The sequence below is a fragment of the Oryza sativa genome, chromosome 1 (genome assembly GCF_034140825.1).
Source record: "Oryza sativa Japonica Group chromosome 1, ASM3414082v1".
NCBI lineage: Eukaryota > Viridiplantae > Streptophyta > Magnoliopsida > Poales > Poaceae > Oryza > Oryza sativa.
Genome location: NC_089035.1, coordinates 31,502,914 through 31,624,809, shown reverse-complemented (window position 1 = coordinate 31,624,809; position 121,896 = coordinate 31,502,914). Strand labels below are relative to the sequence as shown.

The window sequence follows — 121,896 nt, the reverse complement described above, 5'->3', positions numbered from 1 at the left end:
GGAGCTACTGTGTTCTCTAAGATAGACCTTCGGTCAGGCTATCACCAGTTGAGGATCCGCGAAGAGGATATTCCAAAGACAGCATTCATCACTCGGTACGGGTTGTTCGAATGCACAGTTATGTCTTTCGGACTCACTAACGCACCTGCCTTCTTCATGAATTTGATGAACAAGGTGTTTATGGAATTTCTAGACAAGTTTGTCGTGGTTTTCATCGATGACATACTTATCTACTCCAAGTCCGAGGAAGAACATGAGCAGCATCTTCGGCTGGTACTTGAAAAGTTAAAAGAGCACCAGCTATATGCCAAGTTCAGCAAGTGCGACTTCTGGCTTAAGGAAGTTCAGTTTCTCGGTCACATCGTGAATGCTCAAGGAGTAGCTGTGGATCCAGCAAATGTGGAGTCAGTTACCAAATGGACCCCACCAAGGACAGTCACTCAGGTTCGGAGTTTCTTAGGACTTGCGGGTTATTACCGCCGGTTCATTGAGAACTTCTCTAAAATTGCTAAGCCAATGACACAGCTATTGAAGAAGGAAGAAAAGTTTATCTGGTCTGCTGAATGCAATAGGAGTTTTGAAGAACTCAAACGACGGTTGGTGTCTGCACCAGTCTTAATCCTGCCTGATCAGACGAAAGATTTCCAGGTCTATTGTGATGCATCTCGCCAGGGGCTAGGATGTGTGTTGATGCAGGATGGCAAAGTGGTTTCTTATGCTTCACGGCAGTTGCGTCCTCATGAAGGCAACTACCCGACGCATGATCTGGAATTGGCCGCAGTCGTTCATGCTTTAAAGATCTGGCGGCACTATCTCATCGGTAACCGTTGTGAGGTATATACAGATCACAAAAGTCTAAAGTACATCTTCACCCAACCTGATCTGAATCTCCGACAACGACGATGGTTGGAGCTAATCAAAGATTATGATATGGGAATACACTATCATCCCGGCAAGGCTAATGTGGTAGCAGATGCCTTGAGCAGGAAGAGTTACTGCAACGTCGCATGGGTAGAGGAACTATGCTGTGAGGTTCAACATGATTTGGAACGTTTGAACCTTGGTATAGTTGAGCACGGATTCGTGGCTGCCCTAGAGGCACAGCCCACACTGGTGGAGCAGGTTCGCATAGCTCAAGCAAGTGATCCTGAAATAGCAGAGCTCAAAAAGAACATGAGGGTCGGAAAAGCCCGAGGTTTTGTTGAGGATGAACAAGGAACAATCTGGATGGGAGAAAGATTGTGTGTACCCGAAAACAAGGAATTAAAAGACCTGATACTAACCGAGGCTCATCAAACTCAATATTCCATTCATCCCGGTAGTACTAAGATGTACCAAGACCTTAAAGAAAAGTTCTGGTGGGTCAGCATGAGAAGGGAAATAGCTGAGTTCGTAGCACTCTGTGACGTCTGTCAACGAGTAAAGGCAGAACACCAAAGGCCAGCAGGTTTGCTACAGCCACTTCAGATTCCAGAATGGAAGTGGGAAGAAATCGGAATGGATTTCATCACCGGTTTGCCCAGAACGTCATCGGGGCATGATTCTATTTGGGTAGTCGTTGACCGACTCACCAAAGTGGCTCACTTCATTCCGGTGCACACTACCTACTCAGGGAAGAAATTAGCAGAACTCTATCTGGCAAGAATTATGTGTTTACATGGTGTACCTAAGAAGATCGTGTCTGATCGAGGAAGCCAATTCACTTCAAAGTTCTGGCAGAAATTACAAGAAGAATTGGGAACCCGGTTGAATTTCAGCACCGCTTACCATCCACAAACAGATGGCCAGACCGAGCGAGTCAATCAAATACTAGAGGATATGTTGAGAGCCTGTGCGCTTGACTTTGGTGGAGCATGGGACAAAAGCTTGCCGTATGCTGAGTTTTCTTACAACAACAGTTACCAAGCTAGTCTACAGATGGCACCGTTTGAAGCACTGTATGGACGGAGGTGTCATACTCCGCTCTTCTGGGATCAGACAGGGGAACGCCAGTTGTTTGGTATAGAAGTTTTAAATGAGGCAGAAGAGAAAGTCAGAGCTGTTAGGGAAAGATTGAGAATCGCGCAATCTCGGCAGAAAAGCTATGCAGACAACCGCCGAAGGGAGCTCGTTTTCCAAGTAGGGGATTATGTGTATCTCCGTGTCACTCCGCTCAGGGGAGTACACCGCTTCCAAACCAAAGGAAAGTTGGCACCACGCTTTGTGGGACCATATCGGATTTTGGAACGCAGGGGTGAAGTTGCTTACCAGCTTGAGCTTCCCTCCAACATGCTTGGCATCCATAATGTGTTCCACGTCTCCCAGTTGAAGAAATGTTTGAGAGTTCCTGAGGAACAGGCAAGTCCGGATCAAATCGAAATCCAGGAAGACTTGACGTATGTGGAGAAGCCAACTCGTATCCTCGAAACCAGCGAGAGAAAGACCAGAAACAAAGTAATAAGATTCTGCAAGGTTCAGTGGAGCCACCACTCAGAGGAAGAGGCCACTTGGGAAAGAGAAGATGAGTTGAAGGCCACCCACCCGCACCTCTTCGCCAGCCCTTCCGAATCTCGGGGTCGAGATTCCGTTTAAGGGGGGTAGGTTTGTCACGCCCTGAAGTTTTCCCCCCTTTGCTTGCTTTAAAAATTGGCTAAATAAATCGTCCGAAGAAATTATCTTAATTAACCTAGAGCTAATTCCCTAATTAATAAATGCACTTAATAATCGGAAATAGCGTGGTGGAATTTTTCTTGAGTTCCCCATGCTCCAATGCATTAACAAGATTTTTAGTGGAATTTTCAGAGCCTTGGAAATAATTTTAACCAATTAAAAATGAGCAAGCGCAATATTTTAATCCCAGGAAAATCCTTTTTCTCTTTTTCTTTTCTTTTCCCTCCTTTTTCTTTGTTGGGCCGTCGGCCCATCCCTCTCCCGCGGCCCCTCCTCCTTGTGGGCCGGCCCAAGCCGCCCCTCCCTCCTCTCTCGGGACGCCGACAGGTGGGCCCCACCTGTCGGTCGTCTCCCACCTCCGGCCGCTGGAGCCGAAGCTCCAACCGCTGCCGCCGAAACCGCCGCGCCGCCGTCTTCTTCGTTCCTCCCGCGTCCACGTCGCGCCTCCACTCCGCGCCCGCACCTCGCGCCCACGTCGCCGCCCTCTCCCCGCATCTCCCGCGCGCGCGCGCCCGCAAGTGGTGGGGGATTTGAAATCCCCAACGCCCTCTCTCTCTCTCCTCCACCTCTCCACGTTGCCGGCCAAATAGGGGCCATCCCCGGCCGTTTCCGCCCCTCCCTCGCCCATAAAAACCCTCCCCTGAGTCCCCTCCCTCGTTTCCCCCATTTGCCGTCCTCTCCCACGCCCCCTACCGCGCCCACGCCGTCACACCCGAGCTCCGCCGCTTGCCGCCGCCTTCGGCCGCGAGCCGCCGCCGCTAGAGTCGCCGCCGCGCCAAACCGCCGCCGCCGTTAGCTTCGCCGCCGCAAGAGCTTTCCCGGCCGCCGCCTCGCGTCGCCGGAATCCCACCGGAGCACCTCTCCCCTCGTGAGCCGGTGAGTTTTTCCCTCCCCTCCATCTCCGGCCGGCAATTCAAGCCGCCGTGGTCGTCGTCTCCTCTCCTAACGCCTCTCCATCTTCTCCTAGGGTGTCGCCGCCGCCCGTCCGTGCCTCCGCATCACCGGTCGCCGCCGCCGCTTTCTTCCTTCGCGCCGGCCGCCGTGCTCGAAGGTGAGGAATCCCCTCTCCTCCTTCCTTTCCTCTCTCTCCCATGAGCGCCGCCGCCCTCCGCGCGTGCGCCATCGTCTTCGGCCGCCGCCGCCGCCTTCGCGCCGGTCGCCGCCGTCTCCCGCACCGCCGGTCACCGCCGGTGACCACGCGTGCCGCCGCCGCCGCCCCATGGCTGGCCGGCCGGCTTGAGCCGTGCCGAGCTGCCAGCCACCCACTCCCTCCCCCTTGAGCCACTGCCCAGTGGGCCCGCTTGCCAGCCGCCCCCTCTCCCTCTCTTAGTGCCGCTGACCAGTGGGGCCCGCCTGTCGGCGCCCGCCCCCCTTCCGCTGACGTCAGCCCTGGGCTTTATTGCGCAATAAATTGATTAAGGACTTTTCTTTATTAGTAAAAACACAGTTTATCTTCTAAAATTCATAAGTAATTCATCCGAGCTCCGTTTAAGTCCATTCAAGTCTCAGTAAATCAAGAAAAATGCAAAGAATCCATTAAAAATAGTTTTGTTTCCTGCTTCAGTAGTCTTATAGCCTGTTTTGCTTGTGTGCTTTGTTTGTCGCGTAGATTTCGGCCGTTTCGTCGATCCGCAGTTCCTCGAAGACGTTGCTGAGGTCTCATCAGTTCGAGAGCAAGGCAAGTCATGCAATACGTTTGATCATATTGTACCCAAATTACAAATATCCCGCATTTCTATTAAATGTTGCATTCTTTTACAATATCATGTGGGATGGGTCCGACTACTCAGCCATTTATTGTTTACCATATGCCATTGATAACCTGGGTATCAAAATGACTAGATGTTGGTTTAGGAAATGCTTAGCCATGCTTAGTTCAACTAGCACACAAATGGGGATCACCTTATTACATAGACTTTGTCTATTGGCATAGCTTTAGATTGGTGCCACCGCAATGGTGTTAGTTAATTAAAATACATTGAATGGTGGGTTGTGAGTGCATGGTTTTGCTGGTCGCACCCATGGCAATTAAGGACCGGTTCACGGGAAACCCTGGGAGACTTACCGTGCTTACCACAAGCGGGAGTGGGTAACTGCTTGATCTGAAGTATAGCTCGACCCTTTCCTAGGCACCGGTGGCGAGGGTGGGCGTGATGGAGTTGGGTCGGCCGGGGTGTCCGGTTGTCCAGCTGCCGGATTCACCGCGGCGCAAGAGGGGACCGCCCACTGCCTTTTGAGGGGTGGGGGTGAAACCTTAGCGTGGTGTGGATGGTTAGGGGAGGGTTATGTGGAGGGTCTTGTCACGATTTCCCCCTTTGCAGTATCATGGTGATGCTTCGGGGCATGGCGACATGTGTGGAATCGTGTCTTGTGGGTACAGTTGTACACCTCTGGCCAGAGTAAAACTATTCGAATAGCCGTGCCCGCGGTTATGGGCGATCCACCAGATTCACCGTGATTAGTCTCACCCCTAGTTTAGCTTAATGAACTGGTGTAGTTCAGGTGGTTGGTTGGGCCTGTTGCAACATGGTGTAGCGTTGGACAGTGATTGGTTAATATTGATTAATTACTACAACTGTTTTACTGCTTTCAACTACTGCTTTTAAATGCTAGCTTTATGCAAAAGAACCTCTAGCCTCCTGTGGTTATATCCTGCATCATACCTCCTCTTCCGGTATGACTTGCTGAGTACAGTGGGTAGTACTCAGTCTTGCTCTCTTTTCCCCCACACCAGAGTTGAAGTTCTTCTCAGTTGGAGCCGTCTCAGAGAGGTTGGTTTCGTTGCTGCCGTCAAGGTTTGCCTGTGGAGTGGAGTCGCCCGCTGCTGAAGTCAAGCTTCCCGGTTTAGCTCGCTTTTATCTTTTCCGCTGCATTTGTAATCTTTTCTATTTTTGTAAGGCGTGGATCTGTATGTCAACAATTGTCGTTTGTGTACCCTGGCTGGTCCTGGACAGGGATTTAATGCACATTCAGCTTAGAAATTCTGGCTCGAGAATTTCTGGGCGTGACACGTCGCGCCCGCTCCGCCCCGGCCGCCACGCACGCTGCCCACCGCCGGCCTCCCTCACCGAAGAAGAGCAGAGAGAAGTGAGAAGAAAAGAAGAGGAGAAGAAAAGAGGAGAGGACGGCTGACATGTGGGCCCCACATATTTTTTAAATTTTTCTTTGCTGACTAGGATGCCACATCAGCGAAACCACCCATATATGTGTTAACAACCAAATTTGGTAATATCGGCATCGGGAAAGAAGATTAGATCGAAGCAAAGTCGGAGGCGGAGATCGGGTTCGGAAACAGAGCAGGAATCGGCTAGAGTCCAGATCAGCTACGATTAGGATCGGCTGGGTCTGAGTCGGACTAGGTAAGCTGATGCAGCCGATTCCGGCAATGCGACTTGATGTATGATATCGGGTTGAGTTGAGGCACTTCAAGGTGATTGCCGCACATGGATAGAGTCCTGAGAAGGCAATTGTATCTATTAATTAGGATGTTTTATGTAATTTCTTTAGAGATACGCTTGGGCAAAAGTCTACCGTAAAGACTTATGGTATCTTAGAGTTTGTTAGAGATATTAGTCGTGTCCGTTATGGACATATATTGTAATTCTCGGGTATAAATAGACCCGAGCCCTATGTAACTTTTAACACACACGTTCAATACAATTTCGGCACATCGCCACTCTTTTTGCTTTAGTTTTGTTTCGACGAGTTCTTACTTTCGGGTTGAGCTGCATCGGTTTCAATCTTCAACAAGAGGTAAAACTTATTATGACGGCTTGTATTCTCGGGATTAGGGCTTCCATCTTTATGACACTCTAATCTTGTTTATGTAATTCGTTGAGTTATCACATATCTTACATAATCTCTGGCAATATTGTTATCTAACCTACAATCGGCTAACATTTGTTAGTAGAGGGCAGCCGATTAGGTTAGATTTCGACGTTAGTTTAGATTATATAAGATATCTACCACTCTATGAAACTTCTAGTGGCTTGATTGTCTAGATATTGTTCTTCTTTTCATACTTAATGCTGCATAAGTTTAGTTTGATCTATTAAGTCGTGCTTAGAATATTAATCTCTAGCCTGCCTTTTGGTTGCCGATTAAGGTAGCATCGGAGTTTCAGCCGATCTTATCTGATTTAACTATATTTGCTCCATATGCTTCATTGACATGTTAAATCCGCCCTTTATGTCAAGATATTGCTGTATCTAAGTATATTAAGCCTTTGTTTGATACATTATTCCTGTTTTAATATCCTGATATAGAGTAGCATCGGAGTATTAGCCGATACATGCCAGATCTATCTGATTGGCTATGCTATAAACATATATAATCATGTTATTAATATATATTTCGATCTAAGTGATTTATACTGTCTCGGCATGGCGACCGATCTATCCCAATCACTTGATTTAAGTATATATCGATTTAAGGAGTATATGTTGTTAATATCTACAGCCGATCGAGTAGATTTAGTTCCTTCTTATTTATTCATGAATGACGATCGATTCACATATGACATCGGCCCAAAGATAAATGATATGTCATCGGCACCTAGCCGATCGATTATCATTTATAGATTTAACCACGGTTTCTTTACTCCTATTTCTTGTTGATTACATGATCAAATCGACTGGCACGCTCATACATTCGAATGCGAGCTTTGGACCTGCACCGGAGTTAAGCAGATCTCCCAGGCCTCGTGTTTTCTGTCAACAATATGCTGCCATGGGACCTCTTTTGAACGGTTTGAGTGAGTTTAGGGGTACACATTAATTTCTGGTTTTGTGGTTAAAGGACCTCAGAAAATCTCGCTGTCAAGTTGAGAGACCTCCGGTGAACTTATTCCTAACCCAAACGATATAGCCAATTATCCAAGATCAAGGGCCCAATTACTCGTAACTGGACTTAATGGCCCAGGCCGGGCTGCAAATGCAAAGCCTAATAGTGGTGAAACAAGGAGAGGAGAGCGTTTTGGGTTCAGGCCCGCGAAGCAGCAGGTATCTGCCGTGAGCATATGGCAGCGGAGGGATCAGAGCTTGGCTCCCCACCGGCGGCGGCGGCGCCGCCTCCCAAGCGTCGGAAGATCGAGCCGTCGCGGAGGTACCGATTCTATCTTGTTCACGGCTTCTTGCGAGCCTTTTATAATTAGGTTTGATCTGGTGATTCCTGCTTCGAACCATCCCCATCCAATTAGGTGGATATATTACATTATTACGCCTGATTTCTAGCGATTGCGCTGCGCCATCTTTCTAGTTTCGAGCAGATTGGAAAGGGAGGTGTGGATGTTGGTTAGCGGGGTGGGGCGATCCAGTGGTGGGGGATGACTACAAGTGTAGGGTTCTTTTAGGCAAGATTCCGGACTAGGTGATCTTGTGAGCATCTCTATACGTTAGGTTTTGGTGTTCTTATAAAGGGGCTTTGGAATGTGGCGTTGTGCGTTTATCTATATTTCGGCAAAAGCCTCGATATTCCCACGGAACCTTGTTGATTGAGGCGAATCTCTCGAGGCCTTTTGCATTTCTGCCCTAGACAGATAATTTTCAGCCAATATTCTGGTCTTGTCCTGCAATGACATCAACCGGAACTCAATTGGGGACTGGATAATTGGACAGACATGAGGAATACCAACTCATCAATTTCATTTTCTAAGGAATTCTTTCTGCCGTAACACTCATGGTTCAGGCACGGTGAACGCTGATCCTGAAGAATCTACTATGTTGTGCGCATACTGCAGAATGGAAAATTTCTGCCTTGCTTCCCCCGAATGAATCATTATCCTGTTGGTCCAGTTCTAACCATATGGACTGCAGAGTACAGAATGCATTGTTTCACATAAAGAGAAAGACCAAACCTATTCAATTTTGTGTTTGATACTTGATAGATCCTTTGCAGATAGTTTCGATAGGCTTGTGCTTTGCCATTTGTTGTTTGCAGCATTAAAACCATCAATCAAAATTAGCTACACTGTCCGCTAACTTTACATTGGTGTCTACATCGGATTGTTAGTGTTAGGTTTTGTGGCATTAATTGACAGCCTGAATGGGCTAGAAGGACATATTTGCCTGAGTTGTGAATAACACCAGCAATTTACTGGCTGATAATTTGCAGTTACAGTAACAAGCACAACGTATTTCATTTTCCTATTAAAAACAGGATATTCTACTCTAAATGATTCTTTTTCTTGAACCACGTTTTTCTGATTAGTACTATATAATTTGGCTCAAACTATTTTTTGCTAATCAATAATTTACCCTGTGATTCGAAACACAGGGACAGACCTTCTCAAGTTGCTCTGGACAGGGACAAGGACAAGGTGGCAGCATCATCCAGTTCATTGGTATGCCCTGACATGTCAATTTGCAATTGATGCCTTCTCACCTGTTCTTGATTTTCTCTAACATACTTTCTTGACGTGAACTCTGCTTTTGCAGGTTTCAGGTACACCACCGTTGAGAGTGGATCTCAACAAAGTTAGAGAGGCAAAGAGATATGCTGTCTTTCAAGCACAGCATGAGGGGTGCCTTGGAAGCTATAAAAGTTTTGATTCCTCGTTTGGTAATTATCTTGTCCCCGTCATCCCAAGCAATGACTTCTTTGTGCAAATTACAAATAAATGATTGGCAATAAACAAAGTGCAATTCTACGCCGTGAATCATGAGGATGTAGTTTCTGTTCTGTCATGTTATATGTGGAAATTGTGGTACTAATATTTCAAACTAATTCTAACCAACCAGATAACAGTTGAAAGTTCAGAAAACCAAACTGCATGCTTTCTTTTACTTGTTGTAAATACCAAAACCTTCTAATTTCTTAGTAAAAGGAACTATCTAGATTGGTGAAAACTGAAAAGGGTTTGTATTGTGGAAGCATTTCTTAGTGTATATCTGGACCTTTCCCTATCTTTCTTTTATTTTTGGGTGGGAATTTTATCAGCTTCATATCCTTCCAATCCCATGCCTCCAATGGAATGTATATCTGGACGGCAATCATTTTATTCTTGTACTCTTCCATGGCCTAAACACCTTCTCAATTATTGATGGGGCTCTTTCTGACATTAGTTCTCTCCTCTGGCCCTCTAGGCTCCCAGCAAATCAAATATCTGTAGTACTGAAGAATTTTGGCAACCAAGTATATCCATGCGTGCAATGCCCCCGGTGATACCGTACTGATTATTTGTCGGTCAACTAACTTGTTGAAGCGCTAGCAGTTAAGGTGTCCAAGCTGTACTAACATGCTTACTTCTCATATACTATCTAGCAGTTAAGGCTTAGCTTTCACTGCACTCGTTTTCCACAAATAATCTCCATCGTTACATTATAAAACTCAAGCTTATCTGATTAAAAGATATGATCAGCAAACCAGTTGAGCCTATGACTAATGGCTTTAGGGCCTATATCACGTTTTGCGTGAGAGTGATTGTGCGAAAGCTGTTTCTGACATTGACTAATCAAATCGTGGAAGGTACCCATAGATATGCGCCTTTCAACTCTTCGTCCTTGTTAGCTTATCGACAGTAACCAAAATTTTAATCTTCACACTTAATTTTAGAGTTATTTAATCGTAACACATTTCGATATTTTTAAGTATTAACTTTTAAACCACTAAGAACATAGATATAGTGTTTTACCTGTAATTTATCTAAAACTGTTTTTCGTTGCTTTGTTCACTGCTTTTTGTTGCCTTTGTTGTTAAATATAATAATTTTTAACTATAAATTTAGATATATATTTGTTTAGATTCGTAATTAAAAGTTGTTATATTATAGGATGGGGATAGATGTTTTATTAGCAGTAGCTAAAACGATCGTGAGTTTTGGGTGTGCGGCGACCCATCCGAGCGTCGGCCACGACGATACGTAGTGGGCCGGATGGATGGATCGCTCGCTCGCTACAGTCGTGAATTATCGACGCCCACGCCCAAGCGCGAGGGAAGATATGTGCTCAGAGTCGCTGAGCACGCATCTCCAGGCAGCCGGCCGTTGCTTCATCGACACGTATACTTCTGAGCTCATGGTCACGTCATCGGTACTGCAGGTGGGCCCCAACGTGCACGTGACCCCCGTATCATAATCACGTCCTGCCACCCTTTTAACTAATCACTCCCAGCCTTTTGCTGATCGGTGGGCCTAGTTGCCCGAGTTCTGACAAAGTAATCAGTTGGACATTTGGAACTGATTACTCCTACTACTCTAGTGAAAATTAGGGAATTTGACGGGAACACCCTTCTTGGCTCTCCTAAATGCACGGCCGGCAGGTGCCATCTGCTGGTCCCTGGCTGTCATGCTCGTTCGTTCGTTAATCTTGTGAAGCTTTTGATACATAAACCCCTCACGAAATCTCCATATTACAGGCAGCAGCACGCAGAGCCACGAAACGAATCCAGACAAAGCCCGCGTTGGGGCATCTGCAATCTGAGCCCTACGGTTACAGAAAGGACAAATCAGGGCCGTTCATACGTAAGGGCATATCCGTAAATAACGTCAAACTCGAGGGCGATTTATTCGCGAGCAAAAACGCCCAACTCGTGGCTCTCGTCCCATTCCCACGCTTGCGCAAGCGGAAGAAAAGAGTAGAGGAGAGAGACTGAGGGAGGGAGGCAGGAGGAAGGAGGAGGAGGAGGACGCTGCAGTGGTGGGTGGCGTAGCTCCCGATCCGGGAAGCCGACCCGGTCTGGGGGATTTGCTCCTGGCGCGCGCTCGATCGAGAGGGAGGCCAGGGTTGGGTTGGGGGGAGCGTGAAGAAGCGCGCGCGCGGCTATGGGGAAGGGGACGGTAGTGGGGACGGCGGTGGTGGTGTGCGCTGCAGCGGCCGCGGCGGTTGGGGTGGCGGTGGTGGTGTCGCGGAGGAGGAGGAGCAAGCGGGAGGCGGAGGAGGAGCGGCGGAGGAGGGCCGCCGCTGTGATCGAGGAGGTGGAGCAGAGGTTCTCGACGCCCACGGCGCTGCTGCGCGGCATCGCGGACGCCATGGTGGAGGAGATGGAGCGCGGCCTCCGCGCCGACCCTCACGCCCCGCTCAAGATGCTCATCAGCTACGTCGACAACCTCCCCACCGGGTAGGCCTCCCTCCGCTCCGCTTGTGCGATTTTTATGATTTCTGGGGTGTACGTGACACGAGAAAGCTTGGGAATAGTTGTTACTGTGTTCGCGAGGGGTGTTTCTCTTCGGGGGCGAATCGGTTGGAAATCCCTAGCGGCTTAGCGCTTGCTTAGGTTCGGATTTGGCATAAATGTGGCATTGATCTTCGGTTGTTGAGATGGAGGTGCGACATATTGATATCAAGAGCACTGTGCCTTGACACGGCCTTTTAGCTCTTTTCTTATTGATCACGGAAGAATGATGAGACCTATTCGTTTCCTATGGAATTTTGATCTACTGAGTGGAGGTTTCTCACGGTGGTAGCAGAAAGTGGCCACCAGGATAGACTTGACATAATTTTTTTTTCGCAGTGAAGACTCCAGACAGAATTATAAAATGAACAATTAGGTTCCGGTCACTTTTGACAACTATATATATCTGTGTGTCCATTTTGTAATTTGTGCCTTCATGCTGGGCTTACGATCAGTCGATCACAGAACAATCGTTCTTTTTTTTGTACCATGTGAATTTTGTAGGAAATGTCATGAAAGGTTTATGAATAAGTTTAGAGAAAGAAATGGTCAAGGACTCGAGGCTTAAAAGTTTCAGTGAGTTTGACAGTTTATTATATGTATCCATAGGCGTATGGAAAATGAAAAATGTTGAGCCTATCACTTCATGAAATCTTCTTTTATGCTTCCTCTGATTTGCATGCCACTTGTGCAGGGATGAGCACGGACTGTTCTATGCTCTCGATCTTGGGGGCACCAATTTCCGTGTTATACGTGTTCAGCTTGGAGGAAGGGAAAAGCGTGTTGTTAGTCAACAGTACGAAGAGGTTGCCATTCCACCTCACCTGATGGTTGGGACTTCTATGGTCAGTGGCTTATTCCTTTCAACTGTTATGTTTCAATTCTCCTGTGTTTGCACAATTTCTTTCATGGTTACTCAAATTTCAGAAATATGAGTACAGGAACTGTTTGACTTCATTGCGGCTGAGTTGGAAAGTTTTGTCAAGACCGAGGGAGAGGATTTCCACTTGCCAGAGGGCAGGCAGAGAGAGTTAGGCTTCACCTTTTCTTTCCCAGTGCACCAAACATCAATATCATCAGGCACTCTTATTAAGTGGACAAAGGGATTTTCCATCAATGGCACGGTAAAATTCGAATGGCCTTAGTATAAATTTCATGGCTAAATGATCTAGGAATTATTTATTACCTTGACGATCAGTCTTGATTAGAAACCACGTTGTGTCAGCAAACGAATTCTCACTAGCTGTGTCACTTTTGACTTTTGGGTTCCCTGCATTGACCAAGTGACCAGCCGTTGCCCTTCATTTTCCTTTCAGAATATTTGGACTGATGTTTGGTTATCCATAAATTAACATGTTTGGTAAAGTTATTCTTAGATGTGATATAAACGGGACATGGTGGCATATGTCCCCATTTATCCAATTCACAAGTATCTTATAATTGCTTCTAAATCCTGCGGCGATTGTGAATGCAGATGTTACAATTAGAGCTGTGTTTGCTATACAACACTTGTAACCATAAAAAAATGTATTTGCTTATCCTGCACTTCTTAAATTTGAACCTCCAAGAATGAAGCACTCTAGTCATATTTCTGTTTCCTACTTTTAATGTGGCAATTTCTAGCCTCTCAAGACAAATGTGGCATCAACACTGCAATATCTTTTTTAATTTTATAATGTTATGCCCATAATTTTGATGTATAGACTAATGATTTCTGTGAACTCAGGTGGGGGAAGATGTTGTGGCTGAATTGAGCAGGGCTATGGAAAGGCAAGGGCTTGATATGAAAGTTACAGCTCTTGTAAGTAAATTCTTGGTTCATGACTCTGTTAAAATTATTTATCATCTGAAACTTTCCCATGCCTGCTACTGCTATATGCTGATGGGTAAATACATTGGCATTCCTATGAAAATGCTGACTTTGGAGTTTTTCAATGTTCTATGAGTTTGGATGTTTACTAGTATATCACCAGACTGTGTCATGTAAATTGACAACTAATATTTTGCCCAGGTTAATGACACTGTAGGCACATTGGCTGGCGGAAGATATGTTGATAATGACGTTGCTGCTGCTGTAATATTAGGCACTGGCACAAACGCAGCCTACGTGGAGCATGCAAATGCAATTCCAAAATGGACTGGATTACTACCTAGATCAGGAAATATGGTTAGTGACTGATTTCGTTATACTTGTAGCATTAAATGTCTTTGAACCTTGTATAAATGTATGTATCCACTTCAACTTCTGCACTGGATGATTGTCACATCAATTAATATTATAACATTTGGATCTTTGGTATGATGAAGGTGATTAACATGGAATGGGGAAACTTCAAGTCAGAAAGGCTTCCTCGTTCAGATTACGATAATGCCTTGGACTTTGAAAGTTTAAACCCAGGCGAGCAGGTATTGTTTATTTTATCTTTTTATTTTCCAACTATATGTGGGCATGAAAGAATTTCGGTCTTCTTTTCCTCAGATATATGAAAAGATGATTTCCGGCATGTATCTTGGAGAGATTGTGCGCAGAATCTTGCTTAAGCTTGCTCATGATGCTTCCTTGTTTGGAGATGTTGTTCCAACAAAGCTGGAGCAGCGCTTTATACTGAGGTGCACTTCTATGTCCCCTATGTTGATCATCTAAGTATCTAGCTTTTCATATATGCAGCACAGAACTATCAAAATAAGATAAAATTTCAACATAGACTGTATGGTGTGCATTATGCGTTCCTTGATCATGGTAGCACAGAACTATCAAAATAAGATAAATTCATGTAACTATGTAGAAAATTTCTTAACGGAACTCCAATTGTGGTATTGCAGGACGCCGGACATGTCAGCGATGCATCATGATACCTCACATGATCTGAAACACCTGGGAGCTAAGCTGAAGGATATCCTGGGGGTATGATAATACATATCTTGAAAATAGGATACTATCAAATCTAATTTTCAAGAACCATTGATTACTTACGATATGCCTGAACTTATGTTTAGGTCGCTGATACTTCCCTGGAAGCACGATACATCACCCTTCATGTCTGCGACCTCGTTGCAGAGAGAGGTGCACGCTTAGCTGCTGCTGGTATATATGGCATTCTAAAGAAGCTGGGCAGGGACAGAGTGCCAAGTGACGGTAGTCAAAAGCAGAGGACTGTCATTGCTCTGGATGGTGGTCTCTATGAGCATTACAAGAAGTTCAGAACCTGCCTAGAAGCAACGCTTGCAGACCTGCTTGGAGAGGAGGCTGCCTCATCAGTTGTTGTCAAGTTGGCAAACGATGGCTCTGGCATCGGAGCTGCACTTCTTGCAGCATCTCACTCCCAGTATGCTAGCGTCGAGTAGTAACAGGAGCTCATGGGACTGAGCTCCCAGTGTAGCTTGTTTTCCTCCCATTTTCCCCGTTTCTTTCCAATGGGAGTTCGTTTCCCTCCTGCGATTCGCATCTCCTTTTGCTATTCTGCAGTCACATAAACGAGTGCCTGTGCAGCGGGATGTAGCTAGTATGGCGCCAAAGAGTTTGCAGTTATCACATGAACAAGCATTTGCAACTGCAGGGAAGTGAAAACGGGGGCTTGAATGATGCCGTTCTTTTCCTGCAAATTATTTTCCCCCTTTCCCTGTAAGTTTGTATTGTGATGCGATGTCGCAAACCAATCACAGCGGTTTCGCGTGTAGCCTTTTGTCATTCAGATTTCAGAATAAAGAGGGGGACATAATTTCACTTTTCGTATGTCAGTTTGAACTATGTATGTACTCTTACACACTGGTATCAAAGCTCAAATGATCTGATCAGCCGCGAGCAGCTAACAAAATAGTACTAAGAAGTGTACCATCAAGGTAAGGTAATAGAGTATGATCATCTTTTCTAGTACTGTCTAATATGGCGTTTATATTCATGCAGTGCAGTGCTGGCTCATAGACTAACCATTCCCTGCTCACATCAGTGTTTCCTAGTAGGTAAAGGTGCGGCAGTGCTCTGCTCCTTTCTTCAGACAATGGAATCGAAATCGCTCCTCTCGTCAGCGTCGTCGTCTGCTCCTTTGGCCTTCGCGGGCTGTTTCCGGCGGCTGCCTCGTTGCGGCAGCAACAGCGGCGCCACTTCGTACTCCTCCTGCCCGCTCTCCGCCTTGCATTTCTGGTGCGTCTGCTCGGAGCATTTGACCAGGATCTGCAGCACGTCCTTCATGGTTGGCCGTGACGCGGGCGTGGCCCCCGTGCACATCACGCCTAGCCTGAACACCACCTCGATCTCGTCGGAGTAACCCGCGTACCTGATGCACTGATCCGTAGCGTCGGGGATGCTCTCTCCCGATTGATAGTGGTGCCGCGCCCAGTCCGCCAGGGAACCGTGCTCGCCGCCGTCGTTGGCCGCCTTGCCCGTGGTAAGCTCCAGGAGCACCACCCCAAAGCTGTACACGTCCACCTTCTCATCAACCTTTCTCGTGTAACCACACTCTGAAAAGAGAGAGAGAGTAAGTCTCAGTGATAATAATACTCGAATTAATTAACTAGACATGTTCTGTATAGAATACGGCACAAAAGGAGAGTACAAAATTAACAGTGTCAAGCAGAGAGAGATCGTTACCGGGAGCCATGTAGCCGAACGAGCCTGCAACGGCGGACACGGTGTCGGGCGTGCCGGCCTGCGCCAGCATCCTGGCCAGCCCAAAGTCGGCGACCTTAGCCCGGAACTCGGAGTCGAGCAGGATGTTGCTCGTCTTGACGTCGCGGTGGACGATGGGCGGGGTGCACTCGTGGTGCATGTAGTACAGCCCCTGCGCGGCGCCGACGGCCACCCTGAGCCTCGTCGGCCAGTCCAAAGCGGGCGCGCCGCCCCGCGCGGACCGCGCCCTCGCCACAGCGGCCACCACGGGGCGCCCGTCGTTGATGGCGCGGCGCCCGTGGAGCCACCCGTCCAGGCTGCCGTTGTCCATGTAGTCGTACACCAGGAGCTTGGCCTCGTCGCCGGAGACGCAGCAGAGCAGCCTGACGATGTTGTTGTGCCGGACGTTGCCGAGGATGCGCGCCTCCGACTCGAACTCGCGCTCCAGCTTCTCCTCCACCTTCGCGGCGCCCGTCCGTATCTTCTTCACGGCCACGGCGCCGTCGCCGCCGGTGTACCGGTTGGTGTAGGCGACGCGGTACACGCTCCCCGAGCCGCCGCGGCCGACGAGGTTCTCCTCCGTTAGACCCCGGAGTATGGCCGCCTCGCTGAAGCCCAGATCGGTCTGGAAAGGCGTGATCTTCCAGTCCTCGCGCTGCGCCACGCGCTTCCTTCTTCTCCTGATGTCGCGGACGGCGAAGAAGGCCAACGCCACGATGACGAGGAGGAGCGCGGCCCCGGCTACGAGGAGACCGGCGCGGAGCCCTGGCGAGACGCCACCGGAGGAAGCGCTGCCTGGCGATCCGGCGTTGCAGGACCGCACGCCGGCGAGGTAGCTGGAGCCCAGGCCTGAGGTACAGAGGGTGGGGTTGTCAAGGAAGCTGCGGGCGTAGGCACCTATGGCGAACTTGGCCGGCACCTGGCCGCTGAGCTGGTTGGACGAGAGGTTGAGCGAGTTGAGATTCAGACTGGCAAGAGACGACGGTATGCCGCCGGAGAGCCTGTTCGACGACAGGTCAAGTGCGTTGAGCACCGGCATGGCGCCCAGCTCGGCCGGTATCTCGCCGGAGAGCTGGTTCTTGCTCAAATCAAGCTGAGTCAAGACTTTAAGCTTGGAAACGCTCTTCGGGATCCCGCCGGAGAGCTGGTTACCAGACAGGTTTAGTGTCTGCAGCACCGGCATGCCGTTGCCGAGACTCTCCGGGATCTCCCCGGAAAAATTGTTGTTCCCGGCGATGAACTTCTGAAGAGCAGCCGCCGCCGCGGGGATGCTACCACGAAATTGGTTGTTCTCCACGGTTAAGCTCGAAAGGTTGCTGTACATGGTGGAAGGCAGAGTCCCGGTGAGGCCATTATTCTGCAGCTGCACGAATTGGAGCTTTGTCGCCGTCCATAGCGCCTCTGGCACATCGCCGGACAGCTTGTTGTTGGGGAGAAACAGGGTCTGGAGCGTGGTGCAGCCGGCGAGCCTCTCCGGGATGGAGCCGTTCAAGAGGTTGTTCGCTGCGGTGAATATGTTGAGCTTGCCGCCGTCACACAGCCCCTCAGGAATCGGGCCGGTGAACTTGTTGAAATCAACCTCAAGATCCCACAAATCCGGTGACTTCTGCCCAAGCTCCGGTGGTAGAACGCCGGTGAGACTATTATTGAATAGGTGTATTTCCTTCAATGCCGGCAACCGACCGATGCTCGCCGGTATCTCACCGGAGAAGTTGTTAAAGTACAGGTGGATGACTTCAAGCTTCTGCAAGAGACCAAAGTCTTGAGGAATCGGTCCACCCAGCTTGGGATTCGCGGACAGGTCGATGAAAACCAAATTCACTGCGGCGAAAGCACCATCGGCGACGACGATGTCGCCGGTGAGCTTGTTCGCAAATAGAAACAGGCACTGCAGCTTCTTCAGGCTCCAGATCCCCGGAGGAATGCTTCCTGTCAAGTTGTTGACCGCCAGGTCGAGCGTCACCAAGTCCGGCATGTCGGCCACATAGGCTGGCATGTCGCCGACGAGCTGACACTTTCTCGCCCAGAGGGTTGTCAGCTTAGTCAGGTTCTTGAACGACTCCGGCAGCTGACCCGGTCCGAGCTTGTTCGTCGAGATCGTCAGCGTCGTAAGGCTCGTCAGGTCGCCGAGCTCTCCCGGGATTGTGCCGGTGAGGTTGTTGTTGTCCAGCATCAGCCACTCCAGCTTCTGCAATCGGGACAACGACTTGGGGATGGTGCCAGTGAAGTAGTTGCCGCTGAGGACTAGAGTTGTCAGGTTCTCCCCGAGGCCGACGCCGATGTCGGCGGGGAGCTCCCCGCCGAGGTAGTTCTGAGACAGGTTGAGGTACCGGAGAGAAACGCAGCGGTACACGCTCGTCGGGAACGTACCGTTGATGTTGTTGTTGTAGAGGTCGAGGTGCACGAGGCTGGAGAGGCCGCCGACGGCGTCCGACACGGGGCCGGACACGTTGGTGTTGGCGAGGGAGAGGTTCGTGACGCGCCCGGCGGTGTCGCATGTGACGTAGGGCCAGGAGCAGTGAGCCGCGGGCGCGGCCGTGTCGTTCCATCCCGCGAGCACGGCCGGGTCGCCCCACGCGCGCTTGATCTGGAGGAGCAGCCGCGCCTCGTTCGCCGCGGGCTGGGCCGCGCCGCGGTGCGGGATGAGGCAGCAAGGCAGCGCGAGCAGCAGGAAGAGGAGGTACACAGGGCCCGGTGCTTTTGCCATGGTTTCCATGGTGTGTTCTGCCCCCGCCGCAAGCCGCTGTGGACGCGGGAAGAAGTGGGGGGAGTTCGGTTTGAGAATGTTAAGCAAATGCGGCGGGAACGAGACCGTTATAAGCTCCTGCGTGCTTGCTTCGAAGCTTCATGTTGCTTACCGGAGCACATGATTGTTTTCTGTGGATTAGTAAGACTTAAGAGTGATTCAGACGGCATGGTTATTCGAGAAGACATCGAGAGTCCAGAATTCAGGAAAGGCCCAACTGGCAGCCTAATCTTTTCGCTTATACTTATACTTATCAGTCAAAATTTAAATTTTCGGTCTTAAATTTGAAGTTAATTTTGGTGTTTTTTATCCATATTTATTTTTCAACCTTTACTTTTAGATCGTTAAGAACATATATATAAAAGTTTTATTCATAAATTATTTTTCGTTTGTAAATATGGGTATGTGAGTTAGGTCTTCCCGACGCATGATTAACAGCATTTTTTCACCATTTTTTAAGTCGGAGCTTACTCAGGTCGTTAACTAACGACTCGTTTTTCCACCGAACTATCTTAAACTGTAGGAGTATACAGTTCGCTCCGGTGAAACACGGCGACTCTACAAGGCTGTCTGCAACCGTACGTGGGCTATTGGGGATTGGAGGTTTCAAGTTTCGCCGAAAGGCTCAGGTTCAAGTCGGCTGTCGACTTGGCAACGGGGAATCAAAATAGAAAGCGAAAAATGATGTTACTGTAGGTCAAAAACTTCCAGCTGGAACAGGAAAGCAACCAACCAACAAACGGACTACACACGTGTGGATGAACTGGTCAAGAGTCAAGATCCAGAACGTTAATTTACCGTTCCACAAATCCGTTTATAAACTACAGATGCCATATGTAACCGAGCTTTGCCCCGACACAGGAGCTTATAGTAGAGTATACAGATTTTATCATGCAAACAATACTGGTGATCGAATACTGCTCTACCAATAAAAATGGCACTCACTATTCTCTACTCCATTCGTCCAAAAAAAAAAAACTTAATTCCTGAATTTCCGTGTCTAACGTTTGATCGTTCGTCTTATTTTAAAAAATTATAAAAAAAATTAAAAAATAAGCCATGTATAAAGTTTTATTCATGTTTTATCATTTAACAATAATGAAAATTCTAATCATGCAAAAATTTTATATAAGACGGACGGTCAAACATCAGACACGGAAACCTAAAAATTAAGTTTTTTTAGAACGAAGGGAGTACTCACTAATCTGTATGTCCTAAGATATCAAGTTCATGTATAAAAGTTCTTTTATTTGGGACGGGGTGAGAGTATTTTGTGCATACAACGTCCGGCCATCCACTCCACCTTCCTGAGAGAGTTGAACGGAAGCGACTGGGAGTGTCCACATCGGTGATTAGCACTAACGGTTTCGGCGTTCCGCGCGGCCTGGTAAGCTCGAAAAGGACGTCCATATGAGCTGATCGTGCGCACCGCGCGTGTGATCGATCTCGAGAGTCGAGACTGGTCCGTAAAGAAAACCGAAAGAAAAAGATTCACTAGTGGGGCAACTGCAGGAAGGAAACCAAGCGGGAAAGCTCCACCCGGAGACCAGTGGACCGTTGACTGGTCAGCCGGGTCGCCACCGCGGACCGATGACTCGACGAGTTGCGTTACTCGCGTAGACTCCAATCCACACCGTTAACTATAGCTCGCGGCCTCGCGCCCACAGGATCGGTCCGAGAGACCGAGAGGTCCGCTCCTCACTAGCCGGTTTGCCTTTATGCGTCCTCTCATCAGCCTGAGGCTGTTTTTATCCCTTCAAACTTCCAACTTTTATTAAATATTTGAACACATGCATATAGTATTAAATATGAAAAAAAACCAATTATACAGTTTGTATATAAATTGCGAGACGAATCTTTTAAGCCTAATTACATCATGATTTAATAATGTGGTGCTATAGTAAATATTTGCTAATGATGGATTAATTAGACTTAATAGATTCATCTCGCAGCTTACAGACGGAATCTGTAATTTATTTTGTTATTAGTCTATGTTTAGTACTTCAAACGTGTGTACGTATACATTATTTTTTTTCCAAAGCATCTAAACACGGCCTGAGTTATATAGAAAGACTAGCTACGTCACCGCTCACCACCGTGACGCATCCTTCCAAATTTAGGACGATTAGTACCTTTTCGAAATTTAGCAATATTAAAATTAAAAAAATGATAGTATAATAAAAGGCAGGTAAGACAAACTAAACTAGCATGGTGGCCCGCGCATATTGCGCGGCTAGCATCGTTTTATTTTTCTCATATAATATCTTAAATATTTCCACATTTTATTTATTAAAATACATAATTTTAAATTATGTAATAACTTGACAAAACTAACCAATATGTGATATTTATATGGTATTGTATATACGTGATAGTTATGATTATTTTTTTAATTTTAATTATTTCTATATGGACTCTAGACTCATATTTCAATTTTCCTTACTTTTTTAATTTCTCCATTATTTATAAATTTTATTCATATATGGATTCTATACTCCTTTTCTAATATTCGTTTTTCATATTTTTGAATTTTAGTTATTGTAGATTGTATCTTTATATGGACTCTAAACTCTTATTCCAATATTCCTAGTTTTTTTTAATTTTGAATTTTCGTTATTTGTACTTTGTATTCCTATATGGACTATAAACTTTTTTTCCAGTATACCTTTTTTTATTCCAAATTTAAGTTATCTGTAAATTATATTCCTATATGGACTACAGACTCTTCTCTCAATCTTGTTTATTATTAATTTTTTAAATTTATTTATTTAAAATTATATTTCTCTATGGACTCTAAACTCTACTTTAACTTTTTTTCTTATTTTTTAATTATGTCTGAATTCCTATATAGACTCTAGATTATTCTTCTAAGATTCATATTTTTAACTTCAAATTTTCGTTATTTCTAATTGTATTTATATATGGACTCTAAACTCATCTTTCAAAATTTATTTTTTTAATTCCGAATTTTAGTTATTTATAAATTGTATTTCTATATAGACTCTAGTCTTTTTTTTCTAAATATTTCTTATTTTTTTGAATTCCGTATTTTACTTATTTATAAATTGTATTTCTATATTGAACTCTTCTCCTAATCTTGCTTATTTTAAAATTTTGAATTTTAGTTATTTCTAAATTGTATTTCTATACGAATTCTAAACTCTACTTTTAAATTTATTATTATTTAAGTCCAGCTTCCAGTTAGATCTAAGTTCATATATGGACGCATCTAGACTGTTTTTCCAATTTCCTATTTCTTTAGTTCCGAAGTTCCGTTATTTTTAATTGTATCTCTATATATACTCAAAACTCATCTTCCAAAATTATTTATCTTTAATTCCAAATTTTAGCTATTCTTAAATTACATTTTTATATGGACTCTATTTTTTCTTTTTCTCCTATCAATGTGAAAATTTTTAGGCCGTGAGAACGAAAATGGTGGCTCCTTTTTCCTATTACTTTAATAAGTTAATAGTTGTTGTTGTCAGAATTCTCTAGGCATTACCAGTGCATCATGTGTTTGCCAATTTTACTTAAAAAATGATATGGTTTTGAAAGATTTATGCCCTAGAGTTGCCTTGTAAGGGGAGATTGGAATATCTATGACTCTAAGAGTGCGGTGATTGTTTTGGTGATTAATGACAACCCGTTGTTGGAACTAACTATTTCGATGAGTTAGTGAGATTAGGTTAAGTTCCGGCATCGAGTTAAAAGATTGAAGCTAGAAGATGGACATTTTACTTTGATGAGGAGCAAGTGAAGACGTTGATGATGCGGGGTATGAAATGACGATCTATGGCAAAACGGTGAAGAGCAAGTAAGGCTCGGCTAGAAGATGGACATTATACCTTGATGAAGAGCAAGTGAAGACATTGATGATGCGGGTATGAAGTGGCTATCTATGGCAAAATGGTGAAGGGCAAGTAAGGCTCAGCTACAATGGATCATGCGGGAGCGAAGGGCAAGCAAGAGGCTTGGCGCCGACGGACCGAATCCGGTGGTGAAGGGCGAGCGAAGGCTTTGTCATGATGGACCGTACGAGGCCATTTGAAGCTATGAGTAATCCGTATCAATTATAAGAAGACCGCAAGATGGAATGCCGAAGATCAAGAGGATGCGGTTCTCCGATGAACATCAAGTCAAAAGCCAAAGTGGGCATTGATCAAGACAAAGGTATAATTGATTTGGGACTAGTGTGCTTAACTAGTTGTAGATAAGAATAGTCCCTATGGTGAAATGGCGTTGACGTTGGCACCCCTCAAGGTGAAGCAAGAAGATGGCAAGAAGGCATTCCTAGTGGTATAGCTTTTCTATTTGCATTTGAGTATAGGAATGCCGTACTATTAAGAGGGATGCAACATTGATATGTTTGTTTATGTCTCGGTGCTCAAAGTGACCTATGCAAGTGCTACCTTGAGAGAAACCAAAGCCTTAACTTAATCTATGAGTGGTTTTAGAGCTTTTTTCTGGTTGGGTTGGGTGGCCCTCTTAATAAGCTTTCCATAGAGCCCAATTTTACCGAAAACAGACTCCAGAGCAAGGAGTTATGACTGTTTTTGTGAAGTGATGTCATGGTAGCTCGAAAGTTCAGGGCCCTGAGCCAGGAAGTTCTGACCCAATCTCTCTGTTTGGGCGAGGAGGGTGACAAAAAGTTCCGGGTCTCGGGGCAGGAAGTTCCGGGCCCTATTATGTGAGTAATGGCAAGTTTTTTGGGGGCTTGTGTTTTTTAAGCCCCTCCACTCTCTCCTTTGTTTGCTGCTGACTTTGGGTAAGAATAGACCTATCAAAAACCAAATAGCCCCTCCCAAACCTCCCACCTTAGTGGTAGATCTTTGTGAGTGAGATTTGGGAAGATATTTGAGAGATTGAGAGGTGGCAAGGTTGAGAGCTTGAGAGATCCACTCCATCATTTGAGCACATGAGTTCATAGCAAGCAAATCATCGTTTGTGTTTATTACTCTTGGAGGTTAAGCCTCCTAGACGGCTAGGAGTTGCCCGGTGAGCTCCCAAGCTTGTGGTGAATCGCAGGAAGTTTGTGAGGGCGTTATTCCACCTCCGAAAGGAAACAGAATACCCGGTGAGTGGATTCCGAGCTAAGGTTTAGGAGGTCGTCTTGGTAGAGCAAGCCTCACTTGTGGTGTTCTCTTGGTGTTCAAGTTAGGAATCTTAGTGGTCATTTGAAACCAAAGAGAAGTACCTAGGGGTGTTGGCTTGAAGACCAAAGACCTCTTCCTAGGCCTTTGCTTGGTGAGGCAAGGGGTTAATCAAGACCCGTCTCTTTGGAGCTCCTCAACGGAGACGTAGGATTCTCGGTGGAGAATCCGAATTTGGGAAAACAAATCGTTTGTCTCCTCCCACTCTCTTTATCTATGTGATTGTGATGCTTATCCCCTTATTTGTCTAGTTGTGCTATCATGTCTCCCCTTGTATGATCATTGTGCTATCTTGCGTAGTTTCATGTGTATTACTCTTGTTTGATACATGTTGCACCTTTCTATGGTTTAGGCTTCCTTGTGAATCAATTTACTTGTTGTGAGGTGCTCGAAAGAGCAACTCACAACTCCCCGGAAGTTCCTAGGAAGAACTCCGGAAGTTCCAGGCAGCTTTCTTTGCTCGGCATAAAAAGCTACCAGGAAGTTCCGGGCCTTTTGCCAGGAAGTTCTGGGCCCTAATTTTAACCACTGCAATTTGAAGTAAATTTCAAAATCGCCTATTCACCCACCCCCCTCTAGGCGACATAAAGGTCCTTTCAAGAAGGTCCATGTGCCTCTTTGCCATTCAAATCACATAAGCATGGTAAGATTAAAACAATCGAAACCTAGACGGGAGCCTAGGGTTGCTCGGGCACGGAAACGTGGCATGTCCATAGGTGTGTGAAACTCATTGGCGAGCCGCCCAGAAACTCCACTTGTTCTTCGTTAAGAACGTACCTGGCTGGATCAAGTGAGTCACCCCTCCTCAGGGTTGGATGTGTGTCTCTCTCCGAGAAAGAAAACAAACCCACAACCACCTGGCTTGCCATGGTAACTCCTTGACTTCTCGAGAAGGGATATCGTGGCGTTTTCACCGGCCTAAGGATGAGGACGTGACCCGTGGGTATAAAAGCCTAGCGGTAAGTTGCTATAGAGAGAGACTTAGATTCCCTCGAATATTTATATTGTTCAAGAGCTTAACTCTCCATCGAAATAGTAAAAGCAAAGGAGTAGTGCTATTATCTGGTAGGAGGCCCAAACCTGTGTACTTTCTACGTGTTTTTTCTATGTTTCCGAGCTGTTCTGAGCAAGCTAAGATGCCTCGCAGCCCCTGCCGACACGTGAGACATTGATAGGACGACTGAACGAGTATCGGGGAGCGATGACGTTCTATACCTTCGGCCTTCGTTTGACCGCTTCTAATCTATGTTATGTGATAATGGTCATGCAGGTGTTGTGGATTCGGTGTGGCATGGGATTCTCCTAGGCCGAAATTGAGGGGTGGCCTAGATAGAACCGCTAGAATCGCTCTTAGGAGATTCTGGCTTTTATTTTTGATGCTCTACTCAATTCGATATAGAGTGCCAGTACACAAATGAAACTATAGACCATACTAGAGTAGTAGATTTTAGGCTGTGTTTAGATCCAAATTTGTAACTTTTTCCATCACATCAACCTGTCATACACAACTTTTCAGTCACATCATACTAATTTCAATCTAAACTTCTAACTTTGAAAGGAACCAAACACAGCCTTAAACGAAAAATTTGACAAATGGATCTTTGGGAAAGAAATTTTCCGACGAACGAGATGCATTCAGGAGCACCGCAAACGAGGCTCACCTTATCAACTCCGGCGACACCAGAGGGCATTTGGGACAATTCATCTGCACACAGAGACAAATTATTCGGCTCACACTTCGCCCCCAAATGCTCGCAAGCATCTCCCGATCCTTCACTCGCCGTCGCCCACCCCTTCCGCTTTCCGCCGCCGCCGCCGCCGCAGCAGCAGCCATGTCGTCGTCCGCCACCGGCGTGAACGTCTCCGACCGTCCGATTTCCCCGGACACCACCCGCGTCGCCTGGGTCGGGACGGGCGTCATGGGCCAATCCATGGCCGGCCACCTCCTCGCCGCCGGCTACGCGCTCACTGTCTACAACCGCACGGCCTCCAAGGCCGAGGGGCTCGTCTCCCGGGGAGCCACCCTCGCGGAAAGCCCGCGCGCGGCCGCCGCCGCAGCCGATGTCATCTTCCTCATGGTCGGCTTCCCCTCCGACGTCCGCTCCACCTCCCTCGACCCCTCCACGGGTGCCCTCGCCGGCCTCGCCCCAGGCGGATTGCTCGTCGACATGACCACTTCCGACCCCACCCTCGCCGCGGAGATCGCCGAGGCCGCGGCCGCCAAAAGCTGCGCCGCCGTCGACGCCCCGGTCTCCGGCGGCGACCGCGGGGCCCGCAGCGCGACGCTCTCCATCTTCGCCGGCGGCGACGCGGCCGTGGTCGCCCGCCTGGCGCCCCTGTTCAAGCTGATGGGGAACGCGCTGTACATGGGCGGGCCGGGCGCCGGGCAGCGCGCGAAGCTGGGCAACCAGATCGCGATCGCGTCCACCATGGTCGGGCTGGTGGAGGGCATGGTGTACGCGCACAAGGCCGGGCTGGACGTGGCGAAGTGGCTGGAGGCCATCTCCACGGGCGCGGCGGGGTCCAAGTCGCTGGACCTGTACGGGAAGCGGATGCTGGAGCGGGACATGGCGGCCGGGTTCTACGTGCGCCACTTCGTCAAGGACCTCGGGATCTGCCTGTCGGAGTGCCAGGCCATGGGGCTGGCGCTGCCGGGGCTCGCGCTCGCGCACCAGCTCTACGTGTCGCTGCTCGCGCACGGCGAGGGCGGCCTCGGCACGCAGGCGCTCATCCTCGCCATCGAGCGGCTCAACAACACCTGCCTTGACAAGAAACCGGAGTGAGCTCTGCTCAGGCTCAGCTCGGTTAGATGTGTTCGATCGTGTAATGGAATGGTTGGATGATTGCTTCGCTCTGTCTGTTTACAGTACAGTGGTTAAAAGATTCAGATCAATAAAAGAAGCATACGTGGTGTTTCACCGTTTGGGATTAGGCCGAGTTTAGTTCCAAAATTTTTCTTCAAACTTCCAACTTTTTTATCACATCAAAACTTTCCTACACACACAAACTTCCAACTTTTCTGTCACATCGTTCCAATTTCAACCAAACTTTTAATTTTGACCTAAATTAAACACACCCTTACTAGTGCATACTCCTATAGTTTGTTCTTGTCAGAGCAAGTACAATAGAGGGTTATAAGAAGACTGAATACTGAGGTGAATAAGATAGTAGAGGAGATAGATGAGAAGCGGGCTGTAAATGGATAAGATAGTAGAGGGGATAGATGAGAAGCGGGTTGTAAGTTTACAGCCGGCTTAGTCACAGGAACCAAAAAGATCTATGAGACAGATAGATAAACCATATATTTATAGTGAAGAGTTAACCACTATATGAGTAATCTGAGAGATAGATTATAAAGATCTATGCTCTGCAGCTTGCTATATTATTATCTTTGCTCTCAGTCGGCTTGTTGGAATGATCGGTCCACACACTGACGGTGGAGCATATTTCAGCAAGCTTAAAAAATGTTGATGGAACTGTGATTAGTCTGAGAAAAGTTTGCGGTGACCTGCTTTCTTACCTTACTCCACTGCACAAGTGAAACACAAAAGACTTGCGATTTCTACCCCTCCGGCCAGCAATACATCATTATAAATTTATAATACTCTCAGCATAAAATCAAATACATTACTCTCCCAGAATCAATGATCGGATTAAGTTACAGTACAAAGCATTAAAATGGGTCAAAGAGCTAATGGCATGAAAAGCACCAGTCATACGAGAGAGAACAGATTATGATATGATGGTAAATACCATAACAAATTATAACAATATCGCCTGATCATCATCCCATGCTACCGTACAACCGTTCGACATAATATTATACATGAAATAGCAGCTCACTGCTCACATAGATGGCCACTACCAATTATAAAGCGATATAACACTATAAGCATAATAACATGATTAAATATCTAGAGTTTGTCCTCGTATTCAGACAGAGGGGTGATTTGCTCCTTCAGACCCTTCCTCTTGCGGATATCCAGGACAAGGTTAGCTGTCTGGTGCCAGGCTCCAAAGGATCAACTGACAGCATTTCCCAGTGATCAAATACAAAGAGGGGGAAGGCCTGACCAGAGGTTGCTGCCCTAAGGGTGCTTGTGAACCCAAATGACTCGATAACAGGGAGGTAAGCTTTGATGTTGTAGAGTGGGGTACCAGGCCTCTGCATCTCCTCGAACACATGTCCTCTCTTCTGGTTCAGAACACTGTAAATTCCACCAAGAGCATTCTCAGGGGCCTGAATCTCCACCAAGTAAACAGGCTCAAGCAGTCTTGGCTTGGCAGTGAGCTGAGCAGCATAAATGACCCTCCTGGCTGTTGGAATGATCTGGCCACCACCTCTATGAATAGCATCAGAATGGAGGATAACATCACAAACCTCAAAGCAAATGCCACGGCCACGCATGTTCTCTTCAGCCAGTGCACCTTCTTTTGATGCCCACTGAAAGCCAGCCACAACGGAATCCTTTATTTCGTTAAGATACTGCACTCCCTTGCACATATCCACAACAATGTTAGGGCCTGTGGTCTCTGGCCCAAAACACCATATCTTCTTTGCGAGGTCCTTGTCCCAACCAAACTCCTCGGATAGAATTTTGGAGCGTACTTTAGGATCGTCACGCGGGCCAATACGACCCTCGTCAATGGCTTCAGGCAGACCCTCTTCCATTGGGCGGGCTTCCATGTACAGACGGTTGTGCTTGTTCGGGGATTTGCTCATGACAGTCCGGCAAGATTTCTCAAGAACAGTCTCACGGAATGAGACAACAGGAGGGGAGACAGTAATTTCAGCACCACCCATGAAGTCTTCCTGCAGATCCTTCAAACAAATTTCAAGGTGAAGCTCGCCAGCTCCAGCAATAATATGCTCGCCAGATTCCTCAACAGTACAGAGAACCATAGGATCTGACTTGGCCAGACGCTTCAAACCTTCAACAAGCTTGGGAAGGTCAGAGGCAACCTTGCACTGAACAGCAACACGCACAACAGGGGACACTGAAAATTTCATGGCTTTGATTGGACAGGCATCAACTTCTTTCTCGTTTGTCAGGGTAGCATTCTTTGTGATGAACTGGTCCAAACCCACCATAGCAACAGTGTTGCCACAAGGAACACCTTCCACTGACTCCTGCTTCTTGCCCATCCAGATGACAGTTCGCTGGACATTCTTTACGTACAGATCTTTCTTCTGGCCAGGGGCATAATTGGGGCCCATGATACGGACCTTCATGCCAGTTGCAACTCTCCCTGAGAAAACACGACCAAAAGCGTAGAACCTCCCCTTGTCAGATGCTGGAATCATCTTTGAAACATACAGCATAAGAGGACCTTCTGGATCACAGTTTCTAATGGCAGATGCATATATATCATCAAGGGGGCCCTCATACAAGTTTTCCACACGGTACCTCTGAGCCTTTGCTGGAGAGGGAAGGTGATAGATCATCATCTCAAGAAGTGCATTACTTGCAGGAAGCCAAGTTTGCATAACACGCTTCATGAGAGCCTTGCCAGTTAGGTCCTTCATGGTAACACCAAGCTTTTGCAGCATAGGCAACAACTTATCTTTCTGATCATTCATGCAGGTGTTGATAATTTGCCTGATGGGCTCATAGCAGAACTGAATAAAACCTCTCTTGCAAGTATCAGAACCGGTGTGTTTGATGGTCCACTTCTTTGTGGTAGGGTCAAAGTAGTTCTCACCCCAAAGCCTCTCCATCATTTTAGATTCATCAACTCCAAACTTGGATGCATACATCTTTGCAAAGTTAGACAAGGTGAAAGCCCATCCATGCAAGCCAGCAGAGAAAGCAACAGTCCCTTTTTCTGGATAGACTTGAACATCACCAAGGAGTGCATCTTCGTATGTTGCCATAATAACATTTGCATTCTCTATGACACGGGAGAAAGTTTGATAAGCTTCCTCACCACCAACTTGAAGTTCAAGAAAACATCTATCCATCTTGTTCACAGTGAGGACAGGCCTAATCCTCTCACCAAGGGCTTGGCGAAGCACAGTTTCAGTTTGAACGCAGACACCCTCAATACAGTCAACCACAACCAAAGCGCCATCAGTTATACGAAGTGCGGCTGTGACTTCCGAAGAAAAATCGACATGTCCAGGTGAGTCAATGAGGTTGATTAGGTATTCATTTCCATCTCTGTCACCCTTGTAACTTTTGAGTGACTCATCACTCATCTCATAGTAAAGAGAGATACCAGTAGATTTTATTGTAATACCACGTTCTGCTTCATCTGAACGACTATCAGTCATTCGAACATCACCAGCAACATCCTGGGCTATAATTCCAGCAGCTGCCACAAGGGAATCAGTAAGGGTAGATTTTCCTGCAAAGAAATCATAACAGATCAAACATCATTGTTGCATCAAATATAACTCAAGATGTTGAATCAGCAAACAAATAGGAAAACAAGAGCATAATATATTCAGGAAATCAGGAACCCTCTGTTAAACAAAGAAGTGATAACAGACCAAACAAGTAAGTTACTTTATTAATTAACGAAAAAGCACAAACAGTGAGCAGGATGAAGGATGCACACATGAAGGTGATACTATAAAATGCTAGCTTTTAATTTTGAGATCATGCAAATGAAAAGGCAGATACAGTTAATTTGCTTACAGACATTTCATATCAAGCAAAAATAAATATGACAATAACACATTAACTACAGATGATAAAGAGCAAAAGTTCTTAGCATGGGCCCTTTTTCTGAAAAAAAAAAGGCAGGAGCACTGACAGTCACTACTACAAAAAGGAATAGTAGTTTTTTTTTTTTTGCATGAGTATAAATAATAATGACAACATAACAGGTGGCATATCAGGAAAAAGATAATAGTTGTATAACAGTCTTAGAGCACTCTACTCAAACATACCATGGTCCACATGAGCGACAACAGACATGTTACGGATGTTATGCTTCTTGTCCATAATCCTGCGCATCTCTTCAACCGTAAACTTAACCATTGTGAGTGATTTTCAATTTACACCAAACTTATTTCCTGTTTTGAAATGATCAATCTAGTCAGAATCCAGGAATATCCCAGTAAAAAGAATTCGATTAGCAAACCTCACAGTGAAAATGAAAGATAAAGCAGCATGCTAAATAAATTTGGAAGAGCATTTATAAACATTTGAAAAGTAACCTATCTTGCTTTTACATTTGGCACAGGTGAAACTTCACAGTTAATGTAAAATCAGAATAATAAAGCTATGGAGAAGGAAGTTCATTCATGGTATAAAGTGTTAATTTTAATTCTTTCGACATCCATTTGCCCACTTTCACTAATATTAATGCTGACATAATGCATGGCCATATGAATTTGTACTAGAACAATTGCTTACAAGTTCGTGTTCAGAAAATAACTTGCAGTGAGTTAATAACAGCCGCAGGTAAACTAGAAATTGTGTTTCAGAATGGCAAGCACGCGTTAAGAAAAATATTGAGTCTAAGATCAATAGTACTTCTACTGAAAGTCAATTTAAAATTCAGCAGCTGTCAAGTGCATAATGAAAAAATGCATTACATGACTTAATAGAACTGTGCATCTTGCTCAAAAAACTATAATAAATGAGCATCACCACAACAAATGGCGAAGCAGCCAGGTGCTAATGTATAACTATACTGGAAGCATGTGTATCATGATATCATGTTCCTTGGGAATCTGACATAAGTTTGACTTATCTTCTACACTCCATGTGCTTCCCCTGATCCAATGTTTGTTAAGATAACAGTTGCATCTCTCCCAGAGTTTGCAACTAAATTTAACCACTTATCCAACCTAATGAACTATCTGTTTGTGGAAAACTGACAGGAGTAGAAGTACTACACAGAATAGTAATCAGAGCAACAATTTGGAATTTTCGATATCATTAAGACAACAGATAATTAGATAAAGCACTGATCTGTCATGTGTCAGACTAAAATGTTTGATCAACGCTACACATATTTGGTGTGGCACCTATAAGGAACTACACATCAATTAAGAATAGAAAAAAAAAGACTAATATGAATACAATAGTAGACATGGCACCTACCACCAAGCAAACCATGGTCAATTTCTCACTAGTTGTACTTGGGAATTCAGAGAGGTACGGCAGCAAAACAAATTCAGTAACTGAGAACTGTAAAACGAAATGTAACTAATGCTTCTCGGGCCAAGGCCACGACTCTTCTTGTCAGGCAAAACAACGAACACCTAGCAAGCATTACTACCGAGTACCGACCCGTTCAACCATCATACAAACGGAATAAGTACGGGCATACAGCAGAGGCAGTGAGGCACGGGCGCACGGCCACGGGAATACGCAATACGAGAGCATACAGGGGAAGGCGGGGGATCCATTGGAGGTAACGGATGGTGTATACCTCCCGCGGCCTCGGGAGGCATGGATGTAGATTGTAGACCGGGTGCCAGCCTGAATCTCGCTCGCTTGGGGCTGGCCGGCCACGCACGGACGCCATCCGTCGCCTCCTGGACAACTGACCGACAGAAGAGGCTGGCCATCGTCGCCTACTGAACAACTGACCGACAGAGGCGGCTGCTCTGCCATGGGAAACCAGGACGGCAGCCGTCGGTGCTCAACGGCGCAACGGCCCGTGGCCGTGGGATCAGCACCTCGGCGCGGGATCGCTTTTCAGACTTTTCAGTTCTCCCGTGACCGGGAATTCTAACCTAGAGTTCAGACTTCATCAGAGTTTCCGGCTGGGCGACGAACCAATCGATGCCCAATGCAATGAACGTGTGAAAGGCTGTCTTGACCCCCAATCTCACATTAACAATTCCTATGGAGGTTATTATTTGGTTATTAGGATTGATTCAAAAGATTTTCATAGGATAGGAAAAGATTCCTCCATATTTTAAAGTATTTTTAGCGTGAGATCTAACCTTATGTTTTCAAATTCCTTTAAGAATTTCAATACAACTTATATCTTTCTCTCTCACCTCTCTCTAACAAATCGCAATATAATCTTAAGTTTTCTACTCTATCATAAAATATAAGCATTTTTAGCATACTGCCAAATCAAATATTTGTAATTTTAACTATTAATAGCAAAAAAATAAGATCAATCATGTAAAATTAATATTACTAGATTTATCATTAAACAAACTATCACAATATCGTTGGTCAAAATAGCATCTCGAAGACCGTATCAAAGTCTAAAAATACTTATATTTTGGGACGGATGGAGTATATTGTTCCTGTGAATCATCCAAATATCTATTTTGAGCGATTCATGTGGTTTTGTTTTCTCTGGGATTCAATAAGTCGTGATGACATATTTCTATATTTTCCTTATCCCTGTATTTTTAAAATATTGTGTTTCATAGTAGTCTAAAAGAGAATTCGCATAACACATGAGAAAATCTCTAAAACACGTTGTCGACGTTTGATGTCGCGATTCCGGTATTTGCATAGTATGGGGATCGTTGGTACTAGGATATATGTGAGACTGAGGTAAAAGAGATGGAGACAGGGATTTTTATACAGGTTCGGGCCCCTGAGTTGTCAGGTAATAACCCTACATCCTGTTGGCCGAAGCCGGTATTGCTCTTATTCACCATAATCACACCAGTACAATATTTAGGGTAGCATATATAACTGTTGTCGACATGGTGGTCTGAAGGTCTGACTCGTAGTCGACAACAGGGTAGTCTTCCTCCTCGAGTTCGTGTCCGGCGAGATCAAAGATAGCGCTTTCGTCTCTCCTGACAGTATCCGGAGACACCGTAGGGGACTAGCCGTGCCTATCTCTGAAGTCGATATCTGGCGTCTTGTCTTGGCGTATGTTGGCTTGTATGTTGATCTTCTGTCTTGATATATTATTCTGTAGATTGTGGTGGGTGTCGATTATCTCGTGTCTACTCTCCTCTTAGAGGGCCTTGTATTTATACCCATAGGTGTCCCTTTGTCAAGGTAGAACTAGGGAAACCAATATGGATACAATCCGAGTAGTCCTTGTCGTTTCCATGTAGAACTCTGATTGTCTTTCCTTATCCGGAACTCCCTCCATATCTAAAGTTAGTTCTCGTATAAGACATGGTATATGGTGGGTCCTGCTGAGATTAAGTCAACTACTATTAGGTATGTGGTATCCATAACCCTGACACACGTAAACTGGCGACACTAAACAAATGGGAGTCCAACCAGTTGAAACAAAATTTCAATATTGCTTACTTCCTTCGTCTCATAATAAGTTTATTTTTAGCTCATTACATTTGTTCCAAAATAAGTTTATTTTTAGAGTAATTGTTGCATAAGTAGGGAATAATTGTATTGGGGGTTGTTAGAGAAATGAAAACTAGAGTTACCATCACCAACTACTCGGGCGCATCTTACCTCCGGATACGAACCCCCCGTGGGCTGTGCTCGGGGCACTCCTTTCCTCGGGCGCGGCACCCCGCGGATTGTGCTTGGGGCACATCCGCCCATAGCGTGCCCCCCTCCTGGGTTATGCTTGGGGCACATCCGTTGTAGCTCTTGCAAGCTCATATACAGCTAAGATAGAATCAAAGATTACACAAACCACGTAAGAACACTCTTCATGCCCAAGCAGTGGCCCGAGCGCGCCACCTGCCTTAGGCACCCCATGAAAAGCGCAGTCGCATCGATGATGTTTTGATAGGCGAGGGGGTTGCTCAACACCCCCCCCCCCTAATTAATAGTGATGTGGCGCATGCATACCATCCCGTCTTGTTGAGAATGGGGGGGAGCGTGGTGAGTCCTGCACCACGCGTCGCTAGGCAGGGCTGTAACACAGTCTAAAAAACTTGCCTCCCTCATTTTTATCGTGCGAGCGTCGCGTTGTTTATCTGTCAGAGGAATTTCACACTCCGACAGGAGCAATAAAGTAGAGGAATGCATTGAGATTTGATAAAGTAAGGGTATTCTAGTCTTTCAGGTTTTCTATTGGTATGTGTGAGATAGGTGAAAAATAAATTTATTTTAGGACGGAGAAAGTATTAGAATAGATTTAGATAATTGGAGTAACTTATTTACAAGGGTAAATTGGAACCATGCCATTATAATTTTGCAAAGTTTGAGATATGCCATCGGTATCTCAATGAATATAGGACCCACATGTGTCAATGACATGTGGGTCTGGATGGCATATCTCAATTTTTGCAAAATTATAATGGCATGGTTCCAATTTTCCCTATTTAAGAATGGTTATTATTGAGCCTGGGATGGGAAAATATTTTCCCACCATCCTGTTCGAATCCACGACAAAGAGTGGATAAACTTTTGAATTTTCGTGGCACGCTTTTCAAACTGCTAAACGGTGTGTTTCGTGCGAAAACTTTCTATATAAAAGTTGTTCTAAAATATCAGATTAATCCATTTTTCAAGTTTGTAAAAAATAAAACTCAACTAATCACACGTTATTATCACATTGTTTTGCATAAAACACTTAATCTTCATTTTCATCTTCAAGAGATTCAAACACCACCTTAAACTCTTAATCCTAACCATCGATTCTTTATATCCCTCGTTTCATCTCAATCGTCCACTTATATTCCTATCTTAATTCGATTCCTCTTAACCTATTATCCAAACAGTCCTGAAGAGTTATTTGGACATTATATGTGCCGAAAAAAAATGGGACTCATGCAGATCAATTCATCTCGGTCCTTAACCTCTTTCTCTCTTTTTTTTTTCCTTTATTACCTCCTAAGCTAACGCGTAAGCGATCAATAGAATCAGTTCGGCGCATCTCGAGTATGCACACCTACGCACGTACATCTAGAGTAAATCCGTGTATAATTAACCATCGTCGTTGCATATTGTTGTGTTCAACTCCTAGCTAGTACGTGTGAGGAGTGAGGACCATATGATGGCCTGATCGATCAATCGCTATGCATACACGACGCGCTGCAGTTTCAACTTTTCATGCAAGTATACGCAACAACGAGAAGCACCACCAAACCAAACCAAACCCAAACCCCGGCCATCGAACAACCGTGAGCGATCGCCTGCACACACGGTGGAAACACAAGTAGCGCGCCGTATGAGCTGTGCGGCAGAAGCATCGTAGCTGCGTCATGCCTCGTGCAGTCGTGCGCCCCTCGCGCGAGGAAGAATGAACACCTTGAAAGCTTTTGAACCGGAAAGTCACCTGAGATCTCCAAGAAACGGAGGTCGGGAAGGGAGAGACACCGCGGAAAAACTGTCTTCGCTTGCTGGGCAACGGGACTACGGGAGTAGAGGAGGCGCGCAACGAAAAGCGGCATGCAGGAGCGCTTGTTGGGCCAGGCGAAGTTCGCGAGCCGGCTTTTGCAGGGAGGCAGGCAGCCAGCGGCCAAGAACCACCCTCACCGTTTTCGTCACTTTTGACTGGCTTTGGGTTCATGGCTTATTTGACACCTGGCACCTGGCACTCATGAATCATGCCGGTGCTACGTTGCGGAATCTTTACGGCTCTTTCCAGCACAAGTTTACCACACACCTTTTTCCTTACAGAATACTCCTAAAAATTATATAGGTTACATTAACAAACTATTCTATATTTTAAGATGAAAATAGTATAATAAATTATGCATAATGAGTTATTATTGGATCTGTTCGGTTGCCAGGCTGCAGCTGCGCACGAACAGCACCGTACTCACTGTGTGCAGCCGCATCCCTCACAGTCGGCCTGCCGAACAGGCCCATTTGTTAGGGGTTGCTATGCTTTGATAGCAGATAGGTATCACACCATCTGGTACCCTACGCGATATCAGGTACGGAGTAATACCTAAAGACAGTATCAGATATCTCACTAGTATCGACTGATACCCATCTGTACCAGATCATTGATATGATGCGTTATCAGCCGATGCTAGAAAATATCTATATAGTGCACACCTGTTTCGATGGTGGAACTAGATCTAAACCTTGAAAACAAGGTGCCAGACAAACAAGAGATAATGGTGCCCAGCGACAGGGATGCCAATAAACTCCTCTCGTATTATGATGACTCACGTGCCACCACCGCTGCAGCCACTATTGTTGCCGATGACAACACTACCACTATCTCATCGCCACCACCGCCCCCACTCTTTGGGACCAGAACCTCCTCCGCTTCCTTCTCTACTATGTGTTTAGTTCACATCAAAATTGGAAGTTTAGTTATAATTGGAACGATGTGACGGAAAAGTTAGAAGTTTGTGTGTGTAGGAAAGTTTTGATGTGATGGAAAAATTGGAAGTTTGAAAAAAAAGTTTAAAACTAAACTCGGCCTATTTCATCCTTCGCCTTCACAATGTTAAATCAATTTTATATTTCAGCGGTTCAGTTTTTATTGTTCTGTTGCAGCCTTGTCCTTTGCATTCCTGTATGGAGTAGCAGACGACAGCGGGGAGCAACAGCAAAGCCATAAGGATATTTACAGTACGTCTCACTATAATACCGAGCCTCACATGCCAGCTGACCAGCACTAGACACAAGTTTTACAGTGCTTTAAAGCAAGTGTTATAGTAGATGTGATTGCTACCTTCAAATTTATTTATATCATTTACCTATAAATTAAGATGCAAGATATACAATAGGTCATCCCTAATCAGGGGCGGACCTAGGTATGGTGCCGGGTATGCACGGACATACCCAAATATTTCAGAGAAAATATAGGATGTAGTATTCATTCGTGGCCTAAATATTTGGTAGATGCCCTTGTTCCTAAACAAACGGAAGACCAAAAGGCTTACCTGATCTCGTTCTCTAGTTGTTGTGGGCATTTCTGTTGGTCAGTTGGTGGTGCAAGAAAAGTAGCGGAAGCAATGGCCATACAGTATGTTGTGGTGGTCGGCCACGGTGAGGCTGAGACCATCGCACAACGCAGTCCATGTTACGCCGACGCCAATGGCCTGGAGCCTTGAGGCCCTAAAGCCATCACCGAACTAGTAGTCTTTTACCCTTCTATAATTTACTTTCTCTGAATATCTGATTCTTGGACCAGTGTTACTTGATTCAAATTCATCAAAACTAAAATGCAAAATCAAGCATGGGTTGCGACAACGGACCAAGCATGGGTGAAATGGGTTCTTTCATAAATTGTGTACATTTTACCAACTTTTCATGAATTAATTGAACTAAATTTTGATCAAATTTCATAAAACTTTTGCTACCTATAACCTGACATGTTTTAGTTAAAGAATGGTATTATACATCCTAGCGTGGGCACACCCAATATGATTTTTCTGGGTCCGCCACTGTCCCTAATAGACAAATATCAATGTCTTTAGTACTCTCACATCCTTCTTGGAGTTTGTGTGGAAGCCACCTCTTCATTTAGGGGTGGTTTTATCATCTCTCACCTCACTTCTCTCCTCCACCTCATCACCTAATTCTATGTGTTATTTCTAGAGGTAGCATATGAAGCATTATAGTAATTGCCCTTACAGTACTGTAGTTTTAAAGGGGTCCACAAAATACAGAAGTCCCTTCTCTCCTCTTTCTGAATTCTGATGGGCTAGCCGATGGCCTGCTGTAGGTGAACTGGGCCGCACGGTGTGCGAGTAAAGGAAGAAAGATGCACGTGTGCCGTTGGATGAATTGGTCGCCAGAGATGAAGCGAACTGCAAAACCGTGACTTTCCACGCATCGTCGTCGTCGGCTCGTTGCGGCATTTTGTCGAACGGGTGGCGCGCGCCGCCCAAAACCCCCTCGGCTCCAGCCTCATCCAAAACCCTACTCCCCCCGCCCCGCGCTATGCTCCACTCCGGCCTCACCAAATCCCAGCCCCTCCCGCTCCTCGCGGCGGCGTCCTCGCCGCGACGCATCCTCCTCGCCGGCCTTCTCCGCGCAGCGTGCTTCTCCAGGCCCACGGCCTCCTCGCCCGCGCTTCATCCGGTAACCACCGTCACCAACCGTGCGAGCGCCAGAGCCGCGGTTAGCCCGGGCGGCCCCTCGCAGCTGGGGCTGGGAGGTAGGGTTTCGTTCTCCACCGCACCTGATGGTACCGCATCGCCCGACGGCGGGAGCGCGCTCCCTTGGCTCGCCGCCGCGAGCCGCGATGGCGGCGCCGCCCCCGCGGCGAGGGCTAGCGCCGGCCGCTCCTCCTCGTGGGAGACCTCCGCGGAGAAGTTTTTCTCCAGAGGCGACCAAAGCCCGCGAGGTGAGGTATTGACGGATCGTGGTTCGGGCAGGGAGATAATTAGAGAGGAAGAGGATAATGGCTCGATTGACAATCCGAAGTGGGGCAGGATCAAGGACAAGTATCGGCGGATGGTGCCGAGGGATAGAGGGTCCCGTGGTGAGAGATTTAGAGGGGAGAGATTTGACAAGCCGGAGGTTAGGCAGTGGAGCAGGCAGGAGAACTGGGGGAGGAAGACATGGAAGGAGGCAGGGGAATCGACAGTGCCAAAAATGGTTGGACAGGGGGTTTATGGGGTTGGCCCTGTGCTTGCAGCTCTCATGGCTGAGAGGAGGGACTTCTATGCGCTGTATATTCAGGAAGGGATGGATTTTAGTGTGAGCAACAAGAAGAAGAAGGACAAGAAAGGGATTGAGAAAGTGTTGCAACTGGCAGAGAGGATTGGGCTGAAAGTCATCGAAGCATCAAAGCATGACCTTAACATGGTTGTGGATAACCGTCCACACCAGGGCCTTGTACTCGATGCATCACCCTTGGAAATGGTGAATACTAAAGAGTTGGAGCCAGTCAGGGTGGACGATGGAAAGGCACCTGTCTGGATAGCTTTGGATGAGGTCATGGATCCTCAGAACCTAGGAGCCATAATTAGATCTGCCTACTTCTTTGGCGCGGAAGGTGTTGTGTTATGTGCTAAGAACTCTGCTCCATTAAGTGGTGTAGTGAGCAAAGCTAGTGCAGGCTCACTTGAGTTGATCGAACTGCTCTCCTGTAGGAACATGATGCAGTTTTTATCTTCATCGGCTGAAAATGGGTGGCGAGTTCTTGGTGGTACTGTTGCTCCTAAAGCTATACCTCTATCTGAAGTTGTGCCAGGAGAACCAACAATCCTTGTGTTGGGTAGTGAAGGCACTGGTTTGAGGCCCCTGGTTGAGCGATCCTGCACACATTTGGTCAGAATTCCGGGTAATGTTGATGGATCTTTTGTAGGAGCAGATACAGACACAGATGGAGGGGAAGAAGGTGATAATTATTCAGGTAACCAAGATATGAAATCATTCCTTGCAGTGGAGAGCTTGAATGTAAGTGTCGCAGCAGGGGTTTTGCTTTATCATCTGGCTGGAACAAATGCATCCCCTGTAAGTGATAAGCCTAGCATCCCTCTTATGTAAGGATGTCACATAATTCATCCATCCATATCATAATTATTTATATTAGTTCTCTTTTAACACTTACTCCCTCTATGTACTGAGTTCAGTTTCAGTCGCATGCTTCTACATAAATGATTCTTTGTCATAGTGCCATAATTATGTTCTGGAATAAGCACATAAAGAATTGCTAGTTAGAAATATTTTTCAGAAGTCCAAAAGGTCAAAAAAGATTAAGGCAGAGGAAATCTATTCCTTACCTGGACGACTCTTGTGAGCATGCCAAGGAAATTGAGCATTACCTGCATCTACCTTGCAATATTGCATGTTTAGTGTCGTTTTTTCAGTTATAAATATCTCTGTAATACCGTAACACTAGAAAGATGACCCAACTTGGAAAATAACATCGCTCTGTTCCTGACAAGTTGTCATCCTCAAATTCATTCCTATAAATATCGCTCTGTTCCCTTCTTTTTACAGTCTATATTCCATATATTCTTATTAGTTTAGTCACCAAATTACTGCATTATATCTAGATAAATCGCACTAACAGCTAATACATCTCTTGGTTTGCTAAGGCAATTTTGCAAGCATGGGTGTACCTACTAATTTATGATTTTTTAGAAGCTGTACTGTCAAAGTTCTTTTACTTTGACTACTAACATCGAAAAAAACTAGATTCATTGGTCATATGAAGAATGATATCACTAGTCTTGTAATACGTTTCAATGTATGGCGTTTCATTCATATATTCTCGAACTTAGCTTCCATATGCATGGCTTTCCTTGGTACACATTAAAATATTTAAGATGGAGTTGTTCTCATTAAAAAAATATGTCCTTCTATTTGCTTGGTTCTTGGTACACATACTATATAATTTGTGCTTAAGCTTCCGTTTTCACCTCAGCTTCATTCAGCACACATTTGTTTTGATGACTTAAATAATTTAAGATTAAGATGGCCTATAATAATTTTGTTTTCTGTTTGTCATGGACCGACTGAAGTATATGGATGGCATTGTTTACAAACTCAAATACTGCATGTTGTGTTAATTTATTAGTGAAAATAATGCAGCCAGTCAGTTACAATAGATGTCATATATTGCTGTTGTAATCCAACGCAAAGCAATAAACTGAGAAAAGTAACACAGCTAGTGTAGACCTAGAGAATTTAAAGCAACTGATAGTTAGGAGGGTCAAGTGTGGAACTGATGATTGAAGGCTGTAAGGTGAGGCGCGTTCGAAGTTCGAACTATTCTGAGGGTCTGAGTGGCATTCATGAAAAATCCACAAAGTTATCCTTGCTTGCTAATTATTCCCTCATAATATAACACAGACAGATAGTTTTCTCAAAGTTCTTCAACATATAAAGCATGCATAGGAATTTATTGATGTTCTGCCTTCTCTGCTTGTGTTTAGTACATCTTTGCTCACATATATATAACTAATGATCTTAATAACTAACTAACTATTCTCTTTGGATTTCCTTTTTGATCAATGATAACGACTGCATTGTTGTTATAGAGTATTATTATACCGTTTTTGCATTTGAAATCCATACATGTATGCACAATTACAGATCGTATTACTTTTGATCTTTCTAGAGGCATCTTGGACACTGCATCTTTTATTACAGCAACAATAACATCACCAATACGAGTATATTACTGTATTTTAATCTGTATATCATGGGCATTTTCTTTCCCTTTTTTTTTGTGTTTGGTGTGCGTGCGTGTTTGACAAAGGCGCGGGGGTGGGGGGGGGGATTGCCATCCATTTTGTGATTATTTTCTGGAAATATAATGCCAGTCTATTTTAACTGGTGGTGCTTGGAGATTAAAAAAACCAGAGTTAACTGATCCTTGCTCAGCATGCAGGGCCACGAGTTACTGTTTCACAGTAGTATTAATATTGTGTTCTTTTTTTTTTTGGTGGAAGGATGGAGGACGTTGGTGATTTACAAGTTGCTGAAAATTAGGATTTAGAGGAAAAAATATGTGAATTGGAAGTCAAATAGAACCATCTGGACAGAATCTGGTCCTGCTATTTACCGTCTCCTGGCTGGCGTTCTTTTCCATCTTCTGGAAATCTGATTTTTATGATTGTCCCCTTGTGATGTTTGAACTTTCAGCATCATCTTAGTAAAAGTTAGGAAGTGAAAGCAGAACAACATAATAGTTCAACAGTACCAGCCTCACAGTAAGCAAGCTACAAGACTATAGTTTCACATCTCTTTCAAATGCATTCATACCTAGACATGTTTTGTCGCAAAATATAGTCATATTATTGCTCTTGCTATTGTAGCCCAAGATGTTCTCTTGTAATAATATTACTACTCCCATGTCACAAACTCACAATACTTGTCACTAAACACTATTCTTATTCAAACTTTGACCACTTTTTTATCGAACTTGAAAATACTTCAAAGCTATCATATTATTGTATTATTGAAGTATGTTGCATGGCAAATGTAATCACATATCTTTTGTTGAATATGACCTAACAATTTAGAAGTTCTTGGTGGTTAAAATTTGAATAATGATACTAGTCAAGGCTGAGTTGCTGACAGGTATTTTGAAAATGAAGGAAACTGGCCTTGTATATTCTTATGACACGGGAAGGTTTACTGATGCACAGTAGCCATCATGTTTTCTACTTTTCTTCTCAAAACAAAGAGCATTGCTGAGCTGTCAACTGTAAAACACTGGTTTGACCTGATAGATCATAAGTACACCATCCTTATACTGTTTTTCAACAAGTACTTGGCTAGAGAGTTGGAAATAGGAACATGATGCCAATACAAGACACAGAAACCCAACTTATTACCTGAAATGGAACAATCCATTACAAATAGTTTTGGGGAATACCCCAAATTATAGTTGGCATACCTGGATAAAGTGGGAACAAATTTCTGCCTTATGTTCGGTGAACACAGGTAAGATGCAATATCTTTGCTGAAAGAAAAATAATGTTTAAAAACTATATAAGCACTATTGCTGCGTCCCGATCTTATTTTGTAGGCTAGGTGATGGTTGATTATAAGGTTGCACATATGCAGGATGGTGCCCCACATGGAGTTCTGAATTACACAATTTCCAATTTGCCATTTTAGCTAACATTTTATATTTAATTACATTGCTTTGTGAAATTATATTGCTGATTGTGCTGTAAAGGTATTCTTTGTGCCTGTTCTCTAATGCAACGTAAGCAATTGGCTCACGTCTCTTCCTAAATGTGGCATATAGTGATTTATTTGTTTTTTATTAGTTGGTATATGCAGTTCCAGAAATAAAACCCTAAGGTGAATTTATTTTATCCATCAAGCCTACACGTATGCGTTTTGCTGGTGCGGTTATTTTCTTCCTCTTGATATCATAATATTGTACATAATTCTTGTGTGATCTTCTGCTAATCTCTTATTGATATTTGATTCTGTTCATGTGGACATAAGAGATGTGTTGGTATGTTTGGGCATAGGGATGCAAATCAGCAAATGGGTTGGGTTGGACCAACCCATGAACGCACTTACACATCCTACATGATAACATGAGTTAATAAGCCTAAAAGTCTTGCAGAGCTATCTGCTTAATAACAAACATGTGCCACTCTCCTGGGTGTTCTCTAAAAACTAATGCAAGGTCTATGTTTACGAGGTTAATAACCAAACATCTAAGAAGTGGAACATGGGATGAGTACCACTTTTATCCATAGTAGGTCATCTAGCTATAGCCTCATAGGTGAGCAAAAATATTATCCTTTTTTATGCATACTCCCTTTTGGGGCTGAAATCTGAAGGCGACTGTCGATGTCAGGTTAACATTTTCCAGTGTAACTGTAGCATCATGAATTAGAGCACACTGTACGAGATACATGGCATTGTTCATTAGATTTTGATCACATCATGCCAAATTGCTTTGTGTCAAATAAATGCACTCCTTTACATTTCTCTATTGTATTTCCATAGAACATCTTTGAATGGTGTTAGCGTCTTAATCTATCTAGTATTCAACTTGTTGTGCCAGCAAATCCACATGATTGGGTGCTGGAAATAAGGTTAGTTCTGTCATTGGATTGTCTGCATTTCTTTTTGGCTTTCACTGTCACCAAAGAACTGTTCTTGCAAAAGGAGTATAGTTTTTAGGCCACACAGGTAAATTATACAGTCGCACACTGCAAGTGCCAGCACATGAGCACACAATACTGTGGGGATAAAGATGTTTGGTAAGGACATTACAAAAGAGCCTAAGATTCTTTCGTAATCCACCCCGTCTCTTCTACTTTTCCTGCTGTCCGGAATTTAGGGATGGTCCAATGACAAAGACCTTTCCTTTGTCCCCAGTTTCAAGGCTCGGAAGCATCAAGGTGAATATTCTCCTTTACCAGAAAAGCTCTCTCTCTCTCTCTCTCTCTCTCTCTGTCTCTCTCTCTCTGGTTTTATTCGTGCCCGTTTGCTTCATTGATCTTGAAATACATAAGGTTTTTATCTGTACAGATGGCATGAACTGCTGGAAATGGCTGTGTGGTGATTTTCCTGTCAAAACTTTGGGCACTGAAGGCGCTACAAGATTATATGTAACTTATAAGATTCTTCTGCAGTCCTATTTCAGGTACGCCTCATAACAATTACCCTCCAAAAATATTACCAGTGTCTATTCTAACATCTTATATTCCTATTGGGTTACATATTTGCAAGAGTTATACATCTAATATTCCTATTGTGTTACATATTTGCAAGAGTTATACGCATTAGGCATGCTTGCAGTGTTAACCGTCAAGTTGAAACTAATGCACTGTATTTATCTTGGGGAGAAAATAAAAACAGTGCCACCAGCTGTTGATATTGGCTTATTCAAAAAAGCCAATGTGAATATGGTCACCAGGGCAGCTTGGAGATAACATCCAGGTTTGGCAGCTAGTGCTATCAGATGGTTTTAATCATTAATGGACCTACATAATGCATTCATGTTAAAAACTAAAAATAGTACAACCAGTTTATTTCTTAGCTTTCACAGCAAAACGAAGTATGAACATCTACCCCTCTTGTGTGTGGTCACAATCATGCCACTGTTGTATCACATGATAGCTATTTGACACCCAATAAGCGCGAAGGCATTAGCACATATTTGCTTTCGGCAGTTTCATAGTCGGGTCAAACCTTTCTCGCTGTGCTTGTGACAAATTTTGGAAAGTGATGGGATTAGAAGGATAACAACTCACCCAGTGGATAATTCTGTTTTTTTTTCAAAAAAAAAAATTCCTACTAGTAGCATATTCCACGTGGAGTGATGACTTGATGCTATCAGGTTAGCCTAGTTGCTGTCCTCTGAGACACGCTGGTGACATTAGATCTGCATGTCGGGTTGCAGCAGCGATTAATACAAATTTATCACGCAGAACAAGGCACTTTACATGGGTGACCTGCAAGTCTACATATGCGGCTCTCCCCGATAAAACCAAAATCGCTTCGAATTGAATTAAGCAACATGTCATAGCAAGGTAACCTAATTTACAAAACAGATTGCCATTTCCTTGCATTTGCTGTATGCCAACTCATCTCAGTAGATCATCTATATAGGCAAAATAGGGGTAGTCCTAAAATGGAGAATGGACTGGCTTGAGTGCACACATTCATTCCGAATGGTTAATAAGATCCCAGCATTTCAGCAATTGGTGACTCTCCTAGACGGCTAGACCCTAGCAGTAGCTCCAATCTGGAGAATAGGAAAAAAATAGTAAAGAATATGAGACTAACATAAAAGTGTAGCTATCTTCATTCAAATTTAGCGAAAGCTAATTTTTTTATGGCTACACCAAAGATTTGGACACGACTTTAAGTGGTCTAGCTTGTCTTACCAGGGTATGGGAAAGCTCTGAACTCCTTAGAACCCTCAGCCTTTTAGCAGTTGAGACAAATACTCTGCAGGAATTGGAGAACAGGAAAAATAATTTAGATGGTTTGGTGGTGCCTAATATAAATTATGGTGGCAGTGTCCTTTTGTTGTTTTTAAGATTTGATTATTTTGTAAATGCCAGTAAAAACTGTAAATGACAAGGGGGACCAGCAAACTTACTTCCATGGCACGTCCCCAACCAGCATCCTGTCTCCTTCACTGTCTTCATAAACTAGAGTATATTCACCAGACCCATCCAACAATTGATAAAATATTTTGTCATCTGCACCTTGCTGTGCAATTTGCGCATTAGTTTGGTCCTTTTGAGCTGCAATATGATCAGATAAAAGCTAAGAATTTTATAAAAAATGAAGTACTTATTTTATTTGGATAGATTGTTAATTTCTACCTTGAAGAAACCCATGGAAGAGTTGTTTGACAGCTGACGATAGCCCATCATAGCTGTTATAGGCTGCAAGGTCTATTTTCCTTCCAATAGGGATCCCATCCATGTTGATTTTTACAAGAGGGTTTTTCTTGCAGGTGAGCGTCACCTTTGCATTGGCATTATCATTTTGTGGTTCAGGGGAATGTTTGGATGAACTACTACTAGCAAGGTTTCTCCTGAAGGATCGAATTGGAGGCCAACCAACCACTGGTGCTGCAGCTCCTCTACAAACAGGTTAGAAAACTGGTGAGTTCGTCTCTGAAAGGCCATCGAGATAAATGATTGCATAATATTAATAAAATAAAATAGTTAAAATAATTTAATTGGTTGTACTAGTATATATATTTTTCTATTTGTACTGCTATTGTTCCAACCAATTAAACTGTTAGAGTGATTATAATCCAAGAATATATGTGCCCAAGGAGACTTAGGGCATTCTCAACCCAAGACACTAGATATAGTTTCCATAAACTCTACATCATCAAGAAACTAGTACTAGACACTACTCTTCCAATGCAAACACTACTATTCCATACTTAAATTTAATGCTACTTATCTCACATAATATCTTGGATGTTATGTAGAAATCATGTCTCATGCAAGACATGGTTTCCTTCTCTTTCCTCATTAATTCATTTGCCACATCATTTTTTATCCTAGGTGGCAGCTTATTTAATGCTATGGACACCATCCTAGTCATTGGGTCGGGAATGCCCTTAGTTGAATAAGTGATAAATAGACAAGACTATGAGCGTAGGAATTAAGTTTAGTGTTTAGAAAAAGGACAACTCTCTTTCTATAAAAAAAGGGGTGCTTTTTGAGGGATAAAAGAAGTAGTATATTCTTTGAGGTTCATATCGACCAAGAACAGCTAAGTAAATTAGCCATTGCACGTCACGTTAAAATCAAAAGATTGAAATGGACATAGGACACCTGCGATTTCTGGGAACCTGGAAAAGAGCATGGAGGGACTATATGCAATCCTTCGAATGAACTATAAATGAGTGACAGGAATAAACGAGCATGTGTTCCTTGGCTGAGAGCAGAAAAGATGGAAAAAGCACCATATAGGCTATCAGTACCTTCCCTGGGTCTGTGGTCTGTTGCGCGCAGGTGTAGCAGGAGCACCATGTGGTGGTGGTGGTGGGGGGCAGCATCCTTTCTTCCTCTCACTCACGGCTGCTATCATTTCCTCCACTGCAAGTTCCTTCCCACATCCTGCCCTTGCCTGCTGCTTCTGGTCGTTATAACCTTATAAAGCAACAAAAGAGTAATTTTCAGTTCAGTGCTTCCATCAGTTTGTTTCCATGTTTCTAATCCCAAGTATAAACATGTTTCAAGAACAAGCTCACGAGAGAACTGAAAAGCTGTTTGTTACCTTCTGTTTTGTCCTCAACTGTGTCTATGAATCCCCTCTTTGCTCCAGTTGTCGTAGTAGTGCTGCTGGTGGTCTTGGAGTGCTTTGGAAAGAAACTAAGGGAGAGAGATGGGCTCTCTTGCTGTAGCCTGTAATCTCTTAAGGTTTCTGCCTCATCATCTTCTATAAAACCAGGAAGACCAAGCTTTAGGTCTAGCTTCTTGTCTTCTTCACCGTCGAAGCCTGCGTTTCTTGATCTCCCTAGACCTAATGCTTCTCTCAGCTTCCATTCCTTCTCATCTGGGATGAGATCTAGGAGTTGAGGAGGAAGTCCTTCTCTTTTGTTGGACCCTTCTTCCATAAGGTTAACTAGCTCAAAGTCTTCAAGAGTCTAAATGCTATCCACCTAGAATAGTAGGAAGAGTTTGAAGGCAATGAGAGGAGTTCAACCAACTCCTTAAAAAGTTTAGTTCTACACTCAACTTAGGCTGGAGAAAAGCACCAAACCAGCCCGAAGCGTAAGCTGAGGTCTAAGCGAGAACGAAAGAGAACGCGGAAAAACACGGAGTTAAGATCAGGTTCTGGCAATGAAAAATTGAAAGCGGAACGAATAACTCATTTGTGCAACAAGCAGCACCCTAGACGTTTGTTTTAATTAAAGTCTTTCGTAATAACTCATAATGAAACATAAACAATACCAATGAGGCTAAAACATCTTAAAAGTGTGGTGTATAGCCTGCCATAGAAGCAAATGATTGAGGCAGCCCCAGATCAAAACAGCTCTTTTGTCAAAACCATTTCAGGAAAGAGAAGAACAACCTGCAACCTGTAAAATCAGCAAGCAACAAAAACACCTTGTGCTCCGGCCAAAATCTACGGCTAACATGACAGGAGGACTCACCAGGAGATAAACAACAGTTGCAAACGTAGCCGGAGCTAGAGCTAGAACTAGAGTTAGAGCTAAAGCTCCAGGAGGCAGATGGGAAATGGCCAAGTGGAAGCGGCTAGAGCTCGCGAAATCGCACCTCGGTGGCTTTATGTACTAGCGCGGGTGCCTCGAGCTGCTTGCTTGCCGTTCTTTTCTATGCTTTTCTTTCTTCTTTAGTCCCCTACAGCTCGGCTTTTTATCCTGCCTCCCTTTGCCCCTCTCTCTCTCACTGTTCTGGAGAAGCACGCACACTTTGATGACTGACTAGGTGTGTGGCTGGAAGATTAGCATGTGAATTACAGTAGAGAATCCATTTATAGAAGAGAGGGCGGCTCGATCACGAAAGCGTGCGCGTTTTTTCGCCCGTGTGTCCTCTTGCGCGTGTGTGCGTGTGCCGTTTGGCGGATTGGGGTGGGGGCGATATGATATGGGAGAGGGTGTGGCCGCGCCGCGCGAGCAAGGCGTGCGCCCAGGACAGGAACAGCGGCACGCTTATCCGGGCAAGTGGGGGCGCGATGAGTGATTTGATGGGTTGTCTTCCTGGCTGGCTTACGCACATACTCCATCCGTGTGGCCATTGGCGCTGCTGTTGGTTGTGGCGTAAGGAATGGTTCCACCTCCTTCCACGCCCCGACCACAGGGGACCACTGTTGATGAGGACATTACCCCGTCTGAACTCCTGATCTTCGCTGAACCCTTGGATTGGATTGGAGTGGAGCTCCACCTGCTTACTATTCATGCTTGTCAGAGACAATTGATTGGGCTTGGACCATTAGATCATCTTTGTTGACAAAACTCGTGCTTGTTTGATATCCGGATTGTGCTGGCTTTCGGCCGGTACATTGGCCCCCCTTAGCTAAGTGCAGAAAGAGAGGCTTAAAGAAAGGAAGGCGATAACATTTACTGTTTCAACTCGTTGACATATCGAATCTTTAAACAGTTGAGGGCCCATCAGTCGTGCAAGTTGAGTAAGGATGCGCGCATGCTGCTCCAGGCATTTTGACCCCGGCATCTGACTTTTCAAGAACTTTGGGCTAGCTGACTCGATCTGTTAAAAGAAAAAAAGAATACTTGTTTTTTTTCTTGGACTCGTGGATATACAGCTATATATTGAGATCAGTCAAACTCTTATGAGTGTGTTTGGATAATGGGAAATAGAGGGTGAGATTGGAATTGGGAAATGAATAAAGGGTTAGGATTAAATGAAAGAGGGAGAATGAATGGTTAGTATTTAAAGATGCATTTTGGTGGGTGGAAAATCATTGCCATTTCCCATTAGCCAAACATTGTCTGTGTGTATATATGACCGGGCCGAGTTTTGAAATAATTGCATAAAGTCCCTCACTGATGCACCAATAATGCATCCAACATGTTACTGAACTTCTAAAATAACATGACTGAACAAACAGCACGGATTCTGACTAATAAGGATGAGTAGTAGTGGCTTTTAGTATGGCTCTTCCCTCTGAAAAATCCCAAATTTGTTAGCTTTCGCTGTTCCTGGGCGCCCTCTGCCGTCCGTTGCATGTCATGCGGCTGGTAGGGTCTGCATGCGTGCAGTGCTGCTGCAGCATGTACTTTTATTGCCCATAATCTAAACAGTATGGACAAAAGCGTACCCCTCCCTCCTTTCAGATTGGAACTATAAAGAGTAAATAGCACATCCTTTTCTCAAAGCTGGCCAATTTTACCACAGATGATTAGCTTCCTCTAATTGATATCTAAAACTCAATCAGTGCTACTACCTCTCATCCATCATTAGTATAATAGGTGCTGCTTGTGCTCTAATCATTACAGCCTAGTCACTTTCCGTCTCCTAAGTTTTTAAAGCCCATTTTGTCGAAATCAGCCACACGCGTCCGGATCATTACGACAAGAGCGGCTACCAACCCCGGGATATACCTCCTCCAATTACTCAAATCTTAGTACTTGATCTATATACTCCAGCTGCCTCTCCTCAACAAGTTTCTGCATTCTGCGTCTTTAGAAATCATAACAATGTACTAACAGAAAACTCTAGCACCAAATTGACCGAAACCAAAAGAAAAGGGAAATACCTCTTTATCTTGTGTTAGCTGGTTTTTTTATTGTAACAATAGAGTTGTAGCCACATTTCTTATTTGGTATAGTATGTATTGTTAAAAATGTAAAAGGATAAAAGGGTAATTTTCTTACATGTCCACTAAACATTCACTAATCGGTACTACTACTCGCTTTAAATTATATGACGATGTAGGCTTTTGGACATGGCGTTTATTAAAAAAATTAGTGCAGATGTAAAAAAAATTCAAGTCATGCTTTCTTTTAGTGATAAAATAAGTCACAACAAAATACTCTATCTGCCCCAAAATATAGTAACCTAGGCTGTGTTTAGTTCGTGTGGCAAAAGTTTTTTGAAGTATACGAACACACATTTGAAGTATTAAACGTAGACTAATAATAAAACAAATTACATATTCCGTCTGTAAATTGCGAGACGAATTTATTAAGCCTAATTAATCCGTTATTAGCAAATATTTACTGTATCACCATATTGTCAAATCATGGTGTAATTAGGCTCAAAAGATTCATCTCGCGATTTACATGCAAACTGTGCAATTGGTTTTTTTCGTCCACATTTAATGCTCCATGCATGTGTCCAAACATTTGATGTGACGGAAAAGTTGGAAGTTTGAAGAAAAAAGTTTGAATCTAAACAAGTCCCTAGTACTAGTTAGACACATTTTCTAGTATTATGATGTGTGTATTAATTAGGTTGTTACATTTTAGGATGGAGGGAATAGATGATACTTATTTTTTCTATAAGTTGAATTATCAAACGTAATGTATAAAAAAGATCAATGGAGTTGTATATTAAAAAGGGGCATTTGCAAATTTGCCACCGGTTTTTCAATTTTACAAGGATGCCACTCGAATGATAGTTATAGTGGTATTTTTGTAATTTTCTAGTGGCAATTTTGCAATAACTATTCAAAGCAGTGGTAAATTTGTAATTGCCCCATCTAAAAATGGAGGTAGTACTTCCTTTCATGCCCCGAAGATCGAAATGCTCGATACTTTGTATGCCATTAAGCACCGTTTTTATTCCTTACGGCCTTACACACCGCTGTCACTATCTTTTATCTTTGACATGAAGCATGCATTTGACGGAGGTTTGTTCTCTCTATTCGCTCTTGTTATATTGACCCCTTATGACTCTAGTCATACTAGCTTCCTACCTCCGCGGCTCCGCCAATCGCTAGAGAAAGAGGTATGGCCGGCGACCTATTGTAAGAGCTTCTCGACGAGATCACCATATCACCCTTGCCTTCACCATATGAATATATATGTATTGCCATTCACTAGAGAAAGAGGTATGGCCGGCGCGGTGCATGTAGAGGAGCAAAGCTCAAAGAAAACAGGGGCACTACACTATATGAATATGTATTGTAAAGTTTAGTGAAATTTATTCGGACTGTCCTAGCTAGGAACTGAGAGTTTCAATCATGTGAACTGAAACGGTAGTGCCCTCCATGGACACAGCTAGCTGCTCTACCCGAATGCCGAGAGAAATCTGATTTATATCTGTGTAAAAAGCATCTAACAGTAGCAGTCAGTATACGCACACAGTGCCCAGTAGTGCCATATACACTGTGCTTCGCTGCTTCCTCAAAATGGACCTGCCGTCCTGGCATGTCGTAGGGATTCATGGCCTGGTTTATCATTGCAGCGCGGCGATCGGTGACCACGCACGGACACAACTGGCACGTATCCCGGCATGCGCCATGGCACGTCACAGGGCGGCCGTTGTCGTTTGCATCATCACTCATCACCGGCCCGTGCATGCATGCTACTCCAGCTACCCGTGTATAGGTACGCGCGATCGCATCGGATCGGATCGCGCGCGGCAGAGTGGTGAAACATCAGTAGAGGAAGCAAACATTTTCCCGCATTCAATCATGCGCACCAAACGCGAGCGCGCTGCGTGACTGCGTTGCATGCATGGTCCACGTACGTACGCGCATGACGGGCCAGCGGTTGCACGTACTCCTACATACACCGTACGCAGCTGCGCGCGGGTGATGAGACGATGGAGCTATAGCGCGTCAGAGGCAGGGTTGTGGCTGGCGCGGCCGTGTGCACAGGGGCACAGGCTAGTAGCTAGCCGGCCAGGGGCCTGATTGATGGGCACGGGACAAAAAAAAACAAAAAAAGAAAGAAAGAAAAACGGGGGCTCGTGAGCCGCGGGTGCCGACGACGTACGCCGGCCCCCGTCGCCCTCGATCCGGCCCCCGCGCGCATCGGCCTCCTCGCGCTGCGCGGCTGCGACGACCCGCCTGCACTGTGCGCGGGCTCTGGCGCTCCCCCTGATCTGATCGCGCACGCCGTCTCACGCGCGAACGCAGCATGCATGCCATGCCGCGCCATGCATGCACGCGCCCTGATGCCGCCGGTGACGCCCTGGTCGCCTCAGCTGCCGCGCGCGGCGCAGGGTCCAGGGGGCGCGGGCAGGCACAGCCTTTACTGGGACGGCGCGCGCACGTTTGATTGCCTCTCTCCACACTGTTCGCCGTCGTCGTCGTCGTCGTGCGTGTTTTGGACGCACTCGCGGTTGGTTTTGTGGAGGGAGTCGTCCCTGTCTCTCTCTGTGTCTTCCGGTGCTTTGCCTGCGACCGCTGCGTTCGTGCAGGAAGCAGAGCTACCGAGCTAGCTGTGGGAAAGTTAGCTGCGTCTCCGACAGGCTTCCTGATGATTGAACGCCCGAATTAAGCACGGCCATTCCGATCGGATGGCTCGTCTCCTAGCTGGAAACAACGCGACACGAACGCTGTAGATCTACAAGAGTAGTGCACTTAAGATCCCTGCAGTGGGCATATGTGGAACTGTGGACAGTGAAGGGAGCGGAAGATTGACGTCGCTGAACAAATCCTGATGCAGCGAGTTGGTCAGAAACTCAGCAAAAACTTGATTGAGAGCTTACCTGATTGCGACTCATCACCTCATGTGTTGTAACTACTGCTGGTCCAAATGTGGTCCTCTGCGATTTTAATTTGGGCAACCTGCCAATCTCAGATACACTTATTTTTTAACTCCACCTTTCAAACGGTGGGCGATTCAGGATCAAATGTGTGTAACAATAGGAGCACCAACTAATATACTCATAATTAAACAACCATTTGGCATTTATCCATCATCCATCAAGTGATTGATTTTGTCTTACGTACGTGTTAGGCAATTTCTTATACCAATATTCAACATCTCCCACGATTATTTTTCTTTGTTTGGTTAGTCTTACTGATATAAAGTCAAAAGTTATAATCTAGAGAAGCACAAAGACACACTAGCTCTAATTATGTCCAACTGCAAATTTTGTTCTATAGGACACATCTAGGTTGTGGACTGTACAAGTTTGGCTGACATGATCATATAACAAAATTCCATACCACTAGCGCTATAGATGGCCAAATGGACCGCCCGGCCCGGCCCGGCCCAAGCACGGCCGTGCCTAGGCCGAGGTCAATCGGGCCGGCACGGCAAGACTGGCACTTCGTGCCGTGCTGTGCCCTCCCACGGGCTGCACCTCAGGCCCAGGTACGGCCCACAAACACTCGGGTCGTGCCATGTTGGCCCAAAGGCACGACCAGCCCATTGGGCTCGTGCCAGCCCAGGCACGATAAGCCTGTGACATCTCATTCAGCAGATCTTTGCACCAACATTTTGAATCAGAACTCAGAAGTACTCATTTCACAGATTGAATCAACAAACTTTAACAACAATTCATTCACCAAGTTTCAAAAAATTACAAGTCACATGTCCAAAAAATTACATGCACATATCACAGATGCACTATTCACAATATTTGAAAGCATTTAGTCATACAGTCACTCATTCATTCACTGATTCAGACAAATCACAGACACAAGGCAATTATTTGCAAATATAAAGTAGCTGTGTAGTGCAATGGTTGCCTCATTAAAATCCTTTCTAGGTAAAAACTCACACCTCGTGAGAAAACCCTAGAAAGGAAAAAAGAGTGCAATCCACATCTTTCATCAAATGTTCATAATAAAGTCCAAGTCCAATACAAATAGCATCAAGTCCCAGTCCCAGCCCTAGCCCCATCTCCAGTCCCAGTCCCATCCCCATCCCCAGTGGTTTCATCATCAAGATACAAGTATTCAAAAGACTTAATAAGCTCTTTATTCTCCGCTGAATGCTGCTTCTTTGATTCTGCTTGCTCCCAATCTTTGATCAATGCCAGAGCTTGCACCATGGCAGGACCTAGACACCGCCGTCGATCCTCGATGATCCTGCCAGTTAAGCTAAAAGCATATTCCAACGATATAGTAGAAACAGGAACATTCAAAACATCTCTATCTAAGAGGGAAAGAATAGGATAGGTGTGTTTGTGCTCATGCCACCAGTTAAGGATATTGAAGTCGTCATCGAATTGGTTGACTGTGTCACTGTCAAAATAGGCAAACAACTCAGATGCATTCATGTTAGCAGTAGAATAAACAGCTTGAATCAAAGCAGTAGCAGAAGTTCTCCTGCTAAATAGACCAGCACCAAGCCCAGCACCTGGACTGGCACTAGCACCAAATCCAGGAATTGGACTAGCACTAGCACTAAGTCCAGCACCTGGACTGGCACTAGCAAATCCATCACCTACACCAGGTCCAGCACCAACACTGGAACCACTAGCGGATGATCCAAAAATTTTCCCCCAAGCTGTCTTTTTCTTACCACAAGAACTGCTTGGGGTTGCCCTTTGCAATCTTACATCACCAAACTTAGCTTCATACTTCTTATAAATATCAGACAATGCAGCCCTAACCTCAGTTAAATACTCAGAATAATTACCAGTCATAATTTGGAGAACATTGCTAAAACCCCTGATCTTAGCCCTAGGATCCAAGATAAAAGCAAATGAATACAGAAATGGAATCTCAGACCAGTATAATAAGAACTTTGATTTCATAGGAATAACAACATTTCTAAGGTTCCTATCATTCTCATATGTATTTAGATGTCCAGCAATCTCAAGAATGTGATGCATAATTAATGGAGATGTTGGATAATAAACACCAGACATAATAATAGTTGAATCATAAAATTGTTCAAGGAATAACAGAACAGTCTCAGCAATTGTCCAGTGTAAATCAGTCAACAATGCATGACCATTAACAGGTGGATGGTTAGTTGCAATAAACACTGAAAAGATACCCTTATGTGGCAAGAGATTTTTAAGCATCAAATAAGTTGCATTCCATCTAACATCCATGTCCAAACCAAATTTACGAGGGCGAACACCCTTAGCAATGCAGAAGCTTTTGTATAAAGCAATGCGCTGATTAGATGCATTCACAAAAGAAATAGCAGATCTAAAATCAGCCAGCATGTTTTTGAAGATCTCAAGACCAGCCTTAACAATTAAATTGATGATATGACATGCACAACGCTGATGCAAATATAAATCACCAACATAACCAGAGATAGCATGTTTTAGATGATCCATTGCTTTAGTATTAGCAGCGGCATTGTCCAGAGTAACAGAGAAAATCTTATCAGTCAAACCATACTCTTGAACAACAGAAAGAATATGTTCCGAAATATTTTCAGCAGTGTGTGACACATCAATCAGCACAAGACCCAAAATCCTCTTCCCTAATTGCCAATTAGAATTAACAAAGTGAGCAACAACACTTAAATAATCCTCCTTAGCATTACCAGACCAAATATTAGAAGTCAAAGCAACAGAGCTAATAGATTTTAAAGTCTCAATAAGCATAGCACGCTGACTGTCAAAAACCTTAAAGACATCCCTACTAGTAGTTTGTCTAGAGACAGAACAAAATCTAGGGTTATGAGCTTTTTGAATATACTCCTCAAAAGCAGCAGATTCACCAAAACAAAGTGGAAGATCCTCTCTAGCAATCAACTTAACCAACTCAGTTCTAGCAACATCTGTCTTATATTCCCATTGACTAACAGAACCATCAGCATTAAACCGGAGCATAGACTGAGACAGAGCACCAGCATTTATAGGTTTGCATGACTTAATATGCCTAATCAAATGTCCAGTACCACCAGATGAAAAAGCAGACAAGATTTTATGGCAGTAATTGCATTTAGCATGGACACAAACCTGACTGCCATTTCAGGATTCATAGAGCTCTTCAAAGTCGTTCCATACCTGAGATCTGGACCGTTTGTTGCTAGCACTTGAGCCGGACGGCGCGCCGTTGCCACCAGCACCGGTACCGTCATCGTCCGGCTCCGTCTTCGTCTCCGGCTGCGACCCATCGATCCGAGGCGAGGCAGTGTTGCCGAACACCTCCACGCGTTCCTCCTCCAAGTCATCTTCGTCATCACCCCGCATTCCCAATAGCCTCAACTCGAAGTTGCAGAAGGATGGATCATCCATCGACGACACTACTGTTCCTCAACGGTGGCTACCACTGGCGCTCACCGCTCAGCGACCTACAATACACAGAGAATAATTAGGGTTTAGGGGTCGCATGGAAAAAAAACTAAAGAAAAACATGGACTTTTTTTACTCTACCTACCTACGCATCCGAAGCACCGGAGTTGCCGTTGATGACAGAGATCGACAGATCTACAAGAAGACGAGAACAGAGACTGGAAATGGGGGTGGATCTGACGAAGTGCTCACGGAGCAACGACGAGGGTGGCAAAAAAAAAGAGGAAATCGATAGCGTGGCCATCGGAGAGGTGGAGATGAAAGAAAAAGAGAGAGAAGAACGGCCCTCAGCCCCTCATGTCCCCAGCGGTAGGCCGGCGACCGTCGGTGCTAGATCCGGCGAAGAGCGAAGCGATGGAGGCGTGGTCCGCTGGTCCGCGTGGAGGAAGTGGAGCCGTGGAGTGGAGGCGTGGAGGCGGTGGAGCGACGAAGCAGTCGAGAGAGACGAGCGGTCGAGAGAGAGGCGGCTAGGGTTAGGGTTTGAGGAGCGGAGGAGGCGGAGGAGCGGAGCGGCGGGGGCGGCTTATATATGCGAGGGAGGCGATGGGCCAGCGGGCTGGGCTGCGGTGTGCGTGCCTCGGTCGGGCCGTGCCTGCCGTTATAGCGTGCCAGGCCATGCCGGTCCACCGTGCCGTGTTGGCCCAGCGTGCCGATGGCGCGGCCCAAGCACGGCCCGACAGAGGCCCGCTGTCGGGCCGGGCCGGCACGAGCACGACTCCAGTCGGGCCGCGCCGTGCTTGGGCCGGGCCAAACACGCGTTCTTTGGGCCGAGCCGCGGGCCACAGGCCATATGGCCATCTATAACTAGCGCATACTACCTCAGTCTATCGAACTCGAAGATATGCACCTACACGCCTTATATTTGTGGAATTTTTATTATTTTGTAATTTTTATTTAAATATAAAACCTTCTAAAACTTATTCTCAAAATCTAAATATTTTGGTGTGGCAAAATAACACTGTCACGCCACCCGCTACGGGCGTACGTGACAGTTTTATCCTACCATGTCAGCCCGTGGTCAAAAGGTTCAGATCTTGAAATAAGTTTCAGAAAGGTTTATTTTTAACATTAAAAATTTAAAAAAAATCATATTTGTAGACTGGGGTAGGAGTATGTAGTAAAAGATATAGCTACAAAAACATCCAATTTGCTTTCTCAAAAGCAAGGTTTGAAGAGAATGTATTGGCACCCTTCCAAAGTCAAGGTATTTTCCCAGCTCGGATGGGTGTATTCTTTAGGGGAGGGTATAGAAACGTTTTCTCCTGGGCACGTAAAGCGGAGAAATGGATTATAAAGTAATTCTCATAGCAAACTTTTGCTAAAAAAAACGTCTCCATTTAATTAGTTCAGAGAACGTGCGCACGAAAGAAGAGAAAGTAAAAGTTAGGAAGATGTTGTAAAGAACACACCCTTTACACAGGGGGAATGCCTGTAACATATAGCGTGGGACTATATTTTAAGCCATTTAAGGGCACACCTTTTTTTTCTTGCATATATATCTATAAAAAAAACACTAAAAATATTTAACTAGATGAATTGTAGTGCCACTATCATTCACGAGCTCTAACATGGAGCAACTAAAAAGAATATCCGACTAACAACAACACCGCACCATAATGATTTTTTTTTCATGGGTAGGTTTTCACCTTGTACTTCCTCCGTTTTGACATTTTGCTTGCACTGTTTGACCACTTGTCTTATTCAAAAAATTTATACAAATATAAAAAACGAACAGTTATGCTTAAAGTACTTTGGATAATAAAGTAAATCACAAATAAAATAAATAATAATTTTATTTTTTAATAAGATAAATGGTCAACCAGTGCAAGTAACATGTCAAAATCCCTCATATTAAGACACGGAGGGGGTATGTGTTAATAATTAAAGTGATAGATTACACAATAATCTATATATTAAACTTGCGTGTATAAGAAACGGGACACGGAGGTAACATACTACTCTTAAGAGCACTGACAACAATTAATTTCCTCGTGCATCTGCTGCATACATGCAAGATTCTATGGCCTTCGTCTATCGTCATCAGTTTTGTGTTTCGTTTCCCTTGATCGAGTGCTTGTCCTCAAGAGTACGTACACCATCACAAATGCAGCAAGTTTTGCGATCAAACTCGACTTCTCCTCACCCTTCTCTGCACGTGTATGGACGTATGGTCAGCCGCAGGCACCTCTTCTTTCTTTGATCACGGCAGCCGTCTCCTCCATGTCGTCGTCGCCGTGCAACACGAGAAACCCTAGCGCGCCATCCGGGTGGCCGGCATCCTCGGGGCCCGTGGCATGTGGCAGGCTGGCAGTTCGCGCGAGCGTAATGCCCACTGCTCCAGGTCATCCCCACGGTCCACACACGGCGCTTCAAACTTATAGCCGCGTGGCGCCGATGAGTAATTCATTCTCTCTCAGGAACTTCACCCAGCTTCGGATGAGCTGGTAGCTGGTGGCGTTGCCGCTGAGTACCTGAACCTCAGCGAGTACTCCCGGGCTCCCGGCCGCGCTTGTACGTTGACGAGGGCCTTCTCGGCTTCCGTCAAGGCCGGTCTTGGTGATGAGCAGGCGCGGGGCCATGTCCTTGCCCTTGACGACGATGGAGAGCTGCAGCCGGCTCTGGCCTCTGGTTGATCGTGAGAGGACCTTGCGGGCGATGAACCACGGCGCCGTGGCGCCGAGCATGGCTAGCCGGGGGTGTCGCTTGTAACTTCGGGCTTCGGCGACGTCGAGCACGGGTTTATCCTCCGGCCGCGCCTGCGCCTGGTCGATCGGGGCTCCGTTCGTGCGGTTAGAGCTCGCCTCCGTGAATACTGTCCTCCTCACCTTGGACGGGACGCGAGCCGTTGTCGCCAGCCCCTTCCGCCGTGATCGATCTGCACCATGCGTGCATCACTTGCCTCTTTCGACGCCGACGCGACGAGCCGAACACTCCGTGTTTCAGGGTGCTGCTGCTTAATTTCTCCCCGCGCGTTGATAGTCATACGCGGTGCGCCGTTGCTGGGTCATTGCCCTTGCTGCTCGGCGTGGTCTCGCGGTAGGCAGGAGCGCCACGAGCCCACGAAGTGACGAACTTAGAGCTGATCAGGCATAAGCGACATTATCAGCCGGATGAAACCGCTAGGCGCGCGATAGATATCCTTTATCAACTTCTTAGTGCATGTAACCGCTGAAACCATATTTTATCTCATTTTGTCTTGTACTACCTCCATATTTTAATATATGACGCCGTTAACTTTTTATCTAATATTTGACCATTCGTCTTATTAAAAAAATATGTAAATATTATTTTTTATTATGACTTGGTTCGTCATCAAATTTTCTTAAGCATGACATAAATATCTTTATATTTGCACAAAAATTTTAAATAAAACGAATGGTCAAACGTTGGTCGAAAAGTTAACAACGTTATACATTAAAATTCAAATTCGGAGGGAGTAACTCCCTTCTTTGTTTCTTGATACGATGGCGCTGGCACGCCGCCGCCGCTCCTGCATTACGGGACAACCGGACAAGTCAGTGGTACTCGGTAGTCGGTAGGCACGCGTAGACTTCACTAGGGCATAAAATGGGCCGAGCTCTCTGCTGGCGTAAGGCCTGATAAGCAGTAAGTAGTTTAGGCCCAAAATGGTGTCAAGCCGAAGCTTGGGCCATTTCCAGTGTTATGTCTTTCTGTCGGAATAAGTGCACTTAGACTCCCTCAATATAGTTCCAATTTAATTCATATTACTCCTAAACCGCAATACCGGATATATTAACCCCCAACTATTAAAATCAATGTAATCTGATTCTCTCTCAGCGGTTTTGGAGGGTTGTTTCGCTGACATTGCGCTTTTGACTAGGTCTATAACACTGAGTCATCATATGGGGCCCACATGTCATTATCTCATTCCTTACCTTCTTCCTCTTCCTCTTCCCTATTCGGCTTCTCCATAGACCAAAGTGTCTACGGGATGAAGAAGGAAAGGAGTGAGAGAATGACATGTGGCTCCACTTGGTGACTCAGCGGGATAGATCAGATCAAAGCGCCACATCAGCGAAACCGCCCTCCAAAACCGCTGAGGAAATCAAATTACACTGGTTTAATAGTTGGGGAGTCAAAATATCCGATATTGTGGTTCAGGGACGTAAATTAGATTGGAGCTATATATGAGGGAGTCAAAGTGGACTTATTCATTTTCTGTCCGATAACTTGGCAAGCGAGTAACATTTGTTGCTCTTGGGATGTCCGTGCCAATCTGGACCATGGGAGATAACTCTACTTCATCTGTTTGGCCAGTGGGCGACTAACCTAGGCTCTAGGCCCCATAGAGCAGCCAACGCCTAGCCGCTAGCCTAAGGCCTTGTTTGAAGGTGCTCCAAGATTCTGAGAAGCGGTTGGTGAGAAGCTAGCTAGTGAGAATTTGGAAAAGTTGGGTTTCCCAACTTGTATTTTCTTGTTTATTTTTTAGATTCTACAACTACACATTCTTATAATCTATCTGAAAATCTAGACTGTTTAAAGGAGGTTCTGGCAATTAGAGATTCTAGGAGAAGCTGCATATGTTAGAAGCTCCCCAAAAGAGGCTCTAAGTATCCACTAATATCTACAAACTAGTCTGGCCATGTTTGACATGGCTCCAATTTCCAAACAATAATTTCAAGAATGGAGTTTGAATCCCGATGCACCTCTCTAGTTTATTTTTTCAGATCACTGTAACCTTCTCTACTATTTCTTTAGATGGAATTAAAACTTTTTGGTTGGGCTCTAGCTTCAAGAGGAATGAAGCTAAAGTTACAGCCTTGTCAAATATACCTTATATCACCAAGTTCCATATATCTGTCCTTTTTAGAAGACCAAGTTCAACGCATGTCCATTGTATTCCCATTCATTACTTAAAAAAAATGCAAGCCCACTAGTTATATATTATGAGATCTACATGTAAATCTTGGAATCAAAGAAAAAAATATTTACTCATTAGTGGTATATATGGTACTCCCCCGGATTGATAATACTTATCGTTTTGGACAAGGGTACGGTTTCTAAAAAATAACTTTGACCATTATTTTTTATTATAATATGTATAAAAATGTTAACAACTAGATTATTTTTACAGTTCTTCAGCCTGGGTCGGTACCAAATCTGAACCATTGAGGGGCATGGATCGAACGGCTAACAGCAATCAGTACCTCCAGGTACCATTCAGTTTGTAGGTGGTACCGGCCAAAGGAGATAGAGGTGGAAGGGTAAAACTGTATTTTTGCGTTGGATATGAGGTTGAAACGATCGGAGCCGGTGAACCTCTTTGTTCGGATTAGGCGGCCGGTGACGGCGGCGGCATGTGAGACGGCCAGCGGCAGTGCGTGTGGATCCCTAGATGCGGCAACTAGCGTGAAGTAGAGCACACATGGAAGGGCGTGGAGCTGAACGAGGAAGCTAGCTACCAAGCGAGCTGTTCAGTGGCTGGAGGAAACCCTCGACGGCAACACACAGTGGTGGTACCAAGGCCGGAGTGGTTGTGTTGCCGGTCCGGTGGGTGACTCCGACTAATATGCTTCTGGTAAGGACCAAGGTCACTCACTGATAAACTGGTAAAAGAGTAAACTATTGATTCATTCATGAGAGTGATTTGTTCGACTCCTCGTTTTTGCTCCTTTTTTTCCTCACCGTTGCGAGTAGACAGGGAGCTTGTGCTCTCCTCCTCCATGGCGACGGAGACTCGTGGCCTTGATTTTTTTTCCCTATTTTTCTCTCATCCTTTTCAAGCCGCCGGCGGCAGTGCCAGAGGAGGAGGAGGCAACAACGGGGGAGTAGGCGCCGGCGGAGGAGGAAGGGGACGCGGCGGTGGCAGTGAAGGAGGAGGACGTGGCGGCTGAGGAGTTGCCGCTGGAGGGCATGGAAGGGGAAAGGATTACGGCACACACGCGTGTGGGCTGCGACTAGATGGCAAGCGAGCGCACCTACATTTTCTCCCGATCGTACGCTTCCGAATTGAACGGTCCGATCTTTTTAGGTACCTACAGATATCAGTACTGGGCGGTACCTATTACTGGACTATAAAAATTCTCTAACAAATATATGATTTTATTAAAGTACTTTGACTAAGCTATACATGTAGTCACCATATTTGAAAGACAAATATTTTAAAAATGATTCATAATTAAAGATTCTAAAGTTTGACCTCACCCTTGTCTAAAATGATAAGTGTTATCAGTCCGGAGGGAGTATACATCACACAAGAGAAGAATTATAGTACGCAGTGTGGCGAGAAAGTTTTTCTTCCATCTCATCAATTAAGGAGGTATAGAAGGTAAACTATTTAAACTCCGTCCTCTAACCACTCCTGATCTAATGCATGCCCGTGTCCTCGAGCCTCAGCTATAGCGATGCCACGGCCACCACCATCCTGTCGCCCATCCTTTTCCCCTGCAGATCTCCCTAGCCATCCTTTCAAGCTCGGAAAAAACATCATCTTCCCCTTCCTCTAACCCCCACCCTAAAAACCCCATAATCCGTACATCCGTTGCTGGAATTCGGGTGTCCTTCACGGTGCGGAAGATGGAAGGGGTTGTCAAGGAGCTCGCGGTCGTCGGTCGTCGCCGACAAGCCCTGGCTGCCACCACCCCTGGCTCTCCTATCTTCTTGTCTACCCCATTCTAGAGGTTAAAGGCGACTGAGAGCACATGAAATTTGGCAATTTCCATTAGCAATTTTCAAGCACGCATTCGTTGGTGTTCCGATATTGGCATAGGGCTGGTAGCAACACAGGAGAGGAGACAAGGAGAGGAGAAAGCGCTTCGTGTTGGTGACCTAACACATGACATGAGTCGCTTAGCGAGCTGGACAGTGGTACGCGGGCAGTGCAGCACTACCTGGCTGTACCCCCACCACTCATGAATGCCCCTGCTTTTGTAGTTCTGTGTCTCCCACCCTCCAGTTGCCATTAGGTGTGACCTTGTGTAGGTAGCCTTTCTTCTAGCAGCAAGCAAGAATGTATTCCAAACGATATCACGGTCTAACATAGGCCAGGTAAAGCTAAGCAGTGGATCACTGTTTCTGCTAGACTGCTACTTATCATCGCAAACCGAGGTTCGGTCTGTACTCTGAATTGCAAACGGGAGATCATCTACAGTATCATCTTTTTGTGTATGAAAGCTACCTACTGTAGCTGATAAAAAGATTTCGGGCCTGTCCCCAGGCTGGAGTGGTGGACCAAGGTCCAATATTGAGGATATACGCCATATACGTGGTGCGGTCTGCAAAGTCTTAAAATGGTCCACCACGTCAATCAGTAGCCCCCACCTCGGATGTTTTGGACTCCTCCCTTTTCGTGCAGATCGTGGCCGTGAAAGGTGTACGTGAAGCTGTGATCGATGGCCTCGTCTTATCGATCGGCTTGGTTACGTTTCAGTGTTTCACTCGAACTCCACGGTGATGGGGCTCACCCACTGGCGTCTGGGCCATCTCCATTATTGCGTCCATCGAAGCAGGCCATGTTCTCTTCTAAATAGAGCTCATGTGCGGGGTTGTTTTATGGAATCTGTCGTGTATTTTCGGCGTTTATACCGGCCGCCCCGCCCGGTACCGTGCGCGTGGACACAGGACACTGGAACAGTCCGGCCGGGAGACGTAACAGCTACTCTCGCGTCCTGTACGACGGATAGCGCGCGCGGCATACGCGGGGCACCGGACGTTCGCACTAATCGCACATCACCCGTGAGGTGCCCGTCCGCGTGGAAGCGGCCTAATCATCAGTTGATGATTTGATCGATCACAACAGCAGGTGCTTACGAGTATTATCATAGTTTCCCCTGAATTTCATGTAGTACTTCTGTTTTGCATTACCGACGCATGAATTAAGCATTGGCACAGCTGTCACGACATGGGAGGCGAGATTTTTCTTGTCCCCCCTAGGTGTCACTGCCAATTTAGTTCCACTTCAATCCGGGACTGCTTATTAGGGTGTGTTTAGTTCACGTCAAAATTAAAAGTTTGGTTTAAATTGAAACGATGTGAAGAAAAAATTAAAAGTTTATGTAGAAAAGTTTTGATGTGATAAAAAAGTTAAAAGTTTTTTAAAAAAAGTTTTGAACTAAACTCGGCCTTACTAACGTTCAGCAACAGCAACAGCACCGCGTGCGTCAATTCGGTCACCTACTTTTCTGTTTCTGTGTTGAGCTTTGCCCTAAATTCCTACGGAGTACTAAACAAGGACAGTAGGACACAGTAGTAGTAGTACGGGATAATACTGTAACCACTATACATCCACCGTATCCACGGAAATATTCGGACAGCACGTAGCACACGCAAACCCCGCCGTATAATCAAGAAAACCATCTTATATTTCTCGCAAAGCTGGTGCTGGTGCGCAGCCCGCATGCACGCACGGCGGCAGGCTTTGTGAGCTGCGGGCGAGGCGCTTAAAATAAACCCCCGGGAGATCTGAGTGGATGTGCTCGTACGAAAACGCTCAGACAACTCAGCGAGGAAATCGTTCTTTTCTCGCCTGTCTGTACCGACGCTGGCAGTGGCGTCGCGTGGCGTGGCGGTGCGCCACCACGGCACCCACCTCCTCGCCCACTCGGGGCTCCCTCCTCGCGTGGCGTTAGCTGCCATAGTTCCATGGTAGTAGTACCGGGCAACCAGCTGTCGGCCACCCCCACGTGCGGGGCCTTTTGGCTACATCGGCCTTCGTTGCCGCTCGGCCCAGGCCATAACGACGCCCAGCTACCACCGAGGTCTTATTTGAAAAGAAAATTTTTGGTATTACATGGGATGTTTGATAATGTTAGAAAGAGTTTTTAACACGAACGAAAAAACTAATTTTATAACTTGCTTACAAACCGCGAGACGAATCTTTTAAGCATAAGTAAACCGTTATTAGCACACGTAGGTTACTGTAACACTTATGACTAATTATGAACTAATTAAACTCAAAAGATTCGTTTCGTGATTTCCATATAAACTGTGTAATTAGTTTTTGTTTTTATCTATATTTAATGCTTCATATATGTGTTAAAAATTCGATGTGATCTTTTTGAAATTTTTTTTTTTGAAAACTAAACCAGGCCTTATTGCGGGCAGTAGTACTACTACCCTGCTTTACTCAGCCCGTCTATGCTGCTAATTAATGGTTAGTGCAATAGTGCCGGTGTAACTGCGAAACGATTTCATTCTGTACATGGTGGATTCATTGCTCAGGGTACCATAAGTTGCAGTACATCCTCCTGTAATCGTAGCAGTACGCAGAGAGATGGCAAGAGAAACCAAACAGTGGATGGAGCAGTAGCTCTCTCTCTCTCTCTCTCTCGGTGAACATCACTGAACAGTATGCAGCATATAATACGTGGGCCGTGGGGGATAGATAACTCACCGTCAAAAGTGTCCGAATGAGGAGGAGGCAGCATTACAGTTGCTACCCTGTTACCCCCTCTTCTTTAATTTGGAACACTAACTAGCCGGCTAATGGAATCTTTGATCATCGGGAGCTTTTGGATTGCTAACCTTTTTCAAAGAGTGAAAATAGTGTATCAAAGACAAACGGAGGCTCGTTAATTGTGCGGTCCTGGGTTTGGCCCTGCTCCCATTGTTTTGTACGTGGATTGATCCACGCGCAGGGTAGATTTACAATTCCCACGTCGCTCCCCGAAGTTTCTTTGATCTTAGGAATGGATATATTTACAGTGCCCGAGTTTACTTTTTTATATTTGTTATGATATATATTGATTAACTAATTAATCAAATACCTGTTTAATTCGCATTAGAAGATTATCATGAAAGACGATATTATACATGCCATAATTTGTTAGTAAGTTTTAAGTTTATTATATTATCGTAGCTTACTAGCCTATCTTTAGTTCTTACCAAATTTTATCACTGTTGTTAATTTGGTGCAATCGGACGATTGATCGATATGAAGGGAACTGTCAGAAACCAACATTTGTTGATAGATGTAACCGGGGGGATTTTCGATGTTGTGATAGTTGGATCCATCATCCAATGATCCAGTTTTTGTAATATAACCACACTTCCAGTAGTAATTTATCCAGAGATGCTACCCTAAGCCTTAGTTTTTGATTTTGAACACCAACACACGCCAATGTTGCTGTATCACAACTACTCCCTCCGTTTTAGATTATAAGGCTGCTTTAAGTTTGTCTAAATTTATATACAAATATAATAATATTTATATTATTAAATTAGTTTTATTAAATTAATAATTAAATATATTTTTATAATAAAAATTTATCATGGGTCGAAAATATTACTTTTTTCTATAAATTTGGTCAAACTTAAAGCAGTTTGACTTTGACCAAACTTAAAATATCTTATAATTAACCTGAAACGAAGGGAATACATATTTCTTTTCACTGTTAAAAACACATTGTGGTGCATATCGTAAGGTTAATAAGACGACAACGAACCATTACAAAATAAAATTTTGCGGAAAGAAAATTTACATTGGAAGCTCATTCATTTCGCTCCCCCTGATCAATGATCATCATTATGTTAAGCTTTTTACTTCTTCGGTCTGATATTAAATTTATTTATAGTTACTTCCATTTTTTAAAAAATAAATTTTTAAAGTAATCATTGTATCATGCTTTGTGAAAATAGGAAACAGTTGTATTAGAAGAAGATAAGATGAGAAATAGTTCTATTGAGATTTGATAAAGTACTTTTAGTTTTGTATTCATACGTGTAAAATATAAAAAGTAAAGAGTAAAATACACCAGCGGTCTTTAAACTTGTCATGAGGTTTCACTTAGGTCCACGAACTTGTAAAACACACATCGAGATCTCTAAACTTGGTTTATTGTATCATCCCGGTCCAAAGCCTCGTTTGACCGTGATGTTGCCTACGTGGCACGCCCTGTGAACGATGACATGTAATTTTTATTTATTTTTCTCCCTTCTCTATTTTTTTCCACTTTGCCTCCCTCCTCTCCCATCTGCCGCTGAGGGCCGGCGCCCACCTGTCAGGGCCTTCTTCCACCTCTCCACCGCACGTGCGCGCTCTCTGTCTCGCAAGTGGTGTGCACGCAATAACGTCGACGTCGTCTCGTGGTTGTGTTCTCGGAGTTTTGCCATCTATTGACGCGACGCCGACCATTGCAGCGGCGGCGACGGCGATGATGGAGGTGGCTGCCAGGTCGTCGTCATCGTTGTCATTGTCGATCTCGACTCGTCTTGCTTCGGGTTATTTCGCGGACACCGATGGCGTCGGCCGTGCGGCTTCCTCGCCAGACAAAGGCGATGTCGAGAAGCCGCTGCAGGAAGACGAGTGATCAGATGACGGTGAGTTCATCGAGCTGGAATCCTTTTGATTATAGAGAGAGATGCGTTCTGTTTTGTTTTTTTGGAGGAGATCATCAACAGAAAAAAGGAGCGAACCCGAGGATCCCTCGTGCCGAAACAGAATCAGCATGAACCCTAATGATCGTCCATTATATGACCCACCTGATGCTAAACTACATTGTCGTCAACAATTAATTGGCGGCCATTATTTCATCATACTGCCTCTAATTGTCACCGCTCTAAACCCCAAAAAGAAAAAAAAAGAGAAGAAAACATATGCTTCCAATGGATTCTAGAAAAAAGAGAACAAAAATCTCATAGTGGACTAACCGTGCATATGCATGGATCTTGCATACAGATGCTGGTGGAATTAACGGGTGGATCATGGCTGGCCGACCTCGTTCTCGCGTGACATCTCCTCGAGCGACTTGCCCTTGGGCTCGGGCACCAGGAAGGTGAGGAGGAAGCCGAGCAAGCTGCAGCCGGCGAGCGTGAACAGCGAGTTGCGGACGCCGATGCCTGGCAGGTAGCCGTGCGCCGCCGCCTTGGCCGGGTCAGGGCTCTGCGCCAGGTACAGGAACCCGAACGACCCGATGATCGCGCCCACCTTCCCCGACGCCGCCGATATCCCGTGGCTCGTCGCACGCAGCCTCGCTGGGTAGATCTCCGCCGGCACAATGAACGTCGCGAGCTTCGCACCACGTCGTCGTTGTCGTTGTCATCATCGAGGTCGAGAAGCCGCTGCAGGAAGAGGAGTGGTCGGACGACGGTGAGTTCATCGAGCTGGAAGGAGGGTTAGGCATCGTCGCCGTGACGAGGAAGACGACAGCGGGGTGTCTGGCATGGAGCTAGAGAGGAGGCCACACGAGGTCACAGGAAGCGGGTGGCAAAGCTGCGGCGAGCGGAGCGGAGGCTGATGGAGAAGGAGATGGAGGCGCTGCTGTGGAGCTCGCGGTGCAGCGGCCGCCGGAGAAAAAAAATGAAGAAGGGAGAAAAAAAAGAAAAGAAGGGAGAAAAAAAATAAAAAATTCAACGTCATCGTCCACGTGGCGTGTCACGTAGGCAAGACTACGGTCAAACGAGACTTTGGACCGAAATGATACAATAAACCAAGTTTAGAGATCTCAATGTGCGTTTTACAAGTTTGTGGACCTAAGTGAAACCTCACGATAATTTTAAGGACCGCTGATGTATTTTACTTGAAAGTAAATTTATTTTGAAACAGAGATAGCACTCAACAAGTTGAGGCGTCGTAAACCATTATCCGTTACCACCTCCCAGACCGACGGAAGCAAAAACGGGCGGATTATTGATGCGTGCAAGGGCAATATGGGCATAACACACAAGGAATGAAGGAGACAGTGATCTACTAGTAGTCCAGTACCCATGGCCGTGCGTGCGGTGCGGGCTTTGCTTGCTAATTAACCCCGTCGTCTTACTAAAAGCGCCGTCCCCCAGAGTGTGCTCCAGTGACCCGACCACGCGAAGCATCCAGCTCGCTGCTCGCCACTGCCACCTCCATGCCCCACCACCACCACCTCGCCACCTCGAGCCCAGAACCCTAGCCCCCCTCAATGCCGCCTCCCCGCCGCCGCCCGCCCGCGCCCGGGCTTCTCATCCTCCTCATCTTCCTGGCGCTCGCCTCCCCCGGCGAAGTCGCCGGTGATGACGCCGCCCCCGGCAATGTCACCGCCTCGGCGCCGCTCCCCTGCTCCGAGCTCTCGCGCGTCTGCACGGCGTTCGTCGCGTTCCCGGCGGCCGGCGAGGCCGCGAACGCCTCCGTGCTGGAGTCCATGTTCGACGCCGCGCCGGGGGACATCACGGCCGACGCGGCCGCCAGCCCCGGGTACGCGTTCGTCCGCAAGAACTGCTCCTGCCTCGCCTCCCGCACATACCTCGCCAATACGACCTACACTGTCCCCTCCGCCGCCGCCGGGGCGACGGCGAACGCCACGGCGGCCGACGTGGCTGCCGCGGCGTACGCGGGGCTAGCCGTGCCGCCGCCGGGCGGACCGGCTCTGCGGCCGCCGCGCCCCGGCGCCGTGGTGGCTCTCCACCTGCTCTGTGGCTGCTCATCCGGCCCCTGGAACTATCTCCTCAGCTACGTCGGCGTCGACGGAGACACGGTGCAATCGCTATCAAGTCGGTTCGGGGCCAGCATGGACGCCATCGAGGCCGCCAATGGCATGGCCGGCCCTGATCCTATAACCACGGGAAAGGTGTACTACATCCCACTCAACTCAGGTGAACAAATGTTTAGCGATCATTCACTCCGGCAATTTGATCAATCAAACTTCCCTATTTACACACGGTATACTGCATTTTTCTTTTTGGCTGAACCGAGAATTTACCATTTATTTCATGAACATGGTGAAATTAATTGGTCTAATAATTTATAGATGCAGCGTTATTTAATGAGGGAGGAACAGAGATGCTTGCCCATTACATAGTAATCAGCTATATTGAACTGGATTTAACAGTTCATTTCTTGCTTGAGATCACCTCAGATAGGAAGGAGCATGTGTTGGAGTGTATAAAGTGAATTGCCCGCCTTTCCCTATCAGCTTAGGCTTTTAGGTGCAACTGGCTGGTGCATGCAACTTAATAGCATGAACACAATCTGAAACACGTAAAGTGCTCATTACCATTTAGTTCAGCCTAAACAAATCTCTGAAAATTGTTACCACCATGGAGTTGTGAGGTCCATATGATTGCCTGTAGAGACTATACTGAATGGAGTAAAATAACAATCTGAAACACGTAAAGTGCTCATTACCATTTAGTTCAGCCTAAACAAATCTCTGAAAATTGTTACCACCATGGAGTTGTGAGGTCCATATGATTGCCTGTAGAGACTATACTGAATGGAGTAAAATAACAATCTGAAACACGTAAAGTGCTCATTACCATTTAGTTCAGCCTAAACAAATCTCTGAAAATTGTTACCACCATGGAGTTGTGAGGTCCATATGATTGCCTGTAGAGACTATACTGAATGGAGTAAAATAATCCCTTCATTCCTAGACTGGTTGGTGGCATCTGATGATGTGCTGCTACAGACAAATTTGGCACAAACAAGGAGGCACATTGTGATATCGAATGATTGTACTCGAAACACATGCCATGCTTCTAAGTTTTACTAAGAATTTAACCAAATTGTGTTGTCACCAAACATAAGGTACTATCTGTTTGATGTATTTAATAGAATGAGACCCTAAGTTACAGGCAAGGACCACAATACGTTTAATATTTGGCAATATTGGCCTTTTTGGTTAGCTAGGTGCTTCATCTTATTTTCTTATTTTGCATTTTTGCGGGTTAACCTTGTTCAATGTTATCATTCATATCTGTATAGCACTCCCTTTTTGGTACAAATACAATGATATTATTCCACTTTGTTCTTTTATGATGTTTTATTTTGTTATTTTGGATACCTCTCTTCTAGCTTGTAAGGTTTCTTTTGGGCATAGTTCTTGCTTTTACCTTTTTTTTTTTTTTTGGCTTCATTCCTGTAAAACTATGTCATGTGCAGTTCCTGGACAACCATATCCCGTGATATCTCCTTCCTCTCCTACTCCTGCGCCAGCACCCGCACAAAATACATTCTCAGGTATGGAGGTACCTGTTAGAGTTGATGCACTTTGTTTTCTAGGTTTTTTTTTTGGCAGCTATATGATATTCTGAGAACACTTAATGCTAATAGTTGTATAACATGCTACCACATTGTTGGCACTTCATTCTGAGGATCCTGTCCTATTGTTTTCTTCAAGTATTAATGTTGAAATATTTTGGTTTTGTTAGGTTGGGTAGCCTACAATTGAGATGTTCCTTTTTATGATAAACTAACAGTGTATTTTTCTGAATTACATCGGCAGATGTATCAGAACATCATTCCACAAAATTCCCTTATGGATGGGTTATTGGCAGCATGGGAGTTGCACTTGCTTTGATTGCTATTGCTCTCCTTGCACTTGTTCTGTGCAAGCTCTCCCAATACAATCCCCAAGCTCCAAATAACCAGGGAAAGAGCCCAGACCAGTCTATATCACACAAGTTTCAACTTCTTAAGAGTGGTAGTTTTTGTTATGGTTCTGGAAGATACTTATGTTGCCAATTTGGAAATGTGAAACAATCAAGAACGGATGGCAGTGATCATCATATGAATACCCCAAAAGGTTAGTTCATCTCCTTTTAACCATCATTGTGCTGCATAACATGTTTTTTTTGTATATATATGATGGGAATAATTCCTGGCCACTGCATCTGCACAGCACGGCAATGCAGTGGTGAATGGGTTTTGCTGAGTTCATTTTGCGTGGATATTAATATAGGAGTGGCCTGATGAATCTAGTGCCTTATATAGGCATATTAAAGATCGAAATGTTGTCATATGCATATCCCTTAGGGGTTTTGTTTTTTCAAAATGTTATATTGTCATTGCATATGACACTCATGTCAGCATCGCTTAGTTGCTTTTCCTGCAATGATTTAAGCAGGAATACGATCTGTTCAAATTTTTGTATGAGTTCAAGTAGCACCAAACACATCTGATGATCTGAACTTCTATACTGAAGTACATTGTCCAAATAATATCAAAGAAAACAAAACGTCAAGATACAAATTCACAACTAAACAACTTCATGATTTCTTAGTGTGACAAGCCATTTCTAGCAGCCTAGAACGCTCTGCTTTGATTTGTTCTAATTTTCTTTCGTTCCTCTCACATACAAGCTGTTCTCAATTTTCCTCTCATGCAGGTGTTGTAGTGGACGTGTTTGATAGGGAGAAGCCCATTGTGTTTACCTATCAAGAAATACTTGCATCAACCGATTCATTTTCTGATGCAAATCTTCTGGGTCATGGTACATATGGCTCTGTTTATTATGGTGTTCTTCGAGACCAGGTATGTGATCTGAGCTGACCATATCCATGCAAAACTGTTGTGATTTTCCCTTGCCAATAACAAATATGTTTTTTCATAGGAGGTCGCTATAAAGAGAATGACAGCAACTAAAACTAAAGAGTTTATAGTGGAGATGAAAGTTCTTTGTAAGGTCCATCATGCCAGTCTGGTATGCCATTTTACAGTTGTGTAAATCCTTCTAATAGATTATGTCTTATATCCTGTTTATTGAATTTCATTTGTGTTACCCATGATTTGTCAAAGGTAGAGTTGATTGGCTATGCAGCAAGCAAGGATGAACTATACCTTATTTACGAGTACTCTCAAAAAGGTTCACTCAAGAATCACCTTCATGATCCTCAAAGCAAAGGTATACCATCATTTAGGACTTGTACGAGTGATTTACTAATTGCTTTCTGTTTAACTTGGGTAATCTCGCCATGTAATGTTTCCACTTCCAGCAGTTTTGATATTGTATTTGTTGAGTAGGTACCAATCAAAAGCAACCCTTATGTACAAGTTCTAAAATATTGCTGCTTGAGAACATTTCTTGATTGCTGCTAACTCAAGTTTTGTTAACTTTTCTTTTCTGAACACACATACATTTTCTATCGTTATTGATTGATTTTGTGTTGTTTCTTTTTCAGGTTACACATCATTGTCTTGGATCTACAGGGTCCAAATTGCTCTTGATGCGGCTAGAGGACTTGAATACATTCATGAGCATACAAAGGATCATTATGTTCACAGGGACATCAAATCGAGTAACATCTTGCTCGATGAATCCTTCAGAGCAAAGGTTAATTGATTTGAAATTTGTTTACTGATTTGTTTTCTCCTGGCACCATTTAGAACAGCTTGTTTACCTGCATTTTCTGTCTCCGTAGATTTCAGATTTTGGTCTTGCAAAACTGGTAGTGAAGTCAACTGATGCAGAGGCTTCTGTCACAAAAGTTGTGGGTACATTTGGTTACTTGGCCCCTGAGTGAGTACATTTTCTGGTAGCTCAGTATGGATTTGGAAAAGAAAAATATCTAGCTCAATCCTGACATTTCATTTATTCCTGTAGATACTTGCGCGATGGCCTGGCAACTACGAAAAATGATGTTTATGCTTTTGGAGTAGTACTTTTTGAGTTAATATCTGGAAAGGAGGCAATTACAAGGACTGATGGATTGAACGAAGGATCAAACTCAGAAAGGCGTTCCTTGGCATCAGTTGTAAGTTTTCTAGGTTCAGCATAAGCAATTGAACATATATGCCCATTATAACTTACGGGCTTAGAATTATTTTGCCATCCCAAGTTGCAGTGTTTTTCACTGGCTTTATTGAAGTTTTAGTATATTTTACTTGCTATTTTGACTCCAAAAGTTTTGAACTAATTTAGTTTTAACAATGCAGATGTTGAGTGCACTAAAGAATTGTCGTAACTCAATGTATATGGGGAGCCTGAAAGACTGCATTGACCCTAATCTAATGGACCTGTATCCACATGACTGTGTATACAAGGTATGCACAATAAAATCTGTTGGTGCTTGATGATCAACATCTCCTGCACATTTCACATACCTTTGCTTCAAAGCTAAATCTCACTCTAAATTCTTCTTATAAAGATGGCCATGCTAGCGAAACAGTGCGTGGAGGAAGATCCTGTTCTTCGGCCAGACATGAAGCAGGCAGTAATCACGCTATCGCAAATACTGCTGTCGTCGATCGAGTGGGAAGCGACGCTAGCTGGGAACAGCCAAGTGTTCAGTGGTCTTGTGGCTGGGAGGTGATCCTGTAAGATTGGCCTGGTTGCTACGGTGCTATCCCATGCGCTCTTCGGTGATCTCCTTCCCTGCTCCACTAGAGGCGTTTTCCCCTGTAACCTTCTCCTGCATTTTGCTGGTTTCTTGCCCAGTTGAGCAGTTTTCTGCATCTTCTTTTCAAAGTATCTACCACAGTGCAATATATTTCTTGGTGGGTGATATGTAACCATGTATGTATACCAAATGTGCCTTGCAAGTTCTAATGCAATGATCTTGCACCATTTCATCGTCTCTTTGCTTCGATCTCCTGTGATGCATCAGTGTAGTTCTCTTTGAAGTTTGAAGCTTAGATCGAAAGGCTTGTTGAGTTCACTGAAAAAAAAAACACATTTGTTGCTAATGCCAAAATTTTGACACCTTAAATTGGTAGTTCTGCGAGTAGAAATTTTTATAATTACCAAATGTTGGTAGCTAGAGAAATGGGAACCAGGGTCTTGTTCCTCCAAGGGCCTGTTGCACCTTGGGCTTGCAGGATCGTCTTCACACAAACATAATTCATTACCTATCAGAAAACCACTAAGGTGGTAGGTGATGTGTGGCGTAAGGTGGGAACCCAAGGCTTGGTTCATCCTGGGCCCTGGGATCCCGGCGCCTAACGCCACACAAGGTTTATATCTTCAAGATATCAAGAAGAGTGCGGAAACCTACAAGATCCACATCTTAACATCGACACTCCCTCTGAGGCCATGTCTATCATGAAATCCTTCATCAACGACGTTTTCGAGAAGCTTATCAGAAATAACACGACATCTCGTCAAGCAGCATGGGAGCATGTGCAGACCCGAGGGTACCTGCAGGGCCCGAACACGGATCCAACGCCAAGCACGAACCGCGCCTTGAGATTGCAGACTGCTTGCATTCTCAGGGCATGAGTCCGGCCATGATAATATTACCATGTCAAAAGGCGAGCCTAATTGCACATGTCACTTGGGTTTGACTTGGAGACCACATCGGTGGTGCTCGCTGCCCTGAGCTTGGTGGAGATCTCCCAGCCGGCTATGCAGGGTAGCGGGCCCAGCGAGCAATGACATTAAACCACAGCAAAGCGGTACCCAAATAATTACAATTCGAGATTACAACTCAGATACATGCAAGAAGGAGGTGGCAAGGTATGAAGTGATCAAGCTAGTTGTGTCACCCGAAGGAATAGGGCTAGAACAACGCGCCATGCACCAGCGAGCAACACTTGGTATGGCTGCATGGTGTTATGAAGGGCGGACAATCCCCTACGCCCTCATCTAGGTCCACTAGGCCCGACTTCACGATAAGTGACGCTAGAAGCTCGTTCCAGCTGTCCTGGGCCCCATGCTCAGCTTCCTGGGGCACAAGCGTAGGCTCGGTCAGTAGCAATGAGTACATTCAGACTAATGTGACAGGAGGGACAATGACAAGACTAGACATAGACATAACCCTATGCAAAATGTAATGGCGCAGGCTCCCCTTCGAAGTATAAGAGGAGTTATGCAACTTAGGTGGTGTTTGGTTTGAGGGACTAATCCATAGGTCCCTTCAAATAAGTCATTTTTTAGTCTCTAAACTACCAAACGGGAGGGACTTAAAAGAGACTAAAACAGCATAGGCCAATAAGTCGCTGGGGGAGGAGCTTATACGGTCTAAAAACCTATAACAGAGCGCATTAACCCTATCATGTCACTCCCACTTCACTCGGTCTCTCTCTCACACACTTCGCTATCTCTCTCCTGTACTACTCACTCCCCCCATCCGGCGCAAGTGCCGCCACCGACGCCGCCGAGCGAAGGCTCCCTCGGCCGCCGCCGAGCGAGCTCCCACGGCCGCCGCGCGCGAGCTCACGCGGCCGCCGCCTCTGCCGTGAGCGCGGCCGCCACCTCCGCCACGCGCAAGCTCCCGCGGCCACCGCCTCCGCGAGCTCCCGAGGCCGCCGCCGCGCGCGACCTCACGCGGCCGCCACCTCCGCCGTGAGCGCGGCTGCCGTCTCTGCCGCCGCCGCTCGTAGCCCTTCAGCCATGGCCGGCCATGACGACGACATGTTTGATTTTTTTCTCCCAATCACAAGCACATCACGAAGCCGCCTCCGTTGACGCCACCGAGTACAGATTCAGCCAAGCTTCCTTAGGCTATGGCGGATCTGGTGCGGGCTACCATTTTCTAGGGAGGAGATCGGCGGGCCTGGATCTAAACTCCCAAGCAGAAGACTTCCCCGATTTCGGCTCCTACCAGCAGATCTTGCAAGAAGATGGTGGAGGAATACCTCCACTCTTCCAAGCCACCAGATCCGACATCGCCCCGTCGCGCCGTCCAGTACCTGGTTCCAGGGGCGGCAGAAGAGGTGGAAGAAGCCGAGGTCGAGGCCGCGGAAGGGATGGCACCATTGGTGCCGCCGCCGGCAATCGGATGAGGGGATTCGTTCCCCCTGGCCGTGGGGGCTCCATGTCCAATGGTGCGGGTGTCGTGGGCCATGGGAGCTCCATGTCCCACAGTGCGGGTGTCAGCGGCCGTGGGAGCTCTATGTCCCACGGTGCTACGGGGTATGGGGGCTTCGGTGGAGGAGGATGGGATGCTGGGACGTCCTCTGCCCCAACCGCAGCTGCCGAAGAGGAGGACAACGACGTTGAGGACGATGACGAAGACGACAACGATGGTCAACGCACGGTAATCATCCAAACCAGAGTATTCATTGGTTTTTCATTTACTTTGATGAGCTTTTGTTACATGCATTGATCTGGTGAAATGTTACACATACAATCCTGTTTGACATGCTATATGAATGGTTGTATATTTTAGACTTGGATCTGTGATCTTGTATATTTTAGATGCATTATACTTTTCTCTGGCTTTGTTAGGACAGAATATGGTAATCTATGTATTAATAAATTTTTCTTTAGGATAAAACTCCTTATGACAAGGCTTGTTGGATAGAAGAAAATACTTTTATGTTGTGTGTAGTAGCCTGTGAGGAAATAAGGAATGGAAATTGTCCCCAAGGAGGATGGACAACTAGGGGATATAAGAACTTGAAGGAAAAATTCTTCCTAAGAGCTAAAATGAGGCATTCAACCAAACAGGCTTTGTTAGAAATGTTCTATCTCGTGGACTCAGGGTACCCAAACAGGCCGGGTTATCTTGCACCATATAAGGGAATAACTTATCACTTTCAGGAATACAACGAAGGCATAATGCCCCAACATAGGAAGGAATACTTTAACTACTGCCATTCTTCGTGTCGAAATGTGATAGAGAGGTCCTTTGGAGTGTTGAAAAATAAAGGGTGAATAGGCAGTTTAGTCCTTCAACTTTTACTCAGGGCTCGAATTAGTCCTTGATGTTTTATAATGTCCAAACAAGACCCTAAAGATTATCATACGGCTTAATATAGTCCTTAGACCCACTTAAAACGCCACGTGGATATGCCACGTCATTCGTGCATGCAAGATAACATTTAAATGTCCATTTTAACCTTCAATTTTCTATCAAATAAAGAAAAGAAAAACAAGAAAAAGCAATCATAAAACAAAGAAAAATGTCAATTTTTTTATCTATCAATGCTACATATTTTTGCCAATGGTCAAAAGCTTTTTTTTTGTGTGTTTTCTCAATAGTTTTTCTTTATTTCCTATGAAAACATAAGGGTGTAAAGGACATTTAAATATTAAATTTGCATGCAGAGATGATGTGGCATGTACACATGGCATGTTTAGAGGGTCTAAGGACTATATTGAATCACACAATGAACTTAAGGTACTTGTTTGGACAATACGAAATATCAGGGACTAAATTGATCCTTAAGCGAAAGTTCAAGGATCATGTTGGGTATTCACCCAAAAATAAATGGAGGATTTTGTTCCACTTACCAAGCTATCCACAGCAAAAACAGAGTAAGATAATATGCGCTTGCCTAGCATTGCATAATTTCATTAGAGATAGTAAACTAGCCGACTGTGAATTCGACATGTGTGACCAAGATGAAAGCTATGTTCCATTGTCTGAGCAAAGTCCTTAATCAAATGATCCAACCAGCTCTTTGGATAGTCAAGTGATGAATCAATTTCGGGACACGGTTGCCAATGGACTGTGGAGTTTAAAAAATATGTAGTCTCCTGTTTTATTCATCTTATGGACTTTGGAACATATAACTTGTAATAACTGATATGTATGCGGGAATTTGCATTTTCATGTACTGTACTTTTCATTGTGTATGCTATATGTCTGCATATGGTGGTGCTGTCAAACTGTGCTTGATGGCCTAAAACTGTGTTGAATTTTAACTCTGTATTGTGAACAAATCTTCTTGTACTTTGTAATCTCTACTGTGAATCTGTTTGCCATGCCGCAAGATGGTCTTGGTTGATCTGTGGCTGCATGAGGGGATGTTTTGTGCAATGCATGTTCATTAAAAAGTACCTATGAATACCTACTAGACAGCTCAATTAATGTGGTTTTAGTCCTATTTAGTCCCTTCAACCAAACAGGCTAGGACTAAAAAGGACTAATGTTTTAGTCCTGAGACTAATCTTTAGTCCTAGGACTAATGTATCCAAACACCCCCTTAGCAAGGGGTTGGAAGATTAGAAAGGGAAAAAGGGCATCTAATCTAGAGTTGGTCGCTTAATACGTTTCACATCTCCCAAAACACAGAAGTAGGGCCTTACGCACCCGTGTGGCCCAAACATGTATACTTGCATCGTGTTCTTGATTTTTGTCATCTTCTTGCACGAGCTCAATTCGTCGGGGCCTCCTACCCCGCGCTTGCTCGCGGGGAGATTAAGTCGCACGAGGATCGGCAGTACATGTAGGCGGTGTAGGCACTGAGATCGTGGACGGGCATGAATCGGACGTGGATGGAGATGGGGACGGTGAGGATGACGGGGAAGGGGAGGAGGAGGAGGAGAGGAGGTGGTGCATGAGCGGGTGCACAGCAGTGAAGGCGGAGGCGGCGGAAGCATCGATGGAAGACGAGTTGCAGCGGCGCAAGCGGATGGACGAGACGAAGAGTGGGGACGGCAGGAAGGGAAGGCGGTCTTGAGCGGGCGGAGAGGCGAGGAGGAGGAGTAGTAGCCGAGCATGGAGGAGGCGGCCTCGAGCTCGCGGTGGCGCGGGCGGTGCGTGGTGGCCACCGCCGGCGAGGCAGTGGAGACGGAGATGGAGATGGAGGGGAGCTTGAAGAGGAGCAGGAAGAGGAGGTAGGCTCCCCCGGCGGCGAGCAGAGGATAGAGAGAAGAGGGAGGAGTGAGGATGACATGTGGGGCCCACCATTTTTTATTATTTTGTGTGTGAAACTGACATGTGGGTCCCACGGGTTTTATTATTTTTCCGGATCGAATTGCCACGTAAGCGCCACATCAGTGCCACATCGGATGAAGACCGAGCCAAATTAGCCACGTAGGCGCCACGTCAGCCAAAATCGTTATCAAAACCGCCGAGGGACCTCGTTTGCCCAGTTTTCGTAAGTTGGGGGATGGGTCGTTCCTAGTTTTGTGGTTCAGGGACGAAAATTAGACTGGGCGACAAATAGAGGGGCCTAAAGTGAACTTATTTCTTTGTCTATTTGACGTCGTTTGCCTGTTAGCTTTCTTTCCAAATTTTTGGGAGCATATAGACTTGGGTTACGTTTTGCTACCAACTCTTTTGGCAACAAACCAAATGAATCATCGTCTCACATTTTAAGGCCTTTGAGCCCAAGGTAGGTGCGTTTGATTTGGGAATAAGTTCACTATGGGTCCCTCTATTTGTCGTTGTAACGGACTCAAATTTTCAGAGAAATTTTTTTTGCGAAATATTTTAGTTGCACTCTTCTCGATTCTTCTATTGAAGTGATCTTACCTTCTGTTAATTTCTTTTAACTTGGATTTAAAACTTTATTTGCAAAGTTAATCGCTCTCTTTTAAATTTTACAAAACCTCTCTATTTATTTTCTTTAATCTCTAACTTTGGCTCTAGATTATAGTTCCTTTGATTCCATTCCTGAACATCTCCAACATCCACAAATACCAATTATTATTTTCCCCTGAAGCAATACTTTCTTTTTGATCTCCACTCAACTATCTCCAGAATACATGAAATGTTGATACATTTCCTTTGGATCTCCACCTAAATATTCCTAGAGTCCCTAAAAATATCCTCTTCAATCCCCCCTTTGAGTCAACATACCCATCATTTAGAGTTTATCAATATACCACCAATTCCGTTCCTAGAAAAATTCCCATCCACATATACTTCCAAATCCAGTTCTATACTCTCACAAATATTACCACTTTGAAATCTCGTTCATTTAAATTATCCATTCAAGATTACAAAGTCTACCATTTAGCTTGGGCCAATATTTCCCCGATTGACCCAACTCTCTATTATATACCATTAACCATTTTTATCTTTAGGGTTAAACCAGTATAATTCCCTTTCCATTGGAATTTATTTTGGATCAACCCCTATCTAAACCTATCTCCGAAAACCTTTGTCTCCTTTTAATCCATCCAAAATATTCTGTGGTCAAGTTCCTATTTTGATCCATCCACCAATTTGATTCCTATGACTTGATCACATTCTTGGCACAAGAATAATATTATCACAAATATTTGAATGATTGCTCTTGTGCTAAGAAACTTATTTGCAATCCCTTCTATTCAAAGTCCAACTTCCTTTAGCCACAAATAATTCACTGAGAATCCATACCACATATTTTGGAGGCTAAAATCTTAGTTTTTACCTCCATCTATTTTTGCCACCATCCCAAATTTATCCAAAGTTAGAAGTTAAATTATTGCCTTTTCTTTCCGTTTGATTTTTAAATCTTTCGTGACAAGTTTTACATTTGGTTCTTATTTGAATTCTATTTAAATTGGAGCATCTTTATTTTTATCCTTTTCAAAATTTATATCTCAAAATAAATATATTTGATTTTATTTTAAAAATATTTTAAACTCATTTTTGCTTTTAAAAAAACTTTATATTCCTCTTATAAAGTTCAAAAGACCCTCAAGCGTTTCTCTTTTAAATTTTATCTCCTTTAAAATTTATTTAACCCTCCATTCAAAATTCCTTAGATTCAATTCTTTGACTAAGATTAAAAAAATCCACATCCATCTATCCTTTAGTTTCCATCTCCTTTAAATTCCATTCAAAATCCTCTATACAAAATTATCAAAACTTCCTATTTATTTTGGGCCAATTTCCCTTTCTTTTGGCCCATTCCCCTTTTCTTTTCCTCCCTCCTTCTTGGGCTGCCGACCCAACTGAGCCGAAGCCCAGCCGAGCCGGCCCACAGCCCAGCCGCCTCTCTCCTCCTCCCAGTGCACGTGTTGCGCACGGCGCACGCCGCCGCAAACTCTTTTCCGTAGTTGCTAAGAAATCGGCGCCGTGCTCCTCTTCTCTTCGCTGCCGTCGCCATGCCTTAGTCGCTCTCCTTCTCTCCAAACCGACCTCCGCGACCTATAAATAGAAAACGAGGTCGCCCCTCTCCCTCTCCACAACGGAGCTTTCCCTTTTTCTCTCTCTACTCCCATGTCCGGCCATCACTACCGTCGGCCGATCTCCCTCACCGAAGCTTCGCAAGCCAAACCCTTGCGCCACCAACTCCGCCTTGCCCAGATGATTCCATTTTCCCCCTTTCCCCTCTCCCTCCACCTTGGGATAAGCCGCCACCACCACCTTCTCTTATCGCCGGAACTGAGCTCTTGTTGCCGCCGTTCCGGCCATCCCTCTCTCTTCCTCCGCCTTCCACCACCCTCTCCGGGTGCGCGTTGCTCGGGAACACCATCTCCTACCGGCGTTCCCACCTCCCGGCCACCGGAGAGCCGGCGCCCCGCTCGCCCTCTTCTCTCCCTCCTCTCGGATCAAAGAAGCAGAGAAGAAGAAGAGGTAGAAGAGACATATGACAAGCGGGCCCCACTGTACAGTAATCCCTTTTCTTTTATTTGAGTTATTTCAAATTCCAAACTTTAGGCACCCATATCTCTCCAACCACAAATCCAATTCCAGTGAACCTTTGATCTAAGTTCATCTAATTTCAAACCCTCCCTTTTGATACCAAATTTCCTATTTAAAATTTTGTTTAAATACCCTTTTAATTTAAACCTATTTGATTTATCTTAAATCCCTTTAATTTTAAAATTTCTTATTTTATTTAAAACCATTTTTAAATTAAATTATCTTTAAATATCTTTATATATCCTTTCTTTCTTTATTTAATTACCTTTTCTTTATTTCCTTTAAATATCCTTTCTTTAAATATCTTTAAATATCCTTTCTTTAGTTTGGATCTTTTCACCTTTTAACAGTAGTATAATTAGCTTGTATGAATAAACCTGTGTAAATAATCGAAAGCTGTTCTGTACATCAATCTGTGCGTGATTGAAATCCTGGACGATCACGAGTGGATTTTTGGGGCATCAAGCCTAAATTGGGTGTCCCCACAGTCGTCCAGTCCGATTTTCGTCCCTTGACTGCAAAACCGGGTACGACACATCCCTCAACTTACGAAAACCGGGCAAACGAGGTCCTTCGGCGGTTTTGGCTGATGTGGCGCCTATGTGGCTTTTTTGACTAGGTCTTCACCCCACGTGGCATTGACGTGGCGCTTACGTGGCAATTATATCCCAGCAAAATAATAAAAAACGTGGCCCCACATGTCAGCTGCACACAAAAAATAATTTTAAAATGGTGGGGCCCATGTGGGCCCCACATGTCAGCCTCACTTCTCTTTCCTTCCCTCTCCATTCTCTCTTCTCTTCCCTTTCCCCTCTCTCTCTCCTTCTGGGCAGCGGACGGTGTGTGTGGGCGGCGGAGCAGGCGAGCTCCGGCGGCTGCGGCGAGCGTGGTCGGTGCTACCCCCCGACCGGAGCGCCGTGGACAGCGCGGCGTAGGCGCGCGGGTGACCGAAGAAGCGCGTGCGCCGGGCAGTCGGAGTCGGCGAGCGCCGCGACGTCGGAATCGGCCGGCGGCGGGAGGATGTTGGAGAGCGCGAGGATGTGGGACCTCGCCGTCTCCCACCAGGACGGGGTAGGGTCAGATGCGGACACTGCCGACGAGTTCGAGGGGGCGAGGCTGCCCCGGTGGCGAGTTGGGGGTGCCAGCGGAGAAGACAGAGACGGGGGCGACGGCATCCTCCGCTTGCGCCCTGGGGCCCCGCGCGCCGCCGACACCCTCCTCGATGCCGCCGCCGCTAGAGCTAGCGCCGTGTAGACCCGAGCGCCGCCGCCGCCCTGCTCCCGCGTCGGCGCTGCTAGTCACGGCCGCTTGCGTCCTTGCGTCCTCGGAGGCGAAGGTTTGCACGGGCGCGTCCACGTGCCTCCCCCCCACTGCCACCGCGGCCCAAGGCCATGCTGCCCGTCGTCTTCGTCAACGGCGACCAAACCGTCGACCTTGCAACCGTCACCGTCCCACCTCCTTCTCCTCTCGCCTGCCGGCTTCGCTCGTCGCCGGTGGGGCGCATCTCTGTGACGGGCGCCGACTCCCGCGCCCACACCTTCTCCTTGTCCTCCTCCGCCCACTCGATCCAGTTGCCTCCGTCCTCCATCACCGCCGCCGCCGACGCCCCCATCCTCCGTGCGGCGGGGGCCAGCGCGGGTCAGGGGGACCGCGCGGCGCCGGCGATGTCCTCCTCATCGTCGTTCCCTCCGGCATCGTCCTCCCCCTTGGCATCGCCCTCCGCTCTCGGCTTCGTGGTGGCGCCGTCACCGCCGCCAGGCTGGTTCCGGCGGATCGCGGAACGGCCGCCTCCACTCTCCTGCCATGCTGACCGAGGTGTCAGCGAGGATCAGCCGCCGCCCGACCCACTTCGCCCCTCGGATCCGCCCCGCCGTTGCCCGCTCCGGCTGCCGCTCCACCTCGCCGTCGCCCGCTTCGGCCGCCGCCCATGCCGCTCCACCGGCTTGGAGAGCGAGATAAGAAGGAGGGAGAGGATAGAGAGGGATAGAGAAAAGAGAGAATGATGTGTGGGTCTTCATGGGCCCACCATTTTTTATTATTTGTGTCTGTGACTGACATGTGGGTCCCACGGGTTTTTTTTAGGGTGTGTTTGGTTGGAGGGATATCCCTAGATGGGAGATGGCGATCCAGTTTTTGAGTGTGTTTGATTGGTGGGCGAAGGTGGATAGGACGGCCTGGAGAGGGAATATTCCACGAAGATGCTGGATGAGTGTATGCGACCAAATTGGCCGGATGAGGATATTCACCTTTGCTAATTTTGATCATTAGTTCTTGATTAGCAATAATTAAATTATATTATTGTTAATCAGTAATTAGCTTGTCAAAATTAGATATAATTACTCTATTTTATTGTTAATTAGTATAAATTATGGCTATATTAATGATAATTAACATATTTCATTATTAATTAATATGTTGTTGTTTTCATTCAATCCATTCTCATCCACCCAACCAAACAAAAAACTGGACCACCATATCCCTCAAAATATGGATGGCCATATCCTATCCAGTCTTACTATGAACCAAACACACCCTTAATCTAGTAGCCACGTAAACGCCACATCAATGACACGTTAGACAAAAACTAATTAAAAGGAGCCACGTAGGCGCCACCTCAGCAAAAATCAGACACAATACTGCCGAGGGACCTAATCTAAACGGTTTTGTAAGTTGGGGGACCTGTCGTACCCGGTTTTGCAACCAAGGGACGAAAATCGGACTGGACGACAAATAGAGGGACCCAAAGTGAACTTATTCCTTTGATTTGGGCTAGAAACCAAACAAGCCGTAAATCTGATTTAGCCCAAGGTAGGCCATGCAACGAAAACATTTTAAGGCCTTTGAGCCCAGCAACATTTTGATGCATGCATGTTCTCCTCGTTTTATTCGAGTTGGGATATTTGGAATTTTGGATAGGCCTTGGACCGTTGGAAGATATCAACCGGACCCGAAAGTCCAAAGCTTTGGCTGTCTCGTTGATTTCTGGGTGCACTGATTGCCCAAATCACGTCGATTGAAGTCGACGCCGTTGTCGTCGCGGTGCCATTCCGGCCGGTGAGTATTTTCCAAAGGAGCAGGTGATGCGGTGTAATTGGTGATGATGTTGCGTTTTCTCGTTTCAACTCCGAAAAGCAAAGGGTACGAATTTCCTGCCAAAAAAATCCTCATGAATTGCTACGCTCTGAACTGGGCCGTGGCGCATTATTGATGTGGGGCATCTGCTAATTCGTGGTGGTTCCGTGCCGTTGTCCGGTTCCACCTACGACCAATCTTTGACAAGGACCTGAATGAATCTTGTTGTCGATTCCCAGTATCCGAATTGGTTCACCCTTTCGACAACGATGTGCTCCATGATGCCTTTGGGTGCAGAAAAAACTCAGCAAAGCGCATCTTATGTTTGGTTCATGCGACGAACCAAACACAATTTCAAATCCTCTGAAGTCTGAACAAAATACACATTTTCAATTTAATTACTGTATCAAAATTTTGTATTATCCAAAGTACGAGTAGTGCTCTATATCAGAGAAGCCACGTCCAGAAGCCTCTTCCTAACAAGAGCGCAAGACCAACCACCAAACGTTCTAGAAACTAACCCGCACTACAGCACTACAGATTATGCTTTAAGATACTACTACCTCTATTTTTCTCTATTTTTTTTATAGATGGCGCCGTTGACTTTTTATCACACGTTTGACCATTCGTCTTATTCAAAAAATTTACTTAATTATAATTTATTTTATTATGAGTTGTTTTATCACTCAAAGTACTTTAAGCATAATTTATATCTATACGTTTACATAAATTTTTTTAATAAAACAAATGGTCAAACATATATTCAAAAGTCAACGGCGCCATCTATTAAAAAACAGAGGGAGTATATTAAAAACATGGTTTGCATTTCAACGTGTCATAATCCGTAACTTCGTTTATTAGAGAGACAATCCGTAACTTCGTTTATTAGAGAGACAAGTACTACTTTTCGCTCGCGGAGTTGGAACGTTGCTCACGAGCTAATATTTTTTAGAGGAAAAACTCGTGGGCATCAACAAAAGTGAGCTGATGGCTGACGCTCATAATCAGCCTTGATATTTTTCCACACTTATTATAAGCGTTTAATTATTGAAGCCGAACGAAGCATTGCGCGGCAACTTGCAAGTTGCAACGTGTGCGAGCACCGCGCGCTGCGGTGCGATGCGAACGACCCAATTAAATCGAGACGATACAACCTCTTGGGCTCTTGGCGCTGACAAAGTGACGTTGCTTGCAACCGCAAACTACGACGCCTCTCCAAACTCCACCCAAGCCACTGCGCCCATCACCCATGTCTCGCCACGGCAAGCCACAGCAGCGGCAGCCGCTGATCCTCCCCGATGCTGCGCCCATGGGAGGCGGCGACGGCGGGCGCGGTGATGCGGCCACGAGGAGGCGCAGGTTCGTCGCCTTCCTGGCCATCTCCGTGGCCCTGGTCGCCTCCTACCACCACCTCGCGCCGGCCCCCGCGTCGCGCTACCACGCGCTCTTCCTCTCACTCGGCAACAACGACACCGCCGCCGCGCACCTCCGCGCGCTCACCCTCCGGCCCCACGTCGCCGGGACGGAGGCCAACGCCGTCGCCGCCGAGTACGTCCGCGCCGCGCTCTCCTCCTTCTCATTCCCCACCCGCGTCACGCCCTACTCCGTGCTGCTCTCCTACCCCATCCACCGCTCCCTCTCCCTCTCCGTGCCTGGCCGCGCGGCCGCCTTCAATTTCGCTCTGGTCCAGGAGACCTACCCCGGGGACCCCTACTCCGAGGCGGCGGCGGAGGTCATCCCCACGTACTTCGCCTACTCCGCCTCCGGCTCCGTCGCCGCCGAGGTCGTGTACGCCAACTACGGCAACACCAAGGACTACGAGTACCTCGCCTCCCGCGGCGTGGACGTCGCCGGGAAGGTCGCGCTCGTGCGCTACGGAAACCTGCACTGCGAGGACATGGTGCGGAACGCCCGTGCCGCGGGCGCCGCCGCCGCGATCGTCTACACCGACGCCAAGGACTTTGGCGGCGCAGGAGCGAAGGGGAAGCGGAAGTGGTTCCCCGACGCGCGCTGGCTGCCGCCGACCGGCGTGCAGGTGGGGACCCTGTACTACGGGAACGGCGACCCGACCACGCCGCTGTGGCCGTCCTGCGCAGCCGGGGAGGACTGCGAGCGGCTGAGCCAGGGGGAGCTCGACGGGAGCGCCGCGATGCCCAGCATCCCAGCGCTGCCGGTGTCGGCGAGGGACGGGGAGACGATCCTCAAGGCGATGGGCGGCGACGCGGCGCCGACGGAGTGGCAGGGCGGCGAGGGCGCGCCCATGTACCGCCTCGGACCCGGTCCTGCTGTGCTGAATCTCACGTACATTGTGAGTGGATCTTAGTGTTCTAGTTGAGTCATTATCCAAGAAAACTCATCGACTCATCGTTGTTTCTGTGGTGAACTGCAGGGAAATGACACCTTAGCAACCATCGAAAATGTCTTTGCCGTGATCGAGGGAAAAGAAGAGCCTGATAGGTAATCTCTCGCTCGAACAAGTGAATGGCATTCCTGATTGTCTTTTTCTGCATACGTATAGAATTCAGTTGCACGTGGACACGTGGTATCACTGTTTATCAGGCTTTGACTTAGTGCCCTGCCCTGCATATTGTTCTGAGTTTAGATCAAAGTCCTCATTTTTCATCCCACAGGAGATGATTAGATTTCTAGAAATTTTGTAAAGCCAAGGCAAAGCTAATAAGGATAAATTTGCCCGTTTGTGAACAGATATGTGATCATAGGGAACCATCGTGATGCCTGGACATTCGGAGCAGTTGATCCCAACAGTGGAACAGCAGCTATGCTCGAGGTAATCAATTCAGTTTAGAGGAGCAAATTATACAGATATGTCATCTTTCATCAGACATTTGGAGACATGAATATTTCATCCTTTCCCTTTCTAGTTAGCCTTTGTCTCATTTTCCAAACAACAAATTTAAGTGCATATTCTTTTTGTTGATGATAAAAGGCATCTATAATTTCTGAATGCCAAGAGTTGATGATATAATGTTAGCATCACACGTATATATATAGATCGCAGAAAGGCTGTCCAAGCTTGAGAAGAAGGGATGGAGGCCTAGACGAACAATCATTGTGTGTAGTTGGGATGCAGAAGAGTTTGCTCTGGTATGTCCTTGATCACTTGTTCTGAATTGCTTCTTTATCAGAAGGTTGTGTATTGATGCGGCACACTCAATGTCTCAGATAGGGTCTACTGAATGGGTCGAGGACAACATGGATATGCTGGCTTCAAGAGCTATTGCTTATTTGAATGTGGATATAACAGTGTTTGGCCCTGGAGGTTTTAGGCCCCGGGCAACCCCTCAACTTGATCAGTTGATCAAAGAAGCAAGTAAAATGGTATTTAAGCTTTACTCCGTCTTTCCTTTTTTACAAATTGGACAGCCAGATTTTGTTTTTGATTAAGAAGTATAACTAAGACCGTCATTTTGAAAAGAGAGGGAGGGAGGGAAATTTTCTTTGAACAGGGCCAATATCAAAGTATATAGCAGTCTTACAAAGGCACAAAAATCATTTCATTTTCCACCCTCTCTTTTGAAGGTGCAAGATCCTGATGATCCATCGCAGACATTGTATGACACTATGATTCGCCACCATCCTCCGGTGCGTACATTGTACAGTGGTGAAATGGCTTTATAATCCTGTTATGTGCAATCTTAGATCTGGAATAAAATTATCTTTGTGCTGAAAGTGATAAAGTTTTCTTTTCAGATTGATAGAGTGGCTGGAGCAGGAACAGATTTTGCAGCTTTTCTACAATATATTGGAGTACCTTCACTTGACATGTCTTACGGAACAAGTAATGATTATATATTGGAGATGTTGATCTTGATAACTCCTAATTTTTTTTATTACTTCACCATTGTTTGCAGTCTCTGCTGCTGTCACTCCTTTAGCATCTACTAATATTATTGCTCTTGCAGTGGAAGATTACCCTGTTTACCACTCACTGTACGATGATTATGTTTGGATGGAGAGATTCGGAGATCCGTTGTTTCACAGACATGTTGCATGTACTGAACTAGTTGTTGTTCAAAGGTTTTTCATCTCATTGCAAACACTGACAGATTCATTTGTTTTGCTTGCATAATCATGCAGTGGCAAGTGTATGGGGTCTGATTGCTTTGAGGCTTGCAGATGATGAGATCTTACCCCTCAATTATGTCTCTTACGCATCAGAACTGGAGGTAACTTTCCTTCTTTTCTTCAATTGAGATGACCAATTTAGGACACAAGACAAAGCCTCGATTCATTTTATAAATAAAAACAGAACATAATTGTGATACACTTTTCGCTGATGGGTAAATGTTAGGTTATGAAATTACCAGAGTTGGTGGAACAATCTGCAGCAAATGCTTAACATATGAATTACCTGCCACATTTTTTATCGCAGAAATGCACAAAACTTGTGGAAGGTGGGTGTACAGGATGTCCTGTCAGTTTCGCTCCTTTACACAAGTCAATTGACCAGCTTAGAAAAGCAGCCAACAAAATTCACAAAGAAAAGATGGTAACGCCTTCCGTTTTCAGTGAAACAGAAGTGTATGGCGCGCAAAATTGCTCCAACATTCCAATGAAAACATCTCATTTCTGCCTTGCAGATGCTACAAGCAGAAAACTGGAGCCTAAAAACGAGAGCGTACACAGTAAAAGTCAGAGATATCAACGACCGGTTAATGATGGCGGAGCGAGGCTTCATCAACCGGGAAGGGCTCGACGGTAGGCCGTGGTACAAACATATGGTGAGTATCATCAGTTCTGCAGTTTGGTATGCCGTTCTGATCCAAATTTGATGCTGACAAAGTGATAACCTATGTCCAATCATTTTTTTTCTTTTGACAGATATACGCATCGTCTGACCAAGACGACTGGGGCACCAAGGCATTCCCTGGTATCGTGTCGGCCATCGACAAGGCAAATAAGCTCAACACAACCGAATCTTGGCAGCTCCTGCAGCATGAAATTTACAGGGCTGCAAGGGCTGTGTCCAAGGCTTCAGCTGTCCTTGATGGTAGACTAACATGAGAGTACATAAATTAAGATCACTACACGATTCCATTTTGTGCAGTTTAAAGTACCAGATACCAGCTCTACACGTAGTTTTGTGCAGTTTAAAGTACCAGATACCAGCTCTACACGTAGTTACGATGATATGATATAGTTACACAAGTACCTGTGAAGATACTGAAGAACTATCCTCAGTTAGTATCATAATTATTGATGTTAATGAATTGTGGAGATCTTTTACGGTGCTTGAGAGGTATCCCAGGGACCTCCTAAACTAATTAATATCCACCATTGATTCCTAAAGGGTAATTTAGGATTATGAAATAATATTAACAAGGGTAGCTTAGTAATTGTCCAATCCCCATCCGCTGGCTGACGTTGTCGTTTCAATGAGATTGTTTTTTTTCACGATATTAGCGTGACCTCAATCTCTCTATGTCTAACCCTAACTTTAAATCCCAAGTGAAAGAACGGACCAGGAGCAGGGGCAGCACGCAAGGTGGCTGCGATCGGCAGGCACGTACGGTTGCGTTCGGCAGCGACGACCGGCGGGCATGTACGATGGTTGCGACCGACGGCTGGATGCTGGCTGCTGCTGATGGTTCCTAAATGCTGAAGCATTATTTCATTTTTGTTAAGCATTGATTGGCTCGAAAGCTGTTGAATGGAATTGAAAAGTTTGGTCATTGATTTCTTGCGAAATTGATGCATCTAATTGCTATCCTGATCGAACAAGATATTCTGTGGTTAATCGCTGATCATTTAATTAAGCAGATCAAGCACGTTTATGCAAAGCCGGCAGGTTCACTCGACATCAGCGGCAGCCGCTTTTACCTCGAGGTCATGGACGGCACACTCTGAAGGCCAACCTATCCGAGAAGTCCGAACATCAACTTATGTAGCCGGCGTCCCGGCGAGGAACCGGCGGGAGGAGCAGCCAGCGGTGGCATCAGGACGTGCACGGCATTTGGAACGGATCGGGAGTTTTGAGCGGATCGTAAAGAGATGAATATTGAAAAGATAACGCATTTATCTTTAACCACACAAATCAACTATAGAAGTTAATTACCATTTTAACCTTCCACCTCTCATACCTGGCCCATCCTTTTACTACTTTGCTCCTGTACCTTTTATCTTAGTGCGTTGGATTATAGGTGATCAAGGGTTCTAATTAATTCCAAGCACACAAGAAACTCTCTTGTGGATTACCCTGCGTGATTCTCTAGGGTACTACGAATAATTTGTTTGAGAGTTTTTTTTTCAGATGGGTTAACCCAAATTCTGTTGAATAAAACCGGAAGCATAATTGTTTAAGAGTTGAGTGACCGTCTCCATTTCGCTGTCGTAGTGTACCACAACAAATTGACCAGTACGATAGTATCTCTTTTTTTTAATTATCTCGATAAGGCTTGGAATCTTGCAGCTTATTGGAATGGTGCCAGACGAGTATATCCTGCGTCACCTCCATGGCCACACAAGGACACGGATCAAGCAGTTTTTATTGATTGATTCCTCGTGAATCTGCTTGGCCGATAGATCTGCTGTAGGTAGCGTCGGTCGCAGCAGTTGGTTCGTTGGTCACACCTATCGATCTGGGTCGGAATAGTAAATTCAAGCACTGAAAACTTTAGTGTGTGTTTTATGACGCTGAAAACTTGTGTTTTATGAAAAGTTTTGGCGTGTCACGTCAGATATATGGACACAAAATTAAAGTATTAAACATAGTCTAATAACAAAACAAATTATAGATTCCGCCTGTACACTGCGAGACGAATTTACTAAGCCTAATTAATTCATCATTAGCAAATGTTTATTGTAGCACCATATTGTCAAATTATGGTGCAATTAGACTTAAAAGATTCATCTCGCAATTTACACGCAATCTATGTAATTAGTTTTTTTATCTATATTTAATACTCCATGCATGTGTCTAAACATTCTGTCGGTGATATGGGCCCGGGAGTATCGGGTTTAGAGGGAGGAGGCTGCCCCCGATGCCACGTGGCCCTCCCCCGAGGGGAGTCAGGCCCGAGGTGGGGTGGCGGCCACTCCTTCCCCAAAGAATAGTCGGAGGAGGCTGCCCCCCCCCCCCCCGATGCCACGTGGCCCTCCCCCGAGGGGAGTTAGGCCCGAGGTAGGACGGCGGCCACTCCTTCCCAGAGACTGGATGGAGGAGGCTACCTCCCGATTCCACATGGCCCTCCCCCGAGGGGGGTCGGGCCCGAGGTAGGGCGGCGGCCACTCCCTGGCCGAGACTAGAGAGAGAAGGCTGCCCCAGGCGCCACGTGGCTCCCCCCCCCCGAGGTCGGGCGGCGGCCGCCCCCTCCCGTGACTAGGGGTCGGGCTCCCCCGACCCCCTCTCTAGGTCACCACGTACGGTGGGTTAGGTGTCCGCCTCCAGGTGTCCACCTACCCACATTTATGGCGTCCCGAGCGGTCGCGCAGCGTGCAGTGCACTCAACCGGTCTGTGACTGGTCGAATGACCGATGGGACTGGCTAGTGCGCCTGTGCGCTGCAGGCGGCGTGCAGCCTAACATGTCCCATCAAATAATGATGGTGAGAGTTTCTCATTGTCTTATCCCAGCCGGAGTCGGTCCTCCCGCTCTGGTCAAAGTAAGGCTCCCGTTTCTCGGTGTAATAGGAGCCCAGAAGTCTTCACCCATTAAATGGTGATTGACAGGGGCACCCCCGTGTCAGGCGGCAAGATTTGACAGGCCCCATCATCAAGATGACGTGTGCTTGGCTTCCCAAGTCAAGAGACAAGACATGCATTTAATACAAAGATTATAATACTTCTCCACCGGAGCTAGGTTAGGTTGTTGGGCCCATGTGGTAACCCCTTGAGGTATAAAAGGAGGTCCAGGCCTAGTGGTGGAGAGGGGGACTTCGGGGTGAACTGGGGCTTGGGTCTCGCAACCCCAAGCACTTGTTTTACATTCAATCAACCATGCACAGGAGTAGAGTATTACGCTTCTCAGTGGCCCGAACCTGTATAAACCTCTTTTGTCTCATCGTCTTGAGGGGGGGGCTAACCCCCTCAAGATCACACAGCTTCGCTCACCAAATCCTCGAATCTCACCCGCTGCCCCCGGCCGAACTCACAAAGGGGGGCCTCACAGTTCCCTGGTGGAGGAGTTCATTCTCCGACACATTCTATGTGACAGGATGAAAAGGAACTAACCAGGGCCTTTATTCCAATCCCCCACCCCCAATTTTCTTTTGACGTCACATCCGAGAGTTTCAGTTGTTCATCCAACAAGTAATACTACCTTCATCCCAATTTAAGCGTAGATACGAGTTTTCGTGTCTAACGTTTGACCGTCCGTTTTGTTTGAAAAATTTATGGAAAACATAAAAAAAAATAGTCACACGTAAAGTACTATTTATGTTTTATCATCTAATAACAATTAAAATACCAATCATATTTTTTAAAAATAAAACAGATGATCAATGGTTGAACATGAACCGTGTAAAACTGCACTTTTTCTAACACGGAGGGGTAGTAAGCAGCAAGTTTAATCTGACACTCAAATAAAAGATGAGGACATAGTGTCGACATAGAAAAAAAAAGATGGCAAATTTTAAACCTGGAAGCCAAATAGTTCGAGGCATCCACAAATAGTGCGTGCCCAAGATAATTAAGCCTCCATACTTTGTTCAACTTTTGGATTTGTAATAGGATGAATTGACAGGAAGAAAGGGACTCTAGTTGGAGTACCCCTGCGTGTCCCTAATGGAACATTAACAGATTGGTCCGCTAATTGTAGCGTAGCATTGGGACACCACCCAATCACTCGCTCATCAACATCCTAACGCTGTTGGCATTGCCTGCCGCCAATCAATAACTATTAAACTTGATGGTGATGTAGTTGATCCCTTGTAGGAGTAAGTACTACATCACCATCATCCTAGGCTCCTAGCGCCTAGCGCCTTGCGGGAGACCATGCACTACACACGGGAGCTTATCTTATTAGGAAACAAACATGTCTGAGCTGGAGATGGCCACCGGCGACGTCACACGAGCGGCGAAGTTGGGGTACTCAACTGTAGCGCACGTTGTGACGGAGTGGCTGAAACAGCGAACCATCAGCGAGAACCTGATCTATAATAATCGCTCCTTCCCCAAAGCGGCAAGCCGGCAAGATCCTCTCCAGCGTCCAGCCTCACACGATTTTCATCCGAGAAATTGGGGCTGTGTTTAGATGGTGGAAAAGTTGAGAAGTTGAGAGAAAGTTGGTAGGTTAAAGAAAAAGTTGGTAGTTTATGTGTGTAGGAAAGTTTTCGATGTGATTTGATGCGATGGAAAGTTGGAATTTGGGGAACTAAATACGGCCTGGGTGTGTTCAGTTCCTAAAAAAGTGAAGTTTGAAGAAAGTTGGAAGTTTGAAAAAAAAAAGGTTGAAGAGTAAATTGCGCCCACGGTATAACAACTTGGCAGATGGGTGCGATATAGTGCAAGAACTTTAGAATTGAACGTCCAAGTGTAACAATTTGACAAGTGGGTGCATTCTAGTACAAGAACTTAATAATTTAGTATTTTGGTAAATCAATTTGGATAAGCATATGCTAGGTGAGTTTTTTCACTATGTCAATATGCCAAAACACAATAATCCTACAAATATTACCTTTTTTTAGTTGATACAAATATTACCTTATAATATTGAATTTAATCTTTAAGAATTATATTGCACATACAATTTATATCCAATTACCTTTAAGAATTTTTTGTTTTCTTCACCTTCTCAAATATCAACCGAAATATAATAATTTCTATATTCAGTTTAATTGACTTTCAGTTATTAGTTATTAGGAAAAAATATAAATATGTTTATACAAATCCACGCTAGTATATTGTCAAAATAAGTACTTAAAAATTTGAATTTATATAAAAAATGCTTGAAATTAAGTTGTCAAAATTATAATTTATTTTACTCTTTTGAGTAAAGTCCATCACCGGTCCCTAAACTTGTACCGTTGTGTCATCCCGGTCCCTAAACTCGCAAATCGACCTTTCAGGTCCTCAAACTTGTTCGACTGTGTCATCCCGGTCCCTAAACTTGCAGATCACTCGTTTAGGTCCTCCAACTTGTTCAGTTGTGTCACCCCGGTCCCTAAACAGGACGGTCTAAAAACTTTATATCAAAAAATAATTCATATTTTTTCATGTGAACTCTAATGAAGACAAACTTTATATCAAAATTGTAGCCCTCGACGCGACCTACAACTTTGTAGTTGAAAAGGTTTTGAATTAAAACTATTTAGGGTCCCAAAATGTTGTTGCATGTTTATAGATTTTGAAATTTTAATTTTAAAATTACATTTTGGGACAAAAAATGACTTAAAATAAAAAAATTCAACTATAAAATTGTAGATCGCGTCGAGGGCTACAAGTTTGATATAAAGTTTGTTTTCATTAGAGTTCACATGGAAAAACTATGAATTATTTTTAAATATAAAGTCTTTAGACGGTCCTATTTGACCCAGATGATATTCAAATCCAAGTTTAGGGACCGGGGTGACACAACTGAACAAGTTGGAGGACCTAAACGAGTGATAAGCAAGTTTAGGGACCGGGATGACACAGTCGAACAAGTTTGAGGATCTGAATGATCGATTTGCGAGTTTAGGGACCGGAATGACACAGCGACAAGTTTAGGGACCGGTGATAAACTTTACTCTTGTATTAAAATCTTACCTACCTTAAAAGTTATTGCATTTATACGACCACTTATAAAGTCCTTATACTAAATTGTACTTTCCTGCTAAGTTGTTGTACTAGAACGCTTATTTTTCAAGTTATTATACTAAATTACACCCACCTACTAAATTGTTGTACCGTGGGTGTAATTTACTCAAAGTTGAAAGCTTATATGCGTAGGACAATTTTGATATAATATGATGTGATGGAAAGTTAGGAATAGGCGGAAACTATAAACACTGCCATTGTTGTGGCGTGCGCTGTGGTCGCATCGCCGCCGCACGATCAAACTGCCGGTGTGGCAGTAGCAGCAGCAGTATCCAGCTTGCCACTGGTCCGCTTGTCAGTTGTCTCCGCGGATTAAACAGCGCGCGAGCCAGATACAGCGCGCCCGCGGCACGGAAGCAAACGAGCCAGAACAGAGCACCCCGCACTCTGCTCCTCTTCCTTCCGCCGCGCGATCCCCGCGCGCACCACCCCGCGCCGCGCGCCATGTCGCGCCTCGACGCCACCTCCCTCCTCCTCTCTCCCTCGCTGACGCCGCCGCACAAACCTACCACCCCGCGCCGGCTCATCTGCGTCGTCTCCTCCACCCTCGCCGCCCTCGGAGCCTCCCTCTCGCTGCTCCTCCTCGTCGTCCACTCCGCACCAGCGCCGAACTATGGCAGCCTGTTCCTCTCCCTCGCCTCCAACGATACCGCGGCGCTCCACCTCCGGGCGCTCACGCTTCACCCCCACGTCGCGGGCACCAGGGCCAACTCGCTCACCGCCGCCTACGTCTGCGACGCCTTCTCGTCCCTCTCCATCCCGGCGCACATCACGCCCTACTCCGTCCTCCTCTCCTACCCGGTCGAGCGCTCGCTCTCCCTCGCCGTCCCCGGCCGCGCCACCACCACGAGCTTCGCCCTGTCGCAGGAGACGTACCCGAACGACCCCTACGCGTCGGCCACGGCGGAGGTCATGCCGACGTTCTACGCCTACGCCGCCTCCGGTTCGGTGTCCGCCGAGGCCGTGTACGCCAACTACGGCCGCGAGGAGGACTTCGCCTACCTCGCCTCCCGCGGCGTCGACGTCGCGGGCAAGGTGGCGGTCGCGCGGTACGGGAGGATCCACTGCGAGGACATCGTGCACAACGCGCGCGTGGCGGGTGCCGCGGCCGCGGTGGTGTACACCGATCCTCTGCAGTACGGCGGCGCCCCGGGGGAGGCGTGGTTCCCCGACTCCCGGTGGCTGCCGCCGACCGGCGTGCAGGTGGGCAGCCTGTTCCGGGGCGTGGGCGACCCGACGACGCCGATGTGGGCGTCGTCCGAAGGGTGCGAGCGCGTGAGTGTGGAGGAGGCGATGGACACCGACGACATGCCGGGGATCCCCGCGCTGCCGGTGTCCGCGCGTGACGCGGCGGAGATCCACGCCGCTCTGGGCGGCGACGCTGCGCCGGCGGACTGGCAGGGCCGGGAGGGCAGCCCAGTGTACCGCCTCGGCCCTGGCCCGGCGATCCTGAACCTGACGTATACCGTAAGCAACATTCGACGAGCCTTTCTGTCTCGATCACTGAAATCCGCATGTTGTTTTTTTAGTAGTCATGGCCTCATGGGTCGCAACTTGCAACCAACGAGCCAATGGTTTCTTGTGGAGTTTGCAGGGGAATGATACGATGGCCACCATCGAGAATGTCTTCGCGGTGATCGAAGGTGCAGAGGAGCCGGACAGGTAACTCTTTTTGACATTGCATCAGATTAAATTACTCTACTCCTCCAGTATACACTTCTTCATGGGGTATTTCTCTAACTAACTGCTGCTTCAGATTTTCAATCACAACCTGTGCTGGTTGTTAACACATGCATCCCACTTGGGCATTGCCATGCACTGCTTTTGGACCATTCGTTGACAATATTTTTTTCGGAATTGCTAACCATATGTTGATAGAGATCTGTAATATATCTCTAGCCTCACTAAAATTATGAAGATTCATAACTACCGATAAAAAAATTTCATGTGCTCTACCATTGACCTAATACTCTGCACTACCGTGGTACTTTTACATGCCTATATTTGCCACAAAATTTCATCTTATCATTGCCGGGAATGTATAATTACAACAATTTTATTCTACATTATCAATCTAGGCCTGACATATTCACCCAATCACCCACCATTATCAACAGATGATTTTCTAGTCCAATATTTATTGTATAATTTCTATCCCTTGACATTTGGATAGTGGGAGCCCTTGACATTTTTTTTCTCCCTCTGTAGTTTCAATATTTCAACAGATTTGTAGATAACAAAAATATTATCTTGGCAAGCTATACATGGCTCACTTTATATTTCGGATGTAGATGTCCACCGTCTCCTGTTGCTATCATATCCATATCCTGCAGAATATAGAGATCAGAAAGTAATACAGCTACACATTTTTCGTTTTAAAAAAATCATGTAGCTGACTGATTAGAGACGTATCAGTCTGCAGAAAGTCTAGGCACAACCACACAAAATGAAATCAGAGATGAACTTAGGATGTGACTTAACTGAAATTTGACCCTTTTGTGATGCAGATATGTTATCCTTGGTAACCATCGTGATGCCTGGACGTTTGGAGCATCAGATCCCAATAGCGGAACGGCAGCTATGATTGAGGTAATTTTTGGGGCACAAAGTTCTTTCTCCGAAGTTCAGTAGGCTGTACTTTATCGTAACTTTGCTGAGCCAAAACACCGTTTTATAATACTGCGACTGATCACTCAGAACATGGCCATGTCTGCATCTTGGCGTGTTGTTTACTTGTCGTTTAGCTAGCTCAAAGGCTTTCGGTGCTGCAAAAGCAAGGATGGAGACCTAGAAGAACTATAATCTTCTGCAGCTGGGATGCAGAAGAGTATGGGCTGGTAAATATCTCTGACTCTCTCTCTCTCTCTCTCTCTCTGCACTATATATGTACAGAGTTATGCAGAGTAAGAGCAACTAGAATGGTGATCATTCACAACTTACATTTATGCAGACAGGATCAACTGAATGGGTTGAAGAAAATAGGGAGATGCTTTCCTCAAGAGCTGTTGCTTATCTTAACGTTGACGTTTCAGTAGTTGGCCCGGTATTTCATCCCTCTGCAACTCCGCAACTTGACGAACTATTTCAGGAAACAATGAAATTGGTGAGCACATCATTCCTGAAAACGAGTCACGTTGACATTTTTTGGGGGAAAAGACGAAAAAAAATGGCAGAGCTTTATTGCCTTTTCTTTTGGTTTTACTGTAGAAATAGTCAATAATGGGTGTTTCAACTTTTTTTTTCAAACACTAGTGAGACATTTTATGTTTATAACGTATCCTTGGTTGTGATTTCTAATAACTATAAATGCACTTTCTCCAATCATGAAGGTTCAAGATCCTGACAATTCATCTCAAGCCGTGTATGATTCATGGGTCAAATCCAACATTTCCCCCTTGGTGAGTTGTAAGATGGTTTATATTAGAAACAGAATAGTTATAGTAGCAATTCCTATTTCCAAGTTACTTGATATATTTAGCTGTAAAATTTTCATTTCGAAAAAAAATAATTTTAACGTCATTGCTGATCACCTGCCCCCACATAAAAGATTGGACGGCTAGGCCATGGTGGATCAGATTTTTCAGCTTTCGTCCAGCATGTTGGTATTCCTTCAACCAGCATGGGTTTTGGAGAAGGCAAGGGTTTTCATGTTCCAGAATCTATCGAGCCATCTTTTAAATGGATTTTTCACTTCTATCTTTTTAATGGATTTTGCTTGTTTCGCCTTGTCCTTTGCAGGACCAGGCTATCCCATATATCATTCGTTATACGATGACTTCGTGTGGATGGAGAAATTCGGAGATCCAGGGTTCAGTAGGCACGCTGCAGGTATTGCTCTGTATTTTTTGAAGGCTGTTAGTACTTTCTCTGCAACATGATGAGCGGCATTTTCGTATTACAGCTGCTAGCATCTGGGGAATGATGGCTTTGAGGCTTGCTGACGAAGAGATCCTGCCCTTCAATTACATGTCCTACCCTGTTGAACTTGAGGTATCATCACTATGCTTCCAGTAGTATTTTGTAGAGAGGAACTCTGTTGATTTCCCTTTTCTGTGACTGGAATTATTACGTGATTTTAATGTTTTTTTTATCACAGGCATATACGAAGGTAGTAGAGAATGAAGTAAGGGGAACGGCTATCAGTTGCTCTCCACTGCACAATGCAATTAGAGCTCTGAAAACGGCAGCTACCAAAGTAAATGGCGAGAGAAAGGTAAATGTACATGAAGAATTTCTACTATTTCAGACAGCCTTCTAGGTCAGGTTTTCATCATGACTAAGAGGAATGACTGTTCTTAGGAGCTTCAAAGGCAACTGTCGAGCAACCAGCTGAAAAAGGATTCAATGAAAATACGGTCGCTCAATGACCGGCTCATGCAGGCAGAACGGGCATTCACTAACAGGGAAGGCCTGTTCAAGCGAGAATGGTTCAAACATCTGGTGTGTGGATTCAGTTTACATTGTTTCTTGTTTTGAATTACACCATGATATCACGGTTTTCAGATTGCAGTTTGTATTTTGTGCTAATTGGCAGCTGTTGCTTCTCGCAGGTCTATGGACCATCAGAACAGAATGACTGGGAAAGTGCATCTTATCCTGGTGTAGAAAATGCTATAGCTAGTGCAAGGAAGGAAAACACTACAGAATCGTGGAAGTTTGTACAGCACGAGATTCACAGAGTCGCGAGGGCAATAACACAGGCTTCTGTTGTACTTGCCGGCAGCCTGACATAACATCATTGAACTCAATAGGCTGGACATTGTTTCAGCAATCAAACAATCCAACAGGCCAAAGAACGTTTGACCTGCATGGATAGTCATGTTATGCTGGCTATTGATCCTCTTTACAATTTGATTCCTTAAGTACAAGGAAAAGAATGAAGATATACACAATTCATGGCGATCGATTCAAGCACGAAGTTGGAATGTTACTTGTACAGATGCTTGTGTAGATTTTTTTGTACACATGCTTGTGTACTACTTTTGTAGTTCTATTATGTGTATAGCTTATAGATATACAATACTGCTTTGATTTTGTATTGCGTTCTCTGAGAAAACGCTTGAACGTCAATGGAATTAAGAAATAAGAAATACATGAAAAACATAGAAAGTGGTATCAAATATACTAATTAACAGTTCTAATAATATATTATTGAGGGCATTGCGGATTAGGTGGTAAAAAAATTAAGGGCCTATTTGGATTGTTACCAAAAACATGCCCTACCAATATTTTGGTAATTTGAATAGTAGTTGTGTTTGATTTGGATTGAAGCCCATTCATTGGTAATACCTAATCTAGATTTGGCATCATCTAGAACATACTTTACTACAATTTCACATTTTGACTATATGTTGGTAGCAAACCAAATATGATCAAACATAATCTTATCTTACCAAATATTTGGTAGTGCCAAAACTTGCCCTATTTTGGCACTACAAAAAATTTTGGTAGGGTAACAATCCTAATAGGCCCTAAAGCAGGCGAATTTGATGGTAAATCCTCTAAATTCTCGCATCGGAAAACAAAGAGGATGTACTTTTTTGGTGAACACACTGAAGTTATGAACAATGCAAATTTAATACCATATCGTTTATAGTCATCCATATCAGGTACAACACTAATAGGCTAACAGCAAACAAGAAAAGAGATAGAATTAATGAAAATATCGCAACGGCAAAACTAACACACTTTTTCTCTAGAAACAGGAACAGACTATCTCTTTTTTCACAAAGGAACAACAAGGCTATTCCTACTTAAATAATCACCAAACGCTGCACTGAAGAAACTTACTGAAACGTATACTTCACGACGATGATGAGCCCATGGCTGATGGCTCCGGCGCCGCTGCGCCACCACAAATCTAGCCATTGATGTGGAGGGAGTACAATGGAAAGCGTCTGACCCAACCCTACGTCCCACAAGCCCACCAGAATCGGAAGGCAGTTGTACGAGTTGGGTCGTAAATACACCTCAACCTGCCCAAAACGGCCCATGTGTACCTTAACAGGCCGTAGGTCTGCCACAGCCCCGTTCCGTCGTAATACATGGGCCCGCATGTCAGTAGCAGCCCCGTGGCCAACCGAAAATGGGCTACACGTCAGGTTTAAGCCCATCAGCCAATGGGCACTGTCCTGGCCGAACGTTTCCACACCAAAAATAGCTACCCCTCCGTTCGGAAATAAGTTTATTTTTAGGACATCCCATTTATCCCAAATAAGTTTAGTTTTTGAGTAAATCATTGCATCGAAATATGTGAAAGTGAAGAATTAATATATTGGGAGATGATAAAGTGATAAATAATTGTATTGGGATTTGATAAAACGAGGGTATTCTTTTTTTTTTGGGTATTGGTATGTGCGGGATGGTGAAAAATAAGATAGTATAATTAACCTGTTGACTGAAAAGACAATTTGTGTAGTGTACATCAACTCATCAGAGGCACCTACAGGCTACAGTCTACAGAGACACCAAAGGGCAGATTTGCATCGGGCAGCCGAGTTTATTTCCAGACTTTCAGAAGGAAAAAAGAGGAACAGAAACGTATATAAATTAAAAAGAATCAAAAGAATATCGCGAGGAAAGAATATAGAGCATACGTTTCTCTTCTTGTGATCCGACCCAGCCTAAACTAAAAACAGCCACAGGCCATCACTTTCACAAGAAACAATTGAATATCTATAGTTAACTAATTTAATCACAATCATGAAAGTGATCGCATGCATCACAACTTCACAAGCCAAACCCCCAAGTACATGCACTTGATTCCGTTTCGTCTCCCTGCTAGTCCTCTTGATCATGGCACAGCTCCTTCCTGAGCCTCTGCGAGAAGAGCTTGCAGGCGTCCATGCAGAGGTCGACGGCGGCGGCGAGCGCGACGAACAGCGCCACGTCGCCCATGCACGTGGCGTGCTGCACGCCGACCTGCACGGTGGGCCGGCTGGCCCTCCCCTCGCCCTCCGCCGTGGAGCCCATCACGAAGCCGCCGGCGAACGGCCACGCGGCGCCGGCGGCGCCCACGGGGAACGTGGCCGGGTCGATGACGAACTGGCCGCCGCGCTTGGTGCTGATGGACGACTCGGCGATGGGGACGGCGCACTCGGTGGGGCCCGAGTCGAACACCAGCTCGAGCCGGTAGCCGAGCGCGTCGACGGGGCCGCGCTCCCGCCACGCCTCCAGCCGCGCCCACGGCTTCCAGCTCGCCGGCCCGGCGCCGGTGGGCTGCAGGATGAGCCAGGCGCCAGGGTTGGCGCGCGAGACGCGCCCCGAGCCCGCCGGCGACGGCACGAACGGGGTCACCATGGACGCCATGGCCACCGGGGAGCCCGACAGGTCGTGGATCGTCACCGTCCACCCCTTGCGCTGCTCGCGCCGCGCCTGCGCGTCGCGGTCGCCGTGCAGCGTGCTCAGCCAAGACCGCAGCTTCCTGCTGGTGCTCCGAGTCATGGACGACTCCGACGTCAACGATCTGGACAAAACAAACAGCACATGCAGGATTAGTTTAACTAGCTCTGTAGTAGTAACATGCAAGTGCATGCGTGCATGGCTAGTACCAAAAGGTTTAAGATAGCAACATACTATCTTTGAGCTAGTAATTAAAGAACCGCTTAGTTTGAGTAGCGCATAACAAGTTGGTGCCAAGTGTGACTGGTACAAGATCAGTAGCCAGTAGGTGATGGCAATGGTGGACATGATACAAGGAAGATTCTGAAGACAGCTAATGAGGTTAAAGATTTAAATTTTGCAGAGCAAATTAGTAAGGTAACTAGACAGAATGCTAAGACCGTCACATGAACGGTTGGTGTCGTCTATATCTGACCATGCTGTCCATCCATGGCGTATGTTTCACTTTCAAAGTCCAGTGACTAAAGTTCCGTAGAGCTAGCATAAACAAAGCATGTATATGTATGGAGATCTGAGCTGCACTGACAGTGAAGGTTCTCATATGTCATAACCCAACCTGACTGGTCAAATAGCAATGGCACAAATATATTCATGCAGGATTGGAGGTGCTTAACTTTCTTAATAGGATTTGTATTTAGTAGTACGTGGCTTGGAATATTGGTACTGCCTGTTTAATTATCAAGTCTTCCAACCATTTTATTCTAACCTTAAAAAGTTTCCCTTCCATGGCAAATTAATTTAAAATGTCGTTACGTATGGGAGTTGGAATATTTTATCAGATGACTGCCAGTGCCGGTGCATGATATAAACCACAAGGTATCTAAGAGCTGGCATCCAATAATGAAAAGGAATTCCGTATGAAAGAAAAGCGAAATTGAAAAGGAGACGAAATGATTTTCAACTTCTTTATGAAGATAGTTGGGATGAAATAGAATCGCATCATATTCTTCATTGAGCTGTGCTACTTTCTTTTTCTCAAATAATCGAGCATTGCCGAATCACAAGTCGGTATTGATTAGCAAATCGATTGCCGTATGACAAGATAAATAAATTGAGTTGTTTGTTTTTAATTCATATGTCCATATATCATATATGTCCTGGACTGATGGGGACATTTGCATAATTGCATTGATAAGCGTGTATGGGCAGAGCCGCAGTCCGCAGAGGCCAAGGCCGGGCACGTACTATACTGTCCAACTGCTAGCTATACGTACATGCTGAATACTATAATTCGAAAACTTAAATCCTAACATGATTACATACCGATTTTGTTTTTCTTTTTTGCACCTTCAAGAAAAATAAGCAAAACTCTACTTGTATAATGAATTCATCAACACTTTTATCAACCATGAAAACTAACACTGACTGTGTTTCATTATCTAAATACTGTATAAAACGTAAGAATTTTTTTTCGCCCCCAAGTATGAGCTCTAGCTATCTTATCTAGCAGTGAACTTCACAATTACCGTCGTACATATAACTAGCATATAAGCAACGTACGAGAAGCACTTAGTTGAAGAGAAAATACACGTTTGTCAGCACAGGGTCACTGTAAAGCAAATTATTAACACCGCAAGCTTAACTTAGCGAGCAAACGAAGAAGATGGAATGATGCATGCACATTGTAATACGTGTACCGCACACCAAGTCACCAACCTGGTCCTGGTTGCCCTCCGCCCAGCGCTGAACCGGCAGGTGAACACCGGCTGCCGCTGGCCACCGCCGGCGGCGCCCCCGGGCACCTGGTAGACGACCGGCCCGCACTCCGGCTCGCCGCCGAACTGGAAGACGTACCGTGGGTCGGGCTCGGCCCGCACGACCATGTGGATCTGCGCGCGCGCGTGGCCGTGGGACGCCGCCGCCGCGGCCGGCTTGCCCACGTCCACCCACCCGTCGCGCGCGACGACGGTCTCCCCGGCCGCGGCGCGCGCCACGTCGACGGGCACCCGCACCCTGCCCAGCGCGCGGCCGGCGCTCATGCCGCAGCCGGCGTTCCCCTTCTGCCCGGCGTGCACGGACACGACGAGCTCGGCGGCGGGGCGCGCCGAGAGCCTCTGCACCGCGGCGGCGTCGAGGCTTATCACCACGGGCTCCCCGGCGGCGACGGGGCCCGGGGACTCGGATGACGCGAGCGGCAGCTGCGCGGTGCGGGAGTGGGAGCCGGCGGAGGGGTGGTCCTGGAGGTGGAGCGTGCAGAAGCATGGGGAGGTGGAAGGGTGGACGCCGGCGGCGCCGGAGCTCGGGCGCGGCACGGAGGGCAGCTTGAGGAGGAGCTGGTCCACGGTGAGGCGGACGAACGCGCAGGGGTCCATGGCGCCGCGCGCTAGCTGCGCTCGATCACCCCGGCCCGGTTTGTCGCAGGTGTTATCGCGGCCGTTGCTGCTGCTGCTCCCCTCGCGCGTGTTATATGTAGTGGTGGTGTAGCCGCGTGCGGCCCGGTTTGGGTCGCTGCGCCTGCGCAGATGGGAGTTTGGATTCGGTCGGCAAATTTTGGACGACGCTAGTAGTAGTAGTACGTAGGAAGGGAAGAGATTTGCCGTTTTGCACATGAACGATATCTTCTCCACGTTGGCTCGTGCATGCCTAGCTAAACCCTAAATTACTAAAACAAATACTCTACGGCCGCTCCCTGGCCCGCCGCGCAACTTAATCTAAGCTTAAAAAAACTGGCCTGAATAGCACCAATTACGTACTGTAATTACATCCTTGGCTCGAGGCCAGAGGAAACAATCGGTGCAATCATCTCGTAGCTGGCTGCAGATGCTACCACTGTATCACAGCATGGCCGATATTGACTCGACACGGATTGATCAACTCTCTGCTCGTTTCATTTTCATCATTTAATAAGCTCAGTTCATATCAACACCCACTCAAAGTAAGTAGGCTGAATTCATCTTCTTCTTCTTCTTCTTTTTGAAATTAGGAGGTGTTTGGTTGATTGCTTCACTTTACCACGTCACACTTCAGTCATGCCACAGTTTTTAGTCGTGTGTTTGTTTCAATGCCACAGTTATGTCATGCCACACTTTCCTACCCTTAGGTACTACATATCATACTCAGATAATTAGAGCTAATATTGCCACACTTGTGGCTAACTATTTCTTAGCCATACTTTTGCCACATGCCACAACTTGCCTAAGCTTAGTTATGACAAGCTTAGACATCAACCAAACAACCCCTTAATCTTGTGTACTTGCCCTAGGAAGTTTTTATAATGGAGTCTTGATCTCTAGCACGAAGATAGCCATGTTACTGTATTTTGACTTGAGCCTGAAACAACCAGATGCTAATTCAGACTCTCAGAGAAAAGGACCGCTGTGTGAGTCCCCTGTCCAATGTTTGCCAACATTACACTGACACTGTCTGTGGATATAAGATGTACAAATGGCCTATGATGGGTAGGCCATACAACTAATCACCCAAAATTAAAGAAACTAAAAGACGAGGAGAATGAATCAGAATCATCGATCACGGGTTGGTAACCAGTAACCAGTAACGACATGGATCGACACGACAGGTGGACGAGATTATGACTTTATGAGCCCTAACAACAATCGGTTTAATATGATGATGCATGGCATTCGCTACGAATTAATTCGATCAAGCTAGGTTGCTGTTGCATCCATAAGATGGGGCGTTGTATGATATATGCAGCCGGCGTGGCCTGTCGCGCAGCGGGGCCCAGGTAGCAGCTGGTGCCCAGCTGTGCCTCACATGCGAGTATGCTGGATGTTAACAGCTCGAATAAATGTAGTGTGGCACGCAGACGCATGGGCAGTCCCCGTCGACGAGAGGCGACGATCAATCGATCGACCGGCCGCCAGGACGAAGACAAATAGACAATCCAATTACCAGCTTTGGTTTTGTTTAGTGCCGTTTTATACGGGAATTTAACTGATTCGTATATTGAAATCTTGCAAGATTAGTTGTTCTGAGGGCATTCCCAACCCAATGATTAGGATGGTGTTCATATCATTAAATAAGTTGCCACGTAGGACAAAAAATGATGTGGCAAGTGAATAAATGAGGAAAGAGAAGAAAACCATGTCTTGCATGAGACATGGTTTCTACACAATATCCAAGACATCATGTGAGATAAGTAGCATTAAATTAAAGTATGGAATAGTGGTGTTTGCATTGGAAGAGTAATGTCTAGTACTAGTTTCTTGATGATGTGGAGTTTATGGAAACCATGTTTAGTGTTATGGGTTGGGACTGCCCTGAATGGCGTACGTCAATGGCGATCCCAGCCCCTCTCCACAATGTTATCCTTCGATTATCTTCCTCGTGTGTCCAGTTCAATGGCGTACCTAGGCCACGCTTCACCACTCCACCACTCCAGCTTCGAGGCTGTTTATTACCAACTTCGATGAGTGCTCCACCACTCCAATCAGGTGCTCGGAAGATGATATGGTAGTAGTCTCTCGTATCCTGCCTTGCGCGATTGTGGAGTTCCCATGTAAATACCTAGGTAGTCCCCTCTCCGTCACGAATCTTCTGAAGAGCATCCTACAACCGCTTGTGGATTTTGTCCAAGACTGGATGTCTACTTGAAAGGAGAGGCTCTTGACTATGATGGACATGATGACCTTGGTGCAACTCGTCCTCTCCTCCACCTCGGTGCACCTCTCCCTTGCCATCGGGCTTGCCGGATTGGACCTTGAAAGCTTTCCTTTGGAAGTGGTCAAACTTGGTCTACAGCCGGAATTGCCTTGTCGCTTGGCCCAAGGTGTACCGACCCAAGGAAATGTGAGGGTCTAGAAATCACGGACCTTCGAACCGGATTGGGATCATCTGACGTGAAGTTAGAGAGACGTGGTGGCTAACATGTGGGCCCTACCGCTCGCAGGCCCACCTGTCAGTGACTACGTCATGTGACAGTTCACGTCAGAGGAACCGCTTCCCTCCAAACCATGGGCTAGGCCCTGCAGATGTGGTGACCCTAGCTCTAGCATTGGGTTGGTTTCAAACTACCGCAAGAGCAGTGTGTGTCAGAGATGTTCCGAGCGGCTGTCGTGGTCGTCATAGGAGACGGATGATGCTCGCTATTCTAGTTGGACAGCTGGATCAACGGGCAATCAGTTCAATTGATTGCCCCATATATGTTCCTTGTCGTCCCCACCCGTCGCCAGAACTCCACTTCGATGGTTCCTGGCCTGGTTGGCAAAACTTGGATCTCTAACATCACGGGTGCCCTGACTATGCGCGTCCTCTCCCAATTCCTTGCGCTTTGGGATAGAATACAAAACTGCCCACTGCAAGACTTCGTCCAAGATGAGTTCATCTAGCACTGGATGGGCAGTGAGTATAACGCCGCCTCGACCAACAAACGCATTCTATAAGGGATCAATCTCCTTCCCCTATGTCGTGTTTCTTTGACGCAACACTGGTCCTGTGAAGGGCAAACTTTTCCTTTGGCTTGCGCTTCGACTGTGGTGTTGAGCTGTTGATCAAGTGTGAGTAAGAGCTGAAAATGATCACCATATCTTGGTGCAGTGTGTCTTCACGCGACAAGTTTGGCACAAGTTATTGTCCAGGATTAGGTTACATTGGCCTCCCTATCACCCTGCCAACAATCTTTGCTTCCGGTTTAGTGGGAGTCTTCTCGCCAGTGGTTGTGGGATCACAACAAAAATAGGTTTGACTCTCCTCGTCATCCTTATTACATGACACCTATGGTTGGAAAGAAATGCTTGTGCTTTGAGGGGACACTTTTCACGGTAGAGATGATGGTTAACCGCATAAGAGAAGATTCGGGTTGCGGTGTTGCCTAGTTCCTTAGGAGTTTTTCTTGGCGCTTAGTCACAAACTCTCTCCTTTTTTTCCTTCTTGTTTTTTAGACTCTGGTTATCTTTGCTAGTTAATCTCTTGTGCTCTTCAATTCCTCTCCCCTGTAATGCTCCATGATCTGTGTCAGCGGGTTACAGTTGTAAAAAAAAATCATGCTAATATATCGATTCGCAGATTTTGTGAGTCCACATAATGTTGTTCTGAAGGTGGCAGAATTATTAAGCTTGGACTCGTATATGCAGGACAGCAGGAGAAACGGAGAATGGGTGTCATTAGATATACGTGGGAACAGCACTGAGCAACGCTAGCTGCAGCTAGCGGTACGAAAATTGCTACGTGACTACGTATAGTGTACCGCTGTACGTGCTGCTTGTATGTGTGGAGATGTGGTTGCCTACGCAAATGCTGTGCCGACCAGATACTGGAGTGCTGATCGACCGAGTTGGAAAGACACCGCGGCCTGCGACCGAGCATGGGCTGGCGTCGGTTCGCTTTTATTTCCATATTAATCGCGGCAGTACTGGATCGAGATAACACCTGCGAGGTGGGGGCGCGTAATGATCTAGGCGTGTTTCTACTTTCTTATCCTGAGCAAAATTAAGAGCCTGTCTAGCAGACTAGCACTGCTACCATACGAAGGAACTAGCTGGATGGCCCGCGCGATTGCGCGGCTAGCACCCATTTAAAATTATATATTTTCTAAAATGATTTTACTTAAAATTTATTAAATAGCTATCTCGTTGTTTTAAAACTTTAAAGGACCAAACCTTATTATCCCCGTGATTCTAATTTTATAGTTTAAAGCCATACCAGTTGTTACTCCTTACTTCTTCGTCACCTCCTTCCTTATTTGCTTGCTCGATCAACCACTACTTCTATTCTCTCTCTTTGAATCTTTAAAAATTACTCCCTCCGTCCCAAAATATAAGCATTTTTAGCTTTGAATCTAGACAACTATATGTCTAGATTCATAGCTAAAAGTTGCTATATTTTAGGACGGATGTAGTAGACATTATTTAGATATAGTTTATTATCATCGTTGAGTTTCATTTTTATATTTTTTTTGAAGTCCCATCAAATGTTGTCACTGTACTCCTCTACGACCCATCCGTTGCCTGGGATTTTAAAAATCAAACATGATTATCGTTTAGATTCATTTTTTACTTTCTAGAAGTCCCACCAAACCATCACTGGCTTTGCCACTGTACTTCTCTACGGTTCGCCCGCTACCTGCCCTCTTTATTGTCCTTGAGATTTTAAAATCAATCATGATTATCATTGGGGTTTATTTTTTATTTTTTTTCATGACCGTGTTGCTTAATAGCCTATCCATCGTCCTTGCTTTTAATCGTCATTGGATTATATTTGGGGTTTTGTTAATAGTTTTTAGATGTCTCATCAATCGTTACAACTGCTTCTATTCATTCTCTTTGGAACATTTAAAAATTGGACCTTATAGTTTTTAGAGTTTATTATCTTCATTGGGTTTCAATTCTATTATTTTTGGAAGTCTCATCAAACACTGCCACTATACTCCTTTACGACCCGTCCGCTGTCTCATCTCTTTATTGTCATTGAGATTTAAATCGAACATAATTATCGTTTGTGTTCTTTTTTTTACTTTCTAGAAGTCCCGCCAATCATCATTGGCTTTGCCACTGTGCTCCTCTACGGCTCGCCGCTGCCTTCCCTCTTTATTTTTTATTTTTTGGATGTCCTGCCAAATGTCGTGACCGTGTTGCTTAACGACCTTTCCGTTGTTCCTACTTTCAATCATCAATGGGATTCTATTTGAGGCTTTATCAATAGTTTTGAGATGTCCCATCAACCGTTACCACTCTACTCCTTTACAGGCATGTTGCTTCTCCCATCTTTATTATCATTTGTCATCTGTTTTCTAGATGAATTTTTTGTTTGAAAATTCCATAACTTTCATTCCGATATTTTTTTTATTTAGAAAATATATTCCTACTTTAACTCTTATGGGTGGCCCGCGCAATTGCACAGCTAGCACCTGTATAAAATTATTTGCCTTTTACATATGATTTTATTTAAAATTTACCATTCTAGCGTTTCTAATTTTAAAGTTTTTAAAAGTCACGTCAATAGCTACCCTTACTCCTCTGTCACCCCTTTATTTGATTGCTCGATTCTATCACTATTTCTATTCATCCTCTTTAGAACCCGTATATTTTTCATTCCGATATTTTTTTATTTATAAAATATATTCCTACTTTAACTCTTATAATTGGGTAGCCCGCGCAATTGCGCGGCTAGTACCCGTATAAAATTATTGTTTTTACATATGATTTTATTTAAAATTTATCATTCCCATGTTTCTAATTTAAAGTTTTTAAAAGTCACGTTAGTCGCTACCCTTGCTCCTCTGCTACACCTTTATTTGATTGCTTGATCTATCATTACTTCTATTCATCCTCTTTAGAACTTCAAAAATTAGAACTTATAGTTTTCAGATTTGATTGTCTCGTTGGGTTTCGTTTTTATAATTTTTAGAAGTCCCGTCAAACGTCGTCAATGTACTCCACTACGGCCCATCCACCGCATCCTCTCTTTTTTATCATTAGGATTTAAAAAATTGAACATAATTATTGTTTGTGTTCTTTTTTACTTTCTAGAAGTCCCACCAAAACATTAACGGCTTCGCCACTGTACTCCTCTATGGCCCGCCCATAGAGATATTTAAAATCGAACATAATTATCATCGGGGTTTTACTTTTTATAAGTCTCGCCAACTGTCATAACCGTGTTGCTTAATGGTATGCCTGTCGTCCCTCCTCTTAATTGTCATTTGATTCTATTTCGGGTTTTGTTTATAGTTTTTAGATGTCCCATCAACCACCACCACTCTATTTCTTTACGGGCTCATTGTTTCTCCCCTCTTTATTGTATTTGTCATCGTAGTGTTCTAAATGGACCTTTTTGTTTTGAAAATTCCATATTTTTCATTCCGATATTTTTTATTTATAAATTATATTCCTAATTCAACTCTTATAATTATTTTTCTATTTTCATAATTTATTTTATTTGTTATACCGAATTTTAATTAATCTCTCTATATGGTCTCTTCTTTCAATAATTCTTTTTTATTACGAATTTTAGTTATTTGTATAATGTATTCCATTCTCATTTTTATTTTTGTATTTTTGTGTTTTTTTATTTTGAATTTCAATTACTCTCATGTCGGGTTCTTATTTGGAGATAAATTATATTCCTATATGAACTCTTATAAATATTTTTCTATTTTCAGAATTTATTTTATTTGTTATTCCGAATTTTAATTAATCTCTCTATATACGGTCTCTTCTTTCAATAGTTCTTTTTTATTGCAAATTTTAGTTATTTATATAATGTATTCCACTCTCATTTTTATTTTTGTATTCTCATTTTTTTATTTTGAATTTCAATTACTCTTGTGTTGGGTTTTTATTTGGACTCTTCTTTCAACATTGCTTATTTTTTTAATTTCGAATTTTAGTTATTTTACTACTTGAAATCTTCTTTTTGTTAAAAAAAAATTCGGATTTTATTTTATTTATATTTTAAATTTTAATTAATCTCATATTGGATTCTTATATATATAGACTCTCCTTTCAATATTGTTTATTTTTAATTCCGAATTTTAGTTACTTTTAAATTGTATTTTTACTTGAAAATTATTTTTTGGGTTAATGTGGGAATTTCTATCCCTCATAACAGGAGTAGAGTACAAAGAGTTAGCCGAGGTAATTGAATAAATGGACCAGCCATCAAATACATCTATTTCTCTCGTGTACTGGTCGTACCTTCTCTTTCTCTGGCTCCTATTTCTTCGTTATTTTGTTGGAGACGGCAGATGGGAAACTGTACGTGCTGTGATTGCTTTGTAGTATCTTTTTTTTTTTGGTAGCTAGCCACCATAGCAATCGGACACAAAATCATACACGGACATAGCTTTTTTCCCTAGATTCCTATTACAATTTTTGTTTCCTAGTGCTAGTTTGGTAAGAAAAGTCTAACTGCTGCTGGCCAATTTCTATAATACACGTATCTGTATCTGATTACCATATTAAAACTTCTATGCTATTAAATCTCAGCCCTTAAAATTTAGACAACTAAGATCTAATGGTGTAAAGTTTTCTCTTTTTCTCCGATTAATGTGAGAATTTCTAGCCGCCACAGCGAACGTGGTGTTGATAATATAATAGATAGATATTGAATCATGCATATGCATGTCAACCACAAAAAAGGTTTGGACCAATTGCTTTCGCTATTGTAGAGTTGTAGTAGACCGGTACGAATGTGTGATAGCTTGGTTGCTTACGTGCTCGACGGCTGCTACAGAAACCAGAATAGTGTCATGCGTATGCACATAACGAATAATCATGAGGCGTTGCTCCACGTCGCGTTCGCCGCTGTGTTGCGCTGGGCCGTGGCCTCTCCGATCTCCATGCCTCCGCCGCGACCGCGCGCTGGACGATCGAAATCCGAGGGTAAAACTAAATTTTTTACGGTCAACTAAATGGTCAATTAACAAAAAAAAGTAAGTCTCTCTCTCTCTCTCTCTCTCTCTCTCTATATATATATATATATATATATATATATATATATATGCTTCGGACAAAAAACACTGTTCAAAAACACTATTTAGTTTACTGTTTAAATTACTGTTCAATACTGTTCACTTCGAGAGATATTTTAACTTTAGGATCTTTGCAGGGTGGCGAATCCTATTTAGACAGCCTCAGAAGCTTGTTTCAGATGATGTAAAGTCCTACTCGGTACTCACCGTATGCCTCACCTATCTATCTTTTTAGAAGCAACTTAAAAAGATATTCCAAGTCACACTTGTTCTAGCTAAGAGTTTATCGTCTCCCCAGGCAGTTCCACCCGAAGGGAACACTTCTCTACGGATACCGATTCTCCAGACGCCTATGCAAGATGCAGGCTAAAAACGAGAACAAACCGAAGAGGTTTCTCCTATAGGGTCCTTAGCATAAACACTTGTCTAGAATAAACGTGCAGGAATACTTAAGGAAAATTACTTCATATTAAACAGATAAGCTTACATACGGTTTTCCCTTTCGGGAAACCCGAAGGTAGGTACAAGCAAGCTGTTCTTACCTTACACAGCGTTATAACACAACTCCTTGCTTCAATATACTATGCAAGGTAGGCTAAAGTCACTACTACTAAGAATGGTGGAATGGAGGGTGAGAGCGCGCTTGAAAGCTTTGCTCTGAATGGTGTCTTCGTTGTTCTTCTCAGCTGAGCAAACCCCTCCTTTTATAGGAGCTCGGGAGGCTCGACTATGCTTCAAGCTTATCTTCTAGATACTGTATTTTCACGAGCTGGCTCGCACCATGGAGATGCTTATCTTCTTTTTGGCTTTACTTTGTCCTTGAATTGGCCAAGGTGGAGACACCTCTGTACCTGCGCCTTTCTTTTCCGCCGAAAGCAATATTCTCCACAGTATTTTTAACAGTCAAATGTCATTCACTGTCCTTGCATTTTGGATTGATTCAAATTCAATTCATACTTTGGTCATTCGCCCAAAGAATGGATATTTATTATCAATTTATATTATATTGCTTTATTGGTCAGGCTGCCCATGACCACCTAAATCCATAGTATCTACATCAGAAAAGGAGACTTCAAATTTTTCATCATATGCTTTTTTCATTTCTTCAAATTTGTCATTCATTTCTTTCTTTAATTCTTTAAGTATTTCTTCTTTCAATTCTTTTTTAATTTGGGGGATGCTTCTTCAAATTTTTCAATTATTTTCCAATCGATATATTCGCCATCCAAAGGATCTACTCCCTTAGTCAAGCATTCCTTATACGTAGGTTTTTGGGATGATCCTTCATTCTTAATATTTGAACAATATGGGTTCTCTGGAGCTTTCTTATTTTTGGCTTTTTTGCATTTTTGTATATATTCTTTTGCTGCTGGTTCCAAGTAGTAGTTTATTCCTAATATTTTTCTGGCCTGAGTTAAAGCTTCATCAAAATCTATATATTTTTTCCATGACAATCCACCCATTAATTTTGCATCTATTTTTTGGGCTACTATCTCTTCAAAAGATATGTACACTCCAGGAAGCTTTCCGTCAAAAACAACATATATGGGTTTTTGTGGTATTACTTCATTATTTTCTGATGTTGGCATTATATCATTCATTAGATGGAAATATTCAGCAAGACTGTTTAATATTGATAGCATATAGCCTTTTTCTTCCCTCTTATTATTGTATTGATACCAGAAATTATCTAAAATATATTCTTGGACTTTATCCGGCACGCATAGGAACACCACATGCATTTCGTGTTTTCGCGCGCGCGGACCCGCCGATCTACCGATCGGTGTGGCGTGGCGTGTGGCTGTGTGGGCAAAAGGGGGCGCGCGGACCGACGAGTACGCCGATAGTTTCACCATTTGCTGTCCCAGCTGCCCCCCATACGTTGTACGAAGATGCATGCATCGATCGGGCCATGACGCCAACGTTTCACCTATATTGGCCGGTCGGCGTTAATTTATGCTTAACTGGGCCTCACCGTATAATGTGCATGTAGTACTGTACGTGCTTAAACAGTCTCCCAAGCTTCGTCATTTTGTACTAGTACGTACGAGTCAATTAGTTCATGTCGAAACATGGGGGTAGTAATGGAGTATGAGACGAAAAATGGAGACAACACATTGTTTATTTTACCCACTCAAATCGATCCCGATATATTATATGTGCTCAATTTCTAGGGGAATATATCCATGCATGGCATGTATAGAGAAATATCGTTTAGATTACTTATTAGTATTAATTGTATGCCCCCTTGATACGGTAGCATATACGCCACACTAGGAGATACTAGTATACCATCCCTCCAAAACAAAATCACTCATGCTTATTCCGTCCAAAAAAAAATCTAGAAAAGAACGTGACCCTCTCTTAATACAATAAATCTGAATAACTCTCTATTCAGATTCGTTATACTGGGATGGTTCAGACCTCCTTCTAGGTTGAGTTTTTTTAGACATGTACGTAGCCTATGTCTAGATTTAAATTTAAAAGTGAGTTTGATTTAAATTTAGGGTCTGTTTAGTTGGTGAAATGAAAATTTTTGAGTGTCACGTCGAACGTTTGACCGGATGTCGGAAGGGGTTTTTGGACACGAATGAAAAAACTAATTTTATAATTCGTCTGGAAACCACGAGACGATTTTTTGAGCCTAATTAATCCGTCATTAGCACATGTGGGCTACTGTAGCACTTATTGCTAATCATAGACTAATTAGGCTCTAAAGATTCGTCTCGCGATTTACATGCAAACTGTGTAATTAGTATTTTTATTTATATTTAATGCTTCATACATGTGTTAAAGATTCGATGTGATGTTTTTTATGAAAAAAAATTTTTAAACTAAAACAGGCCCTTAAAAGTGAGTTTTGTTAAGACGGAGGGATAGTAATTGACTGTGCTACTCTGTACTAGCGAGCAACATATCCGCATGCACAGTCATGAGCAATGTGATGAGGTGACAGTGCGAGATGGCCGGCACATGGGAATATCGCTATTGGAACCCAATCCGATCTCTGTCTTTTGTCTGGACATAAAACAGTCCTCCTTGGATGCGGACAGGTGCTATCTGGCAGCCCTTGGACTGACATGAACCTCTAAATGAAAATGCATGAATTGCTCTGACCAATCAAATCCTCTCTATATACTCTAGGAGTACCTCTTAAAAAAAAAACCCCTCTAGGAGTAGGTAAGTTAAGAGATCAGTATGCTACGGTCGAGTTTAGTTCTAAAATTTTTCTTTAAGCTTCTAACTTTTTCATTACATCAAAACTTTTCTACACATATAAACTTTCAATTTTTCCGTCACATCGTTTAAATTTTAACCAAACTTTTAATTTTAGTGTGAACTAAACACATCCTACTAGTAGGAGTATTCCCAATTCTTCTTATTCATTCATTTGTTAAGGCATGAGCAAGCCAAGAGGAGTAATTTGATTGGCTAAGGCAGAGAATAGAGGTAAATAGTCTCTGAAATACTCCAGTCTAGTACTCCACATCCATGTATATATTGGAGCGGGGTGGCGGTGTAGATCAATGTCAACCCACCAGCAGTAAACCAACCAACGTGCCAGCGACTTGGACAGAATCCTAGAACACGGTGAAACCGATCGGGGAGCTCCGGAATCCTAAAACAAAATCAGAGCCTGGGTAAACACTGATCCCACAGTATTCTGCGTGCAACTTGCAACGGTTTTAACGGCCCTGCATGCCGGCCGACACACCGCACGCACGCCACCGGTGCGTGGTGGTGAGTGACACTACCAATCCGACGCAGCGGCGCGCGGCATCACGATGCGCGCGCCTCGATCGGAAAGTTTTATATAAGCATCCAATGGCGTGCTTGCAGCTCGTGCGCGACGGCAGCCGAGGCACCGTAATCCGCAGCGAGATACGCATGTCGATCTGCTACTCCGATCCGCCGGGTCCGGGGCCCCTCCGCTAGATCGATCGCTCGCTCGGACGAGATAGGCCGGGTTCGCTCGCCTCTCGACCGAGCGAACGGCGCATCGGCGCATGTGGGTGCGCGCGTTAGGTGCGTGCAACGCCTCGCGCACAGCGGTACACGCAGCGCATGTGCCCGGCGATGGCTGGCCCGCCTCCGGTCGGTTGGCCGCCGGTTTGACCGAGGTTGGTAGCGCCACTGGATTGGGGCGCCCCATCCGCCGCGCGCTTGGACCTGTGGTGGTGGTTACATCGGTTCGAGACCGAGGTGCATGCGGAGGGCCATGCATGCATGGGTGGTGGTCGTTCGCGATCGGGCGCCGGATGTACGATCGATTTGCGTGATCCGAAACGTTCTGGGCCGGTCGGATCGTGATGCTCGGTGGACGGCTGCGTTTCCCAACAAATGCTTCGCTCGATCAATGGTGGAAGGTTGTGTGAGACTTGAGAGAGCGTGCGTACGTGCAACCCTCCAGCCCGATCCGGCGATTGTCGTGGCTGACCGGTCGCAGATTGGCTGTGGATGCGGCTGCCGCTTTGTAGTTCTGGAACCGATCTAATCAGCCAGTTCTAAGTTGCATTCATGAACATATTTGTTAGTGCTGTTATCATATAATGTGTCTTTGTTAGAGCACCAGTAAGGACACCCGCAATGGTTATTTATAGGCTATCTACAAGAGATCCATGTCAACATGTTTTCTTACATGGAAGAGATTAAATGGAGAGAGAGAGCAAAGCTATCTACTAACCTAGAGATAGTCTATAGAGAAAAACGAGGCAATGGATTAGAGAGCTATAGATACCCATATAGACATACTATTGAGGTGGTTTACTATTAATCTAGTCTATTGTTGAGATGTACATGTTTTATAGAGAGCACCTTACTTTACCATTGTGGGTGCTCTAAGGTGTTCTCTGTAAAACATGTACATCTCAGCAATAGACTAGATAATAGTAAACCACCTCAATAGTATGTTTACATGGGTATCTATAGCTATCTAATACATTGTCTCGTTTTTCTCTATAAACTATCTCCAGGTTAGTAGATAGCTTTGCTCTCTCTCTCTCCATTTAATCTCTTTCAAATAGAAAAATATGCTGACATGGATCTCTTGTAGAGAGCATATAGATAACCATTACGGGTGCCCTTAGCTGGAACGGTTGCAAACTTGCAATCTTGAGATGCACTTGATAGTGCAGTATTAAGGGATATATAATTTCAACCTTAAAGTTCAGTGTTCAAACCTCAATACATTTGCATTTTCTTCTTACAAAAATATTCGGAAGGACATCCTTTCCTCTGAATATTGTTTTTTTTTCCAAAAAAAAAAACAATCTTGCTCGAGTACCTATTGTCCAGACTAAGCAAAAAGCTTCCAGACCATTTCATTTAGCAATACTATTTGTTTATAGAAGATGGTTCGAGAACTTGCTAATGAATGATGGAGCAGCTGAGCTGAGGCCTCCTTAACTGCCACTGCAACCGCCATACATGTTCTGGTGATCAGAGCATCAGAGGATGCGCGCCGGATCCGCCGAGGTTGCTGGCGTACAATGCAGTCTTGCGGCAACCACCGGCAGCGGATCAAAGCTTGGATGCCACTTGCCTTCCTGTGATCTTCTGCTGCAAACCATGCATGTGCACAAAGCTCTGCAACTCGACTACCATTTGTACTAATCAATCCGAAAATCACTGTAAAAAGTATCACCAAGCCACTTGCACGCCGTGGCACAGTTTAAACAAGGAACAACCTTCGTTTTGTGGCACTAAACAAGGAACAACTTGGTACTACTAGAAGTCTTCAACGCAGTGTCATCCCTTCCCCTCCAAAAAATGATCAGCACACTTTGAGTAAAAAAAAAGTCATAATAATATACACTTGGCAAACAGTAACAGTGAAATAGATAAGTACTCTCCTGTGTTTCGGGCTTTCAAGTTGCAACCAGTATGTTAAACTGGTTACCTTGATTATACTACACCATGTTGAAACTTGCAACCAGTAAATTTTACTTCCTCCATCCACAAAAATTACACATATTACACATTTGAGTTTTTCCAAATAAGTTGTTCCTATTTGTAGTCTTTATACATTCAAAACTTAAATAAAAAGAGAAATTAAATATTTTATTAGAACCCAAGGAGTCATCTAAATGTTTATTGGTTGCATGCTTATATTCACTTCTTGATTTTGTAACATCCAAGGTGATTTAATTTTTTCTTGGTCTTTATGTCAAAAAGTAATATGTAATATGTGTAACTTTTGTGGATGGAGAGAGTACCTTAGTTTTCATTAAAATGTAGATTTTGCCATAGTTTTTGTTCGCACTTTTTTAAACTGCTAAACATTGTGTATCGTACGAAAAAATTATATATGAGAATTTCTTTAAAATATAAAATTTATATTCTAAGTTTGTACATAATTAAAACTTAATTTATTATTATGTGTTACTGTCTCTCTCGTATTACGTGCATTAACTCCAACTCTATCTCGAAGGGCCAATGTCCGACTAGAAGCTCCTTTGGGCTTTATATGTCTCGGCCCTGTAAAAAGGGACCACGTGGGTCTAACATTTCAAGGCTTGGGCCAGTCCATATATAGGACTGTGGGCTTAAACGTAGCCTGTCCGACACACATCCTGGGCTAGGAAAAAGTACACCAAAGGTCCCTCAACTTGTCATCGAGTTACAAAATCGTCCTCTAACCGCAAAACCATAGCATCGCTTAACCAGTCAAAACCGGTCACAACATGTCGTTCGGTGGTTTTGACCCTGGTTTTGTCCTACGTGGCGGCTGAGTCAGCATGGGACCATATAGGCCCCACATTGTCAGGCTGAATCATCTCTCTCCCTCTCTTCTCTTCCTCGGTTCCTCCTCTCTCTCTCT

General features: G+C 45.0%; 12 protein-coding genes and 2 long non-coding RNA genes across 19 annotated transcripts; 9 read left to right on the top strand and 5 right to left on the bottom strand.

The window, feature by feature from the left end:
• Positions 1-7,620: 7,620 nt before the first annotated feature.
• On the top strand, positions 7,621-9,414 carry LOC107276483 (uncharacterized). Its single transcript, XM_026020893.2, has 3 exons — positions 7,621-7,752; positions 8,923-8,989; positions 9,084-9,414. Exons 1-3 carry the CDS (start codon positions 7,667-7,669, stop codon positions 9,267-9,269), a joined length of 339 nt encoding a protein of 112 aa, XP_025876678.1. The 5' UTR covers positions 7,621-7,666; the 3' UTR covers positions 9,270-9,414.
• A 1,767-nt stretch (positions 9,415-11,181) lies between these two features.
• LOC4326547 (hexokinase-6-like) lies at positions 11,182-15,488 on the top strand. The gene is made up of 9 exons (NM_001398030.1): positions 11,182-11,703; positions 12,452-12,602; positions 12,699-12,881; positions 13,484-13,558; positions 13,769-13,924; positions 14,065-14,163; positions 14,237-14,367; positions 14,581-14,662; positions 14,755-15,488. The coding sequence occupies exons 1-9, from the start codon at positions 11,408-11,410 to the stop codon at positions 15,100-15,102; spliced, it is 1,521 nt and encodes a 506-aa protein (NP_001384959.1). The 5' UTR covers positions 11,182-11,407; the 3' UTR covers positions 15,103-15,488.
• Positions 15,346-19,151, bottom strand: LOC4326546 (receptor-like protein kinase HSL1). The gene is made up of 2 exons (XM_015762618.3): positions 16,346-19,151; positions 15,346-16,215 (listed from the first exon to the last, which is right to left on the bottom strand). Exons 1-2 carry the CDS (start codon positions 19,077-19,079, stop codon positions 15,749-15,751), a joined length of 3,201 nt encoding a protein of 1,066 aa, XP_015618104.1. The 5' UTR covers positions 19,080-19,151; the 3' UTR covers positions 15,346-15,748.
• A 6,804-nt stretch (positions 19,152-25,955) lies between these two features.
• LOC4326545 (probable 3-hydroxyisobutyrate dehydrogenase-like 1, mitochondrial) lies at positions 25,956-27,193 on the top strand. The gene has a single exon (XM_015768924.2). The coding sequence runs from the start codon at positions 26,011-26,013 to the stop codon at positions 27,043-27,045; it is 1,035 nt and encodes a 344-aa protein (XP_015624410.1). The 5' UTR covers positions 25,956-26,010; the 3' UTR covers positions 27,046-27,193.
• An 801-nt stretch (positions 27,194-27,994) lies between these two features.
• Positions 27,995-32,798, bottom strand: LOC4326544 (elongation factor 2). Its single transcript, XM_066307453.1, is given in 4 exon segments — positions 27,995-28,268; positions 28,271-30,610; positions 31,158-31,283; positions 32,651-32,798. Coding segments are annotated over 3 exon segments (2,523 nt in total). The 5' UTR covers positions 31,249-31,283; positions 32,651-32,798; the 3' UTR covers positions 27,995-28,176.
• A 6,041-nt stretch (positions 32,799-38,839) lies between these two features.
• Positions 38,840-42,978, top strand: LOC4326542 (uncharacterized). Of its 2 annotated transcripts, XM_015764396.3 has the most exons (2): positions 38,840-40,491; positions 42,438-42,978. In XM_015764396.3, exons 1-2 carry the CDS (start codon positions 38,971-38,973, stop codon positions 42,453-42,455), a joined length of 1,539 nt encoding a protein of 512 aa, XP_015619882.1. In that variant the 5' UTR covers positions 38,840-38,970; the 3' UTR covers positions 42,456-42,978. The 2 variants fall into 2 exon arrangements, with proteins under 2 accessions (XP_015619882.1, XP_015619875.1); XM_015764389.3 differs by lacking the exon at positions 42,438-42,978 and having other exon boundaries at positions 38,840-40,648.
• A 2,454-nt stretch (positions 42,979-45,432) lies between these two features.
• Positions 45,433-49,412, bottom strand: LOC4326541 (auxin-responsive protein IAA6-like). 4 transcript variants are annotated; one of them, NM_001398027.1, is made up of 7 exons: positions 49,097-49,409; positions 48,217-48,601; positions 47,921-48,089; positions 46,800-47,062; positions 46,571-46,718; positions 46,353-46,416; positions 45,433-46,210 (listed from the first exon to the last, which is right to left on the bottom strand). In NM_001398027.1, exons 2-7 carry the CDS (start codon positions 48,554-48,556, stop codon positions 46,187-46,189), a joined length of 1,008 nt encoding a protein of 335 aa, NP_001384956.1. In that variant the 5' UTR covers positions 48,557-48,601; positions 49,097-49,409; the 3' UTR covers positions 45,433-46,186. The 4 variants fall into 4 exon arrangements, with proteins under 4 accessions (NP_001384956.1, XP_066162440.1, NP_001384955.1 ...); XM_066306343.1 differs by having other exon boundaries at positions 45,837-46,210; positions 49,221-49,412; NM_001398026.1 differs by having other exon boundaries at positions 45,837-46,416.
• Positions 49,413-62,701: 13,289 nt separating this feature from the next.
• LOC107280496 (uncharacterized) lies at positions 62,702-63,726 on the top strand. Its single transcript, XR_001544900.3, has 2 exons — positions 62,702-63,126; positions 63,333-63,726. It is a non-coding gene; the product is annotated as an uncharacterized lncRNA (long non-coding RNA).
• A 5,508-nt stretch (positions 63,727-69,234) lies between these two features.
• On the bottom strand, positions 69,235-70,386 carry LOC107276643 (probable inorganic phosphate transporter 1-7). The gene is made up of 2 exons (XM_015783738.2): positions 70,339-70,386; positions 69,235-69,555 (listed from the first exon to the last, which is right to left on the bottom strand). The coding sequence occupies exons 1-2, from the start codon at positions 70,384-70,386 to the stop codon at positions 69,247-69,249; spliced, it is 357 nt and encodes a 118-aa protein (XP_015639224.1). The 3' UTR covers positions 69,235-69,246.
• Positions 70,333-75,799, top strand: LOC4327211 (lysM domain receptor-like kinase 3). Its single transcript, XM_015777940.3, has 11 exons — positions 70,333-71,108; positions 72,397-72,474; positions 72,740-73,039; positions 73,622-73,767; positions 73,847-73,936; positions 74,032-74,137; positions 74,415-74,566; positions 74,655-74,752; positions 74,837-74,987; positions 75,169-75,276; positions 75,381-75,799. The coding sequence occupies exons 1-11, from the start codon at positions 70,439-70,441 to the stop codon at positions 75,543-75,545; spliced, it is 2,064 nt and encodes a 687-aa protein (XP_015633426.1). The 5' UTR covers positions 70,333-70,438; the 3' UTR covers positions 75,546-75,799.
• Positions 75,800-83,021: 7,222 nt separating this feature from the next.
• LOC136351636 (uncharacterized) lies at positions 83,022-85,788 on the top strand. Its single transcript, XR_010734793.1, has 2 exons — positions 83,022-83,411; positions 85,563-85,788. It is a non-coding gene; the product is annotated as an uncharacterized lncRNA (long non-coding RNA).
• Positions 85,789-87,719: 1,931 nt separating this feature from the next.
• On the top strand, positions 87,720-91,806 carry LOC4327208 (probable glutamate carboxypeptidase LAMP1). Its single transcript, XM_015758653.3, has 12 exons — positions 87,720-88,860; positions 88,942-89,009; positions 89,259-89,340; positions 89,565-89,657; positions 89,736-89,891; positions 90,093-90,155; positions 90,264-90,351; positions 90,476-90,565; positions 90,651-90,739; positions 90,946-91,062; positions 91,154-91,294; positions 91,395-91,806. Exons 1-12 carry the CDS (start codon positions 87,802-87,804, stop codon positions 91,575-91,577), a joined length of 2,229 nt encoding a protein of 742 aa, XP_015614139.1. The 5' UTR covers positions 87,720-87,801; the 3' UTR covers positions 91,578-91,806.
• A 5,862-nt stretch (positions 91,807-97,668) lies between these two features.
• LOC4327207 (probable glutamate carboxypeptidase LAMP1) lies at positions 97,669-102,340 on the top strand. Its single transcript, XM_015758355.3, has 12 exons — positions 97,669-98,773; positions 98,901-98,968; positions 99,814-99,895; positions 100,051-100,143; positions 100,257-100,409; positions 100,636-100,704; positions 100,854-100,941; positions 101,045-101,134; positions 101,208-101,296; positions 101,403-101,519; positions 101,606-101,746; positions 101,857-102,340. The coding sequence occupies exons 1-12, from the start codon at positions 97,751-97,753 to the stop codon at positions 102,037-102,039; spliced, it is 2,196 nt and encodes a 731-aa protein (XP_015613841.1). The 5' UTR covers positions 97,669-97,750; the 3' UTR covers positions 102,040-102,340.
• A 1,486-nt stretch (positions 102,341-103,826) lies between these two features.
• Positions 103,827-116,710, bottom strand: LOC4327205 (uncharacterized). Of its 2 annotated transcripts, XM_066303853.1 has the most exons (3): positions 115,619-115,777; positions 106,364-107,161; positions 103,827-104,771 (listed from the first exon to the last, which is right to left on the bottom strand). In XM_066303853.1, the coding sequence occupies exons 2-3, from the start codon at positions 107,017-107,019 to the stop codon at positions 104,087-104,089; spliced, it is 1,341 nt and encodes a 446-aa protein (XP_066159950.1). In that variant the 5' UTR covers positions 107,020-107,161; positions 115,619-115,777; the 3' UTR covers positions 103,827-104,086. The 2 variants fall into 2 exon arrangements, 1 of the variants encoding a protein (XP_066159950.1); XR_010734792.1 differs by lacking the exons at positions 103,827-104,771; positions 106,364-107,161 and adding an exon at positions 108,634-110,615 and having other exon boundaries at positions 115,619-116,710.
• Positions 116,711-121,896: the final 5,186 nt, after the last annotated feature.

Coding starts and splice junctions, on each gene's coding strand:
- LOC4326547 (NM_001398030.1), top strand. CDS start 11,408: ATGGGGAAGGGGACGGTAGTGGGGACGGCGGTGGTGGTGTGCGCTGCA. Junction 13,925..14,064: donor TACCTAGATCAGGAAATATG/GTTAGTGACTGA, acceptor GGTATGATGAAG/GTGATTAACATGGAATGGGG. Junction 14,663..14,754: donor AGCTGAAGGATATCCTGGGG/GTATGATAATAC, acceptor ACTTATGTTTAG/GTCGCTGATACTTCCCTGGA.
- LOC107276643 (XM_015783738.2), bottom strand. CDS start 70,386: ATGGAGGTGGCAGTGGCGAGCAGCGAGCTGGATGCTTCGCGTGGTCGG. Junction 69,556..70,338: donor TGGATGCTTCGCGTGGTCGG/GTCACTGGAGCA, acceptor CGTGGTGCGAAG/CTCGCGACGTTCATTGTGCC.
- LOC4327208 (XM_015758653.3), top strand. CDS start 87,802: ATGTCTCGCCACGGCAAGCCACAGCAGCGGCAGCCGCTGATCCTCCCC. Junction 89,341..89,564: donor GAACAGCAGCTATGCTCGAG/GTAATCAATTCA, acceptor GTATATATATAG/ATCGCAGAAAGGCTGTCCAA. Junction 90,352..90,475: donor TGACATGTCTTACGGAACAA/GTAATGATTATA, acceptor TTGCTCTTGCAG/TGGAAGATTACCCTGTTTAC.
- LOC4326541 (XM_015764428.3), bottom strand. CDS start 48,556: ATGGAAGAAGGGTCCAACAAAAGAGAAGGACTTCCTCCTCAACTCCTA. Junction 48,090..48,216: donor AGTTGAGGACAAAACAGAAG/GTAACAAACAGC, acceptor TTGCTTTATAAG/GTTATAACGACCAGAAGCAG. Junction 47,063..47,920: donor AGACCACAGACCCAGGGAAG/GTACTGATAGCC, acceptor ACCTGTTTGTAG/AGGAGCTGCAGCACCAGTGG.
- LOC4327205 (XM_066303853.1), bottom strand. CDS start 107,019: ATGGACCCCTGCGCGTTCGTCCGCCTCACCGTGGACCAGCTCCTCCTC. Junction 104,772..106,363: donor CGGAGGGCAACCAGGACCAG/GTTGGTGACTTG, acceptor TGTTTTGTCCAG/ATCGTTGACGTCGGAGTCGT.
- LOC4326545 (XM_015768924.2), top strand. CDS start 26,011: ATGCTCGCAAGCATCTCCCGATCCTTCACTCGCCGTCGCCCACCCCTT.
- LOC4326546 (XM_015762618.3), bottom strand. CDS start 19,079: ATGGAAACCATGGCAAAAGCACCGGGCCCTGTGTACCTCCTCTTCCTG. Junction 16,216..16,345: donor GTTCGGCTACATGGCTCCCG/GTAACGATCTCT, acceptor CTCTCTTTTCAG/AGTGTGGTTACACGAGAAAG.
- LOC4327211 (XM_015777940.3), top strand. CDS start 70,439: ATGCCGCCTCCCCGCCGCCGCCCGCCCGCGCCCGGGCTTCTCATCCTC. Junction 73,937..74,031: donor AGGTCCATCATGCCAGTCTG/GTATGCCATTTT, acceptor GATTTGTCAAAG/GTAGAGTTGATTGGCTATGC. Junction 75,277..75,380: donor CACATGACTGTGTATACAAG/GTATGCACAATA, acceptor CTTCTTATAAAG/ATGGCCATGCTAGCGAAACA.
- LOC4326542 (XM_015764389.3), top strand. CDS start 38,971: ATGCTCCACTCCGGCCTCACCAAATCCCAGCCCCTCCCGCTCCTCGCG.
- LOC107276483 (XM_026020893.2), top strand. CDS start 7,667: ATGGCAGCGGAGGGATCAGAGCTTGGCTCCCCACCGGCGGCGGCGGCG. Junction 7,753..8,922: donor AAGATCGAGCCGTCGCGGAG/GTACCGATTCTA, acceptor TTCGAAACACAG/GGACAGACCTTCTCAAGTTG. Junction 8,990..9,083: donor CAGCATCATCCAGTTCATTG/GTATGCCCTGAC, acceptor CTGCTTTTGCAG/GTTTCAGGTACACCACCGTT.
- LOC4327207 (XM_015758355.3), top strand. CDS start 97,751: ATGTCGCGCCTCGACGCCACCTCCCTCCTCCTCTCTCCCTCGCTGACG. Junction 100,410..100,635: donor TTCAGGAAACAATGAAATTG/GTGAGCACATCA, acceptor CCAATCATGAAG/GTTCAAGATCCTGACAATTC. Junction 100,705..100,853: donor AATCCAACATTTCCCCCTTG/GTGAGTTGTAAG, acceptor CCCACATAAAAG/ATTGGACGGCTAGGCCATGG.